General features: G+C 44.4%; 4 protein-coding genes, 1 long non-coding RNA gene and 1 pseudogene across 5 annotated transcripts; 3 read left to right on the forward strand and 3 right to left on the reverse strand.

The window, feature by feature from the left end:
• Nucleotides 1-5,212: 5,212 nt before the first annotated feature.
• LOC118208510 (solute carrier family 26 member 6-like) lies at nt 5,213-16,817 on the forward strand. The gene is given in 19 exon segments (XM_035383258.1): nt 5,213-5,320; nt 7,543-7,682; nt 8,102-8,212; nt 8,451-8,623; nt 8,833-8,997; nt 9,943-10,095; nt 10,849-10,931; nt 11,353-11,500; nt 12,922-13,035; nt 13,158-13,235; nt 13,317-13,412; nt 13,880-13,986; nt 14,150-14,219; nt 14,415-14,507; nt 15,004-15,108; nt 15,413-15,706; nt 16,242-16,296; nt 16,668-16,765; nt 16,767-16,817. Coding segments are annotated over 18 exon segments (2,010 nt in total). The 5' UTR covers nt 5,213-5,320; nt 7,543-7,666.
• Nucleotides 13,799-19,402, reverse strand: LOC118208511. Its single transcript, XR_004761576.1, has 2 exons — nt 17,010-19,402; nt 13,799-15,697 (listed from the first exon to the last, which is right to left on the reverse strand). It is a non-coding gene; the product is annotated as an uncharacterized LOC118208511 (long non-coding RNA).
• A 1,056-nt stretch (nt 19,403-20,458) lies between these two features.
• si:ch211-117c9.5 (sodium- and chloride-dependent creatine transporter 1) lies at nt 20,459-40,524 on the reverse strand. The gene is made up of 14 exons (XM_035382950.1): nt 39,974-40,524; nt 36,738-36,971; nt 34,375-34,506; nt 33,780-34,119; nt 33,359-33,491; nt 31,028-31,162; nt 29,116-29,219; nt 26,988-27,112; nt 26,360-26,472; nt 23,372-23,512; nt 23,040-23,142; nt 22,321-22,421; nt 21,337-21,507; nt 20,459-20,828 (listed from the first exon to the last, which is right to left on the reverse strand). The coding sequence occupies exons 1-14, from the start codon at nt 40,002-40,004 to the stop codon at nt 20,697-20,699; spliced, it is 1,995 nt and encodes a 664-aa protein (XP_035238841.1). The 5' UTR covers nt 40,005-40,524; the 3' UTR covers nt 20,459-20,696.
• A 5,107-nt stretch (nt 40,525-45,631) lies between these two features.
• Nucleotides 45,632-62,604, reverse strand: LOC118208242 (transmembrane prolyl 4-hydroxylase-like). The gene is made up of 9 exons (XM_035382728.1): nt 61,389-62,604; nt 61,154-61,235; nt 54,485-54,684; nt 53,738-53,834; nt 52,611-52,773; nt 51,333-51,518; nt 50,707-50,797; nt 49,855-49,978; nt 45,632-49,091 (listed from the first exon to the last, which is right to left on the reverse strand). Exons 1-9 carry the CDS (start codon nt 61,719-61,721, stop codon nt 48,880-48,882), a joined length of 1,488 nt encoding a protein of 495 aa, XP_035238619.1. The 5' UTR covers nt 61,722-62,604; the 3' UTR covers nt 45,632-48,879.
• LOC118208243 (secreted frizzled-related protein 2) lies at nt 56,668-61,139 on the forward strand. Its single transcript, XM_035382729.1, has 4 exons — nt 56,668-57,563; nt 58,689-58,867; nt 59,613-59,702; nt 60,107-61,139. The coding sequence occupies exons 1-4, from the start codon at nt 57,214-57,216 to the stop codon at nt 60,424-60,426; spliced, it is 939 nt and encodes a 312-aa protein (XP_035238620.1). The 5' UTR covers nt 56,668-57,213; the 3' UTR covers nt 60,427-61,139.
• A 2,437-nt stretch (nt 62,605-65,041) lies between the features above and the next one.
• On the forward strand, nt 65,042-110,071 carry LOC118207597 (annotated as a pseudogene).
• Nucleotides 110,072-127,891: the final 17,820 nt, after the last annotated feature.

Consider the following 127,891-nt stretch of genomic DNA (forward strand, 5'->3'; position numbering starts at 1 on the left):
ATGATAGGTCTTCCTTTATTTTCTTATTACTTTACTTTTAAAAACGCGACGAAACGTCTTACCTTTACGATAATTCACTGCTTGAAATGGGAAATTATATGGGAACCCTGGATATTACGCAGAAAATGCTCTAATCGGAGGACATTTTTATTGGTGAAATGCAGATAAAATTAAACCTATATATCGCAAAAGAAACAAATGTTGCACTAGTATGGCATATAGGAGACATCTAGTGTTCAGATATGGAAATCAAGATGAGGCGGTTGTTGCAGTACGTCAACACCGGTGTTTTAATGTGGATTGAAGAATGTAACAATTTGTCCACAATATGAGTCTTTCACAGCTATACGGGAAATAGTATTTCTGTCATTAAACCATATCTCATATATCGAGAGAAATGAAGTGTAGCACAAAGAAAACAAAGATAAGGACGAATCGGGACAACGGAACACGAACATCTCTAATAAACGCATAAAACATTTTCGCACGTCATCGGTATAATTTAGGTGATGTATTGACAATGTTTCCTTAAAACGAGGAACAGTGGCCTGTGGACGTGCTTGTGTGTGTGTGTGTGTGTGGCTTGGAGGTGGTTTTGGCATTTATTTTACTGAAATGGACTGCCTGTTGATAACCAGGAGTCTAACTGTGTTAAAGGATTCTGACTTTCTTTACCACTGTAGATACAAGCTTTTTTGTTTTGGTTGATTTTTGTTTTACAAGTTCCCACAAATCACTCAAATAATCACTGGATGTTGAGGCAGACCTTCAACTTGACCATCTGATCATTGGCCTTTATATTGTGTGCACTGTATTATCGCACTTATCTCATATTTGATGCACTGTTATGGATTCACGTGTGGGTTATGTTTTCTGGCTATGTACGTACAGTACATTCTCTGTCTTTGCCATTAGCACACAGTGTACAGTTTTTTTCAATGTCTAGCATTGGCTGACAGAATGTGAAACTTTTGGGGTCGGTTGGGTTGGAGTTGGCAATCGTGAGTCAGATATTCTCACAAAAATTAAACTCAGGACACTGTGAGGATATGAGGGGGCTCTCCTACGCTCAATGTAAACGATAAACCACAGCTTGCTCTCATCACCAACATATTAACTTGGCAGGGGGAACCAAAGTGGAGATTGTGTCAAGCACCCTGAACTGCTCTGTGCCAGAGAAATGCTTACTGAGCTCAGGTGATCTTCCGGAAAGAAAAGCAACTCCTTGTGATAAACCCACAACAGGAAAAATCATTAGGTTGCATAAATCCAAAGTCTCATCTACTAAACACAAACAGGAGTTGAAGTAGATGTGTAAATCATTGTCTTAACTGTGAATATAGGCATGCACGTTTGTGCTAGATGATTCGGTAAGGTGATCAAAGCGTGAAAATGGATGATGATTCAAATGCATAGAATGTACACAGTTAATGGCCAGTGGTAGTTCAACTCTAGCAGAGTACACATGAGTCAAATAGGGATCATATGTTCTCTGTAAGAGTTGATTTAAATTAAGATCTCCATTCTCTCCCACTGAACACAGAGAGTTTTACTTTTTTTCAATTAATTTAATTTAGTTAACTTAAATAGATAATAAGTATTATGTTCCTGTCATTTATGCTGTTATTGATGTTGCTGCTTGTTTTCTTTTTTCTTTTTAATTATATATTCTTACTGTGGTTGATTACTGTTATCACTACGCTTTGGTAATATGTATTTTTAAATATGTCATGCCAATAAAGCATTTGAATTTGAAAAAATTGAATTTGAGTTCCTGGTTTCAGGTAATGGCTTATGCATTATACATGCTAATAATACTTAGATAATGCTACCAGTAATACTATAAAATGAAGATAAAATGATGACGATATCTCTGCTGTGCCACTCATTCTATTAACATCTGCAATCTTCCATGCACACTTAAGGCAGGTGCGACACCACCTGCTTCAATGTTCCTTTCTCCACATAAAAAGAGAGAGAAAGGGGAGGAGGTTCTCAGAAGTGCTGAAAACGTGTGTGCATATCATTTTACATTACTTCAGATTACGTTTATGAAGCAGACGTTCTTTCCAAAACCAGCTTACATTGTAAGAAAATAGAAATCCATTCATCTGACTTACATGAGCAACAATGCCAGGCCTGGCTGACAGCATTCACAGAACAGTGAGGGTACATGCAACACAAAAGGACTAATGCAAGTTAACTATATTAACCGAGAACAAAAATAAAAATCATTAATATATATAGATAACACCCAAGCCCTTAAACAAGAAGAAAAACATAATGCCATAAAATGCCATTAACACAGAAGTTAGGAGTGGCAGGGGTGGGGTTGGGAAGGGAGCCAATATTTGACACTTCGTAAATATGCAGTCTGAAGATGTGGGTCTTCAGTCTGAATCTGAAGATGACCAATAGAGATAAATTGGGACAGAGTTCAAAAGAGAGTTCTGTGCATGGCACAAAGGTGATTTATTAGACCGCTACACTATCTGTGAAAATGTCCTGTGCCCAAGTTGGCAGTGAAGGTAGGACTCTGCAACTTCTCTGCTGGTTCCATGACATTGACCTGCATTGTCTGTCGGCCAGTCAGTTGGGTTGGGAAAGAGCAGGCAGCAAACACAGCATTCATGTTGTAATTCGTGAGTGTCTCTGTTATGGTTATGCCTATGAGAAACGTGGGTGTTATCAGAGTTCACTTCACTGTGGCCCCAAATACATTCGTTCTTTTGAACTGGGAGCTCCTTTAACACCAGCAATACATGTATGTGGAATGTGCTGCAATCCATTGCGCCAAGTCTGATGGTTAAGTTGAGTCAAGCCAACTTAAGTGTGTGACGTGCAGTCGTATTTTGCTGAACACTAATATCCCTCTCACTTTCTGTGCATTATTTACATGGTAAGCTAATACCACAGGACACTGAAAAGTAACAGAAGCCGTACACGCATACTCAATTGCATTGGACTTCTGTGTGATTGGGACTAATCTGCATAGGTGTCAATAATGGTAACGATACAGATGATGTCCCTCCATTCCAATAAACAGTGATGAAAACCATAACAGAGTAGGCAACAATACAGTATCCCCCCTATATTTCTGCATGCAATGGGCTCCAATTATTTTTTTAACTTCAGTGTGCCCATGCTTATGTATTTAATGTACTTCTTGGCAGTCCATACATATCAATTGGTTCTTTAAATTATACTGGGTATTAGATGATTCTTTGAATATAAGCAGCTCTAAAAATGGTATTACTGAGTTTGTAGCTAACTCCCCCAAAGTAACAGGAGTACCTGTGCCTTTCCACAAGATTATGAAAAAGAATAGTAAGGTTTCTGCCAAAATGTTTGTTTTGGTTTTGCACAGCACATGTATAATAAAATCATGTCATATTTTTGTCATAAATTATTGTTACAGCTTTGCTCTAACACAATACAATGTATTTAATTGAGTCTAAGTTCACAATTGAATAATGAAGTAATTGGTGAATTACAAAACAAAACAAAAAGCTAGAATTTAGTATGAAAACTACACAGCACTACTGCAAAATTACTGCCATTTGTGTGGCAGTGAGGTGAAATATTGCAGAAGCTAATTTGAGCAAGAGGGACATGAACCTTTGCATCCTAGCAACCACCCCTAAACCATTGTCTATTGTCTCCGCCTCCATTTTAATCAGCAGCTGGCAGTTGTCTTTGGCTGCAGGCCCTGGCCTTTCATGGTGACCTCACAGTAGTGTGTGTATGACAATGCTAGTGTGCATTTCCACTTTCTTGCATAGCATGGTTACCTATTATTGAGCTTTCATCCGTTCCAAAGAAATAGTGGTACAGTATCGATACCATAGGGAGGAGAGAGAAATATGTGAGCCAAGACTGTGACCTTAAGTCTGTGAACATTTGCCCTTCCGGGTATGAACAAACATAAATATTAAATACTTTTTAAAAATATTCTTAAATACTCTTAATATTTCAGGATTCAATGTTCCCTCGCTGGAAAGAATTTTAGTTATTTCAATTACAGTATATATGCCTAGCAGCCACATTATGCATTTATAATATTTATTTGTACTCCAGTGCTCAGTATTTTATGAGGGACCAATATTGGAAGGCCAGAAAAAAAGTATGGCTGACCCTGGAATGAAAAATATTAAATAGCTTAATTATAGCTTCCATTTCTGCAATCAGCAGTCTGTGAAAGCTTCAAAACAGAGTTGTTCCTATTGATAAGATATGCATGTGCTCTTTGGTGTGGATCTGAAGGGCTTCTATTGTTTCAACTGCTTATTTATTAACACCTCATCTGTCAAATGTTTTTATTCAGTGACAAAACTGCTTATACTCAGCACACACATCCTCACATGGTTGTGAACATACTGTTCTGTCCAGAACTGGTAAATATCATAAACCAAGCTTGGTATGCAAGTTTGTGAAGCAGCAACCTTGCAGTCATTTGAAAAGTTCAATGACATGGCAAAATAATGACAATAAAATATAAAGTGTCACTTATTATTCGGACTTATGCCACAGTCCTTCAGCTTTGATTGGGGATAATTTGGGCATACCTGTAATTCCTTGTGACAATGGCTTAGAACAGGTTAAATAGTCTTTTGCCCCATTCTCCATAATCCCTCCCCACCTTTTTCTGTAAGTGTTTACAGACTTATGGCAGCTGTAATTTTCCCATGGTTAATCATCGGGAGACCAGGTGTCCCCCACCCTTCCCAAGATGTATAAATGGAACTAGTGGGGGTGGGGGGTCTTGCCTAAGGACCACAGCATACAGATACAAGTCTCTAAACAGAATACAAGCCAAGGCACTGCGTTGGTGATAGATTGGTTGTAGACTTTGTATCTCATTTCTTGATAACCTAAGGCTCTAAACAGGATCGAAAGTTTGTGTTTGGGACAAACTCAAGATAAACTGTCTTCTTTGCCGTGACTGACAAATTTGCACATACATTTTGTTCTAGAAGGAGCATATGTTTACTAAGCTTTCCCGGTTCTAATCTCCAGGATTTTTTTTTTACTACATGCACGAACACAGTTGTTGTTGTTGTTGTTTTTTGTTTTTGTTTTTTTTTAAAGTCTCTTTGAGTAAATATTCTTGAACACAGAATTCTTCAGACAGACAGGGCAAGCTTGTTGCCTTTGACAACAGAGGGATGCTGAATCCGGTCGGTGGGGGTGTGAGGCAAAGAACGGCAGAGTACGTTGTGGAGAGAGATGTCCTGGATGAGCACAGCCTGGAGGAGGTGGCACGCAAGCGGCTGCATTCAAACAAGCCCGTCCTGGTCGACCGCCTCAAAGACTCACTGAGGTAGGAGAGAAACGGGTCCTGTGAGAAGAGAGAGTGGGATGGAGGCATACAGGGAGAGACAGGGGACTGTGATATAATTACATTGCATTGGGACATTATGTTTGCCTTGGTACACTGTTCTTTTATATGTGTTCCTGTGCCAGCAATATTTACTATAATGCTTATGGCCCTGTGGAAACTGATATGAGAAACGTGATGAGAAGGAGTGTACACACTTCAGCTGCAGTGTTTATCGCTCGGTGTACAGGTGGTAAAGCAGGACACAAAAGACATGATGAGTGACTCCAGATTAATCTGAAAAAATGGGGATTCATTTAAAAGGTGCGATAAGAGGGCAGAACAGAGCTTGTCAGTGCCGGAGTATTTGAAAGGACTTGTATTTGGGAAATGACCTACACAGCTGTTCCCTTTTATTAGCCAGCATCTTCCATGGAAGTGTGGATGCACTTGCAGATTAAATGTGGATTACTGCGTATATTAGGATTATAGCCAATGTGCAGACAAGCTTCTCGTATTTTAAAGTGTTGAATTGCAAATTGTTACTTAACCAACTTGAGGACAGAAACGTGTGTCTTACAATGGCTAACAGATATGCGGTGTACCGCTGTAACACCATGAGCCTTGGTGACCAGTGAACAAAGTTCACATTTCTCCAGACTAGGGGCCTTGGTGTCGTTGTAAACACGCCATTGTAAAACTTTGAAACGCAGATAAAAAATTAACAAAAAAAGAAAAAACACAGGAAGTGTCTCACTCATCCAGCACTTTGCAATTCAGTAGATACACATGCTGTTGCACAACTTTGGCGTTTCATTGGAGCTTTAAAGGTTACTATGGGTTGTTCTGAGAAAAAATCATAAACACTTAATTGATATATTAGAACTGTTCTATTTTAGGCATGACAATACATTCTCTATAAAAAGAAGTATCCAGAAATAGCACATACATCTGAGTATGTACTCTACAAAACTAATTGATAATTGATACCGCAGAGAGAGCCAAGCTGTTACCCTGGATAACCCAAGGTCCGCTTGACATTCTTTGAATTCCTTCGCCATTGAGAGAGACAGAATTTCCAACATGTACCACCCGTTGCAAAGTGCCTCCGATTTTAGGAGGAACTGTGGCGATGGATGTTTTGACTTCGAAGCCACTCTCACCTCCATCTTGAACAAATGACTGCTGTTCTCAAAAATCTCAGGAAAACTCATATTTCGCTCACTGTAATGATCAATTTTTTCAATCAAATTTTCAAAGATGATTTTGATTGTGACATTTGTAGCTAGAGTAGTGTAAATATATTCAAATTCAAATTTAAAAAATCAATCAATAGAAAGGCTTCTTAAGCCCATCATCATAAACTGCATAAACAACAGGTATTATTCATTTAGAAGTGTAAACAGACAGCAAATGCAAAAGATTAAGTAAACATGAATAATATTTTGATTTATTATAAAGGATTGTGATAACGTAGCTACTATCAGTAATGGGTGTAACCTTGCAAGCAGTATTGCAAATATCTTTCTATTTCCGCATGTCATATTATTCTGACCGGTCTTATTATGTTTTGGGTCAGTGATTGTTGCCCATCTTTAAACAGTTTCTTTCAGACAGTCAACCAATCAAGTTATTAATATGCCTTTGGGCCTTGCCAATTAGGTGTGCAACAGAAGTACACACATACACAGATCTGTTAACACAGTACATGAAAAAGACCTAGAGAATAATTACCCCCATACAGTGTGTCACTACCAGTCAAACCTTACTGCAGGACAGAGGGCAGAATGGAGTGGCAGAAAAGAAAAGAGAGAAAAAACAGGTCAGCTCTCTCACGTCACCATTTTGCCCATTTCTGACTCAGTTCAATTCAACTCAATTCCATTTTATTTTCATGGTGCTTTTTGAAGAAGTACTATCACAAAGGCAGTTAGGCAAACCCTTAGTTCAAACATTCAAAAAAGTGGGGTAAAAGCTCTCAAGAGGAACCTTGGTATAGAGACAGAGCCCATCCTCCACTGCCCAGCCCAGTATCTATTGTCAGAGATAAGTTACATGATAATAGAGAGGTAATGGGGCATCTGACTCCCTCCCTCTCCACTCCTGTCTACCTCTCAGACACACGCAGTCTCTCTCTCTCTCTCTCTCTCTCTCTCTCTCTCTCTCTCTCTCTCTCTATCTGACTCTCTATATATCTCAGTCTCTCTGACTATCTGTGTCCACAGATGCTCCGTGCCCAGGCTGAAGCGCAGTGTGCTGGGCTGCTTGCCAGTGCTCTCCTGGCTGCCCCGGTACTCTATCAGAGACTGCGCCTTGGGAGACCTCATATCCGGCATCAGCGTGGGCATCATGCACCTGCCACAGGGTCAGCCTGAACGTGCAGAGACTCTCAGGAACTCTGAGCTTAGACATTCTCCACTGATATGCCATTAATGTTGACCAAAGATATCAATCACAAGGACCGAACACATATAGGGGGATCATATGGATAGACCAGAAAGATTCATATATTTATAATTTAAATTTATAATTACCTATTTCTCTATTGTTCACTGAGACAGTCCTTGTGCTGCTGCAAACCCAGGGAAAGTAATTACTTGGAGGTCCTAGCTATCCAATAAGAGTACTATCAAACAGTCTACAATCACAAGGCTGATCAATAAATGCTTGCTTTGCTTTATGACCTTTAAGCCACAAGGTGAATAATGTTTTATGGACAGGATGATTGTCTGTGGTTATTTTATTCAGACAGAATGATTCAGTTGTGCCCTCACCCCTGTGCAGGAATGGCCTATGCACTTCTGGCCTCCGTACCCCCTGTGTTTGGTCTCTACACCTCCTTCTACCCTGTCCTGGTGTATTTCTTCTTTGGGACCTCCAGACACATTTCAGTAGGTGAGCAATGGAGAGAGTTCTATGCTAACAGATAACAACAAAATAGGAATAGACTTATTAAATTGATTTGTTTAAAATATTTTTTTCTGCATACATAGTAAGCGGTATGCTCTTAAATTGCCATGGAAATCAAACCAAATCTTCTTTTATAAAATCCTTTTTTTTGTGAATTTTATTAACTTTTTAAAATTTTTATGCATTCATGACCTAGTTTCTGCATCCCTTTGGCTGTTTTCAGGCACATTTGCAGTGGTCAGCGTCATGGTGGGTGGTGTAACAGAACGTTTAGCCCCGGACAGTAACTTCATTATAAACGGCACCAATGGTACACAGGAGGTAAACACAACGGCCAGGGATGCTTACAGGGTTGAAGTGGCAGCCGCCACAACCCTTGTGGCTGGGATTTTTCAGGTAAGTCCAAAAGAAACACATTTATGATGACATTAGTGCGGCTATGTCAGACATCCTGGTATCTCATGGCACTTTTTTAAAGTACGTGATTAGCTAAAGGGTCTACATAACTTGTTTATAAGGGCTATTTTAAACATATTTATTTACCCGATTGAAAGGGGTCCTTTCTCACCCCTTCCAGTGAGGACTGACATTTTGTCTCATCCTAGGTGCTCCTGGGATTGGTGCGGTTTGGATTTGTGGTGACATACCTGTCGGAGCCACTAGTCCGAGGTTACACCACAGGAGCGGCAATGCATGTGGTCGCCTCACAGCTTAAATATATGTTTGGGGTCACAACCCAGCGTTTCGATGGACCTCTTTCATTAATTAAGGTCAGTACCACTGATAGTGTGTCCCTATTTTTGTCTCTTCATTTTTAATATAATTTTTAGCCTAGGCTAGAGCTAGCTCTCTAATAGTAAACATTATGTCACTCGCACTTCACATATTTTTAAAAATGCTGTAAGGCAATTGGTAGCTTTCATTTTATTAAGCCTGATGACTGGTTTACACTGACATTGAGATCTCCTCCTGGTAGTAACAGCAAGCAGCAGCACAAAGCTGAAAGCAGCAACACACTTACAGTAGTTTTTTTTTTTTTTTGCAGTTCTGCTTACTAGGGAACTGTACTGAACTCTGGGGATCACCACCCTGTACGGTTGCGTACAGCTGTTTAATGGGTGGGCCAGGCCTACAGAAACAGATTTACACACTCATGTACCTGCTTAAACAATTAAACGTGCGCAAAAATGATATGTGGAAATGCATGAGAACTAAGCATATTTTAATATATGTACTTATAATATTTATTTAAAATATATTTAACAGCATATATTTACATATATTTCATATATTATGAAAATATATTGAAATATTCAGAAATGGATGCTCTGGCATTTTTTGCCATGTACCTGCACACATTTAAATACAATAATATAGCAATATTTTGAAATATATACACAGACAGTGTTAATTGTATACATGTACTTTAAATATATTTAAATACAGGTTGTAAATTGATGTATTTCATACATATATTACACTGTATATTTAAATTGATTTTGAATTTCCGGCCATATTTAAATATATTGCTTCTCCATATGGTCACATCCTCTCATTTAATCTCTTCCTCCCTCGCTTATTTCCTCTTTCACGCACTCATTCAGTTCTTTTGAAATTATAAATAGAACGTTACTTCAAAACGGAAATGCTGGAAACAATTTCAACATCACTATCCATTCCAACCACACCATCCTGACTCTCTTTGCCTCTCCTAGACGATAATAGACGTAATCTGCCGACTGCCAGGGACCAATGTTGGCACTCTGGTGGTGAGTTTAGTGTCCATGGTGGCTCTCATCACGGTTAAAGAGCTCAACTCGGCCTACAGCCGGAAACTGCTTCTTCCCATCCCCATCGAGCTCATTGTTGTAAGTCTACGTCTCTCTCTTGCAGTCTTTCTTATGTATTGTTGCTATCATTTCTCTCACTCTTCCCTTTCACATTTTCTTCACTGTCTCTCACTCTTGTTCTCTCAAGCTCAGTCGACCTCAATATTTGTCTCTCTCATTCTTAAATCTTGAGCAGTTTAAAAAAAAAAAAAAAAAAACCCTATTTAAGTGTAAAAGTCCACCATGTTCTGTTTCTTTTACACAGTTAAGACTCTATCAATAGTAACACTGGTTTGAGATTAATTGGTTGATGGCTGAGGTTTTTGGAAATGATTGTCAGATTTGTTCCACTCTTATTCTTAACAATTGGTGTCACTGTCTCCACTGGAATGATTCACATACCTAATGAAGTATAAACCACAACAGATGTGTACACACATAGACAGAATTGCAAATGAAAATATGAATATAACGGTGAGAGTTTACATAAAAAACAGTATGACACACAAACATGAACTAAACGGGCTTTAAGATACTTGCGTGCAATTCCTGCGTTTATATCTAATGCCTAACTACACAGTTTACAGCTGACTACATTGAAACTGTAAATTATTTATTTAAAGAATGTTTCATCATAAATATATGGATATTTCGTAAGACATTTAATAGAATAGTGTGATTATAAGCATACCTTACCTGTACATATTTATCTGTACATAATTAACCTGTTGTCCAGAGTCAATATCACACAGAACAAAAGCTTGTACCCATTTTGCTTCATTTTCATAACAGATTGTGATTGGGACTCTGATTTCTTACTACACCGATCTCAATACCCTCTATGGCATTGATGTGGTGGGAGACATCCCCAGTGGGTGAGTGTTTCGAGCCTTGTGCATTTCTTCAGCTCACAGAATAATTTGGGTCCAGAGCATAACAGCTGGAGAGAATGATTATTATTCTGGAAATTATTGAGTTATTGAGATGTAGTATGGGGATACAATGGGGAGAATATTCATACACATAAAAAACTCAATTTTCCATTTGCAACATGATGTGTCAGATGACCACATATGGAATTTCCAGCTCATAGTCTTCTGGTTCTGCTGTTGCGATGTCAGGACCTGTAACCATAAATTGGGGCAAAGCAAAGACCGGTCCAAAAAATGAACAGTAAACAGTTACAGTTATGATGTGTTGTACCGTTTACTATGTGATGCAATGTCTCTTGTGCATCTTTTGATCTGTTGTTGACCTTCTGCCATACAACCCCGCCACACCACTCCCCAAACTCAGGCTGAATCCTCCCACGACTCCAGACATCAGCATTTTCACGGAAGTAATTGGAGACGCTTTCGCCATGGCTGTTGTGGGTTATGCCATCAACATCTCTCTGGGCAAGACGTTTGCCCTCAAACACGGATACAAGGTCGACAGTAACCAGGTGTGTATCCCACTTTTGCACAATAATTTTTGCACAAATATGTCATTTTCAGTGTAAAATCTACTGTGACAGCGTTTATTTTACATTTTTTCACATCCCCATAGAACTCATATAAACTGAGAGTTAAATTGACATGGAACACTTTCCTCCTTACTGTAGATCACTGTACCCAATAGGCATGCTATATGCATTCTACACGGGAAAGAACTTTTATTCACCAGTCTTAAAAGGTCCACAATCACATTAACTAATGTAGGAGATACCACTGAAGGGGAGAAAATTTAGATGCTATTTATAATGTGAGTTCTGCAAAGTGCCTGAGAGTCGGATGGAGAGGGAGGTCGAAGGTTAGACAAAATCAATAAAGACAGTGCTATCACTAATTCATTACAATAAACAGAGGATCTTTCTGTATCACTGCCATTATGTTGCAAATGTTTCCAAATCTCATCCTTTTGTGCTCCTCTTGTCCTAATAAGACTTTCCTACACTAGTTTGCCAAACCTTTGTCAGCTGCACACCTTCATTCGCCCTCTGCCCTCCTGAATACACCACACGGACCAATGGCTTATGCCCCTTTATCAGATAACCAGCACATTTCCCCATAAACAAATATAACGTACATGCGTAATTTTAAATTTAATGCATGTCAAGCAAAACGTTTCTATTGAGAGAATGGTTTTTGTGACTATTTACGCATACATTTGTCCATTTGTACTTGTGCACAGGCACCATGCCCCCCCTCCCCCACCTTTCTTTCAAACACAAATGCATCGGTATTGATTGATTAGGACAACAGGCAATGAACACAGCACTGACCTTGGAATGTGTACAATACGTTCTATAGCAGCTGCCGTAGTTGAACTGTAATGCTGTCACCCTGTTGTCAGTTGCTAGTAAAATCCACCCTTCAGGATGGAGTCATTTAACACCTTGCCCTAAATGAAAATTGGCTGGAAAGGAGGTGGCTTTAAAAGCTTTAATACTAAATTGTTAATGGATGAAATGTCACATTCGGTTTAGTTGAGAACGTGCTGATACAAGCTCTAAATGTGCTGAGCCATCTGTAAATTATACAGCAGCTGAAGAACACACATGGAAACACATTTTGTTCATATTTTACTCATTGAATTTGCCCAATGTTCAATGAATCAACTGAAAGCTAAAATAATGACTGGCTTTTACTGTAAGCATGCAAGATTTCACTTAATAAGCAAAAACAAAAATAATAAAAATGTAGTGATCATTGATTGCAACAAGTAACTTTCAGTGTTTTCTGCACATGTTCCGCAAACCCCAGTACTGAGACGCAGAGATTCAGAGATATTTTACGACTCTCTGAGACACTGAAATGCTTTACTTTTGTGCCCAGTGAATGGGACCCCAGTAACTGACCTATCCCATATTGCACCCTGTTTCAGGAGCTTGTGGCTCTCGGTCTCAGTAACACAGTGGGAGGGTTCTTCCAGTGCTACTGCGTCACCTCCTCCATGTCCCGTAGCCTGGTGCAGGAGACCACCGGGGGTAAGACGCAGGTGAGCCACACACACAGGCTGTTATTTGGAGGCACAGATGATACATTTTGAGGTGAAAGGTGTTAATGTGTCAACCGTCATGTGTGTAATGTGTCTAACATGTGGGTTTGTGGCACCACCAGGTGGCAGGGGTTATATCTTCAGTGATAGTTTTGATCACTGTACTGAAGCTGGGCGCATTGTTTGAGGAGCTACCCAAGGTATGTGCTCCATTAGGATGGCTTCTGAAATGTCTAACAATGGCAATTTTCACTGAATAACCACTTTTTTTCTTCTTCTAGGCAGTCCTGGCCACAATTGTCTTTGTCAACCTAAAGGGTATGTTCAAGCAGTTTCTGGACATCCCTGTACTGTGGAAAAGAAATAGGATTGATCTGGTGAGCAGTGAGAAAAGCACGTAATCTATCATTAAAATGTTTGTTGGCATGCTATTATTATTATTATTATTATTATTATTATTATTATTATTATTACTTAAGTATCTTTGTGTGGATGCCTCTGCAACATATTCAAAAGATCTTTATTTTTCTCATTATTGCCACCATCAAGTATTTTATGCTATTTATGCATATCTTGGTGCTGTGTTCAGTCTTCACCAAGAAACACCTGACCCACTTAAATACAGCTAGTCTAGGGTGAAAATAGCAACCATGGTGTTATTTAAAAAAAAAACATTTTTTTTGCTGCTCCAAAAAATGTTCACAATCAGTATAACCTGCATTTATGCCTTTTATCATTAAAATAGCATTTATAATTGCAAAACTAATTTAAAAAATATATTTTTATTTTATTTTTATTTTTATAAATTTATGTGCTTGTGCTTTTTTCTCCCTTATGTCCCCAGTTGGTGTGGCTGGTTACCCTAGTCGCCACACTACTGCTCAACCTGGACCTGGGCCTGGCTGCCTCCATCGCCTTCGCCCTGCTGACTGTTATCTTCAGAACACAGCTGTGAGGCTTCAAACCCAGCTTCTCTCACTCTCTCTCTCCCTCCTTCTCTCTTTCTCTCTCTAGTAAATCTAAATGTCTCTTGCTATTCATTACAGGTGAAACTACATGTCTCCTCTTCTATCTCACATTCACCCCCCCACCCCTATCTCTCTCTCTCTCTCAGGCCTAGATACTCAGTCCTGGGGCAGGTGCCTGGCACAGGGATCTATCTTGATATGGAGACCTATGAAGAGGTAAGGCAGAAGCAGGGCAGACACTGATGAGAAAAGAGGAGAGAAGAGAAGAGAGAAAGGAGATGAGAGGAAAGGAGAAGGGAGGAGTGGAGAAGTATGGAGAGGAAAAGAGGGTGGCTCTCTAGAGGGCAGGGGTAAGATGTTGAGGGTTTGTAGGTGTTAAAGGAATTTCCAATTTTCCTTTCGTGACTGCAGGCAAGAAAAGTTCCAGGCATCACCATCTTTCGTTCGTCCACCACAGTGTACTTTGCCAATGCTGAGCTCTACCTGGAAGCCCTACAAGAGAAGGTTAGCATCTATTTTCTCTGCCAATATCCTTGTGAACATGTCTAAGGAGTATGTTTTTACTACAGAGGTTTAGGTAAACAAATGAATCATGACCTCATGACCAGACAGTCCACAATGTTGTCTCGCTGCACCTCTACACTGCTTTGTCTTTGGGAACAATTCCTTTAAACCCTTTAAGAAAGATTGTGCAAGCATGCTTGTGCCAGTACCAAGGACGACCACCTCATTGGGTCAAAAAGTAAAGTGAGTTCCCACCACCCAGCTGCATGTTCCTGTTTATTTTTATGCTCAAGGCCTGTGATACTGGTGTCTATTGGTTACTCAGTCATCCCTTATTGTATAGAAGACAACAAGCAATGTTGAATAGGACAGAATACATACTTTTACATAACCGGTAAATATGGATTAAAACATGTTAACTCTTCAAAAGTCAGCAGAGTATGGCCAGAGAGTCAAGGTATAAACACTTAATGCAAACTGTCTTCTCTGTCCTCAGACTGGAATCGACATTAGAAAGCTGCTGACTCAGAAGAAAAAGCTGTTGGCTAAACAGAAACGCATGGAGAAGAGAGAGAAAAAGAGAGCCAAGAGAGAGGCCAAGGTGATCCAACATTCAGCTTATCTGTAAAATATAAACTGTCACATGCACACACCTGTATACATTTGTAATCACCTGTGAACACATTGAGACATCTGCAAACCACTATAAAAACTGCTTGCACATTTATATACCCACGAACCCCTATACATCCCTGTTCACACATGTACATACCTCTAAACACATGCACTTGCCGGTTCTAACATGCACAAACCTGTACATACTTGCCATTGGTATACACACTTGCAAATCGCCATAGACGGCAAGTTTTAGAATGTGACCTTGTCCCGTCTCCCCTGTCACTCAGAATGGGGTCCAAGCAGGTGACAGCAGCGAGGCGGTCTTTTCGGTAGAGGAGGCCACGGGCCGCTGGAAAGAGAAGAACGGGACCTGGGGGAAGCAGAACGGGGCAGCACCTGACACACCTTCAGCGCTGGAGGCTGACACCACTGGCACCCAGGCCTCCAGCTGTGGGGACACCTTAAGCAGGGAGCTGTCCCTGTGCTCCATGGAAAAGAGCACCACAGAGATCCACTCCATCATCCTGGACCTCTCCACGGCCAGCTTCATCGACACAGTGGGCATCAAAACGCTGAGAAATGTGAGTAGAAGAATTTATGGGGTAAAAAGAAAAAGGCTTGGGACAGAGAGAGGATATTGGACAGAGAGAGAGTTACAGGGTAGGGATAGAGCACAGGGCAGAGAGAGGGTTTGGGACAGAGAGAGGGTTACAGGGTATGGAAAGAGCATAGGGCAGAGAGACGGTTTTGGACAGAGAGGGTATGGGATAGAGAGGGGGTAGGACATATATTCTATAGTTATTTTATAACTTTGGTCCTTACTGAACTTCAGAAATATTATTCCTCATCTTACATTTCCTATAAATACTTTTGTCAAACCAAGCTCTCTTCTGCAAAAACCAGGCTGAAAGTTCAATGGCCTGAGAAGAATGAAGGAAAAGATAGAGTGATGTGCGTGAGAAAGGGGGAAAGGGGATGGGGAGAAGACACAGCGAAGAGCGGAAGGCAAGAGAAGAGAATGAAAAATGCAGAACAATAATAGAGGCGGAAGAATGCGCCGTGTCCTTGTGCGGTGTTTTGCAATATTGACCTTGCTGTCTCCCTGTTGACATGCAGATATTCCTGGACTTCGCAGAGATTGATGTGGATGTATATCTGGCAGGCTGTCAGGGTGAGTGTGGAACTTGTGTGTCTCTTGCTTCATACCATGAGCAAGAAAGCTGTTTCCATTTGTACTGTTTATGATAAGTCAAAATAAAATTTTCCTGGCAAGGTTTTATTCAGTATATTTGAATAAAGTGGTAAACTGCGTTTCACCTCAGCGCATTTCACTGGGAAACAGGACCAGTTTCAGTCCAACATGGACATGTAAACAAATGTATAAATACTTCCCCAAATAAGAATCTGTGCCAAATTTAGCTTGAGACAAAAAAACTCCTTGTTGAAAACTCTACTGGTGTGTGTGTGTGTGTGTGCGCTTGTTGTTTCTGGGTGTCTGTGACTAAGTGTGTCTAACTGTGCACTTCTCACTCTCTTGTCTAGCCTGTGTAGTGGAACAGTTGGAACGTGGGGAGTTGTTCAGCCACTCTATCACCAAGGGCCACCTCTTTGCCACTGTGCATGACGCTGTACTGTACTGCCTCAGCAAGCAAGGAGCATCAACTGCACCCTGCTATGACTGTGCATTGGTGAGCTGTTCTTCCCCAATTACAATACACTAATACCATACACTTACTAAATATTTACATGCATTGCATTGCACACACAATCAGTGAAATTGAGCTTTAGAGCTACTGTGAATGGAAACACACAAGAATTCTCCTGCCATCTTGTCTGACTATGGTTATGGAACTGTCATTGCAGGATATGACCTGCAGTACCCACCTGTAACCTGAAGAGGGGGCCGGCTCCCTTCATCCCCTCCACCATCTTCACCACCCTCATTTCCTTCATCACTCCTCCTTCCCTTCGTTTCCACTGTGATGGTGATGCACAGCTCGGCCAACTCAATACGACACTGGGTTTCCATAGTAACAAGGGCTGCAGTTGCTATAGCAACTGTTTTTTCCACTGCAGAGGCAGCCGGAACACGTCACCTCCATCCAGTGTATATTTACATTTAATGGAGAAAGAGCAGGAGCCTGGGGAGGAGAGCAGAAATGAAGCAGACACTGGCACTGCTAAATGGACAGAGCAGTGCAGGAATGCTGGAATGAGGGTCACAGACAGGAAGCTGAACAAAGTGGAGTGTGACGAAGTGTACTGCAAAATCTCAGACCTGGAGTTTTGTACATGAACTTGTACTTGTGTGGACAGTTCTTACATTATACACTGATACTCTCGTGTTATATTAACTCATTGTGAAATGATTTCCCCTGATGTTAGACAATGTCTGAAAACAACAACAAAAAAATAACTAATTCTTTTTGATGTAAATCAAACAAAAAAGAAAATCTATAGGCAAGACAAGCTGTCCCTCGGTCATTTAATGAGCCCACCACCAGCTCCTCAGGGATATTCTCTCTGCTGCATGGGGGTTGGGGTTATATATTAGCTGTCAGTTCCACCTCTTCTTCTAGGCCTGTCATTCCTCCTGTGAGTTGTGTCCACACTGCAGCCCCTCCACACCCTCCCCCTTTAAATGGAAATCTAATATTGTTACGGGTCTGCTAAGTTAGACTGTCTACACCCAGAGGTCCAGTGGCTAAACACACAGGGCTGGGCTCTGCTGTTCAAGTCGGAAGGGTAGAGTTTAACTTCAACTGCATTATTTTTTGATAGCCTTACTGTGTTAATAACCTGCTTTCATTGGTAGACCAATTTGAAGCTACATTTATGGTTTTTTATTAATTACAACCGATAATGTATACACACATCTCACTTGACTGTTTCCATAAACAATCCTGCTATCAAGTGGCCTCACCGACATACATTTTCAATTGTACTTTTCTCCACTGAGCAAAATCTCAAGATGGTAGGGTGTTCTTATAGTTAAGTATGGTGCTACATGTATATATGTGTAATATGTAGCAGACATGTACAGTATATTTAATACATTTACAGGCAAAGCATTTGAATAAAAACAACGATCACATGGCAGACAGTTAACATCCTTGCATCTTTTATTGCTTTTTGCTTGGCATTTCCATAAACTTCCTCCTCCCTTCTCCAGCTCTCATCAGCAACGTGGATATAAAGAAACTCGTTCCACAATATTAACACTGGTTTACAAGCCCACAGAATACTGACACTGAAGTTAACTCAAATTCGGTTGTGTTTCTGGAGAGGGGTATAGGACATCTAATAACACACAGTTAGACAGCAAGGAGAGAAAATGGCGGAAAGTTAGCTGGCGGAGCAGGTTCAGGACAGGGCTGTGATTTGCAGATCAGATGGCAGTTGCTGACTGTCTCCCTCACTTACATGCGCTCATACACTGAGGGGTGAGATTAACTTGGCTTTAGCTGGGTAGCAACATGGCTGCCCCGTTGTCACAGTAGTAAACACTTGAATGACTATGAAGACCCTGAACAGGTGCTCAAGAGTGACAGGAGTGGTAATAATGTGACCCCACTGACAGCTAATGTGTCAAACTCCGTTTATGGCATGTATGGCCCTATGTGGGACTGCATGTAACAAACATAAGAGTGATGGCAGCTACCTGAAATTTCACTTTTAAGACAATGTAATGCATAAGCCTTTAAAGGAGTGCAAAAGCAAGTCAATCACATTCTCTAAAAACAAAGATATTTAAAATGTAGCCTTTGAAATACACAGGCTTTAAAACCTGACAGCAGGCCAACAATATGTGAAAATGTCACGCGTCCAGTGAGAAGCAAAGATGTAAGATGACTGGTTTCAGCAGGAATGTAACACAGTGGTCTTGTAATGGATGACTGTGATTGGCCAAAATGCTCACATGATAGCTCGGCAGACAAGCTCCTCCCCAACTGTGACAAAACGGTCTCCATTGTTTTGACCATTGCACGGCTGAAACCGAGTCCTCATTCATAACTCTCACAACCTCTGATTAGTGTTATGAGGATGTTATGTGGCAGCTGGGTTCTCATTAGAGGTGCTGTGCATGTGGGGTGGACAGAACTGAGATCAGGCCCTTGGGATGGGGGGCATAGGGGCCACACTTCTCTGACCAGCAGAGGACTGGATTCACAGCTGCAGACCAAACACCTGCTCAGCCAGAGATCTGCGGGTCTCATGGACAATGGGATAGGACACTGCTCGGTTTATACACTCTCACACACACACACACACACACACACACACACACACACACACACACACATACATGCATGCGCAAAAACACACACATGTGCACACACGCACACACATCATACGCATGCGCACACACATACATACGTGCGCAAAAACACACACATACGTGCACACGCACACACACATCACACACACATACGTGCGCAAAAACACACACACATAAGCGCACACACACGCACACTCACATCACATCACACATGCACGCACGCACGCACACACACACGTGCATACACAAAACAAGCAACTATCAGTCAAGATGCACGTTAGCATGGCACTGAGACATACTCACACACTTGCACTCTCACGTGCAGACACAGACACATCATCCCAGCACTTATATGGATGTGAGACAAACACGGGTCCTTCCCAAACCAAATTAAGCTCATTTCCCTAAGAGATGCTGAAACAGTGTACTAAGAGCAGGGGCATTCTGGTTTCACGCACGTTTTGTCATTTCAATAAAACCGGGGCTCGATCAAGAGTATATGCTAGCCCTTTTGCAAATCACAGTCAAATTACAGTAAATTTCCAGTAAGTTTTACAGTAATTTTTTTCATTAATAGTGTTAGTATTAATCACTTTCTGATTGTCAGATAGAATTTCTGGGCAAGGAGAGTTCATGATGAAACCAGAGCTGCTCCCCTCTCACACTGAAAGGCTGCTGAACAGCTGCCAAACTCTGCAGAGTCAGAGCAGGGCAGGGACGACAGACACGCAGACACAAAGCAGAGAGAGAGAGACTGGGCACGATAACGCTACTGTACTCTACATCACGACACCATCACGGTACCACAGCGAGACAGACGGCACACGGCAGCACAGAGGCACGGCACGAGGGGGAACGCGGACACGGCGAGAGACATGCTGGTGTGAGCCTGCGCTGATTGTGTGTGTGTTCTTCTCCAACCACTTCTTTGGTGTATTGAAGGGCTCAGGATGAGTGAATGTGTGTGTGTGTGTGTGCGCGTGTGTGTGCGTGCGTGTCTGTGTGAGAGTGTGTGTATCTGTGTGTGTGTTTGCGAGAGTGTGTGTATTTGTGTGAGTGTGTCTGTGCGAGAGTGTGCGTATCTGTATGTGTGTTTGCGAGAGTGTGTGTATTTGTGTGTCTGTGTGTGTGTGTATGCGTGTGTGTGAGTATGAGTGTGTGACTGCTGTTAAAAAAGTTCATATGTGTCTCTTAGTGGAAATCAGAGACACTGAAATATAGAGAGAGGAGCGTGGACTTAAAGAAGAGACAGAAAGGGTGGAGGGGGGCGGGGCTCTGCTCTGACAGGCAGGTCAGATGACACTCTCGAACAGCAGGGTGGTCTTGCTCAGCCCAGGTGGGGGCAGGAGCTTGGCCTCTGACTCTGGTGCCAGGTACTCCAGGTGGTGTCTCCCCCACACCGGGGTGGTGAGGTGCTGCCAGCGCTGTGCAGAGACAGGCAGGCCAGTCAGCAGCAGATAACACACACAGCACACACTGTCTCTCACACACACACTCACACACACCACACACAGCACACTCTCACACACAGTACACTCTCTCTCTAACACACACACACACACACCACACATAGCACTCACACACACCACACAGACACACACATGGCACACTCTCTCACAGACACAGCACACTCTGTCTCTCTCTCACACACACACACAGCTTTCTCATTCACACATACACATCACTCTCACACACAGAGCACTCTCCCTCATATACACACACACACACACACACACACAGCACTGTCTCTCTCACACACACACATACAGTACACTCTCTCACACAGCTCTCTCATTCACACATACACAGCACTCACACACAGAGCACTCTCCCTCATACACACACACGCACACACACACACACACAGCACTCTCTCTCACACACACACACACACACACACACACACTCTCTCACTCTCTGATTCACACACACCTCTCTGAGGGAGCCCTTGCAGCGCAGCAGTTTGTAGAAGACGCTGATGGGGATGCACAGCATGGAGGAGAGAGCCAGCCCCCAGCCCAAGGCCTCCCCCCACCAGGGGTACACATAGCTGGAGTTATAGGTCAGAGGCCTGTAGTTCACCACGTGGAAAAGGAAGACACCCTGCCAACACACGCAGTCAACCACAGTGTTAAACACGCTCACGTACAAACACGCACATATGCACGCTCACACACACACACACACACACAGAAACACTATCAAACACCACTAAATGTAATGCACTCGCTCACATGCTTCTTATCTCACATCTCACTCATGCTCCTTGTTGTCTCTATTGCTTCAGCCGGAGCAGGGAAGTATCTGATGAGTCACTGTAACATCCAGCAGGTGGCACAGTTTTCCCACTCTGCTGCTTTTCCTGCCCTGCGTCCCCAAGTCTACCCTGGAGCTCTCAATGCCCAACGCACCACACACTTTCCATTATGCACTTACAGGCAATTTCCCCATATGCACCCTGCAAACAAACAACTGACCCAGGCCAGGATCAATATAATTGCTCCTGAACTTAAAGCAACTCACTACGTGGAAAAAGCTGGAATTGATTCAGGGTCGAAGTTTGGGGGCAGAACCCATTAACAGGTGTACATGCTCTGGTCTGTGGTGCTGTGGTCTGTAGTGCTGTGACCCATGGTGCTGTAGTCTGTGGTGCTGTGGTCGGTAGTACTGTGGTCTGACGTGTTATGTTCTGTGGTGCTCTGGTCTGTAGTACTGTGGTCTGTAGTGCTGTGGCGTGTGGTGCTGTGGTATGTAGTACTGTGGTCTGTGGTGCTCAGTTCCGTGGTGCTGTGGTCTGTGCAGTGTTAGGCCACTCCTGCTAGACAGTGACCTCTGGCACCAATGAATGCTCAGCAGCTCCAGTCTTAACATGGTTTCCTGCAGAAATGCGAAGGTCAGTGCAGCCTTCAGACTCACCACACACACTAAGGGCGTGACGTAGGACCAGCACCACTTCATGTAGGGGAGTGGGCGGTAACCTATCATCCGCGCCACGTCATCCATGAAGCGGTCCGCTCCTGGAGAAACACGCCGGAGAGAGAGAGAGGGGGGAGAGAGAGACACAGAGAGACAGAGAGAGAGACAGAGAGGGGGGGGGGGGGGGAGAGAGAGACACACAGAGACAGAGAGAGAGACAGAGAGAGAGGGGGGGGAGAGGGGGGGAAATGCAGAGAGGGAGAACAAGACAGTGAGATAGGAAGAAAACAGATGGAGGAACAAAGAGATGGAAAAGGAAAAAGAGGTCAGAATTAACAATGAATTATCAGTTTCCATAACGAGTAACACACTCATACACCCCCAGACTGACTCAGGAATGACTAATCTGCCACAGCACTTCATTCAGGTGCCATTCTCAGGGAAGTTCTGCTGTGAGTCAAACAACTGTGGAAACTAAACTCTCACATACACACAATGGAACACGCCAGGCAACACACACACACACACACACACACACACACACACACGGATACAAACAGCCAAAACACACACACACACACACACACACACACACACACACACACGGATACAAACAGCCAAAACACACACACACACACGCACATTTGACCTTGGCATATCCTTGTACTTGAGACCCTGCTGCATGAGAAACTCATTGTATCCACAGTCGAGACTCTTACCATAGACCCAAGCCACCACCACGCACTCCCAGAAAGCCTGCCAGAGCAGAGTCATCCCACTGGCAGAGTAGTAGTCAAACAGCTGGAACACATACATGCCCCCCTGCACAAACACAGGGAGAAAGAGAGGAAATCTTTATTTAGAAGTCTCACGCACTTGTTGTAAGTCGCTCTGGATAAGAGCGTCTGCTAAGAATCTATAATGTAATGTAATGTAATGCTTACTCTGACACCACATTTAAACAAAGCATGCCGTCAAAGCGTGTTGTTCGATGTAGAATGTGGCATTTCAAACAAATTCAGACAGAAGCCTCGTCATTTCTGAACCCTACCTCTGTTACCATGGAGAGGTCGATAAAGAAGCAAGTGATGCAGCAGATCGCCACGACAACCTCTCGGCGAAAAGAGCATGCCAGCGCATTAGGGGGAAGCATGTCCATAATTCCTGTGATAAATCCTTCAACCCCCACGAACTGAAGCAGAGAGACAGAGAGAGAGAGATATGAGGAGATGACTGGATACATGTAATCTGCATCTGAAACATGACTCCACTACACCGGACTAGATACAACACAAGGCCATCGGTCAAACACTGGGTTTCAGACTGCGGCAACAGCAAAAGCAGTCAGCGTCACAACTGCATCAGAGTTACAGAGAGCGCTGCGGGTCCACAGATGTACAGCTACTGTTGTGAGTCATCACCGTTAAGGACATGCTACCACGTTGTAATGCGGCTAATTAACAGCACTGTAAAAACCGGCTGTACCCATCATTTACTGCCATATAGTTTGCATTTGAGGCAGAAAACTGGCCAAGCCTATTACCAGACCTGCCAACCTTATAACAGGAACATATTTTGTCAGTGTAAGGCTTAGCTCACATGCTTTCGCACCACTTCACTTTGAACGCACACACAAGCCTTTATTCATAATTCTAGTTTTGACTGTTAAAGTGATCAGGCAAAACTGTACAATTTGACCAGATTCTGAAATATAACTTGCACTGCACTGGGCTATATTATCATATATTTGCAAGTCAAAAGTTTGAGTACACCTGCTTAAAACAATTTTTTCATGATTAATATTTCATTATATGATGTGTGCTTATACAAACTGATAACCATAAGTGAATTGCATTCAATTACTTAATAAAAATGGAAATAATTTGTTTTGTATATTGTAACATATGTTTTCATTTTCAAGTATTTACAGAAACTTAAACTTAAAAAAATAAAAACAAATAAATAAATAAAAACTTATGTTGCGATGTTAAACACTGTCAATTGAATAAAACCAAGTTTCTGTTCACGATTTCCATTTTTATTTAATAATTAAATCAGCTTATATAGGCACACATCATATAGGCCAAATGAAAAAAAGTATTCAATTGACAAATTATCTAGGAATGTAAGCTTTTGTAACTAGAGGTTTAGCTAAATTATTACCTGAAGCTCCTTGGTGGCTAATGTCAAAATCATAATTGCACAATGTGCAAAATGCATGGTACGAAGTTTTTGAGGGGCGGAGGCACGGCCATTGCTCCTGATATTTTGCGAGGAACTTCTCGAACCCCCCCATGGACTCACTTCTTTTTAGTAGGTCTGCTGCTCTCAATTTCAATTTAAGTTGCTTTGTTGGCATGAAATACAAATGTAATTATTGCCAAAGCATACATATATAATACGTAAAATAATAATATTACGTCTCATAAAGAGGCTAAATCGTATGCGAGCTACTACTACGGCTAACTACAGTCCCCTCCAAAAGTATTGGAACAGCAAGGTCAATTCCTTTGTTTTTGCTATACACAGAAGACAATTGAGTTTGAGGTCAAAAGATGTACATGAGATGACAGATCCGAATTTCAGCTTTTATTTTCTGGTATTTTTATCTAGATTTATTAAACAACTTAGAACATATCACCTTTTGTATCAGACAACCCAATTTTTAGGTCAGCAAAATTATTGGAATGTGACTGACAGGTGTTTCTTGTTGCCCAGATGTGTCCTGTTAGATTGATTGGTTAAACAATAAATAGTTCTGAATGTCTACTCTTGGTTTTAGCCTTGGGTTTTGCCTCTGAAGACTGCATTTGTGTTATAAAAGATAAACTAACATGAAGACCAGAGAACTGTCTTTGGGAGAAAAGCAAGCCATTGTGAAGCTTAGAAAAGAGGGGAAATCGATCAGAGCCATTGCACAAACATTGGGGATAGCTTGTACAACAACTTGGAATGTCCTGAATGTCCACTAATCTTTATTGATGATGTAACTCATGATGGTAGCAGCAGGATGAATTCAGAAGTCTACAAAAACATTCTGTCTGCCAACTTACGGAGAAATGCGTCCAAACTAATTGGGAGGAACTTCATCTTGCAGCAAGACAATGACCCAAAACACACTGCCAACACAACAAGGGACTTAATTGGTGAGAAAAAGTGGAAGGTTTTAGACTGGCCAAGTCAATCACCAGACCTTAACCCAATTGAGCATGCATTTCACCTCCTGAAGAGGAGATTGAAAGGAAGAACCCCCCAAAACAAACATCAACTGAAAGAGGCTGCAGTAAAAGCCTGGAAAAGCATCACAAAAGAAGAATGCAACAGTTTGGTGATGTCAATGGGTCGCAGGCTTGATGCAGTTATTGCAAGCAAGGGATATGCTACCAAATATTAAGTGTTATTTACGTTCATTTACTTAAATACTCTCTGTTCCAATACTTTTGCTCACCTAAAAATTGGGTGGTCTGATACCAAAAGGTGCTATGTTCTAAGTACTTTAACACATCTAGGTGTAAATACTAGGAAATAAAAGCTGATATTCTGAACTCTTGTCTCATGTTCATCTTTTTTTCTCAACCCCAAATGTATTGAATGTATTGCAAAAACAAAGGAATTGGCCTTGCTGTTCCAATACTTTTGGAGGGGACTGTATATACACAAATTTATCTCATTAGGATACACCCCGAATAAATGTACGGTATTGTTTTGTATTAATTGATTGTTTTCCGTAATTAAATTTTTTTTGTGTGTGTAGTTTCAGCTGGCATTTCGTACCTGCGTATTTTGACCAAGAATTGAGTGGTTGGTACACAAAATGCGTGCAGGTTGGCAGGTCTGTGTTACTGGAGATCTACCCTCAAGATCTCAATTTCATCCCTAATTTGGCACAGCAGCTCAGTGAGGCGCGAAAAGCTACGCTAGGCCTGGAGTGCAAACGGCAGATCTCCAGGGACAGGGCTGGCCGGCTCTGATCTAAGGCCTACTGCAGACATGAGACTGGAGCGGAGTGGCTTTATCGCTGAAGCCCATGTTCTCAGACCTGGCTGTCCAGTCCCAGCACGAGCAGCATGAAGAAGAAGAGGGCCGCCCACAGCGGCGCCAGGGGCATGAGGGTCACCGCTTTCGGGTAGGCGATGAAAGCCAAGCCGGGGCCTGTGGAGGAGGAGGAGGAGGAGAACACACGCCTGCTTCAGAAAGTACCCCTTATACATTATTTACCTCACAGACATTAGCGGCCTGCGCTGGGCTTTGGCAGCGTTGGCTGAGCGGTAAACGCTCGGCGCTGAATGAGAGAGTCCGGGGTGGCATAACCGCAGCGCTCCACGGCACGCAGTGGCACTGAATTAAACGACGGGCCGGGGCAGGCGGGGGGAGCGCCAATCTGAGCCCGCCAACAAACGCGCCGCTTCCAGAAAAGAGAGCGCGGCAGGCAGAACACACGCAGCCTGGCGCTAATCTGTCTGCTTGCATGCCACACGCTCGGGAGCTGTGGACATACTAAGGTAATAAAGCAGCGGTTCGGTTTCACGTTGGGTGGGTGGGACAACAAGGAGACCACTGTACTGGATGAAGGAGTGAAATGAAAGGAGAAATGAAATGGTAAGAGAGCAGAAGGAACAGAGAAGGTGTGTGTCTTTGTGCTGCCCGCCCTTTGCTCCCGGCCTCACCGCTCTCTGCAACCTTGCTGATGTCCACCCCCTGTTCAGCCGCCATGAAGCCCAGCACAGAGAACACCACAAAGCCGGCAAAGAAACTGGTCCCACTGTTGATCAGGGCAAGGACAAAGGCATCCCTGCAGAGAGAGAGAGAGAGAAAGAGAGAGATTTAACAAACTTATGTTTGAATTTTATACCACCAGTAGTTTAACCTCAGTTACAATACCCAGTCAATACAGCTCAACCATTTTTCCTTTTCATGTCACAACGAGTGTCCATATTACCATTTTACACTGTGAATAGGTCCCTTATATTTCCTATTTTAAATATTTTATTTATATATTACTTTTCCCAAGGTTGCTGCGAGCCACACGACAGGGGCTCAGGAGCCCCATGTCTCACAAGCCAGCGGGTGGGGACCCCTGCACAGGTAACAGAGACCGGACGTTCGCAAACAGAAACAGCCACAGAACTACTGAAGTAAAGTTGCATCCATCTGCAATAATTACGTTTTCATCTTAAGTATCCAACCCCAAGCTTCACATCCACTTTGTCTGTTCCTCTTACTCAGCAAATCCAGTGATCTAGCAGGTCTATATCTATGATGAACAGAGGCGTAGGTTGCCCCAGACACTGGAATGGGAAGAGCTCCAATAGGGTAGATAATGCACAGTGCCACTGGTATTGTTAATCGCCTATTTGACAACCAGATGTGCATGTTGTCCGTTTTACTACTGAATCTGCTGATTTCTGATCTTGCCGTCAGTGTGGTAAGATGTAGTCAACAAGCCACATACAGTCCACACACAATTCAGCAAATGTTTTGACCCAAAGCCGCATTTTCTGCTTTCTAAACACCACTTTCCTCATAAAACCCTTAACTAGATGTCCAAAATTGCATTGCGACAAACAGACTGGATTTATAATGGGACCACTCGTTAAACAGGGACTGAGGCAACGGGGGACTGGGACTAGCTCCAAGTGTATGAAGCGCCTGTGTTTCCGCCGACTCGACCACGATGAAGAAGAACTCAGTCAAACCACAGAGAGAAATAAAAGCAACAGAACTGGATGATAAACTTCTGAAGACATGCATTCAGAGAACTGTGCAGCTGATGATGTGGACTGAGGGAAACCGAACACAACATACTGTGTACAGAAATGTCTAGCCAAACTGAAACTGTTCAATTCAGCCATTTTAGGTGAATAGGCCAACACTAGCATTTTAAAAAAACTGGAACTTGGAGCATTGTATAAATAAAATAATATATAATTATACAAGCACTGCAATACAGAGAAAAATAAGACAACATATGCAGTTTCATTATACAAGTACAAGAACCAAGCTAGGAACTGCCTATTAGGTGGCTGTCTGACCTTGACCTTCGACACCATAACCTTGAATTTTATACAGTTTGAACATAAAATGTTAGATACCAGGAAAAAACATCAAAATCCTCTTTGACCTTGACAGTGTAACCTGACTACCAGTACAAACCAGTAGTGAGGCAAACCAGCAGAAATTCATACACTTTGAATGCACAATCAATGTTCACACAAGCATCTGTGACTCCACAGTTTGACAATCAATTTGAAAATCAATGGGAAAAATTTTAAAGTTTAATCAGAACACAATACTGGATGAGTTAGAGACCAAACACTGAAAAGCAACCTGGAGCCAGTGAGTGTGACCTTGCTCTCACTTTGTGACGTAGAAAACAATATTAGTGAGAACAAAAGTCAGGTTACAGGCCAATCCATGCATGAATGACTGTGTCAGAGAATGGAAAATGCCTTTATTTGAGGCATGCAAATAATGGCTGTTTGAAGGCTTTTTCCGCACAGCCCAAAGCAGAACTAAAAACTGAACAAACTAGCTTTGGAGAAAAAGGGATTCCGCCTGTGATGTGTGAAGCACAAAGAAGCACATGGCCAAGACCAGTGATGACAATAATAACTAAGAACCTAAATAACTGAGAAAATGAAAATCTTAAATTAAGGACACAAAAGGAATTTTCGCTGAAATTAGACAAAAGTTAAATTAGGCTGCAGACATAATGGAACAACACAGTTCACCTTGCCTGTGCACCTAGTTGAGCGCATCATTGCTTTGGGCACTGTGCACATGCGGGGGACTCACTGGTAGCAGTTGTTGTGGAAGCGGTTGTAACTTCCCAGTGCGGTCAGCGCACCCAGGCCGATAGCGTAGGAGAAAAAGATCTGCGTTCCTGCGTCAATCCACACCTGCGAGATCGGGGGAAAGACACGTCTGACACACAGGGTCACATCCAACCTTCACACTGCGCCTCAAGCTTTTCACTTCACGATGAAGCACACAAAACACTGATGTACGTGCTGCACTACTCTGGAAAGCCACCATAAAGTACGGCAAGCACAAGAAGAAATGAGGGGTGGGCCACTGCTAAGCCTGTCTAAAATAGCACAGGAAGACCTATATATACCAACTTCAGTAGGTTTAAGTAAAAATATATGCATGACACAAATCACAATTACACCTTTCTTACAGCACCTTTATAATAAGCTATTTATTTCCACTTTCCCTTGTGTACCATCAATGAATGTCCATCTCACCGGATGCATTAAAGGAATTTATTTTTTAATTAAATTCAGTAAAATTCTGAGAGCTTTCAGTCTGTCCTGAGTCCCCAGAAATCTACAAATGCCATTGATGACATATCCATGCTGTTAGCATGAGGCTAGCAAGCTGTTCAAATGGAAATAGTCATTTCCAACTCCACCTAAACTAAGGGCCATATTTACGAAGCAAATTAGCATCAGTGCCGAAAAAAAATGGGTTTCAAATTTAGCAGGGTATTTACTAAAACTGGCTATGTAAAAAGTAACCATTTTAAAAAGTTAGCCATCCTTGAAAAGATAGTATGGTTTTCTAGCATATATTCTAGCTGGAATTGGATGCTAGATGAGCCAAAAACTGTCTTTTACAGGAGTTTTTAATGAATAAAGCCCTGTGCTTCATAATCTGAGGATGTGGCTGGTCGCACATTACCAATGGAAAAGTGTTTCCTTGATTAACATTTGTATGTGCCAAAAAACACCTGCGTATGCACAGTATAGGGCATTTACATTTACTGTTACAATTATTCCGCACCTCTAAAACAATTATACGAACTAGGCGGTATGAATGTAACATCGGACTGCATAGCTTGGTTTTAACTGTATCTGACTCAAATAAGTTATGAATGTAATTGAAACGGCTAATGACTACTGACATGTCAAAGCTGTTTGGAGTAAAATTTCATAGTGCTAGGCTCAATATTTTCTGAATAAATGTGAATATATGCAAAATATGAAAACTGTTACATTTATGGGACTCTCCCCTACTCTAACAAGGGAGAGTCCTGATCTTGTGACAGAAAGAAGTTAACACCCGCTTTTCCCAGAGGTTAAAAAGCAGACGCAATTACCTTTGCCGCAAGGGCCTCCAGCCAGGTAAAATCACCTGTAGCAGGGCATATGCATAAATTTCCATTCTCTCTTCCCATATTTTTGCGGTCTACCGTGAGATCGTCATGGAATACAAATGCATTCACCCAAACATGCAAATTTCAGGGATGCCAAATTTATCCAGTTTTATCAGCGCATATCTCCGGTGCAGCACTTTAGTAAATATGTAAAAACGCTACGTCTCGTTAGTGTCTATAAAAGCACCACAAATCCTCAGTAAATATGGCCCTAAGACACATTCTTCTACAAAGAGCAGACGATAACTGCAGCTAAGCTAAGTGCTTGGAGCCCATAATTATATGTTCTTCTCACAAACAACACATGGAAGTGTAGGCTTCCCTGAGTGAATGATAACAAAGCAATTTGCTATGCAATTTGCCATAATCCAGAGCGGAGAAGAGAAACAAAGTATTGTGAGTTTTTTGCAAAATGGTTAGATAATCTGCAGATTGATGTAAAATCTTGTGTTTTCAGTTATTAAATCCCATTACAACTTTCTCTAAAGCATAACTCGGAAAACTTTACAGAAAAGCATTTCATCACACACGCACACACAGCACTCTGACCTGGGCCTCTCCAAGCTTGGACCAGTCGGGCTTCAGGTAGTACACAATCCCGTCCAGAGCACCAGGCAGGGTGACTCCATGGGCCAGCAGCACCACCAACACCAGGTAGGGGAAGAGCGCAGTGAAATACACCACCTGGGGAGGGCAGGCAGGCACAGCTACAGCTACAGAACACACTGCCCATGTAATGCACAGGCTGAACCCACACAACACAGACACTACGCAGGGAGTACATTAAAGGCTGAGTGAATACTGCTAATAGCAAGTGTGGGTCAAGTATGTGAGTGCTAATGCTGGCAGAGTTTAATATGATTTATAGACACATACCATGATGTGCGTGATATCCTTAACACTAGAACGGCTACAGCACGTCTTCTGGCAGTTGGGGTATCAAATATACTATAACTCCCCTCATTAAAACTATGCACTTCCCCATTTGTGATATCTCCAACATGCGTGACTTCAAAAATTCAGTCAAAAAGAAAAAAGAAAAAAAAAAAAGACAAATAAAATAACAAAAAATAAAATAACAAATATAATTGATCTCACCTAACCATTGGAACAGTCTTTAGGGCATGGAATGCATCGAAACTATTAAAAAAGTCCTTTTGATGACGATCTATAATAAACTGCCTGCTAATTATGAGAGATAAAATCTGAAATTTGGACTGACTCATAAAACGCCATGGTACTGTAGGCACAACTGCGCAAGTGAACTGTATAAAGTTCATTTCGCCAAGACCTACACCATGGCATGAAAGCCAATGGATGCACAAGAAGAAATGGCAATGCTGTGACACTTTGATGAAATGGAGTCACTTATCTACAGGGATTTTATTATGCTGTTCTCAGAATTAACGTGTTTTTATGATGTTATAAACTGAACTATTGTACACATGCGAAATAACACACTATAATTCCATTTTTTAAATGTTGCTTAGTTAATTTACATGCAAAGTTGTTGCCTTCAAATATATCCCATAAAATGAACTGTATTCTTTTCAGTAAAAATTAAATGGAGCAACTGAACTGTTCAACATGCTTGCATTTAGCCAATACAGGTAGATGTAGTGCAAAACTATGGCCATTCTACTGTTAACATTATGCTCAGCATCAAAAGCAAAAACAAATACATTTACTTATTGGTATTACTCATGGAAAAGGTGTTCAGAAACGGGCTCAGAGTCCTAACAAACAAGCGAAGTATTACGTAACTGCAGCAGTCAACACGCAGTTCAGGATTCAGCTTACGGTAAGCTCACACAAACCAACACATCGGGGACTGGTGGGAGGGTTATGGAAATATTTCCGTCTAAAACCTTTAAACCTTTATTTCTTGATCTCATGAGAAAAAACTTCAGTTCTCTGAGGGAAAAAAGCAGTTAATCGGCTTATGGGCGAAAAGCTGAATGGAGCCCCTTGTTCTCAGCAGCCCTCTGGTGCTGTGGTCATGCTGGGAAGCGCAGAGGCGCAGGGCCAAAGCTGGTCTGAGCTGGGTGACCAGGGCGGCGCAGGTGGGTGGGGAGGGGAGTCCTACGGGGGGTGGTCATGAAAATTCATTACCGAGCCAAATCTGGGATGAGATCCTGCAGCCCTAACCCGTTTCTGCCTCCTCTGCAGAGCGGCACGCGGCAGCCTGGTTATGACGCACCTGCGCCGCCCCGGCGCGGCCCGGCCTTAGGGAGCGGGAATCAGCCGGCACACTGCCCTTCACCCTGCTTACGCACTAGGCTGTCTGTGTCAACAAATAAACGCTAATGATGCTTACTTTCATTTCCCTCCGCTTCCAGCCCAATGTCAAACTCTAGAGCAGCGTTAGCCACTCCTGAAGACCCTACAGATCCACTCCAGGTTTCAGAGATGTCTTTCAACCAGGGGCTGACTAACACCCAGAACAACAGCTGACTCAAGCTTTGGGTCTTCCATTGGCTCTCATTAAACAAGAACTGAGTTGGAACAAGGTGAACAGAAATGGGGAAATCTTCAGATCCCATCCCTGCTATTGACTGAGTTTGTTATATTTTTATGCCTGAGTGTTTGTGTCTAGACAGCCTGAACTGAGTGTAAAAGCTTTTAGCTCAGAGGTTAAAGGACAGATGGTGGCCAAGCTGCTGATCCCATAGATTGAAATCCGAAGAATAAAACGGTTACAGAAAAAGTACATAAATGGACATTCAGCAAGATGCAAAGGTCTTACTTTCCCCTGCATCACCCACCATGTATGACTGCCACAAGTCCACAAATTAAACAGCACACATCCATGATGGCAGTCTCACCCCCCCCCCATGAACACACACACACACACAGACACACACACACTGCTGTGTTCACCTTGCCAGTAGACTTAACCCCCTTCCATATGCAGAAGTAGACGATGACCCAGGTGACCAACAGACACATAACCATGTGACCGCTGACCTCCCCGGCCTCGTCCAACCCTCCCGACAACCGCAGCACCTTCCGTCTGAGAATGAGAGACACGGACATGGTCAGTACGAGCTAGCACGCAGGCAGGAAGACAGGTGAACAGACGCTAATCTGAGTAGAGCAGGAAGGGTGACAGAGAGGACACACTTCAGAAGCCGGCAGCCACTCTGCTACACTTAACGCTCTTTGAACGGGCTACAAAATGTGAATGGTGCAAATACGGGATTAAATCTGAAGGATCGAAGCTGAAACAGGATGACACACGGTTGTGCTGTCAACTGAAACAAGGCTAAAGTCGGTCTTATAAAAAAGCGGTGACACTCACTCCCAAAACTCGATGACAGGAGATCGCAGGCCCTCCATATCGGTGCAGCTGGAGTTGAGAGGGAGGATGGAGGAGAGGTTGATGGGGGACGGGAGGGAGTGGGAGGAGAGGTTGTGCAGCGGGGAGGTGGGGTCCGAGGGGAGGGCTAGGAGGGCGCTGCGATTGGTGCAGGCTCTGCGGAAGTCCTGCGTGCAGTTTGGGGTGTTCCACGGGTTCCCGCAGGTGGCCCAGGGCAGGGGCGCGGAGAAGGAGTGGAGCAGGAAGTACAGCCCCCACACCAGGATCATGATGTAATAGGTGTTACAGAAGAACACAATCACCATGGACGCCAACCCCAAACCTGACAGAAAGAGAACGGACATCAGAGAAAAGGATCGACAGACAGATACATGGAGTGACATTAATTACGTGACTATGGAGCACAAATGGGGTAAGACTGATAGAGACAAAATGGACACGAGTACAAGGATTTGACAAATAACAGTTTATTATTAAAGGAGAGTTACAGACGCACTAAAGCAAAAGAGACCTAACTGAGGACGTTCATAAACACATGAATAATGCTCCAAACTGTGCTGAGCTCCAAGGGCTTCACCTTTGAAAAGTGGGGCGATGTTCCAGGCAGAGACGCCGCCTTGCTTCATGAACTGTCCCAGTGCAATCTCCAGGAAGAACACCGGAATCCCCCCAATGAACACAATCAGCATGTAGGGGATCAGAAACACGCCTGCAACACATCAACAACATGCACATGTGTGTGTGTATGTGTGTGTGTGTTTGTGGGAGAGAGAGAGAGGAAAGAGCATGGGGGAGACTTGTCTTCTCAGAAACAAATGGACAAGGTCACAGATAAAGGAGACAAGTAACAGAATGGAAAAAAATAAAACATTGTTTCACTGCTACTGCACTTGTGTACAAAAAACAAATCAGTGACCTTCAAAGTAAGCAGGGGTTATCTACAAGAAGTCAGAGCTGTACTTTATCCTAAAACATCACTCATACACCTGCATTTCCTCTCAAAAACACTTGCCCAAAATTTTTTGTCAGGACGCACTTGCATTCATTCAGCAGGTTGGAACAGCTGGCACACTTCCCCCATACACAAATGATATGCCTAAAAGGCAGTGGCAATGCAAATGTCATCCTGGTAATTAAAACCATATAGGGCCATTTGAATTGAAGGGCGATAAACCACAGGATTTGGTTTCCAATCATGTACAGAATTCAAATGCTTAGAGTAAGCACTTATTTATCCACAGCTTCCTTGGTATTCAATCATACCATGATAAGAAAGGACCTTTGAACTTATAAAATGACCAACCCCCCCAATCGTGCGGCATTGGTTTACCTTACATAAAAACCCAGGGAAGATACCAACACCGTGTATTTGCAGGGGGAGGCAGAGGCAGAGGCAGAGAGATGAATCAAGTCACATGAGAGAGAGCCACACAGAGAGGGATGGAGAGGGAGGAGGCAGGCTGAACGCTCAGCTCAAAAAAGAGAAGGGATTTGACGCGCTCTATATGGAGAAGAAACCATGATGGAAAACTGGGAGGAAAGGAAGAAAGAGGAGGGACGAATCCGCTACAAACATCCATGCGCTACACTCTTTAGCTCACATGCTCACTGTGGATGACAGCTCACTGTGGCCTTATAAGGAAGAATATCAGAAGGGGAGAGTGAGAGAGAGAAAGAGAGGGAGGGAGGGAGGGAGGGGAAAAACATATAAAGTAAGATATGTGGTTAAATAAGATATTTTGACAATGAGGAGCCAACTCAAGCAAAGTGCAGAAGCAGTGACCTCAATTTACATAAACTATTTCCATTTTTTAGATCTTTTAAAAGTTTTTTTCCTGTTTACTTGAGCTTTTAAATACTTGTGTTCTACTAATCAAACAACGTGCTTCAGTTTCTGACAAAGTGACTTAAAATGAAAAGCCGGGCTAAATTACAGAATTAGAATAGGCTTTCTTTATAACAGGGGAACTGCATTTTTGCGTCACACAACAAGCCATGATTTAGAGAAGCCAAGGGTTGAGAGATCAATCTGATCAAAACTGCAGTACACTTCTGCCACGTGGTTTGGTCAAGGGCATGGCAAAGAACACTGGGAGGACAAACAGGCACAGACTGCTCATTGTGTTACAGTCCGTGTCCATATTGTATCTCCGCAGCGCCTACAGTTGGGAGAATGCACCTTTGTGCACCGGTTGGTGGAGCAGAGGGGGAAGGCGGGGTCTGACAGACTGATCCAGACAAAAGAAAAAAACTGAAGCAAGCCATTGTTCCAGTGAGGATATGACACACTTAGTCACAGCCGGTGGGCATCACTGGCATCGATTCACAAGATAAAGGGACAAACGCAATACGCACTTCAAAATGAACAAACATCACAGGAAGTGAGAAAAAGGCGGGAGGGACTGAGAGAGGGAGTAAAAGAGGGACAGCGCTAAGCGAAAGCGATAGTGGAACTTTCTTTCGTGCGAGGTGAGGCGGGAGTAGGAGAAAGGAACGCCCTTCAGTGGGAGGTAAGGGATAAGTAGGAGAAAGGCTGTGAGTGCTCCAGGGAGACAGAGTGGCTATGTTTATGAGCAGCTTTATCAAGGGGAAGGACTGCAGATGTAAACCGTGCCCTCGGTTATGTGACACCATGTGCCAGGGGTTTGGCTACGTGCACAGAGCCACGCACCACTCCTTTGTCCTCATATCTCCCCTCTCTCTCTCTCTCTCTCTCTCTCTCTCTCATTCTCTCTCTCTCTCTCTCTCTCTCTCTCTCACACACACAGTTTTAACATTTGTTCTCCAGCATATCCCATTTCCCTTATCTTCCCGCTGCTCTAACTTTACATATATTACAGTGCTTCGTTATTTGAGGAGCAGCGTCTATCAGGCCTAAATGGCACATGTGCTGCTGCATATGTACGTCTGCAGTCTGTCCTGCATGGCTTCAGGCCTCACCTCCACCGTTTTTGTAGCAGAGATATGGAAACCTCCACACGTTACCAAGGCCCACAGCAAATCCCACACAGGACATAATGAAGTCCATTTGCCTGGCCCAGGTCTCTCGCTCCACAACCGGGCCATCTTCCCCAGCAGTCCCGCCGACCCCAGGCACAGCCACCAGGGGGCGCACGACCCCACCCTCCTCTTCTAATGGGACCCCAGTCTCCCCCTGGGACAGTCCCCTATCCCCTACAGAAAAAGAAAACAAGAGAAAGGCAGAGGAGATTTAAATACAATTTCCATCATGTGAGCCCACACTACCAAAACCCCCCTTCAAATTAACTGATGACCAAGCTACATCATTCACCTTCCATTAAATGTTTCCTGTTCTTTCACTGGCTTGTAAAAATTTGCTCTTGCTATCATCGTCAATCCAGGGCATAGAGGAAGAGCTCTGTCCCACTCAGAGCACAGCATAAAAGCCACCAATAAATAACACAAGAGACCTGCAATGGAGTGCATTACAAGTACTAATTATCGGCAAAGCACTTCTGTCTGATTTTAATCCAGCTGTTTTGTGATAATGGTTCTTCTGCACATCTACAGAATGCTATAGTTTTCACCGTTCTCATGAATGTACCAGACACTGGTAACTTCTTGCAATTGCTTAATGGTCATTTAATTGAATTAAAACATTAAGGAATCAGTCAAGTTCACTGTTATCATTTCTCTTTATTTGTAAACTCCTTTGACGCCATTTTCATACCCTGGGAATAGGTGCTTCAAGCTCAAATCAAATGAGTCATGGTAAAATACACCTGTTTGTTGCACTCTTGAACCAGAACATTCTCTGCAAGACAGCCCTGAATTTGCCCTCAGAACATTATTTATCTGCATAAAGATACCTCTTCAAGGGTAAATTACTGTGTACAATTGCGCGATGGCACACATTCCGTAACTCATAAATATACTGCATTATTTAGTCAAAAGTCTGAGGTAAAGAATGTCTCAAGGGTTCAATGTTGAACCTGTGCTCCAATCCCACGAACCTCAGGTTTCGCGAGGTCTTGCTACAAACAGGTCAGATCACTCAGTAGAAACCATCTGTCACAGCTGTACTACCAGGACTGAAATGGTACAAACTGCTCTGAATCAATAATGTTGTTGCCATTGCTGAAATAACTCCATAAACAAGGTGTTGTTACTGTGGTTTAATGCTGGACCGCATGTTAACACCTCTGTATAAAATGAAAAGCACAGAAATAATGGAAACAGTAATATGCCAAATATTTCTTTAAAGACAATAGTAGTAATCATGAAAGACGTGTGCACTAAACAGTAGTTTCATATCGGTGAGAAAAATGGCTTACACTTATACTCAGCCTAGTGTATTGAGTGATATGTGCAAAAGAGGCAGAATTCAAGCCCCTGTGGCCCACCCCCAGGGCACGTGTCTGACTGACTCCTTTCTGTGCACGCAGACACACACTCCACAGATTACTTCCTTCTGCCTGTGCATCTGTCTCTTCCACCGATCTCAATATTTGCCTTGGATTAAAATCAATTCCCTTCCTTCTTTGACTATTTCAAAACTCTAACTCTAAATCTAAAACGAACACACACATTGTGTCTCTCTTTCTCTCTCTGAACTACACACACACATACGTCACGCAAATCATAATTGCTCTCCAGTATCAATGTCAGGCACAGCAACCCGGATGTAAGAAAGGAAAGCAGTTCTTTCCAGATTAGAGCAGTCGGAGAGCAAACTAGAGTGTGTGTGTGAAAGAGTGAGTGAGAGAGAGAGAGAGAGAGAGAGACCATTGGCCCTAGAGCGTAACTTAAAAAATGAATGATTTTAGCATAAACCAAATCGCATTTATTCAGTAGGTCGTATACAGAGATTATTGCCGCATTATTACTGCGAGAGATTATTACTAACCGTCTGTAGTTGGGAAAGACAGTGTACGGTATTATTCACGTATCACCGATTTGTACGTACATTGTAGGCTTAACAATTAGCATAGCCCAACCGTTAACCTCGTTGATATTATTTTCATCAGTGGTTCATTTAAGATGGGTCAATCCTTCGCGGGATATGCAGTTTATTAATGGTATGTATTGTTTGGAAGGCATACAGACGTACAATGCATTAAAAAGTGTGTTTTACATTTTGACAGAAAACATCTAGTTTGTATCAGATACTGTGGGAACAGGTGCCCAGCCAACTTACATCCATCTGGGAGCGCGCGCATTAGTTTCCGCCTATCTACGACTATCAGTCATAATTTGTAGAGTAGACACTACAAAATGGAAGAACTCTGATGAACATTTATCTTACTTGTAAGGTGATAAGACCCCCCTAAACTGTATAGCTTCTCAACCGGTTGGTCAGTGAGACAACAGTAATTTAAGTAGCTAGCTTCGTGAGAGCAAATTCCACAAAAAAGTTGCTACTATTATGTGTATCCCGTGCCTATGAAATATAGGACTTGTACATGAAGTAAACGGTTAGTTAACTTACAACCAGTGGCAGTGGAAGTTACCTCAAAGTTAAAAGCACCCCGCATTTAGAGGATCTTACGACGGGTAAAGCTAGACAGCTATCTGGCAAGGTAATGTGCGGCCGTTAGTCTACGTGTGTTCCATCTTTGACTTCGCTTGTACCATCCTGCTTCTTGGTAACAGTTCATTAGTCAGCGAGCACACTGTGCAAGATATTTGTATACATATGTATATATTTGTATACGATGTAACGTTAGTAAACGTTTCAGTTGTGTTATCAGTATGTCAGGGGTCACACATCCGAGCATACATTTGAAAAGCTTGATTAAGTTAGGGTACTTAAGTTAGCTAACGTTATTTAGCTTTCTGACCAGGTGTGGATGTCCGTCAAAATACATCGTTGCTTGGAGAAATCATTAGCTATTAACGCTAACCAATGTCAAGACCTCCAACTCCAGTCTTGAGTTCTGTGCGTACGTTAGGCTACATAGCCTACTTACTAGCCAGCCTCCAAGTAACGTTTATTACCTGGCGTGGACACTGCACCGCTGGCGACCAGTTGGACCTCATCGTTGCTTTGTATTTTATTTCGTATGGCTAGCTAACAAATAGCGAAATAATTATTTACGGTAACGTTATGTTTGCTAGCTAGCTAGCTAAATATGAGAAATACGACAAATACATATATCAGTCCATCAATCAATAATAATACTAATAATACAATTTGTCGCTGTAATAAAACTTACCTGGAACGTTCTCTTCCACCTCTGGTGACATGCTGGCCGGACAGCTGGTTGATAGCTAGCCCCAATATTTTAAATGGAATTTATAAAATGATATGCAATTGTCGTTCAAAAAATTGTAGCAAGCAATTTAGATATATTTAGTCATCCAGTTCCTTTTTTCTTTTGTTTTATTTTTTGTCTTTTTGTTATTAAAAATATTCTTTAGCTATATTAAGCTTTTAGGCTAGGTATAGCTAGAGATATTATTAGCTAATATTTACAATGCGTCGCAGACAGACGATGGGGACGAAGGGGATTCAAAAGCAGTCGACGAAGCACTTGAAGGTAAGCCTGAAAAATCTCATGGATGAAAATTAAAGGAAAATAACTGTAAGTCAAGAGGTGGCGATCGGTTTTTCTCGTTTATTCAAACGTCCCAGAGCCTGGTAGTTCTGTTGAGTGGACTGGTCTGTCGCTTTGCCAGAAGAACCGGGGAATGTGAGCTCTTGGCTTCGCGGATCAGTCATCAGTTGCTCCCCCGCGCCTCCCCCCCACGCGCGTTCTGTCCCCCTCGCTGCAATTGGCTAATCTCTGCGCGTTCCGCTGCACTGACTGCAGCATCACTTCTCTCGTTCACTTTATTACCGTACAATGATACACGTACGCACATAGGCTTTCTCCTGCACCAACCCACATAAATTAGGTAGCGTTGAAATGTTCAGATTCAGTCTCGCGTGTAAGCTTCTTAGTTAATATATAACATTTAGGGTATACAGTATTACGGAAGCCCTAAGAGGCCATGCAATATTATTATTTTGGGTTCCGTTATCTCGTGATCACGAAATAACAGTTCCCAGTCAATATGTCCATGTGTGGGCCCACATGGGTTACACGTGAGCTGACAGTTGGGGCCTACCTGGGCTACCTAACTGGGGCCCATCTAGTTTTGTCCGCAGTTATGTCGGCCCAAATTGGTTAATGATGGGGAATTAATGGGCTTTAATTACATGATACCCCGTTTTGGGTAGAAATACATTTTTAAACACACATAAAAATGTTACAGAGTGCAGAGACAATACCCTCCTTTTTGTGGATCATTTTGAAACAAAAACGTTATACAGTAATGACCAAATATTGATGTCCTCCGCTGAAAGTATAGATAAAAAATGTCATGGAAAACTGAATGAATCCAGGTCATGTCTCCAACAACTGCACAATATAAAGTGATAGTCTAACATGTCTTCCCAAGCAGCTGTGAATCTACCCATTATCAGCACATTAAGTCAAATGATCCAGCATCCAAGCAATTAGTATTAGACATGTTGCCTTCTATTCAACATTTTAGGTTTCGCGTATACTATCGCGTTTAATCTGTCGGTAGACTATTTAATTATAGACACAGTTTGTATTGTCTAAGCGATTCCTTTTACGATGCAAGAATCATTAATTAATTAATATCAAATTATTTTTCACGTGAAGATGTGCTTACCTGAGCTCACGCACATGCTTTGAAACAATGGGAGGCAGCTTTGTCCTCGCATTCTCGAAATATTTATCCGTGTAGAAATATCTATTAATGTATCTTTAGTTTTAGAGAATTAATTCATATCAAATTATTTTCAAGTGAAGATGCGCTTTCCTGGCTCACGCAAATGCTTCGAAATAACTGAAAGCAGGGGAGTAAAAATGATTGCCAAAGTGACCGATTTCACTTGCAAACTCAGTGCACGTGTTGAGAGATGCGTTCATTGAACGAGATTACGATTCCCACGTGAATCTAAATTAACTCGGAAGAGCCCTAAATGAATTAGGGCTCTTAAAATTAACTAGAACTATCGATATGGCAACTGAACTGCAAAATAAATACACATGGCCATTTGATAATGCCTTCACTGGTTGCCAAGATTAATTTCTAGATTAATTTTGAACACAAGAAATATCTTGATCTGCAACAGTTATGCAACAGTTATCTACTCCGTCTTTAAAGTTTCCATGTCAACTAACCAGTTTTACTCCCGCTTCCAAATCTATACAAATTGGCACTTCACTTTAGAACATTTAATATTTATTGCAGCTACATACTTCTTTTTTAAAAATCTAGCTTCTGCTATCCACACATTTCCATACATTTCCATCTACAGACACAATGTTTCCATTTTATGCAACGCTGAATAACCGAAGCCTATAGGGAGATAATGCCATGTCATGCCTACGTCAGGACTCCTATGTAAACTTTTCAGAACTACTTGGTTCTATTTTATAGTGTCTTATTTTGCAATCAGCCATATGCATACTTCACCATAAATGTAATTATTGCACTATTTGTTTCTCGATACTGTGTTTATAACCAGGGGCGGAGCCAAAACATGCGTTCTGCCCATGTTCGTAATTTACATAGGAACACGCTCAGTGGCCAAGCGGAATCGATAACGTTTCAGAATATATAACTTTAAAAGATTTAATTCAATCTTCTACTGGGACTTTTGCCGTTTATTGAGGGTGTGACAGAAGATTTCTGTGCCCCTGACTGTAATCGAATGTTTTTCACATTTACTTTTCGATTGAGCAAGTACCATTCAAAGTACATTTTTATGGGTTAGTGCTGTCCGATTGCGCTATCGCAACTAAAGGAGTTAAATATCCTAAAATACACGGATGGAAGAAAAATACGGAATGGCGAACTATTCAAAAAACTTGCGACAAAATTGGAGGAAGCAGGATTTATAAGAAGCCTTAGTCAGACACACCTCGGTCAATATTGATTCTTTCCGAGTCATGTATATTGGGACAACGACAATAATCCAATTAAATCTTATCTTTGGCCAAATCTAGATCATTACATTACAGGCATTTAGCAGACGCTCTTACCCAGAGCGACGTACAGCAAAGTGTATAACCATAGCCAGGAACAAGTATGACGAAAACCCTAGAGAGAAGTACCGGTCCAAGTGCAGGGAACAACAGCATAGTTCGTTCAACTTGGACCCCGAAGCATAGCAAATAGCTATGTAATTTAGTAAAGTTACATTGTCATTAATTGTAATACGAAATCTACATCAACAAATAATATGATCTCTCATGTTACACAAAAACTTTTTAGGGTTCCATAACTCCCCCCCCCCCCCCCCCCCCTTCTCTGTTATTGTAACGCATGCAGATACCAGAAAAAACAGTACGCCGCTCACACACAAGTGAGTTGAAGAGCGAGCATGTTGCCTTAGTTCGGCCTACCCTCTCTGGCGGACCAACCACTGATGGGTGATGAAAAACGCGTCACTAACTGTGCGCCGCTTGTGATTTTTTTTCCCGGGAATGTCGCCACAGACACCAAGTTTTTTAACCATGAATTATGATCATAATAATAGTATAAATTAATATAAAAATAGGCTCAATCACCATTGTGTTACCCAAATGCAGCGATAGATAGTGACTTAAAAGACATTTATTTTAATGAAAATCTTCGAGATTATTACTTTAAAATCTGGCATGATGACGATTTTAACTTAGGCCTATGTGTTTTTTACCAACAGATGTTAGACTTACCAATTTAAAAAGCATAACTTTAACAACCGTTCCAGATTTTTAAAAATCAATTGAGGGTTACATAAAAAAAAAACTTATTACATATTCGTTCTAATGGTGTACTTCTACATGGCAGTCACTTGCCTGCATAAGTAAATGATAAGATGACCAACAAATTTATCTCATGATCACGAGATTAATAAGTCGTGATCACGAGAAAACAACTTTTGTTATCTCGTGATCACGAGATAAGTCGTGATCTCGAGATAGCGGAACCCAAAATAATAATATTTCATGGCCTCTTAGGGCTTACATATGAAACTGGCCAGGCTAGCTACAATCAAATAACAATCAATGCTGTGTTGGTAACACAGAGCAACACACACATGGCAACGAGAATTGTCTTGCTACATTAAATCCTGAATACAGTAAATGTTGATACAGTAGCCTACAATGATCATGAACCACTTCGAAAGTATGTAGGTGATGAATGGAAGATTAGATCTAAATGAATATATTTTAATGGGCTTCGTGAGTGATTGTCAAGGGGACGGAAAATGTATAGGCGATACAGCTAGCTAACTGGCTTTCCAGTTTATTTTATGTTAGGCTACTATCTGCTGTTTTCAGTTAATACAATAATTGGGTTCTGTTGTTCATATAGTCTTTGCCTATTTGAATAGCCAGCCTCACTGAATTTTCTTCCATTCCTTTCTTCAGCTAGCGAACGACCGGTGTTCTGAAATAAATTATAGGCTGTTGGTCGGATAATTTTATACAACCAATAAAAAGGAGGTCGTTTTGCTAACCCAGAATGTGTCACTATAGACATCGGTCTGGAATCTCGTGAACGTCACGCAAAACCTCCACTCTTTGGTCTGAATTAGAACGTAAAGACTATCCGCGTCGTTTATACAGCGAGTCGATTTCTTTCCATTTCAGTGAGGGTGCACCACTTCAGCTAGAAAGTGTTTATTCTTTTTCACCATTCATTATTGCTTCATAAATTGGAGCAGGCCCAAATCGAAGAGGCTACAACACCAGTTAGGGTCGTGTAATCATGGACATTTGATACATATGCTACACCCAATCAAAGCATCGCAGATCAAATCTAAGCATATTCTGCCTTCACAAAATAGAATGTAATTGCACTGAAATGTGATATACTGAAAAGGCCTAAATTAAGTGTCTTTATATTGACAAAATTAGATAAAACGTATGCATGTATAATAACTTTCAAAAATTAGGCTACGGCCAGGGTAAACCCAAAATGTAGCCTAAGGTTCATAAAATGCCTATCCGTAACAACTCATATCATAATAGCTATGCTTCCCTAACGATTACTCGGGTATAATTCAGCGCAATTTTCCAATTAAATTGAAATCGAGTTGCTTTGCCAAGCTGTGACCAAACATACAGTGCCTCCAACACTGCCAAGCTGTGACCAAACATACAGTGCCTCCAACACAGCCACTGTCAAAAGAGCCTATTTGCAATGATATACAGGACAAAACATGTAGGCCGTTTCTCGCATTTAAAACTTATAATGTAATCGTGTCAGCATTAGACCTACGTCACATTTGTCATTTTTACAAAATATCTTGCATAAATACGTGCATTTCAACACGATTACAACGCGCATACTTGGCTATACAACGGGGTCGTGTCTCGGCTGCGACGTTAATCGGTTAGTTGCAAAAACGTAACACCGCGCAGTACTCCACCTACTGTAGAAAGGCTACATCGAGCATTCCGCAGCAGTCCGTATTCACCGGAACGTCAACATGATCTTTTTACTAGTGGCATTACGAACATCTTTTCTTCTGCGTTTTTATTTAACAACACTAAAGTGATATTTTTATGGAGCCCGTTTCCATCGCCCAGCATATTTAAGTTTACAACACGAGTCAAACTTAAATATGCTAGGCCGGGTCTTGTAATTGCTTTTCGGACTCAAGTAAATCTTGATATATGGAGCGTAGTACCGCCAAGTTATATGTCTCAAGTGAGGCTAGATAATTTCCAGTGCAAAATCAACTATGGTATGCGATACTGCCATTTACTCTGCCATTACGGCCAGAAAAATAGGATCACTCGGTCATAATGTATAACATTGCACTGAACAGTTTCCAGTAAAATAAGAAAAGAAAAAGAAAGCAGATGCTTACATGTTTATTTCCAAAGTGCATTCACAAGATGTCCACAAGAGGGCTACAAACACCAATAGAACTTCATTCCGCTCAAAGCAATATCAGGACAATAAGTAAATTAACACAAGTCTTTTTTTTTAAATGTAGGCCTATTTTGTGTGAGGATCCATCATTTTGATAGTTTTTGTTACCAATCAGTTGGTCTGCATCATTTGTAAAGCTCTGGCTACTGTATCTGTAGAGGACAGAACATGAGAAACTGGAAAAAAAAAAAAAAAATCTATCTATGTAGATTCAGAATTTTTGTGAGATTTAGAATTTTCATAAGTTTGAGCGAATGTGAATAGATCCCTTAACTAATTTGCAAGTTTGAATTAACCATCATAACAGAAACCCTTTGATTAAAAGAAAGATGCATAAACAATTGTTAAATAATTTATTCACTGTGATTTCCTTAATTTATGTTTTAATATCTTCATTAGTCAAAAGTGATTCAGTGCATTTCCAAAAGCAATCACATACATTACATCTGGATTGCACCCAGCTTATGTATCCATGTTACAGCATCAGAAATACATATTTAAAGCAACAACGTACAAATAAATTAAGAGATAAATAACAATTGCAGTTTTTGAACAGTACAGTCATCGCAAATTAAACACTTAACACAGTGAGTGTCTAACTGATTGCCAGAGGTCTGAAACATGGAGGTGAACAAGCAATTTTTGACACAAAGACAAAACATCAAAACACCCTTTATATCAAACCACACAAACATTATCGTATATCACCTTTTATTAAACTGATTTAAAAGTAAACTGAACCCTGAGACTGAAAAAGCCATAAATTAAACTAGACATGGCAGGCAGCACAGCCCATATGGCAGATGACTGAGTAAACTCCAAGAGTATGTCCAGTGTGAAAAATGGCAACTGCGAAATGAACGAGCGAATGGACAGGGAGCAGAATAAAAATAAAATAAATAAATAAATAAATAAAGTACACTACATACTATTTATAAACAATCCATGATAACTGTACAAAACGTGAGATAAATTAGTGAATGCTATGGGCAGTTTTGAAATAGCAAAAAAAGCACTTGGAGGCCATAACAGATGGACCTTGTCTCTTAGGTCATAAAATTAGTTGCTCAATGGACATTAAAAATAGTTGTGAGAAATAAATATTATGAGGAATGTGCCAAATATATTGAACGGATAGAATAATAAAGTCAAGTTTGGAGCACACGTGAATTTAATCAGCCACAGTATTAATTCTGATCCTGGCTGATTTTAATGACCATATAATTTCCTCCAGCAATAGGTAGGGAACAGCCAACAAAATTAATCAACCAAATTCATTTGTTAATCAACTAAAGCAGTGTTCCTTTTTCTGATCCTGGTTAATGTGAGTGACTACATGACTACAAGTAGGCAGCAAGTAGCCATGCAAGAGTTTACTTTCTGTAGAGCGATTCACAGAGCTATTCTTGTAGTGCCAACCAATCTACATAGACAAACTTCTGAGTGATTGAAATCTCTTAAAGCATGAGAATGTTCCCAAAAGCTGTTTGTGTGCCATCTATAGCCTTTTTCTAAATTTCAGTGGGCATCTGCCATACAATAGGGCAAGGACATCTGCCTTAATATCTCCTATGAACAAAATGGCAACACAGCCAAAACTACAGAAAATATATTTAAAAACAGACTGGCGATATCTTAGGTAACCTTTATATAACATCAAAAGAGTATTATTGGGTTTTTAATAACTCAATCCATAATTTCATAATTTCAAAACCTAAATGGACCTTGCTCTGCTACCAACCGTTCTTGCTAGAAAGTTTTATCAATGGCTACTCATGAAAAGTAAAGCCTCCATTGTCCCTCCACCTCTCCCTCCCCCATTTTTATGTCAAACTTCTGTCATTATTTTCACTAGGATGACACCCATAGGTCATCTGGAACATAGCTGCATTCATACAGCTTGACACTTATTTGTCAATAGATTTACTGAAATCTTCCAAAACTGGGAATCAAACCTGCAACCTTCAGCCAACAAGTCCAATTTCTTATCAGCTATGAAAAACTGAAGCCTAACGAGCCTTGAGTTATCACGCAGTTTAACTCGAAGCCGTGTGTTCTTGTACTGCTCCTGAGTCTGTCCAGCCATACAACAGTGGAACCCTGTGGACTGTGGAGGGTCGGGTGGCCTTAGCTGTAGTGGGCGACTGTACGACAATGGTGCCAAGACCACTGCAAGCAGAAACCCAGAGGCAGAGGAACCACGACTTAAGGATAAATCCAGCCATTAAGGTGGATTTATACTCCATATGTGTACCTGACAAACCGGCCTACTGATGTAAACCATCTCATGGCATGGGTAGGGGCAGCACTTCAGCTGCACTGTTTGCAGTATGTGATAAGAAAGTGCCCATGAGTGGTCCGTGCAGGTTATTCATCTTGTGCCACTAGAGGGCAGGGGTACGGGGATTTGTTCAACAATTAACCCAAATAGAAATCTAACCGTTAAAACAGTTCTGTATGAAACCAGCATTAAAAGTATTATTTGATTTCATGCCTACAATTATCTTTTTATTTTCTCCTTGTTGTGAAGCACTATTAGCAACCTGGATGAAAATATGTAGAATAAACTATGTTTATTCAATACTACTGCAAATGAAAGAGAGGAACTTCTCTAAATAATAATAAAAAAAAAAAGCTGTAGTTCAGCTAATGATCTTGATCGCTTCCTAGCTTTAAATAATCCCATTTGCTCTCTTCTAGCTAACCATAAATAATGCTTGCAGACTTCTTTTGTTGTTGCTTATGGACAAGGGGTTCTTCCTAAGAAAGGTCAGGACAGATTTTAACAACGGCCATCCAGTGGAACACATAATTGCAAATGCTATGTCATGTAACCTGGACGGAACATTTAAAATGCATGTTGAGCCCTCGCTAGCCCCGAACATTTGGATGTGACATCATTGGGCATTTGCTTTGAGAGTACATTCACCTTTAGGGTGTGGGGGTTGAATGAGTAGTCTACAGGTTACTGACAGGATGGCAGTGGATGCAGTTCAACTGTGTGCCCAGGGCTGACCCTGGATCAGCTATGGCATATTCACTTTATTAATATTTTGTGTTGTGCAAACTTGGATAAACTGATCCTCCAGAAGAGCAGGCCTGAAACACAGGGATGGGGAATGCCTTGGTACAGTGGGGAATGTGAGTCTTTGTGTGTAAGGGTGGCTGTGGACTATAGGTCCTGATGGAGATCACTGTGCTGTTCAGGGTTACCTTCAGTGCTGTCTCTCTCATCGTCCTGCTGGGGGGCCACCAGCTTCTGGTAGCGAGCCTGGCGCTGGTAGTCGGGGTCGATGTTGATCCAGTTGTTTGCGACCCACTTGGTTCCGTGGGCGAGTACGCAGTCGCCGTGCAGGGAGTACTCATCCAATTCACCCACCCAGCCTGCGGGTCAGAGTGCAAGGCCAAACGTGGGGTACATCTGCTAGCTCTCTGCTCCTCAGGAGAGGCCCTGAAGAGCCATTTAAATCGTCAAAGCACGATTACTCCCTACAGTCTGAAATGAACTGCATTCAAGCAGTTCAGGGGAACCCAATTTCTTATTTGTAGAGAACTGACCAAGAGACTCAAAAATTTATGGTATTGAAGGGACGGTGATTGTCTGGCCAATGAACTGTTGGACATGATTAGGTAGCCGGTTTAAGACAGTAGGATAATGGAATTGGCCACACTTCAAGGACGTCTCATCAGACCGACCAAGGATGACTACCGTCAGCAGACAGCATAATGAGCTCGCTAATGCTGTGTAGTGAGCAAAGCCTTTACTTCACATACAAACATCCCGTCCAAAATTTGAAGGTGCTCTCGCACAGAGTTGGCATCTTTGAACTGGGGCATTGGGTTCACATGGGAAGAGTGGCACAGCCTGGCACACCAGCTCTGCTGTCAGTAGTAGCCTTTATTTAAGTGGATGACTCCCATAAAAGCAAGGACATCCAGGCCAAATCACAATGTAGTGATGAATTTAATAAAATGATATATTTGATTTGTGCTTCAGATACCTTGTGGGTTTATATATACCAATGCTATTGTATATATCCGTTATAAGATTTTCACTTTTTTGACAGAGGACAGAGAAGCCGGAAGTTGTATAACGTGCCCACGTGCAGTTTCTTTCTCCCGTCTCCATATGCTTGCCTCACTGTACCTTTGCCGTCAGAAAGATGGTTGTACCAGAAGATGGCGGTTCCCTGCGTGGGCTTCACTCTCAGGTTCCCCTTGTCACAGCTCTTCTGCGTGTCGAGAAGACTGACGCCATTCTGGATCAGAGCCTGAAGCAACCGGGAACAGAGGAAGCAATGGATGCAGCACACACACACGCACGCACGCATGCATGCACTCACTCACACACACAAACACGAGCGCACACACACACGGTGCACTAAACAGTGCATTTCTGAATGAATGAGGATTCAGCTCTGCCGATACACCCAGGTGATGTACCATTCTGTCCAGCAGGGTTTGAGGATTGTATAACAGACTCACAAAGACCCCTGCAGCTGAACTGGATGTAATAATGGAGCACAACCCAACTGCTTTATACTCGGGGTAGGATGTTTACTCCAGTACACAAATACTCGCTGGCGAATTCTTCATTATTTTAAAAAATGTAATTGGAAAAAAATGTTTTGTCTAATGAAAACTGCAAAACCGCTAAAACACCACATTGTGTGTGCATGTGTGGTTGTTATGTATATATGCCCACTCATGTGTACATTCCCCTACCCCATGCCTATTTAAACATAATAGTTTCTATCATGTCTCTCTGCCTAGTAATGAAGGCACCCACGTGTAATGGGGATAGCAGGCTATGAGCCATTTTTATCACAATCAGAAAGTAATCATCCTGTAGAGAAAGCTGTAAATCAGCCTCCAGTGCTCCAGCATTCAAAGCCATTAGTATAAAAGCTGTTGCGAAGGAAGAACGCATGTAGAACAGAGACTGGGCTGCAGGTCCAGCACGCATGGCCTCTGGTCCTTTATCTGTAACAGTACTCACCTTCTCCTCATAAGTCCTGTTGTCAGCCACAGGGAATGTGGTTTCCCCACCGCTCTCCACAGAGTTCAGATAGAACACAACTGTGATGTACCTGCAGCAGGGATGACACGCAATTCACTAGAGAATAAAGACGCTCTATTTTATAAAGCAAACAGGAGACGCGGCAGCCAAATAAACAAAGCCTGCGGGCAATCAAAAAATATATACAAACGGAACTGTACTGAGATTTTTCAGAAACACTTTTTTTCTACATTTTCTCAAAAGTTTTCAGAATTTATATATATTATGATCATTACAGGGTCATAATGCCCCTAAAATACTGTACTTGACTATCATGCATCCCACATACCCTTACACACAGCCACGTTTACACAACAACATAAAGAGACACAAAAATATCAAAAGGCATGAATAAACAAAGATAAGCAAGCAGTGACAATCTAATCCACACAGGATCCACAGATGTGTCTAGAGATGAATAAGCAGCCACGTGCACACATACACAGTCACGTGCACACACACACAGACGGTCATATGCACACATACACACAGACACAACCACATGCACCCATACGTGCCACAGATGTAGCTGGAGACAGGCATACAGATCCAGTGAGCTCTCTCACCGACAGGGCGTCTCATAGCGGGTGGAGGTGTTGACCGCCAGGCGGGTGTGGGAGCAGGCAGTCTCAGGGTGGATTGGCCCACTGTCGTGGTGGGCATGGTGGTGACCCCCTTGGTCGTAGCGTACCACCTGCAAAGGTTCGCTCAGGTCCACCAGCAGGGGGGGCAGCTGAGTCAGATGGGTCACCCTGAGAAGAGAGACATGACAGTGGAGGAGAGGAGGGGAGGAAAAAATACAAAAAGAAAACAACAACTGTTGGGCTGCGGAATGGATTCTGCAAAACAGGAAATCCTCCCAGCTTATCCACATTAACTTCTGCTTCTGTAGACTTAATAGACCTAATGGCCAAGAGTCTAAAAGCTTTTTCCCCACTTTGGAATCATATTACAGGCAACTGCTTACAATTCAGAATCGTTATTCCTGTCTAGTGAAGCACCATCCACCACCACCATAATCTTTCCAATGTATACTTTCCCACAAGCCTAGCTACCTTGATTGTGGATAATACCTGCACAAATACACGTCTACTGTAACAGGTGCACTTTGCATTAAGGTTTTCAATAAAGGACTCATTTGTCCTTAAGAGGAAAAAGATTTTTTTCTGATGTGAAAAACTCGCATTTCTAAACATTCTTAAAATGTGTGAGATATCTGTCTTTCTTCTTGGTGCTTATAATGCTTCTGAGGGTGTCAACTGTCAAGCAACATTGGTGGGGCGGGGGATTGGGATGGACAGAGGGAATTTGGGACTTTCAAGTAAGCTATGTGCATACAACAGTGTTTGAAAGGTTAGGGAAAAAAAACCCTGCAACAGCAATCATGCTGTGGTGTATGGATTATACACAGAACATTTATATCCCATAATTGTACAGTAAAAGTAAAAATGAAAAAGTGCACTGTTCCCACTGCTGACTCAGTGTGTCTGTCATAAAAGGCACTATACTAAATGAATTTAGCCTTTTTCACAGGTGGACTGCTGACTATGGGAGCATGTCTGTGTATGGGGCCACCTATAAGACTGACAGAACAGATCAGTCAAGACAAACAGACAAAACCTTAGCCACCCTCAGGTGTCCCCATACCAGCATTTCAGAGCACTCTGACCCTGCCGGTGTAGCAACAAGAGGCCTTCACAGACAACAGCTGATTAAAACACCAGCTGGAGCATTACTGTTAGCTTGCTGCTTTGCCTCCACAGCCTCAGATCGTCTGAGTTTACCGACACTGCGTACGGTGAGAGAGATTATTCCGCAGGCAGGGAGGCAGACGGGAGGCGTACCTGCTCCTGAGGGCCTGCAGGACGCGGTGAGCCCCCTCGCCCTGGTACAGCCAGGTGTGTCTCCGGCTCTGCACCGCCTGGAGCCGCTTCACGCTGAGCCGCGCCGGGAAGCGCCACGCGTCCTCGGTGCTCAGGCGCCTGAACTCCTCCAGGCTCAACAGGCCTGCAGCCAACAGGTATAGACATCAGTGTGTACAAAAACATTAACTGGCAAACAGGAGGAGCCATTCTGGTAGTACGTACACATAATTTAAAAAACACAAACACACGCAAAGATTAAGAGGCAGGAACAGCTGATAGCTGAAGCTCTCTCCTACCAACACATATTTGTGCTCATATGCCAAGTAGTCCCATTTCCCCTCTCAGTCCTCTTCCCCCTCTCTATCGCTCCATAGCAGCAACCCCACGCTTCTTTCCTCTCTCAGTCCTTTTCCCCCTCTCTATCTCTCCATAGCAGCAACCCCACGCTTCTTTCCTCTCTCAGTCCTTTTCCCCCTCTCTATCTCTCCATAGCAGCAACCCCACGCTTCTTTCCTCTCTCAGTCCTCTTCCCCCTCTCTATCTCTCCATAGCAGCAACCCCACGCTTCTTTCCTCTCAGTCCTTTTCCCCCTCTCTATCTCTCCATAGCAGCAACCCCACGCTTCTTTCCTCTCTCAGTCCTCTTCCCCCTCTCTCTCTCTCCATAGCAGCAACCCCACGCTTCTTTCCCCTCTCACCGCAGCCTCGTTCGGGCCCTTCCCACCCTGCTCTCTCTCAGATTTGGGGGAGGCGGGGTGGCGGCTGAGTCCAGTTACTCACGGCCCGGTGCACGTCCGGCCGCCAGAGCGCTCTTTCCCCTCCGGAACCGGGCCTCAGCAGGCTACCGGGCCAACACAAAAGCCCTGGGGCGCCAGGGAGGGGGAGTGAGGGGGTACCGGGAGGATTGAGCGTGTGTGTGTGTGTGTGCGTGTGGGGTTTGGGTGGTGGTGGGTTGATTGGTAGTGGAGGGGAGGTTTTGCCTCAAATTGAGGTTTTAATGAGCGATGCTGGGTCACATCCGCAGATTTTCGCACTGCAAACCCACAGAGAGAGGCTGACAGACACACAGACAGAAGGACAAACAAAATTTTCATTAGAGTCTCTCACCATTATGGCCTGGGTTGGCCTTGCGTCCGGCAAAGATCTCCTGCAGGCCCTCTGGGGCCAGCCACATTCCGCCCTGAGCGTGTGAGTGGCTCACAATCTGGGGGACATGCAGAGCAGAGAGCCAGAGCGTAGTGAGCAAGCTAAGGAGACAGAAGTCTGAGCAACCAACGGGTGAAAGCCACCTGCTCTCCCTGAACAAAGCCCTTCACCTGAGCTGCTTGAGAACATACAGCTGAATGAATGTGTAAACTGTAAATTAAGTGACACTAATCATTCTAGAGAATGTACAGAAATATAAAGGAAAACGAATCACTGAAAAACAGCCTTTTAGGCCAAGACAAAAAGGACTGCCTCAGCTTGACTTCTGTACCCCCCTCAAGTACTCAATTACTTTGAAAGTGCAGTCCATCCTATGTATTGATTTGCAGCAGTGAAAATTACTTTTAGCCCTTCTCACTGCTTGACAGTTGCACATATTAATCCATCCTGCACATTTATCCTCAAACACCTGCCCTTCGTCCATGCCTTCCTTTTCTCCACCCCTTTCCTCCAGATCACACCAAACATCTCTTCACCTGTTCTCCACCCTTTATCCCAGAATGTCCTGCATCCCTGCACCTTTCCTGCACACTTATCCCATCGCTACACCAGCAGACTGAATTCTACACCCCCTCCCAATGGACACATGCAAACACGCGCGCACACACACACACACGCACACATGCGCGCGTGCACACACACACACACCTCCTGAAGCTGGAGTTGCCCGTCCTGGTTGAGGTCCAGCAGGTTAAAGATTTCCTCCGGACTGAGGTCCAGCTGCTCCAGCTGCTCCAGCTCCTCCTCCCGGGCCTCGGACGCTGTGTTCTGGCTCTCTGTGAGGCCCTTCAGCTGGGCGAGCTGCACCACCACACGGCACTCCTCCTCCGACAGGAAATCTGGGATCTCTGTCACAGGTACAGCGGTGTCACGGCCCCATCCACGCAACCGCGCTTTTACTTTGTAGAATTTACCTTTAGCATGCAGTGGCATGAAGGGCGCCTACAAAGTTCAACTGTACAAGCTCACTGAAATCTATATGGAATTCAGAAATACACTTTCTGTTCCAACATTTTTTTAAAACTTTCTCTCATGTGATCTTGTGTACATACTGTATGTCTTGTGTGGGTGTGTGTGTGTGTACACAGCCATTACCATGCTAAGACACTATTTAAAAAAGTGAGATCGCTGTGCTGTGAATAAACATTTTTTTTAAAAAGACACCCAGAAAACACCAAAGTCTTGCCATGAAGAAACACATTCCATACACACTATGTATGATACATGCGTATGAGCTTTACCTTTGCTAAAAGGTCATTATAAAAAGTTGTTCTCAGACACCGAAACTAATCACTAACTTCTAACAACCTGCAAGCTTTTGAGCAGAATGGTAATTATTCCTTCCAATTAAATTAAAATTAAACACATCCTGACCTAATGGTTTAGGTCTTACTCACTCTGAAGGAGGTCAGAATTCAACCTTAGACTGCTTATGTTAATACGCATAATATGTACTAGCGTATATGTACATTAAATGAATACACAATGCACCGTACAACATTCATAGCACTATAAAATGCATACTGTATATTTTCAATGGGGGGGGGGGGGGGAACGGCACACTCAATTACACCCAATTACCATGACATTTATTCATTTTAATATATGGTTTCTTATCCGGTGCTGTGTGCGGAGCTCTTAAGTGTTTGGGGATGTTGGGGTAATGAAACTCCCTGGAGAGCCCATTCACCACGCTAATGAGGCCAGCCGTGTGAATGTGTCACAGGAGGGGTGAGAAATGAGCCGCATTGTCTTCCTGGGTGGGAGGCACTTGTTGCTCTTGTGTTTGTTAGTGCTATCATTACTACCATTGCCATTCAGACCCTTTTCACTTGCGAAAGAGCGCTCCCAGCCCCGTTTCAGCCTTCAAGGCACAAAGCCCTCGGGCCCACCCCCCCGATCCCCACCCCACCTGCGCGACTCTCTGCGACTAATAATAGGCCACTCCTGGCCTTTGAGCATCTCTCCCCGTAGATTTCCTCTTAGCTTCCCACTGAACTCGCCTCCACACACGCCGCACTCCATTTTAGAGCCCCGCATTCTCATTCATCTCAACTTAACTGGAACATCACTTCCGTTGGAATATACAAAGCAAACACGCTCCCGCCCCTGTCCAGCAGGCCACCGACTAGCAGCCACGAAACGAAGCCCTCCCAACGACCTGCTGCTACATTGAGCATTAGCGTGTTGCTGTAGAGTGAGTGTAGAAGGGCTGAGTGCTAGGACATGAACAGGGAGGACAGATTGCCTGTATGCCTCTCCCTCCATTTCCTGGCCCGCCAGGCTACAGCAGCTGTAGGTCCCTGCACACGGCTAACAAAAAAAAGCTCCAGCTGCTCCTGCACAGCGCAAAGAGGAAGTGGCCTGCTTGTCTGGACAGAAAGCAGGTTTCAGGGAAACCGCAGGAGATAAAAACATGCTCTCCACCTGCTTTCACTGGGGTACAGCGCTGGGTCTCTACACTACATGGGATTACCCACTGTATTACACATTTCATTCTACCTTTCATTTTGCGATCTTTACTTCACACTGGTCTTCTTGGTAGAACATTCACTTTTAACCTGAGCAAAGTTAAATGAGATGTATTGACGTCTATAATAACTAAGTTTTAATGTTTCAGTTCTTGATAATTAAACTTTTCTTATATTTACATTTCTAATAGAAAAATGTGGTCTTAGTGTTTCCCTAATGAAGGCTTACAGCTGAAATGAGCAGAATTTTAGGATTCCTAAATATTATTTACTTTTCCCTAAATCTGGTTTACAATATATCTTCGCAGTGGAAATTAGAGTAAAGAGAAAAAAAATGTCCACCATCACAGGATTCTCCAATATTATTTATTTAGCAAGCTAGAAGCTAAAGTTTCATGTTTCTAACTCACGACCAGCCCACTGCCGGTACCATCAGAAGAGCAACAGGCTCTGCTCAGACGGAGAGGGAAGGAAGCAGAAAATCAGGAGAGTGGTGTGAGAAAGGGACTCTGCTCTCAACCTCCAGCAGCGAGGCGGAAAAGACAGAGTGTGAAGGCGACACACAGAGCATCATTAAGGTCCCGCACACACGCACACACTTTCAAACTAACGGGCTAATGAGGCTCTTTCCCCTGACCCAACCCCAAACACCACTATGCCCCACCCGCTGCCTCCCCTATTGTTAAACTAGCCAGAATGTAAATGAGGACACACCCAACTGAAAGGGGCGGCCCCAGGCCTGTATAAAAGCACTCAGCCAAGCTGTACCCAGTCACACTGCCCCACAGAGCCCGTCTGCCCCAGGGACACACACATGTACGCACGTCCGGACCTGCTCCATCTGCCTGGGGACACCGCACTGCCCGCCCTGCCTCTCCTGCCTTCTCTGAGCTGCCGTTTGATTGGATGATGCCCGTTGCCTTGCCGCTAGTCCCTGCACGCCCCCTGCGCTTGCCCGTGCTCCTGCTGCTGGCGCTGCTGCTGTGCCCGGGGCCAGGCTCAGGGCTGGGCGAGGGTGCGCCCGGCGGGCACTGGGAGCTGCGGAGCTCCTCTCGCTGCCTGCCCATCCCTCCCACCATGGCGCTGTGCCACGACATCGGCTACTCCACCATGCGCATGCCCAACCTGCTGGGCCACGAGTCCCCGGGAGAGGCAGTGCAGCAGTCCGCCAGCTGGCTGCCCCTGCTGGCCCGGGAGTGCCACCCCGACGCCCGGATCTTCCTCTGCTCACTCTTTGCACCCATCTGCCTGGACAGGTAAGAGCAAAATGCCAAAATGGGCTGGGGATCGACACTACAATACAGCACAGCTGCTGCTATTACTATGGAAAGCATAATGTAAAACCATTGTGAAAGTGAAATGAGGGAAAACATGAAATTCAACTCTTGGCAGGGACTTATTGTTTCTGAAAGGCATCGCTTGCCAGAACATCTGTGAGGGTCGACCTTACAAACTCAAAACGAATACCGATAATTAATGTAGCACAACTGTGAGCTGAGTTTCTTGATGATTTTTATTTTTTCCTTGCTGAAAAATGATCTAACTGCCATCGTACCCGTGAGCAGGGTACTTAACCTGAATTGCTTCTGTAAACGTCCAGCTGCATAAATGGACAGTGTGTAAATAACGTAGGCTGATCAGGATTAGCGCATCTGCTACAGGCTGAAATGTAAATGTTGCAGCAGATGTGTGGTAGGCACCGATAGTTCAGCTTTTCCTTTCTGCTGCCTACATGTAGTTCTACAAGCAGATTGAATTTTGGTTTGTGAGAAATATTCTTTGAAAATATTCAGAGGAATTAGAAAATATTCTTCCACTTGTATTCTACGTGACTAGACATAATTTTCCCGTTATCATTTTTTCTTTAAAGATGGTTCAAGGAGGTCATTTCTGACTCATTTCCATTAGCTAATAAATGGAGGTATGCAAACACTGTCGGCCTTAGAACATTCTAGGTAAGGTTTACTAAAATCAAGGCTCCAGAAGGTTTTTTTCCTCTATATTGCCTGTGGAGAATTTAACACATTTTCTGACTAATCAGAGCAGTCCTGTGTGATCCTCTGATCTTTGTCAGACCCCAGGGAAGAGGTCTGAATAGGGCTCAATACCTCATGCAAATCCACCTCCATAGCTCAGGGCACCACTGCCATCTCCTGAGCCACCCTGTCCCCGCCATCAAAGCAAAGGCCTTCCTTTTCAGCCGCAGTTATGCCTTCACACCTCTGTAAACGAACAGGATCAGATTGGGCATTGTCTTATCTCTTTCCCCTGCCACTTCAGAAGCATTAGTCTCTTTAGTCCATTCACAGTCAACTTCCTCTTCCTCTCCCTCTCTCTCTCTCTCTCTCTCACTCTTTCTCCCCCGCACTGCGTCCGCTCAGGTTCATCTCCCCGTGCCGGAGCCTGTGCGAGTCGGTGCGGGACAGCTGTGCTCCTATAATGGCGTGCTATGGGTACCCCTGGCCTGCCATTCTCAGCTGCGACCAGTTCCCTGCTGACCACCTGGTGTGCATCTCTTCGGTTTCCAACAACACGGTCAACAACGCCGGCAGCCGCAAAGGTTAGTTATATATGCTCCGCCCACCCACCTCAAATAAGGCTACCTTGCACAGATTACTTCTGGACTTCACTCCCTCACGTGAACATTGCTTTAAAGTGCCTGCACTGTTAACTTTGTTCATTCCCTTCAAAAATCTGCCGCATGAGCACAAGCAGGCCCTGAACACGCTGCACATTCGCGTTAATCTGCACATGCTCCAAGTGCAAATCCACCCCCTTCATGTCCCAGAATAGTTTTGTCAATGATTTTAGACAATCCAGGAAGCCAGTACAAACAGATCAAGGTCAGTATGCTTACTGACCTGTTGTCACACCGCCATCATAAAAAACAGTACTGCAATGTTTTATGCGCTCCAGGACTTGCACAATGAACATTTACTTATGTTAATTTCTTGAACATTGCTTGATACTTCAAACTGTAATGAATGCTGAGTTAAAAAGAGGACATCACGTGACACATTTAAATAGTTATGTACAGATTGTGTATATGCAGATTTGTATGTACACTTCTCTTTTTTAAGATATAACATTACATCAACTCCTAAATGATATTGTAATTATAATAAGGGACTGGAAGATCTGGTTCTGACTGGTTTGGGTTAAGGTCATGATGTAATGCAGCAGAAATTAAATGACTGCATAGTATTATGCAACTGCATTGTAACCCAAGAACACTCATGTTTTGGTTATTAAGTAACCAATAATGAATGGAAACAAATATGAAGAAATGTGCATCCCTGCTTCAGCTGTACCTCGAGCAAGCTGTCGAGACTGTGAACTGGAAGAAGCAAAGTCTGCAAAGGATGTGCTGGAAACCTTCTGCAGGAATGACTTTGGTAAGTAGAGCTACTTTACCCCTCTATCCCTTCCTACCAAGGTCTCCTGTTCTCTCTCCTACTCCTAGCCTTCATTCTACTTTTCCTGCAGCTAAAATAGCCTATTTGTTTTCCCACACACAACATCCATTTCACATGGTTTTTCATACAAACAGGCCTCATCACTTCTCACTTCTCCTAAACTCCACACCTTTGCGTGTTTGTCACCTCTATCCTTCAAACATCTGTTTCGGCAGCTAAACAGCAGCTACCTTTCGTTTTTAATGGAGTGGCTGCTGCATCTCTCTCACTGGTGAATCACCATCTTTCACCCCAAACATCACTGGTGATATTAAATGTTTCTCTTCTGGTGGGGAAGCAGCATTCCACTTCCACTGGTGAACGAGCACGTCTCTCTCTTTCAGTGATGAAACTGCGCCTGTCGCGGCTCAACTCCAGCACCGTGGGCCTGGCCCGGTTCTCCCTGGCCAATAAGGTGGAGGTGCTGAAGCACGGCCCACTGCTGGGGGGTCAGATCCGCGCCCGCCTGCAGCTGTGGCTGGACCGCGACGCCACCTGCGTGCACAACATGACGCGCCGCCAGCCCCACGGCGGCGCCTACCTGGTGACGGGCAACGTGCAGGGCGAGCGCCTGGTGGTGGTCAAGGCCTACAGCTGGCACAAGCGCGAACGCAACCTAACGACTGCCGCGCGCAAGTGGAAACGGCACCGGTGCAGAGGGTAGCGCTGAGAGCAACAGGGAGGGAGCACAGCTGGGCTGGGCAGTGCACTAGCACGTCTTGGTTAGGCGGCCTTAGCTCGTCTGCCTCCAATGGCACACACAGTCACTGCTGGGCGGAAAATACCCCACACCCATTTGCCCCTCAAATCATGTACTGCGACATACAGCCCACATACATACACACAAGCAATAACAGCATATTTCTGCAGTGCACCAGGTTCACAAGAATGTCAAACAATGGGACTCTGTTATCTACCTTCAAATGAGTTAGGGCTTAGCATCTTCAACAAATGTCTTACATAAAAGGGTGTCACTGGTCCACAATGTCGAAAAGAACAACAAATGGGCTGACATTTTTTCAGTCCTCCTCTCCACTGATTGTGATTTTAAAGTGCCATTTCACAGTCCAGATCAAATCATGTTCCAAATCAAAACTTTCAAGATACCCTCTCTAAAGAGAAAATGTACTCCGTTCATTGTATATGTATATATATGTAAATTACTGTACTATATTTGTAATGAAATTAAATTTAACGCAATGACAATGTATTTTAATTTCTACTGTGAATGAGAGTTTTCCCATGACAACAAACACCCTGCTGAAAAACTATTGACAATACGCTGCTGACAATATTTTGTGGATGAAAAGTGGCAACAGACATACCAGACATTCACTTATCCTCCGTACAGCCCTCCACCCACTCACCCTGAGTTACAGCTCATATCTCACCAAAAAGCAATGGCTTCAGGCTCAAGGTCCGCATCTCATGAACTCTGTTGGGCACCAGAGAGATTTTCTGAATGTGTCCTACCTAAACAAGGATAAAGACACGAAAGTTTCTTCAGGAATGCCTTACAGTAGAGGGCACACACTGTAATCATGACAACATTAACAAATAAACAAAAACAAATAAAAAATTCAAAAACAAGATAGAGAGCATATTCGTGACAGTTCCAGGCCTCACCCGAATCCCTTCAAAACGTGGAAGGTGGATCTTTACTGGGGGCCCCAGATCTGGAGACTTATATGGGTCAGGAAGAGGCTGGTGAGCGCTGCTTTCGCTGTTTATCATGGGGTCCCCACCGGAGGTACTCAGTTCTCCAGGGCCATTGTTATAGTACACGTAGAGAAGCAAGGCAATGACGTTTATGATGTAAACGTGAAAAAAGACCATCACCACCACAAAATAGGTGCGAGAACAGACACTGCTTTTGTGCAGCAGAACCCGATCTTGACGGGGAAGTGGCGGTAGAGTCGGAGACGCATAAGTGGTCGATAAGCCCTGAGATTCCATCATATTCACGTAAAAATGTATACACCAACTTCTTTATTTTTTATCCACTTATGCTCACTTGCTCCGTTAGCCAGCTAGATGCCAAGAATATGCGAATTGGCCAAGAATAGCTTGCTATCGAGCAAACTAGCTAGTTGGCCTCCACGCTCAGTCAGTGGTATGTTGTCATTTTTTGCAGATAACTAGTCAGCTAGTTAGGTTGCAACATAAGATTGTTGTCATATTTGGCGTTGTGTTAGCCTCGAAGCGTTAGATCGTTTGCTAACTGGCAAAACATTTCACTTCATAGGACAAAACATTCATTGCAGTAACTGTGGTTTTGGTTCGTACACCATAACTTAACGTTTAACATTACTTAGCGTTTGCTAGCTACATCGTAATTTCTTTAAGGTAACGTTAGTTATCTATTTGACTGGCTAGCTTCCAAGTAGCTAAATATTGCACAAGCTTGCTTACTCGCGCTGGCCAACATATTACATGGCTAAACTGGTTTGCAACACTAACCTAACAAGGCCAGCTAGCTTGCAATCTCTAAAAAATCTAAAAACATCACAATACCGAAAACGTAATCTAATAACAAGTACCAGCATTCCTTAGTGGTCTTCTAGCTAACCTGCCGTGACCTAAATGAACGGACAATCCGAGTGCGTAATAAGAAAAAACGACGCCATTGCCCTGACAACTGTGCAGTGGAAAGCAGCCAAGAGCAGCCAAGAGCACCCAAGGATTATTTTGACAGATTTTGAAATGAGCAAGATGAATACTACCCCCTAGTGGCGAACATCCAGAGCTAAAAAGGTCTTCAGCCAAAGCTCCCGAAATCACACTACTTCTGGACCACTGACCTTTCTACCGTAGGCAACTGTCCGGGACCTACTGGGTATACTTGTTTTTATTCCAGATTATCTTTAAATTAACCAATGCCCTGGAGTTGATAGTTAAATTAAAAAAATAAGTAAAAATAAAATAATAATAATAATAATAATAATAATAATAATAATAATAATAAATTAATTAATGAAGAGCTACCCTGAGAGATACCAAATATCAGTATTCAGTTAACCACAAAGTCAAACCAAGTTAGCAGAAGTGAGCTTACAGAATGAGAGCATATGTTATAATTATGTTGTTATGGGAATAGATGGCCAAGAAACTGCAATTGTCTCTCGCACACATTAAACTTATATTAGATGGTTAAAATGTGGCTCAGAATGAAACTTGAAAGTGGTTATAATTATAATTGTGGGTATCTATTGGAAAATATGAGTGTTACATGAACAAAAATGTGAAAACAGATTGCAGGGTTGTGACAATAACTAAGGATTATTCATCAGTTTCATTATTTTTTTCTTATGTGAATGTTTCCATGTTTCTATCAGTCAAAGATATTGAATAACTCCTGAGGGACAAAGCATAATTGCACATATCCTAACATTGCCCAGTTATTATAGAACACACCCTGTAATATAACTCCTCTGGATGCACCACTTACACAGACCTCCAACTCAGTTATTATACAGAATAATGTACAGAATCAATATGTGTTTGGGGGAACGTGCGCAGTCATTCAGTGATGGTACAGCGTAACGCCTGCTTTGGAATTCCAAATTAGGGAAGACCAAATTACAAAAATAAATTATTAAAATTTTACCACAAGATGGCAGTATATGCAGGGAAATTGAGACACAAGCATTCGTATGTGGGAAAGTATGCACCTATGTGCGCACAGCACATACAGTGCCCTCAATAACATTTGGGACAAAGACATTTTTTCTCTTGATTTGGCTCTGTACTCCACAATCTTAGATTTGTAATCAAATGTTTCACATGTGGTTAAGTGCAGATTCTCAGCTTTTATTAAATGGTATTTTTATACATTCTAGTTTCACCATGTAGAAATTACAGCACTTTCATACATATGAAGTGTCGTCCAATAAATTTTGAGGCATGATGAGATGAGATGTTTCTGTACACTTCAGAATTCATTCTGCTGCTGCTATCAGCAGTCACATCGTCAATAAAGACAAGTGAGGTGGTACTTGTGGCAGCCATTCATTCCCAATGAGGGAACAGATGAGGTGGTATGCTTTGGATCTAGGGGAGTTCCTTTTGGCCTCCATGTTTTGCTCTTGGTCTCATCTGTCCACAAGACCCTTTTCCAGAACAATGCAGGCTCTTTTAGCCACTCCTTAGCAAACTCTTACTTGAATGTCCTGTTTTGTGGCTAACTAGTGGTTTGCATCCTGCAGTGTAGCCTCTGTAGTTCTGTTCATGAAGTCTTCTGCAGACAGTAGTCACTGACACATCTACGCTTGCCTCCTGAAGAGTGTTTTTGATCTGTTGGACACGCGTTTGAATGTTTTTTTTCATTATGGTGAGAATTCTTTGGTTATCAAAGAATGGTCCTTGTGATATTAAAATATACTGAAAGCTCTTATAAATGCACTAAGGAAGCCATTAAACTCACCTGACCAATCAGAAACACCTGTGAGGTCATTTTCCCCAAACATTATGGTGCCCTGAAATGGGGGCCTATGTATATTCTGTAATTTCTATATATATATATAATACCTGTAAAAAATCAGCAATTTAACCAAATGTGAATTGTTTGATTATAAATCTAAAATTGTGGAGTACAGAGCCAAAGCAAGATGTGCATATGCATTTGTCCTAAACATTATGGAGGGCACTAAAAAATATGGGGCTGTAGCACTGTAAACAGACCTTACATCACAAATCCTTTAATCTCATTGTAGATATATCTGTACGCCTTAGATTTTTATTTCCGTAATCCTTCTTCAGTATCTGAATCCGCTTATTGTTCTATTATGCATACTTGAGGTCGAAAATGCCTACTTTGATATCTGTCCAGTTATGTGTTCAAATTACTGCTTTACCACTTCAGATTTTAAAAAATCTAATATTACTTGTCTTGAAATTAACTGTGTTGTGTTGCTTTGTCGCTGCAAATAATAACTGTTCGAGTTGTAATTTCTGACTTCATGATAAATTAAGTTATTGAAAAATATAAGACAAGGACCTACAATTTACGGACTGTGGTGTAATGATCCTGGATTCCCACTGCATCATCAAGTACTGGCTTAATATTTTTCCCATGCTACCGTTCAAAAATCCTGCTTGTAATAAAGCTAGAGAAGTGTATTAAATATATTGAATACATTTAATACATTAAATCAGTTACAATAAAGTTAAGACCAGGAACTAGGGTTGTGAAAAAATTATTGGGGTAGAGCGCACTAACATAGAACAAAAAAGATGCTGCACGAGGTAATAACGCAGCCAAAGCATTCTGCGCTTGCTTGTGGAACCCCCCCCGGGCGAGCACACAGACACACACGTATAGCTACCGCTTGCGGTGTTTTCCGGGATCCTACTCTGTTCGCAATCTCTCGCTTCTTGGATCTTAGCAATGCGCTCAAATATGGATCTTACCACAGGAAAACTACCGCTAACGCGATTGATGAGTACGTTATGTAGCCAGCTAGCTAAAAGTCGCTAGCTAACTACATAACCTCAGGAACTCCTATAGAAATTTATGGATGCGCGAGAGAATATTTTTTTATCTTTTTTGTCGATGATGTGTATGTTCTGTCTTGTTTTGAATCAACGCTAACTACGCAAACTTGTCGCAGTGGATACAGTAACGTAGCAAGAGTGGATCGCCGTCCTGACTGAAACGATTAATTACTCTGTTTTTTTTTTACATCAGTTTTAAATATAAATCGGTAAGTACAATTTACAGTCATAGATAATTGTATATTTCCCATTTGTTTTTTGGCGCACACATTCGTTTGGATCACCTATTGCCGAGTGTTTATAAATCTAGCAACGTTCAGCAGTTCGTGGAATGTTGTCACAGCCGGGACAAAGTTTAGCTAGTGCGAGATTATTTCGTGTACTAGTTAGCTAGTTGACTGATTTTCTAATGTTACTGGACTGCCGTTAGTTGTATTTTTCAGCTAAACTATTCTAACGTGCATATACGTCTGTACACACTGTAACAATGACAAAACATCACGATCGGTTTTTGTTAGCTACTTTAAGAGCCGTTTCACTATTTCTGTAGCCATTTTAACAGCCAGCTAGCTCGCTAATGCGTTCATACAACTACTTAGCTAGCCAGAGTTTCTAACGTTAGCTAGCTAGCTTACGTTAAATGCGACATAGCAAGCTAAAACCCAGCACATTTCAAAACATAACAAAATTTCCAAGAGACTGTATGTCTAAATAACATTCAACCAACTCGATCGTTGCCAGTTTCTTTATGGTTGCCCGCTTACCATTTTATTATCACGGCGGTCTAACTTTGTATCTAACCCGCCTACCCCCGGTTGTATTGGAGACAGGAAAACACGGTGAGAACCGGCAACAATTACCACAGGCCTCGGTTGCTTTTTTAATTTTAGCTTACCGAACAAATAATGACTGCACTGCCGTGACTTCAGGATAACTTTCCATGAAATGGCAACGATTCTCGTTACGTTAGTATGTACTTGGGTTAGTTTGCTTGGTGTTTGTGTCCCAGCTTTCTAACTGCGATGGTGCCAACGTTGTACCGACAGCTAGCTAGAGCCGTATTTCATAGATTTGGCGTGATAAAAATACGGAATATCAGTCTATTACACTGAGTAACATACACCACCATTTCCCCAATGGCAATTAAAAAAATTAGATTCTATATAGTTAATGGTGGCATCCGGTTGACCTGAAGACATCATTGATTTAATGAATTATTTAGTTGGGTTTGATGAAAAGTGCATATCCCTATTAGCTAGTGATTGTAGATTTGCATTGAGAAATGGCGAGAATGGTCGTCCCTGAACGCATTCTGTTATTAATGGTATATGTTCATACGTATGTGATTACGGGAGAGACGAGGACAGAACAGAGTCCAAGTGGAAGGGCACTTATTTCCATACCCGCAGAACTGTGTGTGAGTGTGCAGTCCTCGGATCCTGTATTTTCCTGTTTAGAATGCATAGCTATAGACACTCGCACATAGCTATACCGTCTATGACAAAATATGAGATATCAGAACCCATGTAGACCCAGCTGCACCTCCATTTCAGTCTGTTCTCTGTATCCCATGTTTACTCTTGTCTCCTTAGCCATATTCTCAGTTGGTTCATTTTACAGGCAACAAAGAGCTTAATAAACTGTGGCCATCAAAAAAAGCATACTCTTTCTTTCTTGCATACTCATTTATTTTGCTGTTTTTCCTTCTTCTCACCCTGCTTTCTTCAAAACTTTATTTCTCTTTTAGTCCTCTGTAATTCTCCAGTTCTCCTTATCTCTCTGTCTTCGATCACTCTTGCATCTTTCTGTAAGCCACCTATTCTCTGCTTCTCTGCTCCGTGGGGGGGGGGGGTTTCCACTGTTTGTCTTTGCCCACCATAGATATCCCTGAATATTTCAAGGCTTCAGAACGAGACAGAGTGGGGTTGGGGGCAGGGGCGGGGGGGGGTTGGCTGCCTCTCAGATTAAATGAGTTGGATGGGACAAGGATGAGAAGAAAGCGAAGCTGAGACAAAGAATGAGAGAAGCAGAAAGCAGATGATCCCGAAGGGCAGAGAATGAGGGAGGGAATGAGAGAGAGAGAGTGTGTGTGAGGGAGGGAGGGAGAAGAAAAGCAAAAGATGGAGTCTGCAGTACAGCTGACAGCACATGACTCATTCCGGTGCCTTGCCTGGGCTACTGCACCCATCAGGGCTTTGAGTGGCACAGGGTATCCATGCTCCTTTCCACATTGTGTGTGTGTGTGTGTGTGTGAAAGAGAGAGAGATGTGCGGAGGGCTGAAGTTGTCCGCTGTGGTTGGTTAATGGATGTTAGTAGCTCACAGTCATGGCTGCAGGATTTTCCAGATGTCGTTTTGTGGAAGTGACTTTTGATCATTTTGGAAATGCAGCTGTGAATGCAAAAATGTTCCCTCTGCCTCAGAGAGACTGCAGATTGTGGTAACCTAGCAACCCCAAATGCCAGCATACCGAAAAATAACCTGGTTTTGAAAGAGCAAGCTGGCATTGTTCCCTGTTAATGTTGTACTTGCATGCTCACCTCTCCTTGTTTAATGAGCTGAGACAATCTCCTGTGAATTTAGCTCTGATTAGCCGATGGATGAAAATTACAAAAGCTCTCTCTCTCCATCTGTTTTCCCCCTTACATAAATGAGGAAGCAAACACAGATTGTACAGTTTGAAAAAAATATTTTCTCGTTTCAAAATTTCAAAAAGAGTGAGGCCATTTTTTAAAGTTATTTTACAGCATTAATATATTTCCCCTTTCTACAGCAAGCTTTTTATCCAATATATGATGTCTGCATCTGTGAGTTTTTATGAGTGCCTGTCAACTGCCAACATTGACGAAACATTACGAGGAATGTTGCCTGTCATTCACACATCCCATTGCTATAGTGCAGCCCGCAAGTATTTGGACAGTGACACATTTTTTTGTTGTTTTGGCTCTGTATTCCAGCACATTGTATTTGAAAAGAAATTATGCATATGAGGTTAAAGTGCATGCCATCAGATTTAAGCTTTTTATACATCGTCCCCCCCTCAATGGGACTAAAGCACCAGTACAGGAGAGGCATTTATGGTCACACAGAAGAGAAGCTGTTTATTCGTTATATTCTTATGTGCTTGGCAGCCTGGGTAAACAAACACAATGGGATGCCTTTGTTCTGTTTTTAGAATGATCAAGTGAAGTGCTTAATTAGTGCCGTAGACCCACAGTGTGTTGAGTAAACAAATGAGAGAGGGGCAGATGTCGGACAAAGGGATTCGGTGTACAGGGAGGGTGTGCAGGTCGGAAGAGAGGTTCGACTCGGAGCAGAACATCTCCCTGGGGAACCTTCATCGACTGGCCACTAATGTGTGTGATTACATCTGTCTGTACCGCGTCCTCTCGCACATCCTCCTTCCTTCTGCCGCTGCTCTCGCTCCACCGCAGTGCAGTGCCCCCCCATTCGCCGTCGCCGGGCGCCACGGACCACGCAGAAGTGTTCGGTTCGCCCTCGCCCTCGTCGGCTTTCTGCAGCGGCTCCCACCTCCGGCACACGCGTGTCAAACGCGTGCCGGAGCCGCCATTGCATCACGTCCTGCCCGCAAAGGAAGGAACGCCGGAGCAGCGCGCGGGGATCTGCGTGGGTGTCGCTCGCCGGAGTCCATGTTTACACCCGCGCTAGGGGGATCTGGGTTTGGAGAGGGGTGACAGGAATTAGAGACCTCAGTGCCCGTGTTGTTTTAACAGAGCCTCTGCAAATTAAGATAAGGTAATGAGCTGAAGTCCCTAAGCCCCCTGGCGCTCATGCGCATGTATCTTTTTGTCCACATGGATAGCAGAGCCAAAGCGGTGGGTGCCCACTTAACCTGTGGTGAGCTGTCAGAAACACAGCCACCGGAGGGGTGCGAAAGTCTGATTAGCTTAAAACATGAGCTCTCCTTCCCTTCTCTTGTCTTTTTCTTCATGCATACAGACTGACACCATCCACGTGATTGGGTCTCTGGGGAATGCTATCATATTTAATATATTCACCACTGACGGACTGGCTGACTGGCTGAATTTATCATAATAAGCAGTGGTTCGCTGCTCCCTAAATGGAAAAAGTGCAGGCTGGTCTTCCCTGCTAAGTCTATGCAGTGAAAGTGAAGATGCTTGCGGGTGAGAGCGGTGTGGAGTTATATAAGCAGAAACTAGAGCAGACTGAAATATCCTGAAGTGTCCTCCCTTTGAGAGAGGGAATCCGGGCGAGCGAGCCTCCCTGCAGTGTCCTCGCTCTCTCTCACTCTCTCTCTCGCCCAAGCTGCTGCGGCTCCTCTCTCCTCCCAGAAGCCTGCAGAGGAGCCGGGCTGATCTGCTCTGAAGCAGAGGGGGCCGCGCTGTAAAGCAGTCTGAAGTGATACTCTCGGACACTGAGAAGACATCAGTAGCATATCGATCGGTACATAGAGGATCCTGCCTGCAGTACGGCTTTGTAAGGGAACAGCTGTGGTGAATGGGGGCCGTGTCTTTAAGCAAGCAAAACTGGTAGTGTGCAGTAATGATGTTTGATTAATTGACTGGATATCCCTGCTGTCAGGTAGGAATTGATTGTTTTTTCATGGTGCGTTTGTGTTACTATGATTATTATAGTTAATGCCTCTTAATAACTCCAGGTGATGATTTTAGTATAGTAGCCAAACTTTGACTTTTGCTATTTCACTTTAATTTAGTTTGGGGCACTGAAATGGCAATACAGGAAAAGGTAGGTGGTAAGTGGATTTCGCACTGCTAAGAGAGTCTGTGTGTAGCCCGTACAAGCCTTTATATGGCAATACACCTGTATCGATAGCTTATTTCTCATTGTTTCATTTCCATCCTGGTTTATTATGTAGTATTCATTAAATGAAACTACTGTAGGGTATGTGCATGGGGGACTCGTACCTACAGAGCTCAGCACTGGGTCCTGGCCTTCAGTGTGAATCTGAAACCGCTCTGAAAATGTCCCACTTTTCTCAAGGGAATACTTTTCAGTTTCGTCTGCATGTTGTTTATTAGGATCCATAAGGATGTATACACACGTATAGTGCATGCAACACGTTTGGCTGCCTTTTCCTTTTATTAATCAGTTTAACAAACTGCGCTCTTTTTTGGAGCTAATTAGAAAGGCATCATTGCCTGATTAATGGCGGCACAGATGGTGCTTTTGTGCAGCCAGTAAATATGTATGAAAGATAAAAATAGTGATGAATTATATAACTTGCTTAAAACCTTACTTTAAGCATAGGCATACAGGCCACACAATGACCACATGCAGAAATGTTCAGATGGGGAAAATATTTTCAGGTGTCTGTAGGGATGCACAGTAATATTGGGGTCATGGTGGTGTTGAGTGATAACACTAGAAACACACTTATCAGTTTCGGCCTTGTGTGCTGATGTTCTGGCTGATATGATGATGCATACGTGCGCTACAGAGGCTACGTGTTTGATGCACTGATGATGCTGCAATTCTAGTGAAAATATCACGCACTAAAAGCAGCTTAAGCATTTAGCCATCCAACTTAGTCATCTTAAACTTTTATTTATTATATTTTCTTACATTTTTGCCAACAAAACATACAAATGAAGCTATACAGGGATTCAGTAGACTTATGCTGTCTGATAAATAATAATGTATAAAGGTTTCAATATTTTGTCATACTAATAATTTGTTTTATTTTTTTTTTCATAAGCTGACATCTATACTAATTTGTTTTTTCTATGATAGTGGAAACTTAATTAAAGTTTCCATTTGTGTAATATAAAATGGCGTTATTGGCATCAAGATCGGGTAATGCTCCAAGAATAATATTGGTTACTGATATCGGCCCCCGGGATGGCCATACAGGGCATCCCGAGGCTGGCTTGTATATAAAAGAACGCCTCAAATGAGAAATGGAAGTCTCCAATGCAAGTTGGAACCTTGAAGCGAACCTAGATCAGTGTTATGTGCTGTACGATTTGCATTGCGTCACGGTTTAAATGCACTTCTTCTGAAAAGTATGAATATTCATTGTAAGAGGTTTATTGCTCTGGAGCAGTACAGCTGCTCCTGGAGTCAGTTTGGAGCTGGTCCCAGAATCGCCTGCAGCCCAGCTCAGTATGTACCCCCCACCATTTCCCTCGTGTCTCAGAAATAAATTGGTGATCAAAGCTTTTCTTAGTTAATTGGATTTATTAATATATTAATTGCCACAGCTCTGCTCATTATAAATCTTAGCATGATCTTCTGAATGTTTGCATTATGCAAAGAATCGATTTGGTGACTTTCCTTTTGGTTCCATTTCTCCCTTCCGTGCTCTGTACACTGTCCTCCATTACGGCAGCTCTTAGTCTGCCTCATCATTTGCTCTCTGAGTGTGTGTGGGAACTGTGCCCCTCCCTCCTGTCTCCTTGGCCGTGCCACTAATGACAGTTTCAGTCAGGTATACAGAAGAGAGCACAGACCCCCCCGTGCCGCAGACAGTCATCTGTCATTACCGGAGCTGGCCCGGCCCTCTGTGGACCCCTGAGTGCTGGAGGCGGGGTCAGGCTCTGCGTCCCTCCCTCGGCCTCTCGGCCTTTCTCTGTGGACCCCTGAGTGCTGGAGGCGGGGTTAGGCTCTGCGTCCCTCCCCCGGCCTCTCGGCCTTTCTCTGTGGACCCCTGAGTGCTGGAGGCGGGGTCAGGCTCTGCGTCCCTCCCTCGGCCTCTCGGCCTTTCTCTGTGGACCCCTGAGTGCTGGAGGCGGGGTTAGGCTCTGCGTCCCTCCCTCGGCCTCTCGGCCTTTCTCTGTGGAAGCGCCGGGTCCCGTTGCCCGGGCTCTCAGGGGGATTGCGGTAAGAGGGCACGCCGTTGCCCTGAGCACTGAGAGGCTCGGGGAACTGTGTGGCTGAAGGAATGCGATGCCTTGGCGACAGACAGTTGCCCCCCCCCACCCCCCTCGCTAATGGTGTTGCGGTCTGCTCCTTCAGTCTGTGGGTTCAAGTCCAGGTGTGTCACTGCTCTTTCTTTGGACCCAGTGCTGCCTCTTCAGCCAGTACTGCTGTGCTTCTGATCCACTAATTAGGCTGAATTATGAGCTGTGTTTTTTCTCTCTGGGTAATGGAGTTTTCCATGCAGGTGAAGATATGAACACTTAAGGGGCAATTTAACACCAACTATGTGACTTTTGCAAGTGGAGCAGAAAGAAATGTCCTGTCTGTTGTGTTTTTTTCCCTCTTAAGTCAAGCTGAACAAGTGTCACTTTTAATGGCCATAAAGCACTTAAGATTCTTCAATTATGATAGAATTGACAGTTTGCCTTTGGTCCAAAAAGGAGATGGGTCCCCTTGAATGTCTACTATTTCAAGTATTTCAAAACCTCCAGAAACCCTATTTTGACTCTGTTTATTAGTTTAAAAAAATAATATGTATCTGTACAAATGTTTGTATGAGGTGGGTGGTTGTTAGTGGTCATTTATATTTGAGCTGAGGGATAACGGTCCTTCATAACTGAAGATTACTTGTGGCTAGGGTGCTGTTTATTTTTGATGAAGTGACAGATGATAGTATTGTGTTGGGGGGTTTTGTGGCTCAGTGCCCCCCCCCCCCCCCCCCCCAAAAATGGCAGCAGCTCTCTCTCAGGATTCTGCTCGGCTTGCTGTGCAGAAACAGCCCGGGCCCTGGCTAGCAGGTTAGCGTACGGGAGGACTGCTGCTAGGGCCAGCCAGCGATATTAAAAAGGGTGGGTGAAAGAAAGAGGGGGAATGACGGAGTGACGACGGCGCCTTGTCCCCGCAGGCCTGCCGAGGCCCACTGGGGGCGCTGGCCGGATGGATAGGATGAAGATCATCAAGCGGCGCCTGTCCATGTCACTGCGTAGCGCCAGGCCCGTGGACGACTCGCTGTCCGAGCTCGCCGAGCAGATGACCCTGGACGAGCCCGCCGCCGCCCGCGACAACGGTGAGTCCGCTCCGCGATGCACGCTCACGCCCACGCTCACGCCCGTCAGAAAGGCTTCAGCGGCGACCCGGAGTGGGCGTGTGGAGCTTTTCGCTAGGCCTGCTTTTGAGTTCTCAGGGTACCGTAAGCCCGTGACCATGGTTGACCAACTGTGACCACGGTCTCACGAACAAAAGCGCTGCGATGGTTTGTGAAAAGACCAATCTAGTAGATCCTTCATGATGAATTGTGGAAAATTTTACCAAAATGAAGATTGATGACTGACATGAGTGACAGTGTAGTATAATGAGTTGCTTCAGGGAAATGCTTCAGTGTATATTCAGCTGGATGCTATGTAGGAATGCAAGAAGTTGTGTAAATCGCTCAGCATAAGAGCTTCTGCTAAATGTACTTTAACAATAACATCATCATCATCATCTTCATCACCATCGCCACTGTCATCAGTGCAAGCACTGACCATTCATCCTAACACCTTCACTGCTGTGTGCTGGGCCATGAGGAGGAGGAGGAGGACGAAGAGGATTCATCGTTAGAGTGTAGCCGTGCGGGGGCCTAGCGTTCTCATACAGAGTGATGAGGCGGAGGCAGGTGTCCTTGCATGATTGTCTGAGTGTCTCTCCTGTCTGTTTACCCTGCTGCTCTTGCGTCGGCACTTAGATCCTCAAGGCTGGCGGTTGTGACAGAATAATTGGATATAATTTGCTCGTCCTGATGGTGTTTGTGACAGGAACGGCCCCACCCCGGGGGCATTGGAGTAAGCTCTGGAGATAGGAAGAGCGATTTGGGTTTTGGACGCTCTGTGAATGTGGGGCGACGGGAATCGCGGTGTTTTGGCCCTCTTCACCGAAAACGCCCTGCGTGTGGACTTGTTAGACATGACATCACCGCGTGCCCCTGTACCTTTCCCCTTTACGGTCCTGCTGAAGTGCTGACTGCTTTCCTTATGGTGCTATCAGCAGCTGTCGACTGTCAGATGGCGGAACTGTTTATCTCTACCTCTGTTTTATGGTCCTGTCCAAAGTGTGCTTGTGCAGTGCTCTCGTAAACAGCAGCGTTGGTGGCAGCGTCACCCTCTGGTGGTGATTGAAAGGCACTGCAGAGAACCTTTATGCTGGTGTGCCTATCTGAATGATTTTCCTGATGACAGACCTAGCAGGAGAAATCATTTCAAAGTGACATAGACGTAAGTTAATGGACCCCCCCCCCCCCGCCAAGCAGTTTGACCCGTCTGACTCCCAGAGAGAAGAAGAGAAATCAGACTGAGTGACTAAGCAGTAGCTTTTATTTGTTTCCTTATTTGCTTGCCAACTGTTTATTGTTGTCCTTTAATCTTGTCACCCTTGTTTGATTTTACAGTGCAGGCTATTGTTTTACAATTCATGCAGCTTTTGTATGCTGCAACCAGTTTTGTGTCTTTTTGTATTCATTATCTACTTTTTTTGCTACTTCGAAGTGGCTTGTGATAATAATGGCTTCATGAATGAAGAGAGATTGGTGCTGCTCCTAACACAGCCTGCAGAGTTAAGGGATATTTAACACTGCACTAAATTGAAATCTCCTTAGTCTTATCCTTATTCTCTCTCTCTCTCTCTCTCTCTCTCTCTCTCTCTCTCTCAGTTTAATAAAGCTGCTTAGCTTTAAAGTTGCAGAATATATCCCCTAAATCGGTCAGGGTGCTAATTGGAAGCGCAGTGAGAGATTGAGTGGATGGGTGCCCTTGCAGAAAGGGTGTGGCGGGTGGTCTCGGCTCAGATTTGGGACTCCTCCAGTAGTGCTGGATTGATATTCTGCTTCACTCTGAAAGGGCAAAGATGCTGAGTAATCAGCATTGTAGTGAGAGAGAGGAAAAACGCACACACACACACACACACGTGCACGCACAAACACGCACACACACACACACGCATGCACACACACACACACACAGATTATCAAATGTGAAGTGCTTCAGCAGTAATGTAATCCTTGTGGTTTTAATTCATGCTAGATGTGAAAGCTTAGCTACTTGAACTCTGTGAATGAAACGAGCAGAATCTTTAGAGCCCTGCAAGGCTTCATGTCCACGTCTCACATGGCAGGAGAAATTTGATTGGTTTGCTCGTTGGCACCATTACTTGGCTTTAACTGTTTCTGCACTCATCAGAAGAATCTCTCTCTCTTTTTCTTTGCTTGTTGTTTGCTTGTTTGGTTTTACATGATAAAGAAATGACTCTCAGCGCTCACTGGTTTATCTTCTCCTTTGTCACGGTCGTGTTCGGTAGCTCTGGCAGTTTAGCTCTCCGGAACCAGCGTTCTCACGCGAAGGCAGTGGTGCGGGGAGCTGTCTTATCAGCCAAAGTCATCTGAGATTGCGCTTGAGGGGGGGTTTGGAATCATGTGCTCCGATTCCAGCGCCCTCTTGGTCGCGTTGTCTGCAAAGCCAGGATTTTAGCTTCGTTAGGCAGTGCCTCGGCCGTGGCTCGCCATTAGCAGAATTCTGCCGCACTTGCGAAACTGCCGTTGTGTTGGGCGCGCTTGGTCTCCTTTGAGCGCTCTCCGGGTCGATGGTGTTGTTTTTGGCCTGGGCTGAGAGGCGCTCTCCAGCATGCCAGCCTGCTGTCGCCTGCAGACCCAGCCCACTCCAGAGCCCATCGAGAGGGCAGCCGGGGCCTGTGAAGTGGACGGGCCCTGCTCCCAGACTCTGTAATAGAGGCGTGTCACACCCAGCGAAGGGTGGGCCGTGCCGGCAGGTGCTGAGGTCGTCACGGAGATGAGCCCCACTGGGATTCCGGCTTGGTTTTGAAGGCTCATCTCATGTGACATCACTCTCTGATTTAACCCTTTGCGTCATGCCCAGTGTGTTAGGAAAAGTCACGGTTCACTTTCGGAGTATTTTTGCAATTGTTTCAGTGTGTTGACAGTTCATATGTGCACTGAAGGATGTTTTTTTAACTATACAAGCTGCCTTGGAGTAACTTGAAGGGTACTTTTCTTGCTTGGTTTAGAACACAAGCTCAGAATGCCTTACACCAGACACTGTAAAATCAGCAGGTCCTTAGAATCTTCTGTAAGTACCAAAATATCCCTCATTGCCCACACAAGCTGTCTGGGCCCACTGAGAACACGAAAACTGAAATAATCTAAAAAATAACAGAAAGTGAACTATGAGAGCACATGCATGGACATCATGATTACCTGTGCAGCTTGTGCTTCACTCACTCATGATTACCTGTGCAGCCTGTGCCTCACGTCCTCATGATTACCTATGCAGCCTGTGCCTCACATCCTCATGATTACCGCTGCAGCCTGTGCGTCTTATCCTCATTACCTGTGCTGCCTGTGCTTCACTCACTTATGATTGCCTGTGCAGCCTGTGCCTCATATCCTCATGATTACCCGTGCAGCCTGTGCTTCACATTATCATTACCTGTGCTGCCTGTGCCTCACATCCTCATTATTACCTGTGCTGCCTGTGCCTCTTGTCCTCATGATTACCTGTGCCGCCTGTGCCTCTTATCCTCATTATTACCTGTGCAGCCTGTGCCTCTTATCCTCATGATTACCTATGCAGCCTGTGCTTCACATTATCATTTCCTGTGCAGCCTATACCTCACATCCTCATTATTACCTGTGCAGCCTGTGCCTTTTATCCTCATTATTACCTGTGCAGCCTGTGCCTCTTATACTCATTATTACCTGTGCAGCCTGTGCCTCTTATCCTCATTATTACCTGTGCAGCCTGTGCCTCATATCCTCAGGTTGTTTCATTTGTGACCGGTGCTCCTTTCTCTTCCTTTATCTCTCTCTGTCTTCCCTGTCCTTTTTCATACCTCCGCCCCATCTCCTTTCTCTTGGCCTCCTTCACTCCTGTCCTCATCCCCTTGTCCTTTTATTATTCTTTCCCTTCCTTGTCTTTCCCTCCCTGTGTTTTTGCCCTCTCCCCCTTTCTCTCTCAGAGCCGATGGTGTGCCCCGCCCGCCCCCCTCCATCCCACAGCGCGCCCTCCTTCCTGCGTCACTACGCGGGTAACCTGGGGCGGGCGGCCCTGCACCGGGACCTCGGGGGGGGCGCTGGAGAGACCCTATCTCGCCCTGCAGAGGACCGGATCTCTCGGTGACTCTCTCTCTCTCTCTCTCTCTCATTCTCATTGTGTCTCTTTCTCTCCACTTCTCTCTCTCTCTCTCAAATTACTGCGTGACTTTGTGCCATTTATACAAATGAGTTATGGATTTATGACAGCATGTCTGGCGTTATTATAAGTTTTGAAAAAAGGCACGCTGTCGTTGTTATTGGCTGTAGTTCCGGTACTACTCTGGCTAAAAGCTTAGTTGTGGATTGAAGTCCCATTTTATCCGTCCCCGGTTCTGTCACACACGCATTTCATTTGCACAGAAGGTCCGCAGGACTGTAATTACTTCACTTCCTGTGCTGCGCTTTACTTCCTAACGTGCAGATGTGTTTGATCGCCTATACATCGCTAATCTCTCCCTCGCTCGTTCTCTCTCTCATTCATTGTCCATCTGCACTCTTTATCCTCATTTTTTCTCTCCCTCTCTCATCCTCCCGTCCATATGGTGCTCGCTTCCTGCGGATGTTGAATGTCTTCGTCCGCTGTGGTGTTGTCAGCGATGTCCCTCTCACACACAGCTCAGTGCAGTAGTCCTACAGTGGGACATTTCTGGAGTGACTTTGCTATCAGTCATTTTGTTTTGTAGCAGATCACAAGCCGACAGCACCTGTGTCATTTTCACATGTGTATCTGAATTTTAAATCGAGCTGCCTTAACTCAGCCTGCTATTCTGCCTACATAAGATTTGCTTGCTTTTCTGTGTGAACCAATGCAGATATAGATGTAAATTCAACAGACGTCATATAAAATGTTTCAGCCAGAGTAGTAATGGCATATCTGTGCAATTTCACATGGCACTGTGACATCATATGGGGTCTGCCTTGCAGCTGAAAAGACATCTTCTTTCCTCGTATTTCTGTTTTTGAATGCGGAGCGACGTTGGTTTGCTTTGAGTGGAAATCTCAGATTGCCTACCCCGTAGACTCAAAGACACCGCGTTCTCCAGCAAGATTCCGCGCTGTCAGTACGTCTCATCAGATGTTCGGTCACTGCAGGGTGAGAGCAGTGAAGGCGGGTGCTTCTGAATATTCATTATCGGGGAGATGGTTACTCTCAGTTCTGATTCAGATCGCTGTCAAAACCTGCTGAATCACCACAACCTAAAATACTTTAGAATCAGGTGCATTCCAGGACTGCCTGCCTGCCTGCCTGCCTGCCTATTCGCTCATGAATTTTTAATTGAATAAAAATAGTGATGCAGAGAAATATTTTTTTAGGAAGCTTAAGCCAGGACAGGAAGAATGAGTGCCAGGTCTTTTTTAATGAGAATGAAGTGCGGAAATGAACTGAAGAGCTCACCCCCCCCCATGCCTGCCCTAATTTTCCCACACAGTGTCCGAGCTCCTGCTTAAGCTGCCTGCTGTGGAGGCCTGTTTCCTGGATCCATTTTGTGTATCGACTGAAGAGAAAAAAGAATGGTTTGGAAACCTGCTGCAGAGGACGCGTACTGAGCATGCGCATTGAGGCTGCCTGACATTCAGGGAAGCATATAATAGGAAATTATTTAGCTTCTGTTCAAAAAAAATATTTGTAACATCTGTTCAATGCTGTTTGTGACTTGGTGGCACAGGTAACTACAGGCTGTGGTGGCACCACTGCTCACATCTCAAAAGTACGCTGCCGCGTCTTATGTTTCAGTGTTCTTGACTAGTTTTTGTTGCGCTGGCAGAAATGATTGCTTGCTACTTGAAAGTGAGGGCGGAAAGGCAATTTGTGGGCTTGGCGCTGAAGGGAGATTCCTGCAAGGCCACTGAAGTTACGGATTTCAGCTGAGAGGGGAGAGCCGGGGTAAAGACCTGGGCTGAAGAGCGCTTCACGGACTTCTACAGGAAGTGTGTAGTGTGGCAGCACCCCAAACAGGGAAAAAGGCAAGACCAGTCGCAGTGTCTGAGCCACACAGGTTAATCAGACGGCTTAATGTGTCATGCCTTGTCAATAAGTAACAGGCTGTACCTTCCTCCCCCGCCGTGCTGGATGAGTAAGTGCATGACAGGTTTAGGGATAGGCTGAGCTTAGCTCATGTGTGTGCCCAGGCTATGTGACTCACCGCGTGGAGGATGCCTCTTCCCCTGCTTTCCATGGGCAGACGCCTGTGGGCGCGAGCGTGTGTAGCGCCGCGGAGGGGCGGTCCGTGCGGCTGAGGACACGGCGCGCCGGGGCCTGGCGGAACACGCCGGCGCGTGGGAGGCCGCGCGGGCGTGCCCAGCTCAGGACGCACACCCCGCTCTGCGTTTCGGGAACCTCTCAGGGGCTTCGGTGTCTTGAGAGGTTTGTTTGTCAGGCCTCTTGAAACCGGTTGTGGTTGAATCATAGACCGTAGGGGTTGAACAGTCACTTGGGGTTGTCTCCAGGGTGAGTGACATAATTATTAAAATATGAAGCTTTCTGAACCTTATCTTGTCTTTCATTCACACGAGACCATCGGAAAGCAGTGAGGGGAACAAGGGTAGGATTGAGGAGAGAGGAAAAGAGAGGAGAGTAAAAGAGGAGGAAGGTGCGAGTGCCCGCTCCGGTGTGTCGGAGTTGGGGGAGTGGGGGCAGACCTTTGTGAAGGAGGTTTGAGGGTCAGCAGGAGGAGGAGGAGGTGCTGTCGGTGGAGGAGGCCTGCGCTGTGGCTGCTGCTGACTCACCCTGCCCTCCCTCCGCAGTCCGCTCACGTCCACAGCTAATGGATCAGCATGATGGTGCTATCCCCCCCCCCCCCCCCCCCCCCCCCCGGCCACTTCCTCGCCGAGCTCCTAATTAAGACGCTTTTCATTCTTTTAAGTACTCAAGACTGGAAACATTAGTCAGAAATGTATTTTTACTGAAGTGATTTATGCATTTTTATTTGCTCCTTTCATGTGGAGACGTGTTTTATGGTCTTCGTGTATTTACGGTCAGTTGTTGCTAGCCTTCCGTGTGCGGTCACACGGTCACAGAAGGAGACCGTGCTGACGGTGTGCTGTGAGTCCGTCAGTCAGGCCCGGTCCGTAGGGTCTTAATGTAATGCCGTGGAGCTGAGCCATGCGCTGCATTAAGCTGCTGCTCCCTGATGGATTTCATATTCATCCAGCCGAGTGCCACTCTGGTAATGCAGTCGCCCTGGTGCTGTAAGGAGCCTGCTGTGTGAGCTGGGCGGGGCCCTGTCCGGAGCACCCGGCTCACACGCGCGTCCCCGCGGCCCCCGCCGTGGCTGATGCCTAAGCGAAATGCGGCTCTACAGGTCCATGCTGCTGCACAGAGTCTGTGCAGGTCCACGCTGCTGCACAGTGTCTGTGCAGGTCCGTACTGATGCACAGTGTCTGCAGGTCCACGCTGCTGCACAGTGTCTGTGCAGGTCCATGCTGCTGCACAGTGTCTGTGCAGGTCCACGCTACGGCACAGAGTCTGCAGGTCCGCACTGCTGCACAGAGTCTGCAGGTCCATGCTGCTGCGCAGTCTCTGCTGCACAGTGTCTGCAGGTCCACACTGCTGCACAGTCTCTGCTGCACAGTGTCTGTGCAGGTCCACACTGCTGCACAGTGTCTGCAGGTCCATACTGATGCACAGTGTCTGCAGGTCCATGCTGCTGCGCAGTCTCTGCTGCACATTGTCTGCAGGTCCATGCTGCTGCGCAGTCTCTGCTGCACAGGGTCTCCCTCCTGTTGCTGGGCAGACCCGGGGCTCCAGCTGGCAGCTGCACACTGAACAGGTTTGTAAAGTGAGAGGTATTCCCTTCAGCCCTCCGCCTCTGAAGCCTCTCTCTCTCTCTCTCTCTCTCTCTCAGAGCAGGATTACTCATCAGTCTCATTGTGCAGGAGGGGGAGACAGAGGACAGAGCAGGGTGGATCATATTTCCTTCTAAGTAGTTTTTATGATTAATGGTATATTAGTAATTGGAGACAGGCCAAACTAAAAGGTGGAGTGTTTGAATTTGATTCAGGAATAGGTAGGATAGGTTTATTTTGTTGTACATTTTAGAAGTCTGCATATTTTTTTAATGTGTATAAATTGTAGGTTGGTAAGGAATTCATATTTTTGCAAAGCACAAGTACATGGAGATGTGCAGTTAGATTCATTTCTCCAATTTTTGAATGTAAATCCAGCATGGTATTAGAATTAATATATTTTTGGCAAATTTTTGCCAAAAGAAGTAGCAGAACTAGCAGACAATCATTGACAATCATAAAGACATGACAGTGTGATATCTACTGCACAGTTGACAGGCAGTTGAAGTTTTAGTTAAGCTACCTCACTTGTGAAGTCAAGTAATCCCTATCCCTTGGCAAACAACTTCACTCAAAGGCAGCAGTAACAATAAAGCAGGAACTCGGTTCAGAAATGTTTCGGATAAAAATACTGCGGACGGGTAAATTATTTAACATCTTTCTGATAAGATTTATTCTGATACCTTCTGAGCTAATCAGCTACATTCATGTGTATGCAAATCAAAAGCACATATTACAAGCTGTATTGGATCTAATTCAATATAAAATGCTTCTGCAAACATGATGGACACAGTGGTAGGAAGACTATTAAGTATATTTTTGGGTAATTAGGTGTTTCAGCTTGATTGACTCCAGTACCTTATTTTTATATAGCTGCTTTGAAATAGGTTGGACAGAATGTTGTCCTACCTCATTTTATTTATTTAATTATAAACATCATTTGTTGTCAGCAGTTGTAATAACCTTATTCCAGTAAATAATAATAATCAAAAGTTAAACAGAATACATTTACAAAATGAGATATTAACCATATTCTTACTAGTATAATTTTTTTGAATTTTTTGGGGTTTATTGGGGAGAGAGTGCTGTGTGGAAAGTGCTGATCCCAATCCGAAGGCTATGCTATTTAAATCCCAGCCTCTCTAAGCCCCGCCCATCTTCCCTGTAGCAGACGCAGGAAGAGACGCATGCCTGCACTGCAGTGTGTGTGCCTGTGAGATCTCATTCTGTAGTACGATATCGATCTAGGATAGCATGCTGCTTCTATTTCCTTCAGCGTGAACTTGTTACTGGTTTAAATTTTTAATGATAATCATGCTTTTTATGGTGAGTGGAAGGCCAGCTCGGCATCTTTGTGCCGGGTCCGAATGGCTATTCTGTGTATCTGTAGAGGTGATGGCAGGAACCTGCCAGGGAGAACGAGAGAGCGAGAGGGAGAGAGCGAGAAAGAAAGAGCGAGAGAGAGGGAGAGGAGGGGAGAGAGCAAGAGATGTGTCTGGCTGACTGTGTGTGTGTGTGTATGCACGTGTATATCTGGACATATCTGTGTGTGAGTGTGTGTGTATATGTGTGTGTGTGTGTATGTGTGCGTGTGTGTGTGAGTGTCTGAATGTATAACTGTCACGGTCATGTGTTTGCCAGCGCATTTGAGACTGAGGCTGCTGTTGCTGTGGGATTCTCCCCCCTCTGCTGCCTCTGTAATTGAATAATGAGATTGAGGCCTCATCCTCAGACGCAGATAAAGGGTTTAGAGGTAATTAGTGCGGCCGCGACGCTCTCCTCTCCGCTGTTACGGGGATTTCTGCCTTCAGCTGGGCTAATCGCTCCGGCCCAGGCCTGCGTTAGCTACGGGCCGCCCCGATGCGCTGGGTACAGACGGGCTTGTTTCTGACACGGGCAGTCCATGTTAGCCCCGTGAGCGTGCAGCCATTGTGATGGTGTGAAGCAGGGGGAGGGGAAAGAGGGAGGGAGGGAGGGAGGAGGGGTTGGGAGAAAGCACAGAATGAAATGTAATAAAAGAAAAGATGGAGACCGACGGAGGGAAGGTTGCACTTGAAGGTGTGGGTTGTTTTTGTCCTTGTCCACCACACATGCAAACGTGCACACACACACACACAGAAATTGAAGTGACAGATGAGAAATGGTGTGTGTGTGTGTCCATGCTAGGCTGGCAGGTTTTTTTGATGAATTGCTGTAAATAACTCCATCCCTGAGCTTGAGGCTGTAAATTGAATCAAAACCTTTTACTGGCTGTGGGGAGGTGTGTGTGTGCACGTGCACGTGTGTGAGTGCATGTGTGAGCTCAGAACAGTCCCGACTCACAAGCTAAAAGCTCACACTGCCCAGACCCAGAGTGCCGTTTAGGAGTCCCTCCCAGTGGCTACTTCCCTCAGTCATTAGAGAATATCCTTACTATCTTTATGAGCTTAATAAACTGGACATTAGGCTTATAGTGTGCTATAGCATGATAGCCATTGCTCCTATGCTTATGCATACACACACATACGTATAGCCTGTACCTGTCAGATTACATTTCATATGCATCTATTTTTAAGCCTGATGGATTTCTACAAATGTGAAGGTTGTGCAGGTAATGCAGGTGTAATAATAAACGATTGGTTATCTGTCAGCAGGTTTAGTAAGCATGTTTGAGTTGATCCATTCTGGCATGATCTAGTGTACTCCCCTGTCCTCCTGTCCCCCACTGGTGTCCCAGGGGGGCTGAAGACTTCATTAAACCTGACCCTGAGTGACCCTCTCTAGGGCTTTCTGGCTTAGTCCATATCCATTTGTATCTTTCTCTCACAAAATAACATGAAGATCGAACTGAATATGGGTATTCATATTGGATTCACTAGTCTACCATGTAATTGCTGTTTTGTCTAAAAGCAGGCACTCAATGTTCGCAGGATAATGAATGGCATGTTGAAATTACTTGTTTCTGTGTTTTGAACACTAGTGACCTTTTCATTCAGCTCATCAGATAAATAGCCAGAAGAATGTAGCAGGAAGCTGCATTAAAAGGCTTCTTTCTTTCTGGGCAAGCAGTTACTCTGTCCTCACGATTAAGGCAGTAGGTGTGTGTGTGTGTGCGTGTCTGTGCATGTGTGTGTGATGTTCATGGGACAGGAAGGTAGCACAGAGTCTTGTTTTTCTGTTTCTTTGAAGCTGTCCTTTGAAGCTTATTGATAAATCATTGGTGCATCCAGCAAAGCACTGTGGCTGGTCTTGTCAGATGACATGCATTGCAGTTGTCCATGGCTCAATTAAATCGGGAGCTGCATGTGTGCGTGCACTCTGGGTGCATTTGTGCACATATGCGTGCGTGCTTTTCAGCCGCATGCATTCCAGTTGCGTGTGTGCATGCGTACCAGCTGCGTGCTTAAATTCCGACTGTATACATCCACATGCTTAAGGTGGTCTGCACATTGTGGCATTGCTGATTGGTCGGGTGGGTATGGGGGGGTGTGAGTGACTGATTGCTTCATAACAGCCATCATGGGATCTGCTTGCTTCGTAACGACCTCTCTCTGCCCAGCCCAGTTTATTTCCGCGGCGGATTTCCCTCCATTCGCGGTCGGGGATGGGGTAGTGCGATCGATCGCACGGTGAGCCTGTGTGTGTCAGGCAGGGCGAGCGTGCACCCAAGCACGGACACGGACACGAGCACACTCTGCTCCATCCTCGGCTTTTTCACTCATGGTGGGGCTCAGCTCTGCTGATAGGGCTTGTATGTTTGCCAAGCGGCACTCTGGGATTGCTGGAGTACTCAAACACAGAGACGTGCGCTGTCATACTCACATGTACATGTGTACATTCTCATACGTGTGCACCCTCAAGCGTGCAGACGCAGGTGAGGAGCAGCCATTAGTTCCCTGGGCTCCCTTGTGTGTTCCTTAGCCATTCCATTATGGTGCTATCAGTAGACTCTTGTGATCAGTGTGTTACATAGGGCACCAGTAGACTCTTGTGATCAGTGTGTTACATAGGGCACCAGTAGACCCTTTGATCAGTGTGTTACATAGGGCACCAGTAGACCCTTGTGATCAGTGTGTTACATAGGGCACCAGTAGACCCTTGTGATCAGTGTGTTACATAGGGCACCAGTAGACCCTTGTGATCAGTGTGTTACATAGGGCACCAGTAGACCCTTTGATCAGTATGTTACATAGGGCACCAGTAGACCCTTGTGATCAGTGTGTTACATAGGGCACCAGTAGACCCTTGGGCATCGGTCTCCAGTAGATATCGAGCCTAGACAACAGAGGAATTCAACTCATTAACACGAACATTCCAGAACAGAGGGACTATTTATTTATTTATTTATTTATTGATTAGTTTGTTTATTTGTTTAATGAATTCAAGGTTATCCTTTCACACAAACCAGATGACCCCTTGTTTCCTTGACTCAAGCCGTGGGCTTTGGCATTCACCCTGGCTTCCAGCTCATTTCTGTCTTCTCTGTTCCACTGGCCGATAGGGTACCAGCAGCCTGGAGGTCAGGGGTCTTTGGCTCGCAGGCTTTCCCCAGGCCTGTGTGTGATGTGTTTGGAAGGCTATTTCTCATCAGTGTTGTTTTGGGTATTGAAACCCGATGGAAATACCCCTGCAGGATTGGCTAATGCGTCTGTGGTGTCGGTATTAAAATGGACAGCGGGAGTTGCGGCGGTGTTTTGGCCACGCGTGCGCCCTGCCGTTTGCGCTGACTGAGAGAAAGCGTGTGCACCCCCCCCCCCCCCCCCCCCCCCCCCCTTCGCATGCCTGTGCGTACGTGTGCTGCATGCCGATGGGGCCGTGTGATCGTTCACGCGTGAGGAAGGGTCTCCGTGGGTCCCCTGCACTCCCGCGGGGACACCGTCCCGCTCCCGCATTATTGGGGAGGGGGATCAGGGCACTGAAGGGTTAATTACACCTCCGTCGCTCTGTGGTCTCCTCTGCCGGTCTCATGCCTGGGATAAATAATGGCCTGTGTTCCCTGCCCCTGGGGGAGGAGAGAGAGGGGAAAAGAGAGGGGAGGTACTCTGAGATTTGCATAGAGAGGCGGGATGGAGGGAGAGAGGGAGGGAGGGAGGGAGGGAGGCAGAGGGAGGGTTGGGGACAGCAGGTGCTCCTGTAGAGCTGCACTGCCGGTTTCTGCCAGGACTGGCTGCACCTCTCTGTCCTGCTTAAGTGGAGGTAGGGAGAGACGCCGGGGAAGAACTGCAGGGAAGGTTTGTCCTCTGCGCAGAGGAGAAGAGGAGAGAGGGATGGGAGAGAGGGGGAATCTCTTTGGAGAAAGGGGGAGTGAGAAGGCGTGATCTGCCGCGGCGCGAGACGGAGAGGGGGAGAGAGAGAGAGAGAGAGAGAGAGAGATTAATCTCAGCGTTTCATGTCTGGGAACAGGCAGCCCAGACAATAGAGACAGAGGGAGAGAGAGCGTGTGCGGAGCAACAAACAGAGCTGCGGGAGGGAGTGGCTGACCGAGGGAGAGAGAGAGAGGAGAGGGCGCTGGGATCGGACGAGACGCTCGCCTGCTGAATAATATCAGGAGAGAAGAGGACACAAAAGAGCGAGAGATCAGAGGGAGGGAGCTCACAGTGACAGGACAGGAACTTAGAGGCTGGGCAGGAAAGAAATAAGGAGGGCGAACAGAAAGCAGAGCCTACTGGAGAGAGAGAGAGAGAGCCGGAGGATGAGAGGGCTGTAGATCGTATCAGCATGCTCACTGTTGGGGTGGTGTGAGGGGGGAGAGGGAGAAGAGAGAGGGGGGAGAGGGGGGCTCTGGCAGATCTGAGATCTTCTGTGGGAGGACCGCCGATCTTAACGCAGACTTTGCGGTGCGGCCCGTGTGTAACTGCTGGGAGAGAGTGCCCGGGCAGTGCTGTGTGTTTGTCTGTGTGTTACAGGCTGTCTTTCAGGCTGTGTGTTACACGCTGTGTGTTACAGGCTGTCTTTCAGGCTGTGTGTCTGTCTGTGTGTCACAGGCTGTCTTTCAGGCTGTGTGTTACAGGCTGTGTGTTACAGGCTGTCTTTCAGGCTGTGTGTTACACGCTGTGTGTCACAGACTGTCTTTCAGGCTGTGTGTTACAGGCTGTGTGTGTACAGTGCTGTCAGCACCTGTGTACCTCCACTGTGCTGGCCTTCCTGAGTCAGCACACTGTTTCTGACTGCAGCTGCACAGCCAACACAAAGAGGAAGAACAAGAGAGAGGGACAGAGCGAGAGAGCGAGAGAGAGAGAGAGGTAGAGCAAGGGGCACGCTCACTGTAATTAGTGTGTGTCAGATTTCCCCCTGGGACGTTACCTGTTCTGAGGAGTTGTTAGTGTGTAGTTTTCAGGCTCAGGACGCGGGCCTGGTTTGTGTGACCTGGGGGCAGGGAGAGGGAGAGTGTGTTTCTGACAGAAGCCCACAGAAAGGGGGGAGGCTGTGCTAGAGCAGGCTGAAGTGGCAGCAGGACTCGGGGCCGGGGTGGTAAGTGCGTGAGGTAAAGTGGTGCGGCCGTTCTCAAGTGTTTTCTTTTGTTCGATCCAAGGAGCCCCTCGGGCCGCTCGCGTTTTTGGCGGCTGTCTGCTGCCGGTTGTCTTTCTGACTCGAGCCCTTCGGCGGCGACGGTGGCCGTCTCGCCCCCCCGCGGCGCGCCGTCCGCCGGGTCCCCCCACGCGGCCAGGATGGGGGACGGCGCCCGGGAGCCCCAGCGGCTCTCTCCGTTCCGCATGCTGAAGATTCTGGAAACGTGCCGGCCCCCGGGCAATCGCATCGGTGAGTCCGGGTCCCTGGCCCCGCGTCCCCCCCTCTCCCCCCCCCCAGCGGGAGCTGGCCGCGGCGGGGGCGGAGCCTGAAAGTCTCGCGGACCAAATGCGCACTTCTGATATTCATGGGATCAAAAGGATTTTGAGTTCAGTTTCCAGTGATTTCAGCTGCGACCGTAGTTCTGATCGGGGGGAAAAGATGGTTGCTATGGTTTCGCTGCCCTTGGGTAGTGGAAAAACTTAAAAGGGAGACAAAAGATAAGGAAAGGTAAATATGGTTATGCAATGATTTGGAAGTGGAAACACTACTACTACGGGTCACATTACATGATTACATGGGCAAACAGTGGTTGCTATGGTTACAGTGCAGTTTCTGGATAATGTTGGCCACTGAAATTGGATTGGGGATTATGATTAAATGAAAAATGGCCTAGTTCATGTTATTCAGCTTTCAATAATTCAGCATGGGGAAAAATCAGTAACTATGCTTCCACTTTATTTTGTGACTGGGAACACAGGACATCAACTGATGCAGTTGTTGAGAACTTCTCTTGCTTATGGAATGTATCCTGTGAGAATGTAAGAGAGAGTGCAGACCAGTTTGTGGCTCTCCTGGATTCGATTTTTGGGTTCATTTCACTTTGTGGTACACAGTACAAGTGCAATATATCATACATAATATCCACCCCCTGGGTTTGGAGCCTGTTGTGATTTTTCTTGTTGTGGCTCTTTTTAGGTGTGAGATATTGCTGCAGTGTCACTCTAGGTGTAGGTATGGCTAGTGTGGATTAGTTTAACAAAAGGAATTCTGATTTTCTGGAAGAAATGATTGTGATTTTTATATTTTATTTTATTTAATTCATTCATTCATTTATTTATTTGGTATAAAGCCATGTACTGGTGAACTCAGATGTTTTCTGCCCCATTGTTGACAAAATGGGAGATGGTAATCTGAGTTCCAACATCAGCTGGTTTACATATAGAAGTGCTACTTGTTTAAAAAGCAATGCTGACTGGGGACATTGAGCCAAGTAACAATATCCAGGTTTGTGCGTGCTCAGGCGCTCGTGTGTGTGCGTGTGTGTGCTCAGGCGTTTGTGTGTGCGTGCTCAGGTGTTTGTGTGTGCGTGCTCAGGCGCTCGTGTGTGCGTGCTCAGGTGTTTGTGTGTGCGTGCTCAGGTGTTCGTGTGTGCGTGCTCAGGTGTTTGTGTGTGCGTGCTCAGGTGTTCGTGTGTGTGTGTGCTCAGGCGCTCGTGTGTGTGTGCTCAGGCGCTCGTGTGTGCGTGCTCAGGCGCTCGTGTGTGCGTGTTGGCGTGTTTATTAAACAGTACCGGTGACTGCGCTGGCAGGGCTGCGTGTTGCGGAACTCCTCTGTTGACTGAGTAAACAGGCCTGTGGCCGGTGGGGGCCCGGGTGCCTTCTCCTCCCGGAGCCCAGAGTCTTATTCCCTCCCCGGGTGGAGCCGGCTTGTTCCCGGGAGACGGGACCCGCGGGTGTGTGAGAATGCGGCGGCCGCCTCTGGCACGCGCGGCGCGGCGGGCCTGTGGACGACCGCGTGGCTCTCTCTCTCTCTCTCTCGCTCGCGAGCGTGTCATCGGCGCGGCTCACTTCCTGCTGCCTTTGCCCTTGAGAACGGTGAGGAGGAAGGCAGGCTGGGAGGGGTGAGGGTAAATGAGCACACTGCCGGGTTCACACTTATGAGCGTTTGGGAGTACTGACTCTAACAGGGCTGTGTAATGGTAACATGGCTGTCTAACTGTAACAGGGCTGTCTAACCGTAACAGGGCTGTCTGACTGTAACAGGGCTGTTTAACTGTAACAGGGCTGTCTGACTGTAGCAGGGCTGTCTAACTGTAACAGGGCTGTTCAGTGGTCTTAGGGATGTGCACACTGGAAAGGACCTTGTAGTAATCAGATCAGACCTGATGGATGGCTTGGATGTGTTGTCCATCTTTACCAACAGCCTGGCTTAATTCTTCTGTCACCACTGCTCTGGATGCTTATTGATTCCTTCTCTTTTTTTTCACAGCCGTCTCAATTATCCTGTGCTCCCCCATATCTCATATAGCCTGGGCTTCATCTAGCCTTTTTACGTAACAGTTTCTTCATTGAACCCTGTAGCAGCGCTCAATTAAATGCAGGCTTGATTAAAAACATAACGACTGGGCCGTCTAAGGGATGCTTAAATAATTCAGTGACTTAGGCCCAATCACAGCTGCCGTGACGTGCTGCTGTAAAAGGAGTCCTGGTTCAGGAGTACTATTACTGACATGCAGCCGAAACCTCAGGAGAAAACCTGAGACAGGCTGCGGGTAAAGCGACCCCCCCCCCCCCCCCCCCCCCCCCCAGTTTGTTACATCAATCCTGGACACTTTACGAGGGGGAGACCCACTCGGCATGCTGGGTAGTATAGATCCGTTGACCTCATCATCTCGCCCGGCGGTGCCGGGGAGCTTTACGGCCTGGCTGTGACCCCCCCGCCCGGCCTGTGGTACAGTCCGCTGCTCGGGCTGTGGAGTGGGAGAGTGGCCTGTGCTCCAAAGCTGAAATTCATTCATTTTAAATGTGGCTCAGCATTCAACGGACAAATACAGTTAGTCTGTCTATCTGTCATCTTGTAATTTCAGGCAGTCTCAGAGTTCAATTTTTCATGTCTTTTTTTCTTTTTGCTAATTCCATTGCTGTGTTCTTGTGTGGTCATTACATGCTCCTTCTTATATCCAGTGAACAAATCCCTTACAAAATGTGGAAGAACAAATGCATTTTATTTAAAAAACAGCCTTCCCCCCTCCGTATAGAGCTGTCATTATTTTAGTCTTTGATGTCGTCAGACAAGGTCACTTGGAGAGCATGGTGGTTGTTACAGCAGGTGACTGCTGTGTGCTGTTCATCTCCTGCCAAAAGGCATTGACGTCGGGAGGATCTGTTTACAGTATATAATGTCCTTACCACACTTAGCATGTTTCTAATTACAGCAGAAGCACACTGCTGTGTGCTCTTTCAAACTGCTTTTGATGTAGGAGCGATCAGAAATTGAATCTCAGTTTTTCATCTTTTGACTCTGTGATTTTGTCGGTTTTTCTAGCAGTACAAGGATTTGACAAGGCTTTGTTATTCCAGCTTTTTGAAAGAATGTCTTTTTAATGCAGGAAGCGTACATTTCAGCCGTGTTCCATGTCCCTATTCTAACTCTTCATCTCTTATGAAAATTGGCCTGAGAGGGTGGTTTGAAGGTTAATGCCTCTCTCATTTTGCAGATCTCTTATGGATGTCATTAGCTAATGGTATTAAGACATAAATTAAACACTTTTCACCAAAGGCACTGGCTTGTCTGAGTCCTTCTCAGTCCTTGCCTCCACAAAGCTTTCCCATATACTGTATGCACATAACTCTGCCTCTGCGCTTCTGAAACCGTGTGTGTGTGTGTGTGTGTGTGGTGTAGGTGTCGTCCATGAGAATGTGAAGATGGGCTCAGACGGTGAGAGTGACCAGGCATCCGGCACGTCCTCCGACGAGGTCCAGAGCCCCGTCCGGGTCCGCATGAGGAACAACAACCACCGGCGCATATCCAATGAGGTACTGAATGCCTACATTACCCACACTGCACTGAACGCCTACATTATCCACACTGCACTGAGTTTTTACATTACCTGCACTGCACTGAATTTTTACATTAACTTCTCTACACAGAACTAACTATACTGCGCAGAATGTCTACATTAGCCAGACAAAATTCACACGATTCCAGATTGCCTACATAAATTATTTTGAGAGAAAAATAATCCCACAGTTGGCAGGAAAAGAAATAAGGTGTGAAAGGGTTTGAAGTTTTGTGCGACACCATTTATTTGTGTGTGCATGCATTGCATCTGCGTGCTTGTGTAAGTGTTTATGTAAATTGGTTGACTGTGTAAAAGTACATTTGCATGAGAGCGCATGCATGTGTGTGTTTCTGTTTTCATGTGTGCGTGTGTGTTTGCGAGCGTGTTGTGTGTCTGTGCATTTGCATGCGTACGTGTGTCTGTGTGCCTGTGTCTGTGTGCATGTGCGTTTGCGAGCGTGCGTGTGTCTGCGTGGGTGTGTCAGTGTGCGTGCGTCTGTGTTTGTGTGCTTGTGCGTTTTCAATCGTGAGTGTGTTTTTGTGCGTGTGTCTGTGTCTGTGTCTGTGTGCGTGTGTCTGTGTCAGTGTGCGTGTGTCTGTGCGTGTGCGTGTGTCTGTGCGTGTGCGTGGCAGTTGAAATGTGAACGCAGCAGTGTTGCAGGAAGAGCCTGTGGACACACAGCCGGCTGCAGCCATCTCTTACCCAGAGCCACTCAAGCTGAAACCGGATTAGCCTTCTAATCTAAATGCTGCTTGTCAGGGAGGGAGGGAGGGAGGGACGGAGAGAGAGAGGGCGAGGGAGAGAGAGAGGAGGAAAATACTATTTCCTCTCAGCAAGCGTGGACAGCTTCCCTCCCCCCATCTGCATCTCCTCCTTTCCCTTTCCCCTCCCTCTTTCTCCTCTCCACCGTGTGTCTGGTGTTCAGCGTGCCTGATGCTCCTCTCCCTGCCTCTGTGTGGGTGCTGGTGCTCTGTGCTGCCTGTGCGGGGTACATTAGAGCGGGGTGCTTCAGTACGCTGTTCGCTGTTGTGGGTTGCATGGCACAGGAGAATAATGAAGGTGCTGTTGGAGGTTCCCCGTACTGTGAGTACTGTCCACTCTGCCTGGGCAGGCTGAGGGAGAACTGGGCTGCCTGGTGTGTCTGTTTGTGTTTGTGTGTGTGTGTGTGTGTGCATATATGTGTGTGCACATGTGTGTGTGTGTGTGTGTGTGTGTGTGTGTGTGTGTGTGTGCCCCCGCATGCATTTTGTGCATGTTTGCATCCATTCTGTGTGTGTACATGCATGCATGCATTGCTGTTAGTGTATGTTATTCGGGGAGGGGGTTTTGGTTGTAATTTCCATTCGCTTGACATTGTAGGATTTCTAATTTTCTTTACAGTAACAGCTCTCTCTGACACAATAACAGACACACACTTGTTATTCATCCACACATTCTTGTCCTCATAAACACACATTCATGCGTACACTTCTTCTCTCTTTGACGTACACAAACATATTAAGCAGCAGGAAGTCAGGGAAATATGATTCCTGGGGCGTTCCTGGGTCTTATCCAGGATGTGCCCCCGTGGATACAGGGCTTAATTGGCAGCTTGCCTATGGCTGGGTCCATGTGAGAATGTGGTGGGAGTGGCTACCTACAGGAATCATTGTGCATGATGGGAGATGCAGTACAATATGATGCAGTGGCATAAGGCCCAGCTGCACTTAGAATAATAATGTTTTTATAATACAGCAATACTAATTTGTACTTAACCAGCAGTCATAACAAAATAGTAGCCTCCTTTCCCATCACACATTTTTTCTGGTCTTCAATGTGGATTTATTGATTGGCTCAAAATACCCATGGATAATTTGCCTTTCTCTCATATTCAACTTTTGATCTGGCATTCAGATTTCTTGAGCATACTGCTAAAAATGTCTAATTAAACCTCTTGTGCCAATACTTGGAGGGAACTGTACCTGTCTTGTCAATTACAGTTTACAAGTATTGACATTTTCACTGATTTGTTGATGATTAGTTCACGTGATGATATTTGTGATCACATGTGAATAGCCTCCATAGTACCATTCACTTGTATTCTGTTTATTAAAAGAGTGCAAAGAATGATATTTGCAGACCCTAAGCACTAGCTGGAAATGAAAGGGTGCCTGAAGTCTTGTGGCAGGTGGCTAATTCACACTGTGTTTCAGGACATCAACAAGCGACTCTCCCTGCCGGCTGACATCCGCTTGCCAGAGGGCTACCTGGAGAAGTTCGCCATGAACAGCCCTCCCTTCGACAAGCCCATGAGCCGGAGGCTGCGCCGGGCTTCTCTGGTGAGTGAGACCCGCTCGTACGGAACAGAGAGACCGGCTCACAGTGAGACCCGCTCACACTGAACAGAGAGAGACCTGCTCACAGTGAGACCTGCTCACACTGAACAGAGAGACCAGCTCACAGTGAGACCCGCTCGTACGGAACAGAGAGACCAGCTCACAGTGAGACCCGCTCACACTGAACAGAGAGAGAGACCTGCTCACACTGAACAGAGACAGACCTGCTCACAGTGAGACCTGCTCACACTGAACAGAGAGAGACCTGCTCACACTGAACGGAGAGACCCACTCACAGAGAGACCCGCTCACACGGAGCAGGGAGACCAGCTCACAGTGACACCTGCTCACACTGAACAGAGAGACCAGCTCACAGTGAGACCCGCTCACACTGAACAGAGAGAGACCTGCTCACGCTGAACAGAGAGAGACCTGCTCACACTGAACAGAGAGAGACCTACTCACACTGAACAGTGTGTACAGGGCCTGAACAGAGAGACTGTAGTGTCCTTTATCCTCTTAGGTGCAAGGCCAATCACCATGTCTCTCTCTCTCTCTCTCTCCCCCTATCCCCCTTTCTCTCTTTCTCTCTCTCTCTATGGCTGAAGGAGTGTTCTCTTCTCAGTGACAGCAGGCAGGGTGTCCAGCAGTAGTGTACGGGTTGCCATGACAGCGCAGGGTCATGATGTCTTCAGTGTCCTCTCCCCTGCTCTCAGGGAACTTGCACTTCTATTCTCTGAGCAGGGCCATTTGTTCTGCTTCCATAAATAGTTTTTCCCTTTTCCCCCCCAACATGTTTAAACTAATTTTTATCCCGATTTGGAATGCCCTGTCCTGACTGTGGGTCCATCCCATCATTATGGTGCAGTCCCTCCACAGGGGGGAGACGCACTACCATATGCATCTCTGTGCACATGCAGCAACACACCTGCTGGGCTGCGCAGATGATGTAACACTGGACAGCCCACCTTACACAGCTGGAGCAAGCACACTGCAGCTACCGGAGGGGCTAGCTCATGAATATGCAGTAGCCTCCCCCCCTACATCACAGCGACACACAGGAACTCTCTCTCCCATCTCCTGTTGGTTGTGAGGTGGACCCAGCTGAGGCCGCTCTTGTTTGAAGTGGCGTAACCAGGCAGCTCTCTGCATTGGCAGGAGTCAGGAGGGAGCACGGAACAGCCTTTGAAGAGAAACGTGACATTTTTAGCAAAGGGGGAGGAATTGTGTTTGCATGTGCGTGCCTGCCTGCCTGCGTGTGTGTGCATGTGTATGTGCGTCTGTCTGTCCTGCTGTCTGTGTGTTTGTGTGAGGTGGGTTGGGGCAGACCTGGTTATCACAATAAGCAGGTAAGAAGGCATTGTGGTGATGTAAGTGGCATCTATAATTCAGTCTGTCATTTGGCAGTGTGAGCGTCTCGCGGTTGGAATTACAGACTGACACTCAGGACAGATTGAAGGCTGGTGAGGTAATGAGTGGAGAAGGAGAGCAATGAAGTGATGGGATGGAGAGAGACAAGAGAGAGAGAAGAAGAAAGTTTGGCAGACAGAGGGTCAGGGTAACAGAGATGGTGAGCAGAGGGGATGTTGGCTTTGAGTCTTCAGAAATCAGATACAGTCCTCAGTCTTTGTCTATTCTGTTGGCAGACCTACAGTATATATTTATTTGACAGCATAGTGAGGTGTGGGCAGAAGATGAAGAGTGTTTGCCGTATGGATGGGGCTGAAGGCGGTCTTTCGCCGTGCAACATTTAGAGGTTTTTTTATTATAGAATTATTTAACCTGCAGTGCTCAACTCAGATTCAAAGATTAACTGCTGTAGTCTTGGTTTGTGCTGAGAGAGAGAGGATCTGAGGGATTATGTAGGTGAGCAGAGATGGAGAGATGGTTCTGTGTGATAGAGAGAATGGGTTTTGGCTTGTGGGAGGAGCTGTAGCATGATTAGCATATTGCTCTGAGGAGTATAACATGTGACTGGGCTGAGATGGAGCTGAGATTCGGGAGAGAATAGAAGGCTTGGAACAGCATTAGTGGGACGGGTTCAGGGGGGAAAGGAGTGTGGTGAAGCCCCCCCCCCCCCCCCCCATTCTGCTACCTCTTGAAGATCACCAGGAGAGCTTAGACTTATATTTTTCAGTAGATCTGTATAAGTTCATCAAGACATCCCCAACACCCATCGCTCGCATCTTAGAATGCGTATAATGTTTTTAAGGGACCGAAGGGTGACCCTGCCAGCCCTGTTCCGGGGCACTCCTCCTGGACAGGGCATGATTTTGTAACGGTGATACGCCCCTCTGGTTACGCCACCTCTTGCGAAGGAGGCGTTGCCGTTGAAACGTTACCCTCGAAGAACAAATTAACGAAGGAGCGACTGAGAATGGAGGAGCCTTCTCTCAGATTCGTATCTGCGCATTGCTATCAATTATTCACCTGGCCTGCCAACAAGGGTTGTTTACCACAGAGTGAATGAGTAGGCCATACCGCAGTGCGTAGCAGCTGCCACTTCCTGACTGAAGTCAAACCTTTGAGCCTCCCGTGAGGAGAGACGCCCCTTTTTGTTGCTATTTTTTTATCTTTTTTTCTATTTATGATCTCTTAAGGTTTATTATTATTTTAATATTGCAGTGGAAGTGTATTTTCGGAGTCGGTGGCAGACTGTGGGCTGTTTCACACATTGAAACCCATCGTTTTTAAAAATAACAATTTCCCAGCAGCAAGCGGTCGGCATTCAAGAGTACTCTGGCTTGCTTCTGTTAAGTAGCACTTGAGAGCAGCTCCCCTGTTATTATAAAATGGCCACACTGCTGTGGAAGCATGTACCAATCACGAACAGCCGGTCTAGGGTCAGCTGACTCCTCCTAATGCATCCTCGCAAAATGAAAGAGAAATCAGATTCGGCTGATTCAGGGTCAGTTGTGAGGGTAGCCCCTGTACAAGCGTGGCTGTGCATATGTGACCCTGCCATTGGAGCGTTCTTCCTCTGCGCGTGGAGGCCTGAAGCTGCATCTGCCCCGATGGCCTCAGTGTCCCTCCCGCCTCGGGCCGCTTTCCTCCTCTCTGGAGAACATGTCATTGGCCGTTAGTCGCGCTGCTCTTTCGTTGAATGAAGTTTCCCCACAGTGACACGCACCCACATCCTTACGCGTACGCAGATACACCCACGCACACTGGCATGTGTCATTGTCAAATAAAAAAAAAGAGCTAAATTTTTTTCTTTTTCTTCCCTCCCCTTCACCAACTGGATTTTGACCTACTTATGCTTTTCAGGCCATTGGTGCGTTTCAAATCGAATAAACCTATTAACATTGCCTCCCGTGCGTCTTGCGTGCTGATGCATGTGTCTGTGTACGCACGATCTGAAAATGTACTTATATTCACTAAATGTGGCGTCTGGCCTCTTACTGAGGGGACAGGGGCTGCGGGGGCCTGCTGGTTCGGGTACGGTCCGTGTTGCCGAGCGACGGCGTCCTGGAGGAGCGATACCGTGTGAGTGAGAGAGGAAGGGGGAAGCCTTCTCCGCGGCGGCGGGCGCGTGAAACGATGCGAGCGGGCGCAGATTTATTTTTGTGTTTGCGGTGCCCGCAGGGAGTCGCGCTGGCGGACGTGTTTGCTCCCGACTGGTTCCGCATGAGCGGGAGCCCCCCCCTCCCCCATGCCCCCACCCCCCCGAACATGCCCGCCTGATCCTGACAGAGCTCATCATACAGACAGACAGGCGAGGGGAGGGGAGGGGCGAAGGGAAGGGACGCGCTCTGCGTCAGCTCTGCGTCAGCCTGCGCAGCCACTGAGCACGCTCGGTCGCGCCGCTAGCGGGAATCCTGGAGCGCGTCGAGGGGCCAGACTGCCGGGGCGTCACAGTCGCGGTGAACGGCAGATTAGTAAACTCCCGTGTACATCAGCCCGTCTCCCAGCATGCTCGGCTGATTGTTTGTCTAGAAGCTCGAGGAAGCGGTGTTAGATAGAAGGGCCCCATTACAGGAGAGCTAACAGCCAAGGACTGATGACAGTAGATACACAGCGGAAAATATACAGGGACTGACAATAATTTACAGACTTGGTTGTCCGATTGCATTTGTTTGCCTTGGCATGTGCGTGCATTTATGATGTGTGTGTGTGTGTGTGACTGTGTATATAGACATGCCTGTTAACAGATCACATGCTTCATTAGCTATCTTGGTCACTGGAGATATTTTCTTGTTATTGTCACTGCGCTATTGGTTGTGCATGCCTATGCTCACGATTTTTCTGACCTCTTACAGCATGTTTGCCTTGCAAGGCGGAGTCGTGCTTAGTACTTGTGTTTGACCATGTTTAACCTTATGTAGTCCATTTTTAAATTTGTCCTTAAGAATAAGTTATTCATTCTTTATCTTGTTCTAAACAGTGGATCTGGGAGACTTTTCCTTGTTGTCCTCCTGGCATAGAGCCGATGCATTCAGTCATTGGTGACAACCTGGCTTAAAGAACTGAACCAATAAAAAGAGGACATTCTGCTCTGGGGATGCCTCTAGTAGTTGTGTTTGTGCGGCATTCTGAAACTCTGCATTGTTTCTTTGCTATCCATCATATTATGTGAAATACTTCTTATTCCGGATAAATTTGCAGCCCTGGCATACGCAGTATGCACCTCTATGTGGGCCATACGCAGTGTTCATCTGTACGTTAGCGTTAGCTTCCTGCGTGGGCGACACAACATTGCCTCCTAGTGGTGACCAGCAGCATGTACCACTTAGGGCTGACTGACAGGAGGCGATTGAAACCTCAGGGAGGGGGCTGTTCATGAATAAAAATAAAACCGTGTCTCCACGGCGACTCCCGCATAGCGAATGGGATTCGCATTAGCCTCGTTCCTCGCGGTTCATTGGTCCGTGCGCCACGTCGCCTGCGGTTCCAGATGTTCTAGAACGCATTACTCTGATTCTGCCGACTCACCTCACAGGCTGTCACAGGTCTTTCTGCGGTCCTGTGCAGGCTGCTTTTTGTCTTGCTCCCCCCCCCCCCCCCCCGAGCGATCACCGTATCCGGGCGGAAACAGGGGCTCATCCTCATGGCTGACTCTGTCCTCTGAACACAGCCCCCCCAGGGTGAGAGCGTCACCACCGCCTGAACGCTGCCCTGTTTTAATGAAGCACAGAGTGTGTTTGGAGGGGAGGGTGCCATTTTGTTGTGTTCCTGTTGTTCTGTAAACGCTGATGTAAGTGCCCATTCCTAGAGCGGAAATAGTGTTGGATAAAGGCTAAAGCGGGTCTCAAAATCCTGTTTTCTTTTCCTTTGCAGTCTGAGATCGGCTTCGGCAAGTTGGAGACGTACATCAAGCTTGACAAGCTGGGCGAGGTAAGAGCATATCGACCTGCAGAGGCAGAACAAGGCCCATTGGGAACGTGTGTTGGAGTCAGAGCTCTCACAGATAGCCTGCGCCAGTGCCATTCTGCCTACACACAGTGAGAGTCATGCGTGCGTAGAGCTGGAACAGACAACGGGACTCTTCCCACAGACAGTGACAGCCAGTACCAGTGACTCTTCTCACATTGTACGGAGGCAGCACCATGGACAGTAACCACTCACCCCCCATAGATCTAGAATAGCACCATGGACAGAGCCAGTGACTTAGCAATGGACCTTGTCACATACACAGTGCACAATGAATGTCCAGGCTGGCAGGTACTGCTCACAGGGGAGGTGGGAAAGTTAACTAATCAATCAGATGCTCCAGGATGGCCACCAGCAGACAGGAGATTGATCAGTTTGGGGCTGTTTGGGCATTCTCTGCTCGCTGACTGAAACTGTACATCAATTCTTATGTGCAAACTGAACCAGCCCCACATGCGTTCATTGACTTCCTTGGTGGCTTGGCTACATTACCCCGGTTTAATGAGCTCTTAGGGCCATTATGGTGATCCCCAAGCACCCATGACAGTCTTGGAATCCCTTTAACAAACCGAGTATAAGGGATACGATCTTATTCCCATCCATGACACTTTTTCTCTCTGTCCTGTGTTCCCTCTTTCTCTGAACATCTATCCACATCTTCTATTTCTGTCCCTCGCTCTTCCCCTCTCTGCCCCCAGGGGACCTACGCCACGGTGTTCAAGGGCCGCAGCAAACTGACAGACAACCTGGTGGCCCTGAAAGAGATCCGCCTGGAGCACGAGGAGGGGGCGCCCTGCACCGCCATCCGAGAGGGTAACGCCCCCCAGACGTCACGCAGCCAATCAGCAGCAGACACGCGCCGTCTCAGTGCCCAACAGTCGTGTTTGCGCGTGAACTGAAATGTTTCGTGTCTGTCTTCTTTTGGTTCGGTTTATGAAGCAAATGGCTGCTGCTGATGTTTTTAAGTGGAAGAATATTATTACGGTGTTATTGTTCATTTATTTTTGACTGTAAATGAATACATTACGAGCGTAAATCATTCTGTCTCTTTCAGTATCCCTCCTGAAGGACCTGAAGCACGCCAACATCGTGACTCTCCATGACATCATCCACACAGACAAGTGCCTGACACTTGTGTTTGAGTACCTGGTGAGTCAGTCTGTCTGTCTGTCTGTGTGTCTGTGTGAGAACCTCTCCCACAGTCCCTGTTTGATTGCCCTACACATACGCCTCTCTCTCTCTCTGTTCCAGGAGAGGGACCTGAAGCAGTACATGGATGACTGTGGGAGCATCATGAGTGTGCATAATGTGAAGGTAAGCGTGAGACGTGCGTTTGCACAAGTGTGTGTTTGTGTTGATGAGTCTCAGAAGCAGAGCTATGCTCTGTATATCTCTGTATATCATTGGTATGCATGTCTTTACCAACTGAGGATGTCCTTTTTGTAACTTGCATGTGAATGTTCTCTGCCATCTTGTTTTCTCTGTCCTTTCTTCTCTTCTCCTGATTACTGTTTTCTTCACACTCCATTTCTCCAATTATGTCACTGTCCTCCTCTTTCTCTCTCTCGCACCCTCCCTTCCTCCCTCTCTCTCTCGCTCTCTGTCTCTCCGTCTCCCTCTCACACACTTTCTCTCTCTTCCTCCCTCCCTCTCTCTCTCCCCATCCTTCTCCCCCTCTCCCTCTCTCCGTCCCTCCCCCCTGCCTCTCCCTCGCTCTCTCTCCTTCCCCCTCTCTCTCTCTCTCCCCCTGTGTGCTGTAGATCTTCCTGTTCCAGCTGTTGCGGGGCCTGTCTTACTGCCACAGGAGGAAGGTGCTGCACAGAGACCTCAAACCCCAGAACCTGCTGATCAACGACAAGGGCGAGCTCAAACTGGCTGACTTCGGTGAGCCAGGCAGTCTGACACACACACACACACACACACACAATGCATACAAATCCCTATTCCAGGAAGCCACTCGCGTAGACTGACAGGTCTTGGGTTTCTGCAGTAATCTCTTTGTGTTGCAATATGTTGCAATACCCTCCGCTATGGTATCGCTATAATCTCTGCCAGCAGCTGGCTGACGTTTGGGGAATTCAGCTGGCAGAGAAGCTGTTCTTTGTTATTACGTGTTATATCAGAGAAACGCATGTCAGCCTCGGGGATGTGATTTTGAAACAGGTCAGCCAGAGTTTGCATCAACAGCCATTACTGTCCACCTTTATTTGTGTCTCACGGACACATTGAGGGAAAGACCTTCATTTTCAATGGTGCCGAGTTACAAGGGCAAGAGATTAAATTGAATGATATGGAAAGAACAAAACAAGAAGAAAAGAACAGTAGTAGGGTAATATAATAATAAAAGTTCGCTAAGCAATAAATAAATACTTTAGAAGCAACAATAGTTTCACAAGATTTGAACTCAATGCTTGGAATTGTTTTTGCGGCAAAAACGAATCCATTTTTAAAATGGATTGAACGTAACATTAACATATTCCTGGTATGAGGAGCACAAAATAAAAAACTTAACCTGTCAGTTCATGAAGTGAATCCAGAGAATATTCACACAAGAGCATCAGACACCATGCTATGAATCAGGAAACGCCTCTTTTTTTTGTCCCAGGTCTGGCCCGGGCCAAGTCGGTGCCCACCAAGACTTACTCTAACGAAGTGGTGACGCTGTGGTACCGTCCGCCCGACGTGCTGCTGGGGTCCACGGAGTACTCCACACCCATTGATATGTGGTGAGAGACGCACACACGCGCGCGCGCACACACACTCACACACACTCACATTAGCATGACACGCATGCATAGCGCCATGGACTTAAGTATCTGTTACACGGACATGCAAACTCAGCTTTGTTTTCTCTATTCTTGTTAATGCACAAAACATTCAAGGTCATTCATTTTCATGAAATTAGGCTCATTGTTATTGCTACCCCATCTTTGTTGTACCCACCTCTCCTCTCCCTGACTCGTCTCCTCTATTCTCATTCTCCTCTGTTCCCCCTCTCCTTTACCCCTTGCACGTGCTTCCTGTCCTGTCCTCTACCCTCATCCTTCCTCTCCCATCCTTTATCTGCACCCCCTCTCCTCCCCCTCTCGTTTCCCCCCCTCCTCTCTTTCTGTGGGCACATGACGCAGCTTTAAACTGGGTCACATGGACATTGTGAGTGACCTTTGTGGAAGGCAAAGAGACACGTGTGTCATCCCATCTATCTCTCTGTCTATCTCTGTCTGTCTCCCTGTCTTTCTCTCTCTCTCTCGCTCTCTCTGTCTATCTCTGTCTGTCGCTCTGTCTTTCTCTCTCTCTCTCTCTCTCTCTCTCTCTCTCTCTCTCTCGCTCTCTCTGTCTGTCTCTGTTTGTCTCTCTCTCCCTCTCTCTCTCTCTATCTTTTCCGGTTTCTCTTCCATGTCCTGGAGCCCTGACCTCCTTTCTGTCCGCCCCCTTGTGCCCTCCTTTCCTTGCTTTCATTTCCCCCTCTCTCTGCTCATTCTGAGTATGTGCGATGCACCCGTGGGGAGGGGAGAGTGTGGCAGTGCCGGAGTCTGCCCGGGGCGCCTTTCTTCTGTTTGTTTTTCTCCCCTCAGATCCTGCATTAGTAAACACTGCCAGCTTTCAGCTCCCCCCCCCCCCCCCCCCTCCAGCAAACCACTCTCCCCAGGGGGGGGGGCACATGCCCTCTGCTCTTTATTCTCCCTTATTATGTTGGTCACGTGCCGGAAGAGCATTCTGCCTCTGTCTGATGGGGCTGGGGGCGGTGGTGGGGTCAGGACACGGTCCGCTGTCCTCCTCATTCCACAGACAGCCAGCAGGGTGGTGCAGGACTAGAGGAGCCCACACCACCAGTGACTCCATCCATCTCCGGCCAAACTCTGTATTCTAATCAGGAAGCGCCTCATTTCTCAGTGTAATAAGGGAAGCCGAATTTTATGTGCACTGTGGTGCAAACACAGCGTAACCTCACGTTCATTCAGCTGAAGCGCTTTGATGTGGTGGTGACTCACGGCTGACTGCGGTCTCCTCGCCAGCAGGTTCGGCACAGGCGATCTCTATCGGCGGTTAAAATCTTGTTCTCCTCTCAAGATAGATATACGATTGCGCCATGCTGGCAGGCTGCTCTGTTTTTAATAAAGTCGATCTTGTTATCCTTGATCGACAGCCAAAGAAGGAACGCTGAAAAGAAGCTGAAATTTAAACTGTGAATAATTATCAATATCGCAACACTTTTGCAGTTACCAGACTCCTATGTGCAAATAAAATTTTAATTAGATCTCAAGTTAGATCTCACTTGCATTTCTCTTATGTTGAGTGTATAGTTATGTATAGTATATGTCTTTTGGTTTTTTTAAGTAGTGCAAAGTGTTTCCTTTTGGTCATTTTAATCACTATGTGTATGTTTGTGTTAAATTGGCTGTGTGCTTATCTTGGCTTGTCACTTGTTCCATGCTTTATCACTGAAGTGGTACTTGCTATTCTGTACCCAAACCCTTGTTCCTGCTCTGACAATGTGCTCTGTATGTGTCAGCCTTGTAAATCACTGTGCAATATTACAGATTATATGGTAATGAATAGCAACACCTATCTCTCTGTTTCTCTCCCTTTGTCCAGGGGGGTTGGATGCATATTCTATGAGATGGTGACAGGAAGGCCTCTCTTCCCAGGATCCACCGTAGAAGATGAACTGCATTTGATATTCCGTATCCTAGGTGAAGTACTGGCCCAGCTCTCAGTCTTTATGTGTGCATTTAATATGGTGCGTTGACTGGTTGTGTGTGTTTAATGCAGTGTTGGCTGGCTCTTTAGTATGTGTTTGTGCGGGCGTGTGTGTAGTATATTAAAATGATTTACAGTCCATGTCTTCTTCCACTTAGGCACTCCCACAGAGGAGACCTGGTCAGGAGTCACCAGCAACGAGGAGTTCAAAACATACAACTTCCCCCGCTACCATGCCGAGCCCCTCGTCAATCACGCGCCAAGGTCCGCCTCTTTTTCTGCCTACTGGTTTATCTGTATGCGTCTGTCTGTCTCTCTTTCTGACTGAATGAACTCTCTGAATGGCAGCCTTCCCTTTGAGTCTGTCTGTCTGTCATATTAGATTTATATTCGTTGTCATAAATGCTTGTCATAATCTCCACAGGGGTTATGCAGATTTTTTGTGGCTACTGCAAAGGCATCTGATATCCTTGGAGTAAGGTTTTATCAAAAATGCAACTTGTTACCATTGCTGTCATTAAAATGTTTGTTATGATTTTCTCTCACAGGATAGACAGTGACGGGCATGACTTACTGTCATTACTGCTCCAGGTATGTGGCGAAGTCCTCCTCTCTCGCATTCAGTTTTACAGAGTGCATCGATTATAAATATGGCGCATTGAGAGGACAAAGCGCGTGCGTTTGCTCGTGCCTGATTTAAAAACGGTTCGTTTTCGCTCGTCTTCCTCCAGTTTGAGGCGAAGAGGCGCATCTCTGCGGAAGAGGCCCTCCGGCACCCGTACTTCCGCAGCCTGGGGGAGCAGGTGCAGACGTTAGCCGACAGTGAGTCCTCCCTCCGCTCGCACCCCAAAACGCTTCTCTGTCCCGTCTCAACCGCACGTTAACATTCACCTCCGAACGCTTCTGACTGTATCTCAGCTCCACCTGAGAGTTGTCCCTGTTCCTCAGCTACACCATGAATAATTCCCCTGACTCTTTAGTTATTGTATTTATTTTACTCATTAGGAAACTGTTAGTCTGCTCACTTAATCTGCTCCAGTGTTCAGAGGTCTTTTTATGTTGAGTTAATTTAGTCATTTGGCTGAGTTATAATGACTTATTCCATCATTCAAGTTGCTACTCACTATTTTTCTACTAAATACATTTTTTAAAAATGCCATTTACATTTTACTTCTCCTAATCATCAACTACTGAGAAATTGCTCCACTGTTCTTGTTAATTAAAGCTGACGGGATATTGCTCACATTGACACTTTCCCCAAACCTGAGCACGGTACTTCACCTCTTTCATACGTCATCTTGAAGTGACGGTTGGTTTTTAGTTGTTGATTCACGTGCGCCTATCAGTTCTTGTCAGTTATTAGTGTACGTAAAATGGCGCCGTGAGGAGAGCTGGTTGTTCCCTGCTGCTGCAGCCCGTGAAGGAGGCCGATTTGGTCATCGCTGTAATTCAAGTTCTCTCTCTTCCCAGCTGCGTCCATCTTCTCTGTGAAGGACATCCAGCTCCAGAGAGACCCAGGGAAGAGAACAGCGGCGTATCCAGAAGCAGGTAGGCGCTTCTGTGGGCAAAATGGCCGAGGGAAGGCTGGTACCAGGCAGTAGTCAGGGGAAAGGACAATCTGAGAGGCAGAAGGGTTGGCCTGTAGCAGAGACACATGTATGACACCTGTCTGTATTACAATCAGTCGCCTGACAGCGACGGGTCTGTAGCCAGCTCCCGACTGGCAGCGGTAGCCTCTGCCTCGGGTTCGCGAGGGGCTGCTGGTCCTTAGGTATGCCAGTTCCTCCTTTGTCTGTCCGTCTCTCTCTCTCCCTCACCCTCATACGCCTCCCTCTCTGTGGATGTCCTCCTTTCGCTCGTTCTCCGCGTTGCGCTCCATCGCTCCCAGCTCCGCTGTTGTTACTCGCTGTGTCTCCGGCTCTGTGTCTCTCACGGTCTGTCCGCCCATTGCCGTGTCACCCCTGGTTCACAGCCCCCCCCCCCCTTTCCCGCTCCACCAGCAGCCACATGAATACTCATGAGGTGCCCCCCAGTTTCTCCGCACGGCTCCTCTTACAATGGTCACGTGACCGTCTGCCAGACGAGGCCAGCACCTCATGAATCTTCCTGAAAGGCTGGGGGTGGAGCTATTGTAAAAACAGGGGTGGAACGCTATGTTTTTTTTTTTAATGGAACTCCCTGTCGACTGAAATAGGGTGAACCAGGTCATTCTGTTTCTTAATGACATCTGCCTTTCTGGTGTTCAATGGTTCTTTCTCTCTCTCCATCTCTCTCTCTATCGCTCTCTCTCTTTCTCCCCCTCTGTCTCTTTCTCTTTTTTTTTCTTAAATTTCCTGTCTGTCTGTGTTGTGCCCCTCACCCCACACCCATCTCCCTCCAAACCCCGCCCCCCCCGCCTAAAAAAAGCAGCGCCCCATAAGCTGGGCTCTGCGCCCTCGGAGTATTTCCAGAGAGAAGGTGCCAAAGCAGGGACTCAGTCTCACGCCCTCACCTCCCCTTCCACCGGCTGAGCGATCCTCTCCCATTCCGGTAATTACACTCTCTCTCTTTCTCTTCCTCCCTCCCTCTTTTTCTCCTTTTCCCTCTTCTGCCTCGCGCGCACACGCAGGCATTATGGAGTAGTGGGCGAAACTGCGACCGTTTTCTTTTCAGTTTTCAGTTGGGCCACCTTTCCGTGCTCTTTCAGAGGGAGATAAGAGACAAGCACAGGGCATTCTGGGATAGGGCAGCTGAAATATGTTTTGATTTGATTTTGATTCATTTTCTCCTCCCCACCCACCCACCACTGGTTTTATGCAGTTCTGTTAAGATTCCTGCAGAGGGAGCTGTAGCCTTGGTGAATGTTTGTCTTCTGCATGTGTGCCTGTGTAAGTGGGCATGCCAGTGTGGAGTAGTTTTAGCAGTGTGAAATGTGTGTTATTATGGGAAGGAGGGGGTAGTTTTTGCAATGTGAAGTGTGTGTTTGTGCAGGGCGTTGTTTTACCAGCTTGAAATGAGCATCTGCTTGCACGTGATTATATCTTTCATGTGTCCTTCATTTGAAGGTAAGGTTCAAGTGAAAAATTATTTCTTCGACAATTTAAGCAGAAAACTATAGATGTTATTAAACCTGACTGAGTTATTAAAAAGACGGAAAACATGGTTATACGTTTGTAATTTTAGATGTGGCAAATGCGATAGATACATGACAGAATGTTACAATAATTGTGGATTCTGCTTAATTATGAATGTATTGTGCACATCTGATGCCGTGTAGTTCCATCTCTGCATGATTGCTTTGTGCATGCGTGAGTGCACCTACGCACATGTGTGTCCTTGTGTGTGTGTGTGTGTCTCGGCCCTCGGTGATTATATCTTGTGTGCTTCTCTCTGTGTGTCTGTGCGTCTGTGTGTCTGTGTGTCAGCCCAGGGCAAAGGCCGGAGGCAGAGCGTGCTGTTTTAGCCACCGAGGGGGTGTGAGACCATCGAGAACAAGCAGGACCATCCTGTCCAGGGACAAAACGAAGGATAAAAAAATCATTATTAAAAAAAAAACAACAAAAGGCAAAATCCAGATGGAAGAAAAGAAAAAGAGAAAAAAGGAAACAAACAACCATCCATGATGCTGCTGCTGCTCTGCGGACTTTAGGATTATTTTCTATTGTTTGAATTGATTTGACTTTGAAAAAAAAATAGAACTCTTTAATTAGTGTAATTTGTGGAGGGGAGTCACACCTCCTGGTTTTGAAGTTGGGGGCAGTTCTCATTTTTAGAATTGTGTTTTGGATTATGTACATAAAAGACCGCTGCAGAGAACGACGCTGTTTCACTTCATGTAGCTTGATACCCAACTGCTCCACTTCCCTGTTCAGTGGAACTGTCTCCTGCATAACTGCCCTCCTGCACTTGTTCACAGAGAAGCATGGGATGGGTGGGCTGGTGGGGGAGGGAGCCGACTGGTGGAGGGCGAGAGGGCCTGGGAAGCTCCACACCTGCTGTGAGTGTGCACTAAAGGAGGAGGCGTGTAAGTCTGGAAGTTCACTAACTGCTGTGACCGGTAGGTTGTATGTGCAATAACTCCTGATAACTAGGCCGTTTATTCGCTGGAGCAGAATATTGAAGCTGTAATGATCATATTACCTGGCTCTCCTGGATCCCACTCTCGCCCCCCCCCCCCCCCCCCCCCCCCCCCTCCACCACCACCACCACTCTGAATACGAGGCTTCGTGTCGCCATAGCGACTCGCTGAGGTATGGAGGGAGGATCGGCATTTAAAACCCCCGCATGCTCATGTACGCCTTGGGACCTCTGTCTCTCTCTCACTGGTGTCCAACACTGCGTTCTCTGTTCTATTGTTTACCTTTATGGAGGTACACGCTTTCATTTAGTGCTCAGTGGTATTGAAGTGCTGTACTGAACAGTACAGAACAATTGACTCCTGCCTGCGGGCTCAAAACGGATAAGGAATCATACATTATAACAGGATACAACAGGACGGCGGTCTTCTGTATAGAATTACAGTCTATGAGAATAGAATAGGCTAATGCACTACCATACAAATGTGTACACTACGGGGCAAGGAAGGGCACTACTGTACAGAAGACTACACTACTTTACTGACTAGGGACTAATACAATTATACGGAAGTGTACAAGGCAGACTAGGAAAGGGCACAACTGTATAGACGTGTACACTATAGGACAATGTAGGTCTGCTCACTGCTGTGTTTAACTTTAACTTTAAAGTTAACCCCCTTGACTGATTGATCATTCACCTGGGCATCTTACTGTTACCAGCATCAGGCTTCAGGTTTAATGTGTAGCATTAATGTATTACAGAGATCTGAACTCAGATTTCCCAACAATCCGAGTTTACTACTTGGATTACTTTACGCATTAGTACAAAATATGGATACCCACACATCAGACAAAATGAAATTATCGCACTCATTCTGTTATTCTCTCGAAAAAGAGATCCTTGATCTCAGGAGACTTACCTGGTAAAACTAACGGTTAAATAAAATAAAATTACGTTTTTCTTTTTTGTTGTATTTGCACCCTTGATATTGTGGTGTGACGGAAATGTTTCCAAGAGTGCTTCCTGATGTGATTTTATATAAACGCTAATGGGTGGGAAGAGATGGAAGGTCATTTTGCTCAGGAGTTCTGGTTCTTTGAGTTATTGATTTTGAAATGTACTCTAAGGTCCTCTCTTTCACTCTACAAAATGCCCTCTGAAGTGAAGGGACTTTCTTTTACCCATGATTCATACTATCCACTCTGAAATGGGTGTATCAACGAATCAGTTCTACTCCAATGATAGGGTACTAAACCAATGGGTTCAGAGTAGGCAGTGCTGATCCTTGTAATTTTTGTTCCTTTGAAAGAAATGTTTTATTTTCCTTTTTAAAATATCAGCATATCTTGTATGTGAAGTGATTGTCAGTTTTTGGCCAATTTGATGTTTTCCGAGCCCTGACTGAAAGAAGAAATGTATGGAAAATTGTAATAAATCGACTGGGGAGGTTTGGTTGCTGTTAATAACAACAGCATTTGCCTTGGAATATTAGAAACAATGACCTTAGCAACAATGACTATGTTTCCATTAGAAAAAGCGGCCAAAAGCAATAGCCCAACCAAAATAAGTAATCTCCAAAATATGTTCATATATATATATACATTGAGTGGTATTTTTTTAATGTTGCCATTTATCATTTTGATGATTCGATTTCTACTTTGTTCTCCTGTTTGTTTAAATCCCTTGATGGCTATTCTTCATGTAGTCTCAATAATAAATTCTAGCACCTTAGTGGAAACATAGTCAGTGTGACCTCTGGACCAATACACTGTAAGATGAACAGGAACTGATCCTCAAGACTGATATGCAACGTGCTTTGATTTTTGCGTTTGTAATTTGTACATTTATGATCCTTCATTCTGTATGTTAGATGTTTAATGTGACATACAGTCTGCCCTTTAAAGGTTTACTTTTACATGGATGGTCATGATGCCTCTGTGGCTGTTTATTTTTTATTTTACTAATTATTTTCTGTAGGTATGGCAAAGGTCCATGCCAGATGTTAGGGCAGTGCTACTCCTTGTCATGACTTGCATTTGTTTTTATCTAAATAAACAAAAAAACAAATGCTGGGTACCTTTGGTTTTGACAAAAAGTACCACTGCCTTTACATTTGCAACTTTTAGGATCCTTGCCTTAGGCTTTTAGATTTAGTTAGGAACCTTAATCTCAAAGTTTTGCTGAGAGACTTTGAGTCTTGTTTTGTTCGATGGCGAGAGGATTATGGAAAATGTTGTCTGTTCTGACAGACTGTTAGACCAAACCAGTACTATTCAGGAGATGTCAAGGACATGAAAATGGTAATAAATGCTTGAACAATACACATTACTAATTATGATCAATAATACTTTTAACTGAAGCCATAGTACAAAGCATAGATGTGTGCATGATGTTGACATGGACCCCCTGGTGGAGTTACTGTTTCTCCCTTCCTTATATTCTGTGTAACAATTTAACACTGGCGTACGTCACGTAGAACAGTGTCTAACAGTGACACAGAGAAGAATACTGTGTGTGCCGTATGTCTGCGTGCTTGGGATTGTGTGTCCTGTGGGGGGAAGTGTAACATTATATTTTCAGATGACCTCAGGATTAAGAGTACTTACTTGATGTTCCCAGAGTGAAACCATGCTGACACTGGCATTGTGTTCAGCTGCACAGTTTGCTAACAGGTCGCTAACAGAGAACACTGATATTTTTTGTACATATATTTCAGAGACTGGTTTAATTTGTTTTTAGTTCAGCATTCTGAAAGGGCAGAACTACTTTCACAGTATGTGTAGGAAATGACTTAACATTGGAAAAAAAGGTGGCATCCTTGGTTATTGAGCACTCAAAGTAATAGAGGGTAGTTTCAGAAGTAACATGGTCTGACTTACAGTGGTTACCTGTAATTCAGACCTACAGCTGTTTATTTTCAAATTTATATGTTTTAAATAATCATTTAAAATTGCACAAGAAACTGGAAATTATCTTGCGAGTGTGTGTGGCTACACACTTGAAGATGTTAGATTTACATTTGCACTGGTAAATATATTATCCTTATCATCCTGGGTCATACAAATAATAATTTGTCTTTCTTTTTCTTCTCAGAGTATTTAAAATCATGTCTTCCTTTAGCACTGCCTGTCTGTGTGACTGTGCAAAATGTTTTTGCACAAAATGGCAGATTCCTTTGTGGCACTGTTCTTTTGCTGCTCTGGAACTCATCAGTTTAAAAATAAAAAGCAGCCATACTATTGCCACGTAGGGGAGTGAATGCTGAATGTGTTTCTGAAGTGGCACTCCCCGCTCATTCATAAGAAAGGTGTCCTGGCATTTTGCAGAACACATCAAATTTTGCCAGACCGATTGATGGAGGGATGGTACTGAGGAATAGAGTGGTGGTTGTGGAATTTAATATTAGTGGTACGATAGTGGCTTGTCCCTTTACCCTCAGCCTGCAAAACAGTGAGGCTTCTTATTCAGTAGTAATGCCAACCAGTCTGGCGTGATCCTGTACAGAGCCAAAGAAATCGTCTTGTTCAATTACGGTTGCATCACAGAAACGCACCCCAGGTACACATATAAGTGGATTTGTCAGACATGGACTGTAAACTATGGCTGTTCTGCAGTTTTTGCCCTGTCCTTGGTTTGTTTTTTTATGTCCCGAATGGACTTTTATCTCCAGTATCTCCAAATGTGGTGGTTTGCTTATTTTTGCAGGGATGAAAAGAAAGTGAATTGCGCTACACTGCTGACAGGCTTCATTCAGGTCCTTGTCCTTTTACCCAGAGCTGGAGATTTTCTCTTCCATCTGATCATTCTACCCTTAGTTGGCTGGATTCTAAAAAATAAAAAATCAGTTGATTCAATTCAACTGAAAATAATGCACCATCTGTATTCTTTTAAATTTACGCTTCCTCTCCTTTCATCGTTTTGGCTGTTGTGCATATTGCTGTGTTTATGCTACAGAGAAGACTGGATACCAGTGAACAATGATGCCTCCTAGTGTCAGGGAAGACAAATTGCACCCTCTCCCCATCTACTGCTGTCCCACTACTTGTCATTTGTACATCATTGCTTCTAATAAACATGTTGACAATTAATTTATTGATTTGAGGTTCTTGCTTCATTTTCTACACACTTTGTGATTTCAAAGTTTTTCTTTGAATGTTAATATGAAAAGGTCCACATGCAGTTTGTCAAAGCTTCAAACTCATCTTTTCACGTTGTGCATTTTTATTTAATCATTGGGACAGGAATGAACATGGTCTTAAATCTCCCTACCAAATAACACCCTCTGAGGAAAGGGTTTATGCCATTGTTTTGTCTTCAGATGGATTATGAATTTGATTCATGGAATCATGGTTTTATATTTTGTTTTGTTCAAATTCTGAAGCATGTTTGGGTTGCAGAGATGCCTTGGTATAAGCAGCCTAATCAAACAAAAGAGTAAAGCAAAGTTTGTGAACAAATCTTTTAACTGTACACTGTTAAGTGAATGCACATATCTATGGGATTAAACTATGTACACAGGCAATTATTTGTAAACCTAGATGGTGGTCTGTAAAATGCCTACAAGATAGCCACACCATATGCTTTATTAGGCCTACTGTCCTGCAAAATCAGCATATCCTGACTAAAGAGCAGTGTTTGTGCCCTTTGTAAATGAATGGGAGATATATTATTAAGAAAAATGTTTGTGAAAAAGTAAAATTTTTTATTAAAAAAAAAAGGTTTTCTGGGCCTAGGTCCAGCGTTCAGTACAGTATGTGATGCTGTGGATGTTTCCTGACTGGTCTTGCACACAAGATCATTGCAGAGCGGGGTGCAGATGTACTGCAGACCAATGAATGGCTGAATAATTGCTGTATTTAATAATTGTTCATTATCAGAGTGTTTGGGGTGTCTGGGGAAAGTACTTACAGGGATTAACACTGAAACAATGGCTATAGCATAGCAGCCCATTAAAATGGAAAGCAGGCTTTAGCAAGAGCAGTCACATGTCAGGGGAAATGTTTTCGCTTGCTAGCCTGATCTGTGTAATTCAAATGGTTTGGTTAAGTGTGAAAAGCTATAGCTTTCCCCCTGAACAACAACTCATGCAGTTAAATAAAACCCTATGTTTAAGGCATTAATGGTGGCTTGTGTGATGTGAAGTTGGCATAAGCCACTTCAACAGTCTACTAGTACTGGATACCTCTTTTCTCTAAGTGATGTGAATTTTGACCAAGGCCTGTGCTTTGCCTGCCCTGCCAAGCAATGCAGAGCCTGCTGTGAAATCTTGTGAATACACATTTAAACTTAAAAGCAATCTAAAATTGGGTGCATTTCTGTGCATTTGACCTAGAAACCAATTAGCTCAAATAAATTGAACACATATAATAAAAGCACTGAAACATAAATATTTTTATTTTAAACACAGTACCTGGGGAAAGTGCACAATGAAAGATTGTCATTGTTTGTTACACCTCTTCTCCAATAGGTGTCAGTCTATGCACACAACCTTGAATCCTTTTTTGGAGCGCATTGATTTGCTGAGCACGTTTGCAGTAATTGTACAATCAAAGTGCTGAGTACAGACCCTTTTGGAAAATTTTTATTCGATTCACATGATTTCATTAGTTTGCTTCATTTTGGAAAATAATACTTTCATAGACATTTTGAAATGATTTCTCCATGCTACTGGGTTTTTACTGTAGAATATTTTTATTAGTGGAGGTGCAACAAGTCACATCTGTTGTCAAAGGTGTGTGTAGCCAACATGTTCATTCCCTTCAGAAAGACAAATGATTAATCAAAACAAATCACCTGAAAACTGTGTTACTCCTTCGCCCATCTCCAACCAAAAAAAGGCATTAAAATCCAAAGGAACTGAAGTTGGGACTCTTCCCAAAAAAGGAGGAAATAGTTGAAGGATAATTGCAAGTGAACCGGCTCTGAGTGAACACATTACTGACATGATGGAGCGCTTTAGGCTTCTGTTACACACACACACACACACACATTCTGAATGGCTGTCTTATGAAAGCAGACAGAAACCTTCATTGTGCTTGACGCCTATCGCAGCCTGCCAAGATTATTAAAGGCTCGTTTGCAGAGGAGATGAAAATGGCGTGAGAGAGATTTACACAGACTCGAATATTGGCTAATGCCAGATAAAATTCCCCAATTTTTTTACACGCTGTCTGTGTCCTGTTTACTGGTGACATCACTGCGTTGTGGGTGTTTTGCGAGATCATAGCGGAGGAAGGCGTTCGGAACAATGAATAAATGAAAAGTCCGGGAGTTGTCTTCTGCACTTGTTCTAGACATTTCTGCCAGTGGGCAGTCTGTTGGCCTTTGTCAGAGAACAAAGAGACATTGAGCAGCTGGATTAGGTAATGGTTAGTTCACACTGCACGACAAAGGCTAATGCCCACCTAACAATGGGCATGCAGGGCCCACAAACTGACACATTACTTCCAGCCAGTCCAAACTGCTTGCTAATATATTACCTCCTACAGAGGTCTTAATTAATTTACTAAACCTGCCTGAAATGATAATTCATGCACATTTAATTAAAATTTCCACACTGTTGCATTTGAAAGACTGATTTATTCAAGAAATTATTTTTTTATTTATTCAGTTTAGCTCACGATGCTTTCATATATATTCACACCCTTGGTAAAGATGACACAGGAAATGCAGGTAATGGCCTATATTAGAAGCATAAAAATGGGGAACTTCTATTCTTTTATACTAACACAAATAGAAGAGAATTGTTCAGAGAAAAAACAATATTTTCCACAATAATATATGTGTCACAATTATTTGCAATCATAATAATTATTTAAGATTAAAAAAAACAAATTTGTGTGTTAATATCCTACTTTTTGCAAATTCATCTCAGGCCTTCTGTGTCACTTGGGCAAAATGTGTAACATCAGTGTGCCAATCACCACCATGGGGAAAGGTGGTGGTGGTTCTTATGCTATGGAGTTCATTTACTGGCCCCAGGCATCTTGCTGGGTTCAGTGGAATCATGAACTTCAGCAAATATAAAAAATATCAAGAAATTTAAATTGCAAAAACCTTGTTCCCTTTGCCAGGAAGCTCAAATTTGGCTGCAAATGGATCTTTCAACAAGGCAATGATCCCAAAACATACCTCAAAATAAACCAAATGCTCAACTTAGCACAAAACTACTGTTCTGTATGACCACCACTGAAAGATAAGTATTGAATTATAAATAATTCCATGTAGAAGAGCCTTTGCCCTACTCTAGGCTTTTTTGTGATGGGGTTTAGCACTTGCATTTTAAGTAGCCAGGTCATATTTCTCTGAGCAAGCATGCTAATCAGAGGTAAGAGAATACTGGACGGGTAAAGGCTGCAGTGTTATGTACTAATTCAGGGCAACAGAAAGATCTTAGACCTGGAGGTCATTTTATATTTGTTGATAGCCAGTCAAAAATAAAGTAGTAGGGGAGTGGAGAAAGATTCCTGTTTGGAACAATCTACTATGTCCTTCTGTTTTCCTTGTGTTTCACAAGGTGACATACAGTTTGTTGTACGCTCAAAGCTTACATCAGGCTGGCTTTATCAGTACAGGCTAAACTGAGCAAAGCTGTTTTTATTGTCATTGTTTATTTATAACAGACTGAACAGTCTCAGTTGTTTTTTTTTTTTTGTTCTGTAATGAATTTTTAAAATTCTGTCTCAGTAAGTATTTAGTCTTACAATGAGACTTAAAATCAAATATTTTTTTCAAGAACACATGAGCCTGTTTTAAGTTAATTTTAGTTTGACAAGTGATATCGTCTTACCCCATTGTCAAAACTTCAAATGAGTAAAACTGCCTCACCTCATTGGCATCTTTTTTGTCTTATTTAGCAAAAAAAGTAATAGAAATCAGATTTAATGTCTAAATATAAGACTAAAATACTTGTTTAATAATTTTTTTGGTTGTTTCAGAGAAGCAATTGAGAAGGGCAGTGAAAGCCAGCGGATCTGCTGTCCCCAGATGAGTGGGTCGGTAAGGGCTCTTTGGAAAGGGAGAGGGAGAGGAAAAGAAGAGAACAGGGAAGGGCTTTAAAGAGGAGTGGAGTTTTCACAGGAGAGCAATCACAGGAGCATGAGAATCCTCATTGTTCTGCCTTATTCACCATGATAATTGTTTTGAAGGCCATCCCAAATTTTAGAATAATAATAAAAAAGAATCATCAGCTTTGTCTCCAAGCTTTTCCCTCTGTCCACTTGGTATGTTCATTTTTCCTTGCTATTTGTTCCCTTCCCATGATGGTCAGTTTAACTGCATTATGGGATTTTACTTCTACGGTATGTTGGCGCTGATTCCCTCTGTGTGTTTTGAGTAAGCTTTAAACATCTTACCCTGATAAGATTACTGTGTCTGTGCTCGACAGGATGATGTACTCACAACGGTTCTCCGCACCCACCTGTCTGCTTCAGTAACATCTAGATGACATGTAGCAGGGTGCGCTAGCATGCCGTTTGTGCAATTTTGATCCACTCCGTCATGTTCTTCCAACTGAAATAACAGTAGCATTCATTCTGAAATTTTATTTTCCCACAGGGGGAAACAGTGGGTGGGGGAGGTGGAGGCCCGAATGCACGAGGAGAGATGGAACAGCACCCTTATTATGCAGGAGAGCGTGCGCTCATCTGGGAGGGACCTGGAGGAGGAAGAGGACATGCTGTTCCAGTGGTGGGAGGTGGTGAGCCAACTGTAGTCTTTTCCTTTGGCCCCACTTTCACCTGCACTTCCCTCCACAGCGCTGACCTCTCACATACTGCTAATTTTGCTGCGGTCCAGTATGCCAACAAGCCGCTCAGATTGAGAGATTTGGATATTTATATTTTTGTCGAAACTTTGGGTGTGGAGATAAGCCTGCTCTATGAATTGGTCTTGAGATGAACCTTTGGTCAAGGGGCCAAAGAAGTGGGGAGGGGGGTGGGGTGGGGGATCTGGACCTCAGGGTACTTCAGATATATACAGCTGCCAATAAATCCTGAGCAGAGAAGGGGGTCAGAGGTCAAGCTCAGAGCCTTGACATTCACAAGCTGTGAGGTGGAGACTCTAGGCAAGGGAGTGCGGGAAAGTGCCCATATATTTTCAATAGGAGCATTGTTGACAGTGGAGGCAAGACTCACCTTGCAGTGCACACTGTTTCATAAGTCAAATGCCTGAGATGTTATTGGTTTTACAGGTCACTTATTTTATTTTTTTTCTACTGAGAAAGATTGACTAATAAACTTGTACTGGCGCAGCCTTTATGTTTGTAGAGATAGTGTAGGTCACATCCTTAATGAAATTCCTCTCCCAATTGGTTCTGTCCTCCCCATGCTACTGTATATTTGTATTTATGGCTCTTTCCATACTCCCCAAAATGGATGGCACTAAAGGTCTGGTACTCATAAGAATTTACATAATATCAACTGCTGCTTGCAACACTGTGCTGCTGCACTGCTGCATTGAGCACCTTTAACATCTCTACTTTGTAAGTTGAATTAATCCATATTCCTTCATTTGGTTTAGAAAGGATTTATGAGCTGATGTGAGCTTGTTTTGCTTGAACCCTGTCCTTGGTTTTTCCTGCTGTTCTCACTTTATCTTTATCTACACCAGGTTTGTCATAGTACATCTTAATCTTTCACGGTCTGGATCTTCAGTGCATCTAAGCATCGTACTGGGGCTTGAGCAGTTTCATCTGCCATTCATTACAGGAAATTTGAGGAATAAGTTTTTTTTTATTGAATTTACTCTGTTCTGGTTTGATTTGTGGCAGGGTTTGGAGTGATGAATTTCAAACGGGTATATGATTGGTTTTGGTGACATAGAATGGGTTGAGGACCTGCTGCATTGCTGAGCCATAGGTATGCTTTTGTGAGTCCTTCAGCAGAAATGTTAATGTGTAACATGCCTGTAGCGTGAGAGGGTGGGGTTGATGGATTTTATCTGGCCGGTTTCCTAATTAAATTAATAATTTACCAGAACTGAACTAGTTTCCAGGGCTCCATCTTCTGTTTTACACAATATTTACGACATGATGGGTTGAGTAGAATTACGATCCACCTGGAATGACGACTTTGTTTTGTCTCTTTTTTAAACATACTATTATTTAAAACTTAAATGTGAAAAAGAGCCTTTTTAGCCTCCTACCTGCAGCCATGATGTTGCCTCATCCACAAAAGTTTTCTTTGTCATCCTTGCTGTCTTTCCCAAAAAATTCCAATTGTTTACCTGTTCTGTTGTCTACTAAGTTTATAACGGTGATAATTGTAAAATGAGTGGCCTTCACAGTCCTTAGCCTCACATACAAGCCAAAGAGATGTTGTATTATGGGCACATCCTTTGCAAGCACAATGACGTATTTAACAAGAACTCTTCCTCTCTCTGTAGTGTTAGCCACAGACAAAGCAGTCCTGTTTTTGTTTTACTACCCAATGAAACAAAGGATTTCTGCTTTTTTTTCCCAGGCTCACATTTTATGTTTTTCACGTTACCCCGTTAACCATTTGCCTTCAGGACATTTGGAGCGTGAGCTGCAGAGGTGGTTGATATGCCTTCTGTATCAGCTCTTACAGTTATCGTTCTGGAGCAGCGTGTCTAGGAGGAGGGGGCTTGGGCAGCGTGCCAGGCCAAGCACAGGCCGCGTCCATCTCTCTCTGTTTATCTGCACATGTGACCAGTCTGGGCCACAGGGCGTGTCATGGCACAGTTTGCGCGCTATCTGTCGAGGTGAAGGAGGCAGCAATTAAACTCAGCTGGCGCGGTCGCCACGGAGATGCAGATGGCGAGTCGCGGGGAGCAGGGGAGCGCGGGAGGCCCGCCTCACTCGACTTCACATCCGCCGCGTACGCGAGCGGAGCCATTGTTCAGGGCGGGCTGCCGCGGAGAGTGCCGGAACACAACTCTTCAGCCACTTTGAGCAGCGCCGCTGGCTCATCTGGCGGCTAAATATAGGAGGAGAACGCGGCACTGTCCGTCACGGCAGCTCCTTTTATCTGCGCAACACGATGTCTTTCTTCACTCTAACCACACGACACAGGCTCTGTCCTGTGCGAGAGCCCTTTTGACATGTCCTCAAAACACACTGAGACCCAGTGACATGCTTTCAAGAAAGCACTCTGTCCAGGAAGCACAATCCTCTTATCTCTTCTGTAGGCCCCATTTCTCCTGCATGTACACCTCTGTGCTTGCACAAGTGTGCAGTAATACATAGTGCCATCACATTTTTTGCAAAATTCTTTTTTTGTGTATCTGCGTATATTTTTGTTTTTATGTATATTTCATCAGCACTTCAGGGTAACAATTTTTTGTTTTTGTGTTTTGCAAATCAGAGCCACAGTGGGTTTGAGTTACCAGACTGGAGTCTTTTCAATGAGAAAACAGAAAATACGATAAATTTATTTTTAAAAAATAGCTCATACTTTTTCAGTGCCATTATACCGCTTGTCATTGTATGCCGGTGAATATTACTGTATCAAACAGCACAATTAAGCAAAAACTTCAGAATTTCCCCATTGCCTGGCTGCCCTCAATATGGTACGGCATTTTCTCTTCTCAGGACTGGTGGGAATCAAGTCTTGTCATAATGACTGTATTGTAGCGGTGTGCAAAGATTAGGTCTTTATTGCAGGGGAAAGTACTTTGCACTTACTAGGAGTTAAAGCATAAGCCTTTAATGGCCCAGCCCTACTTCGGTTCTGTCCTCTATCACAGAGAGTTTATATGGGGTTAGTGCCACTTCGGGCGGAGCTTCGACGGCGCTTATGGAAGACAACTGTGTGTCTTTCATTACCGCAGGATTACACACTGACGCACTTAGCCAAAAGACAAATAAGGAGGAGCTGATCTGAACTTAATGAAACCCCTCCATTATTTTTCTAAGCTCATGGTGTGGTAATGTTCTGTAAAAACAAAACAAAACAACAACCTTCAGGGAAAAGCTGGAGAGACGACATGACTGTGTGTTTGTCTGCTGATGCTGACGGGTCTAGGATGAAAAATACTGGAATGTGGACTATGTGTGTTGTTGAAAACATGGGCCTTATAGCCTAGGCATTGCAGGTTCAAACCTGGGCTGAGTCATTGGAGTATGGCTAGGTGTATGCAATGGAAGGACACATTTGGCCGTGTCCCTCCAGGGGTAAGGTTGGTTTAAGTCAGCTGGGTTTCCTCAAATGAATAGTTCCTCCTAATGATGTCATTGGTGGCCACGTGCTGCCAGTTGTCCTCAATGAGCGATACTCATACCTTTCTCATTTGATTTCTGCTCACTCTTATATAGTAATCTGCAGTTCAGTTTACTCAAATGGTTTGGTCGTCAGTAAGGAAACAATCTGTTCAAGTGTTCACTGGTCTTTAGAAGTGAAACCATTTAAAGTGAGATATAACAGCTTAATACTCAATTGATTTATTACACTTTCAGTTATATTTTATAGCATGTGGACTGTAGTGTGGAAAAACAGTCATTGGCCCGCATTAAGTAAATTGGAGGAGTGCATGTGTAATGCTCCCGGTGCATAATAGCTGGGGCAGCAGGTATTATAGGAAGAAATAAACAAATGATTGTCTTCCTTTTTGTGTATTTATTGTAAACCAGAGCACAGCAGGAACACTTCTCTCTTCCCTTCTCTGTCTTGTTCTATTTCCCTGATTAACAGGTTGACAGGTAACACCTAATTAACATACAGCGTCTTGATAAGGGGATCAGTGGCACGTGGTGTCTGGAAATAGCTTCCCCCCCTGCCCCCCCTGAGCGGCCAGTGGCCCAGAACGCTGACTCAGCCCAGGGTCAGGGCTGCTGCAGCTGGCATTGCACAGGAGAGCAGACAGAGCTGTGGTCAAACTGACCTCTTTGGCACGGCTCATTTGCGCCTTCGAGGGGCCATCCAGACAACAACAAAAAAACAGCTCATAAAAAACTTTTTGTAGAGAAAAGGAAGGCTGCATGAACAGGTGAGTGCCTGTGGCGGTGGTCTTTGAAGCATTCAGTCTCACTGCTCAAATGGAGTCTGCCCTTTGCTTCTCAATAGTCTACCATGGTTGATAGATGGAAAAAAAATGACATAAACCAGCCCAAGCTGCAGCGAAAGAGACAGAGATTAAGAGTTGGCATGGCGATGAGTGTGATTGTTCTCTTCCTAAGTTCATGCCCAGTGCCAGCGTTTTGTTTTTTTTTTCGTCTCTGGCTCACCTTTGCTTTTCACGGTACCTCATGCAGCAGTGAAGTTAACAGCATCGTAAATGCAAACGGCCAGCAGTCTATACATTTCCAGCTGCCTGGGAGTTGGCAAGAGAGGATAGAGATTTTTTTTCATTCATAAATTGCGGTTTCTGTTTATTTAACATACAAAGGGAATATTTGTTTTTCACAAGAACTATTAAGCCTAAGAGCAGGTAGAATAAGGCCCTGTAATGATTCATACACGTAGTACTTGATTAGAACTGGTTTCCTTAATACTATAATAATGCTTCATTAAATCACTGATTTCTGGTTTAGATGAAGAGTGATATGTGTGTATGTTTTTCTTTACTTTAATTAATTCATTTATTTTTATTTCTATTTTAAACTATTATCTAAATTATTTTCTTTTCATTCCTAGTGTTACCCCCTGGTCCCCATGGGGTTTCTCCTGAACTTGGAAGACTTCTGACTTCCTCAGTGTTTTTGTTTCACTCATTGGGGCAATTTGACTCAATTGCCCCCTTGGAGCTGTGAGGGGTTTGGATCCCACGCCACTGGATCCTGTTTCAAGGTAACTCTGGGTTCTGTTCCTGAGACCTCTAATACAGCTTTGGACATAGTGTTGATTTTGGACCAGAATATTCTTTAAATGTTGGGGCAGGGGGAGTTTTGAGAGTGTGTGGCAAGAAAAATAAGGTACTGTGCTATTTTTCTGCATTTCACTTTTAAATTAAATTAAATTAGAGCAATACTGACAATGTTGATCTGTGCTACTGGTATGCATTATTTTCAATACCTTAGACATAAAATTTAAGGTAGCTGCATAGCTATTACTTTTTATTCATTGTTTTATCATATACAAATTGTGCAGAAATTCAAATGCTGATGTACAAATGTATTCTGGCATATAACCTATTTTCCAGGCATTCACATCCTTTTGTCTGCAGTGTGAACACAAATGGTTCCCACCTCTGAGAAGCCCAGCGTATGATTTATTTAATCCCCCTAAATTGAACAACAGCCTGTTGTGTGCAAATATATTTTTAAAAAATGGGAAAGGGCATTAATTGGACCTTTTAAAGGAGAGAGAAAAAGAGAAAGATTGAAAGAGATGGAACAATAGAGAAGAAATGAGAGTGTATCACACTGGAGGCACAGCTGTGTGCATGTGTGTATGATGTGGGTTGGGCTGAACGCTTTCACACTTTTGAAGAATACATTTTTTGGAATGTTTTTTATTTATTTAAAAAAATAAATAAATTCCAAGTATTCTAGAACACCATTGCTTTCTATTACCAGCAGTGACTGTTACATCAGCATTAGAATGTTCAGTTAAAAACATTCTAATCACATATTTGTGAGCTTGCATAATTGAGATGCCTTATGTAGTGGGATCAGTCTACACATTCTGCACAGCATATGTACACAAACAGTGCAGCGGTCAGTGGGCCAGGTGGTCATGGTCAGATTTATCAATCTCTGCCAGAAGCATCTGTTTGGGGTAGATATTTGGCACTACTTGTGCAAATAATTCCTGTGATATCATTTCCATTTCCCCTAAATTGTTTTCTTTTAAAATATTTTTGGACATACATAAGTATTTCTTCATAACACTCAACATGCAACCCTTTCATATCATGCTTGTGTCACATGTACCACTATGCCTGCACACTGCCAGACCAGCCCTAAATATAAGAGGAGCTGGGTTTACAAAATCCAGACTGAATGAATGAGATACAGATAAACATCGTAGGTGTATGGTAGGTGTATTCTTAGCCTGATTCAACAGCAATGCTGTAAAGCTTGAAAAACCTTTTCCATGGTTTCCATATGTCTGTCCCTCCTGTGGATCTACTTCATTCCCCTAGTTTTTGTTGGAATAGTTACTATTATTATATTATCATCATATTAAGTACCCATGCATTCCTCTTGCACAGCTACCAGCACACTGATTTATATCACAGAATGTGCATTGAGGAAGCATCAAGTGAATGAAAACTCATTTTGAAATGCATAGTTTAACATGAGCAATTATACTGGCTTGTTTGTTTTACGTCTCACATGGACGAGTTGCTATTTTTAGGGGGGGTTTTTCAAGATGTCCTAGCTTTTCAGGCTTCTGCTCTTGGCAGGAAAGACTCCTGTCTTTGTTTTGTATCTGATGGTGCAGATATAATTTGGCAGTGGATTTTGTGCAATCGTTCCAAATTGGTTCCATTGAATTGCTTCATAATTTAGTTGCTTGTAATTGGCAGTTAGGGTGACTTGAAGCTGCTTTGCTTTTTTGTGGAGAGGCTCAAATGTAGCTGACTGAGGGGATGACTGAGATGGACGTTTCTCCTTCTCTCTCTCTCTGTTTGTCTTTCAACATCTGGAGGTCTTGGACCTGCCTCATCTAGGAAGCATTTTCTCAGAAACAGTTTTGTTTCTTCCAGAATCAATTCTAAGCAGTGAGTCATTTTGTTTTATATATGGTTGTGCTTTGTGTGCATGTGTGTGTGTGTGTGTGTGTATGTGTATGTGTGTACATACGTGTTTGCACTTAATGTACATGCAACTATCAACAAAATGAAATGAATGTTCCTTCCTTGCCTTGAATCTGAAAAAATGTGAGATCTTTTTTGGTGGTATTTAGCTGTCAACAGTATTTCAGAAAATCCATAATAAAATGTAGAGCATTTCAATACATTATCCATCGTGGTTTATGATCGTAAATTGGATTTAGTGACGCATTGTAAGCTAAAGGAATGGGTCTGTGCTCACAAAATGCACATGTATGCACATAAGCAAAAAGGGATGTCCAGACCGTCACAAACCAATGTCTAACCACAAAAAAAGAAATAATCAACCCCCAACCTACTTTAGGTTTAGCATTTCTGGGAAGTTTTAATGTATCATCATTTGCTTTCTTTCATAAACCAATAGGCAAACTTTAAACTCCTGCCAATTAATAATGGAGGCCCATGTGGAACCTATGCGTGTGCTGCAGGCCTAGCATTCTGGCACCATGGATGCAACACTGGTGAAGAGTTTATGAGAAGTTATTAACTCTCCTCAATGCATTATTCATCTGTCTTAGTTCTGTTGAGGACATCCAGAACCTGAACCGTGAAACTGGTAAGCAGGACGAATCAGTGCAGAGCGAAGGAAGATGTCTGGGATTTTGGACGCTGCCCTGTCCCGCCTCCATCGATAAGGATGCGCGTGCACACGGTCATTCTTTTAAAAACAAAACATCCCAAGGCATGTTCTGCTGTCGCCCCGCTCTCCTGCGTTTATTATTCATGAAACCCAGATGTGCTGTGTCTCCTGAGTGGCTCTCTGTCCAGGGATCAGAACAGCCCCTCGCCTTACCCCTCCTGGCTGGCATTCGTTTTCCGTGACGTCAGGGGTGGCATTGCTTCAAATCCCCCCAGCCACAAAGCTCAGAGGCAGACTTCTAAATACATATCAAAATATAGCAATAGGAATATGAGTGAGGTGGGCTCTACAAGTGTTGCTGGCTGAAGTGCTTCATCCACTGTTATTATTATTATTATTATTATTATTATTATTATTATTATTATTATTATTATTAATGACCCTGTAAATGATGACTGTTGTAGGAACTGTGAAAGATGTAAAATACAGTATATGCTCCAATTCTTGAACCCAAAAGTTGGTAGGCCTTTAACATTTACCATTTACCAAAAGGCATTTCCCTCCATCCCACTCCCCAAAAAGTTCTACTTTCTTCTGACACTGTGACGGCCGGGTAGATGCTCATAAACACAAATGTGGGTCATTGTGCCCTCCTCACTAAATACTACCTTGGGCTGTCAAGTTATTTCTCAAGTTACACAAAGGAAGGAGATGGAGATACAGGATGAAAGAAATCAGTACATAGCAGTTTCAGATCAGGAGAGAGCTGAAGAAAAGGTATGAGCTGGACACAAAAAGCGAGGGTTTCAAAGAAGGGACTTCCAATGGACGCCTGGCAGAGTAAAAGTGAGATGCATGACACTGAAAAAGAGAAAAGTCATGAGAGCAAATACAGAGTGAAAGGGGTTGGGGAGGACATCTGGGTCAAAACCAAAGCAGGTAATTCATCATGAATTTCTTCATTTCGTGATTTTGGAGGGGGACGGGAGGTCCTTTTTTTTCTTTTGCCTTCTTTGTAAACAGCATCTAAAAAGAATTGTTAGCAGCAGCAACAGGTGTGTCTGTTTACATAGGAGGTGACCGAGTCTGTAAGGCTAAATTGGGTGTGGAGCTGAGGCTGACAGGAGAGCCGTGTCCCAGTGAACCATGCTCTCAGTCAGAGGGATCTGTCTGGGCTTGACTCAGAGCAGGCTGGTTATTAACCATTCAACAGAGAGCCGCTGGGACACAGAGGCGTCCCACAAAGGGAGAGCACTCCCGGAGAAAGACACACGCATTCTGCACTCAGATAGATAAAGGCTCTGAACCCTGCCCCTGGCATTCTTACCACAGTCCAGACAGAACCCAAAAACAAGCGTAGCCTCAGTCATAACACCTGATATCTCACCCAGGAGAGAAAATAAAACAGTTCAGTCGTCACGGAGACTGCCCGTCCTTACCAAGAGGAGCTGTGAGAAATGTCAGATAATTATTAATTACTGTAAGTATTGCTGAATTTTGTGTTGTTCTTATCTGTATCTTGAGAGCCAGGGCCCCATCTTGCAGTACACTGTACCCCTTGCACCCCCGGGGACAGCTGGAAGCCTTGATTATAATCTGAGGATCAGAATGTGGACAATGCTGAATTCTACACTTGTTTACCATAAGACACTGTTCCCAACCCCTGAGATTAATTCCGGCCCCTCTTCCACCCCACCACAGATCATTCTTAAAGCTACAGAACCTGTATTCTGTTTTCCCACACTGCTTTTATTCATTCATCTAACTGCTCTGTGTGAAATAGAGACCTTGACCCAGTTATTAATGGCATATATACTACATATAGATATTTTATAGATATATAGGGGACCATATCTATATATACCATATACAGCGCAGTTTGTGGCACAATTTTGGTTGTTTTGGCTCTGTACTCCAGAACATTGGATTTTAAATGGGACAATGAATATGATGTTAAAGGGCAGACTGTCTGCTTTAATCTGCGGGTATTTACATCCATATGGGGTGAAACACATAGGAATTGCCACCCTTTTTATCCCCATTTTGGGGACCTATATATTATGCAATGTAAACAGGTATTTTCTTTTTTGTTTGATGATCCCCTAAGAGGAAACGGCCTGCGGCAAAGTTTGTGACATCTTTCTTTATAGGGGTGTGGTCTGTGTTTTGCCTCATGCCTAACGTGTGCCCTGCCCTGACACTTCATTGTGGAGTACAGTATGTCATAATTCCAATGTATGGATTGATTTATTGGCTGCGTGCCGCACGCCCTGCACAGGTGTGGCACAGAGATTGAAGGACGCAGTCAAGGTGCAGCACTTTTTAAAACGCACCACTTTATTTGTCACCCTGGCATGATGGATGGTGGAGTTGTTTGGTCATGTTCAGAGACAACTATAAAGGCCTTTCTGTTCAGGGAAGCTTACAAAGCGAAGAGCTGTTGACAGATTGATTTGCTTTGATTAAAAAGGCATATGCCTCATAAGTGTTTGTGTGTTTGTGTGCACACAAGTGTGTGTGTGTCTGCATTTCTACAGGTATTTGTGTGCACCTCCCACTCATGTAGAAAAATGAAAGGCATGCTTTGTTTGCAGCCAGCACACCTGTTGAAAATTGAATGGGTTGGTTTGTAAAAGTCTTTTATTTTATATTTGCTATCTGCTACACTTCCTGGGCTCTGTATGTGTTTATGGTACATGGATATCTGTGAATGGGACTCAACGTGTGCATGAACCTGTGTGCAGACCTGTGTGTGTGTGTGTGTGTGTGTGTGGGTGTGTGATATTTATGTGTAGTTAGTTCATACTATGTGAAACACATCAAGCTGTGATATAAGACATATAGAACCCTGGAGAATGTGTAGAGAAAGAGAGCAGAGATAACTAAACATGTTTTTAGTGCTTTTCTTGGATTTGACAGATCTGAGGCTAGAGTAGCATGTGATGTTTTTTGATGTCTTTTTTTTCTTTTTTTTTGTAAAAATAAAAAACGTAATCAATTGGAATGTCCTTGATGATTCTCACAGACATCATTTACTGCACAATGCCTTGTGTATCTCACTATTCGTATCTCAGTGGGATAAATTGTTTTCCTGGTCCCTGGGTTTTCCATAAATCATGAGTCATAAATCTGCCACGGTATGGCAGTGATTCTCTCATTTTTCTCATTCCTCCTGTCTCCTTTTGTCATTAGTCTAGCTGTCCCAAATGGCTCAGGTGCTCTGTCTCTCTTCAGGTGTCACCACATGGCCATGAGATTGGTTGTTTACTTATTGATTTCTGTACTGAGGCACACACGTCACAGATCTGTGATTTTGGACTATTTCCATTTAATACTTGAATATGAAGCGGTGTCACAAATGGCAACTACATATGGAAACGTATGAAAAGTGAGCTCCATAATGTTGGCAATGTAGACATAATTTTTCTTGATGTTGCTCTACACTCCATAATCTGTAATAAGTCCATTGTGGTTAATCGCTTAAGTTACACCGGTCTGAGAGGGTTTATATCCATTCATTCATTCATTCTTTTTTTTATGGTGAAATTCTCAATCAATCTGGTCACACAATACACCGATTGAAAGTGTTAAAACTCACGGTTCTATATCTATAATCTATTTTATGATGCCAATGTTTTACCGACAACAGTTCCTTATTTTTTAACCTGTTTGGTGGCAAAACAAGCTTGGGGGGTCCTTACCTTCTTTGTATTTTGTAAATCCACAGACGATATAGGCTACATCACAATTAAATTGGCAAGAATAAAGCTCCCTTTGTCCTTAATGATGTTACAAACAATTGATTATGGTCAGCCAAGGCTTGGAC

The sequence above is a fragment of the Anguilla anguilla genome, chromosome 11 (genome assembly GCF_013347855.1).
Source record: "Anguilla anguilla isolate fAngAng1 chromosome 11, fAngAng1.pri, whole genome shotgun sequence".
NCBI lineage: Eukaryota > Metazoa > Chordata > Actinopteri > Anguilliformes > Anguillidae > Anguilla > Anguilla anguilla.

What these genes read in the sequence shown, in the direction of transcription:
- si:ch211-117c9.5 (XM_035382950.1), bottom strand. Translation starts at nt 40,004, where the DNA reads ATGTCACCAGAGGTGGAAGAGAACGTTCCAG. An exon ending in GGGTTAAGTCTACTGGCAAG is followed by an intron (nt 31,163 to 33,358) that starts GTGAACACAGCA and finishes TGCCCTCCCCAG; the next exon opens with GTGGTGTATTTCACTGCGCT. An exon ending in ACCTCTCCATGGTAACAGAG is followed by an intron (nt 23,143 to 23,371) that starts GTAGGGTTCAGA and finishes GTGTTTGTGCAG; the next exon opens with GGGGGCATGTATGTGTTCCA.
- LOC118208243 (XM_035382729.1), top strand. Translation starts at nt 57,214, where the DNA reads ATGATGCCCGTTGCCTTGCCGCTAGTCCCTGCACGCCCCCTGCGCTTG. An exon ending in GCACCCATCTGCCTGGACAG is followed by an intron (nt 57,564 to 58,688) that starts GTAAGAGCAAAA and finishes GCGTCCGCTCAG; the next exon opens with GTTCATCTCCCCGTGCCGGA. An exon ending in CAACGCCGGCAGCCGCAAAG is followed by an intron (nt 58,868 to 59,612) that starts GTTAGTTATATA and finishes TCCCTGCTTCAG; the next exon opens with CTGTACCTCGAGCAAGCTGT.
- LOC118208242 (XM_035382728.1), bottom strand. Translation starts at nt 61,721, where the DNA reads ATGATGGAATCTCAGGGCTTATCGACCACTTATGCGTCTCCGACTCTA. An exon ending in ACAGGACTTATGAGGAGAAG is followed by an intron (nt 49,979 to 50,706) that starts GTGAGTACTGTT and finishes CGGTTGCTTCAG; the next exon opens with GCTCTGATCCAGAATGGCGT. An exon ending in CCATCTTTCTGACGGCAAAG is followed by an intron (nt 49,092 to 49,854) that starts GTACAGTGAGGC and finishes TCTGACCCGCAG; the next exon opens with GCTGGGTGGGTGAATTGGAT.